Here is a 121247-nt window from a genome sequence, read left to right as displayed (position 1 = left end):
AATCCCGGCTAGCTGCCAAAGATAATTAAAAAGCAATGAATTGCATTTCTCCTGTGACACGAATCAGATCAAGTATGCATGACAACGAGCCCCTCGATGTAAACCTTCACCAAATGATAGTACTATACTAAGTACGTTATTTGCAGTTATGCACAATTACTGTTAGGTTAGTTCTCTTGATCGCTGAACACAACGGTTCGTGTTGCTAGGCACACTACACGCATGCGCAGTCTGCCCTTGTGTCACATCGTTATGCTGTACTAAGTACAGTTGTTCAATGTAGCCCCTAATTATTGTCATCTGTTGTTATTTTCTTTGCGCATTTACATTGTATTGAGACTTTTAACTATAATAAAGAGTTAAGAAAAACGGGGTACCCTTTCGAGACAATTGTTGGCTATTTTTTTTTTAAAGTTTCTTATGATATTGTAACATTCTGAGGTGACAATTAATGTGTATTAAGTGCACGCACGAGGATATTACCTAGGCCTATCGCTGGATGCACTCGGCCTACGGCCCCGTGCATCACTGGAGTCATACCTCCGTGCGAGCATCATCCTGCGATAAACGAACCGTAGACCGTTGATTCATCCCTAATTAACTGAGCAGTTATTGTTTACGCCGAGACAGTGGAAGAGAGGATTGGGTTAGGCGCGTAGCGAAATTTGGCCCCATTTTAAGAATCAGAGAACTAGGTTTAATTAACGCTTTTATTGATCAATTTGCACGTCACGATTAGGCTCTATCCCCGGGGCACACCCCTTCCTTTGTGGTGCCCCCATCCCCTTTAAACAATTTGTAAGAACGGAGAGTGCTTAGAAGTAAAATGGTGCTATATTTTGCCAAGTTTGAAGAATTTTCGACTGTGTATGTTGTACAGCATATACATGTTATATGTTTCTATACCATAACATAACTTTTTTCTTCTGGGAGTTAAAAGTCCCCCAGGCGTACACGTGGTTGGCTTAATATGGTTCGAGGGAGAGAGGTCAAATGGGAGGCGATTACCCTTCCCTTGTTGAGCAATTTTTGTCTCGGTAAGAGCGCCTAAATGCAAAATGGTGCTATCATTTCCATCATTTTTACTACAACAGAATCCTGTATCCGTCAGTGGCGTAGCCAGCATTCTATTGTTAGGGGGGGGGGCAAGATTTTTCTTAAGGGGGGCAACCCCGTGATGGTTGATGGTAGGAATTACCAAGAAATTATTGGCGCTTATTCGGTAGGACGATATTGATCAACGGTCTCCGTATGTGGTTATGATGAAGCCCCAAAATGTGTAATATCTCTGTCTGATTACCAAGTTCTGACCTTATATGAAGTATTAACATGAGCCCTGAGGTATAAATACTTGTGATTAGAACTCGGAAAAATGTAAAAAAGAAGTATTTTGAATACATCACTTGAATTAATTGGGGGGGGGGGCAAGACTGTAGCACAGAGCATGGGGGGGAATTGGTATCCGCCCGCCCTGTAAACGTATGTTTCCAGCCCTCTTCCTCGCCTTCAGATGTACGTCTATAATAGGACGTGTCTTACGCTTTTCTTGTTCATTGTAACGTAAGTGATACTGTGAGATGGGATGGAGTAGGATGAAGTGACATAGTTTTGTTCAAGACAGTCGGGTATCTCTTTTCATTACACTCACGATCTCGAATATCTACCGCCCTCTATTTACACCTCTATCGGCTGTCCAACCCACATGTCTGTTCGGAGCAAGCATTGTCCGCTAACGGTACATAAAACAAGGGTCGCAAATAAATAATGTAAGGTGACGGTGTCGACCGTATTATACAGCTTGGGATGAACAAAACAGACAGTCCAGCATTAATTTAGTTTAGAGACCCAAGGATCAGGAAGCCGTAACTTATTTGAGACCCCGGTATCCGCGTGTTAGATCTTGGATGAACACCGGCTGATTTTAAGCCGTCTCTTTTCGATAAGTGTTCAGATGATAGCGAGACAGGGATGTGAATCAGTGGAGACACGGATCTATGGAAGCTCTGTGATGACTCATTCCGACTAAAATCAACAATGTATACTGAGAAGGGACTATATCCGAAGGAGATGCCTCCTCTTTGACTCCGTACTCAACCGCAGTACCCCCCCCCCCCCACACCTCCCCTCCGTTGTATAACACCATCGTAATATACGTCACTTCATTGCTATACTTCTAGTATCGTGAACCTTTGTGCGTCCACGTTAAAATACTTCTTGTAGCAAGGAAACTGTAAACGGTTATTTCATGGTCAAATACATTCTCGCCACTCACCAGTCCCCGTTCCCTAACCGGGGCATGTCTTCCACGCTCCCTTGGCCCAGCTTTCTTATCCAGACATCTCCTCATTCCTCTTCTTCACACCTAGCTTCTTCACTAATCCTCATCCCCACACCACCTCTCTCCATTGTCAGAGTGAGAATTAAATATTCTGGATATATCGCGACTGCTAAAATAATTAAACCCACAAACAGAATCTATATCTAGTTAAGGCCCTTCGTAATTAAGTTTCCTTTATTTATCAAACTATCTCTTGAAATCTTTCTTACGAGATATAAAATGGTTTCAAAATGTCATTTATATTTTATAGGATCTTTTTATAGGATATATTATATGATATGTTTACACTACCATTACGAAGAAAGACGTACAAGAAAACACATCTGACACCAATGCCTCCCACTACCTCCCCCCCATCCCCACGGGCTCCCCCTGTCCTTAAGGAATTGAGAATTCGAACGGCGATTAAGGTGAGAGATCACGAGAGAGGTGAAAGGGTATTCCAATTACATTGTAAATTACATATAACATAAATACACGCAGTTACCGTGGTCAAGCGGTACCACGTTTATCTAGTTTCCATAGTATCTTATTTACCAGTATATTGATCAACTAATTTGCATAAGGTGTGAAAATGATAAAACGCGTAACAGTAAACCGGCGTCATATCTGATTTGTGGTAACGGAAAGTGAGAATGGGTAAATAGGGGGGAGTTTAATCCTTTGTCAGCGTTTTTCAACTTTTTTCAAAAAGCCACAAGGATTTTGGTTTGTTTCTTAATTCTTAGCCCCAATGTGAATTGATGTATATTTATGACAATTCAAATGAAATTATTTATAAGAATATCTTTCAAAATACTCTGAAAATTGTTGTCAATATAGAAAAGGGTAAGTATAGTTTCCCCTCTTGATAAATGGAACAACCCATCGAATTTTCGTCAAAGACTGCTAAGATTTAAAGGTATTGTGCTTTGGGAAGGTTTTGTGCTTTGAGTAGACATTGAGCTTAAATATTTTTTGAGGGTTAAAGACAGTTAACAAGCTCACAGATATAAGCGGGTACGCCATCAACAAAGGAACAAAGACCCTCTAGCGCTCAAAACATTCTTGAAAGAGATTCTCTTCGACTGATGAAAGCGAAAAAACAAAAAATCAATTATTTGGTAACTTAACTGAAGTGATCAAAATGTGTGGTGGATTGAATGGAGTGTTTGATTAGCATAAGCGCATTTTACCGTTGTTGTTGTTGTTGTTGTTGTTGTTCTTAATTACTGGCTGGTGTCCGCTAAAAGATTTTCTTATACAGGGAGAATTCTCTCTGTTATTTCCTTTCTTCTTCCACGGAAGAGTGAAAAACAGTAAAGGATACCAAACGACAGCAAACATGAAAATAAAATATAAAGCTCGAGAAAGTGCGCCTTACAAGCAGCTTCACATCAGCTCTGTCTTGCCCCTTCTATAATTACAACAGTTTGGCTTTTGCGCCTTGAGCGCCCTTGCGCCTTGCACGCCCTTTCGCCTTGCACGCCCTTGCGCCTTGAGCACCCGAGTCTTGTCAAGACCCTAGTATGAAAAGTCTTGTGTACTTCTCTTTTTCACAAAGCTATTTACCCGTTTATATTTGTAGCCCAGAGAAAGACCCCGGCTACGCTTTCGATTGATACTAGGTTTGTAACGGGACAGATCCTCGGGCATGTAGATTACAGTGGGCAAGCACATTCGTGATAGGCAGAAACGGACTCTGAGGCATGTATGCACGCGAGCAAAAGAGTATTAAAAACGACTTGGCCAAGACTACGAGCGCCCTTGTACCTTGAGCGCCCTTTTCTATGTGGACACGTGCGCATTATAAATCTTCGTTATTATTATAAAATCAACCATAATAGCACAACAATTTAGTAATGATAGGCTGCCATGGGATTCACCGGCAAGGGTCAGTCATAAATGGCATATTCCATGGAGATTTTCCAGTATGGTCATTTAGGGACCAATTTCACTTTTGTTCCCTTAACCCCCACCCGACCCCTCCCCGCACCCGTCACCCACTGTTGCTTATTAGTTTTTATTTCATCCTATAGTATTAATACTCAAATGCATATACCATATCGAACTAAACGACACTTTGAACTTTTGATAAATGACTATTATAACTGAATTTTTGGGATAAGAAAAACACATATAACACAAGATAATTAAATAAAATGCTTCTCGAAGCCTAATCTCACCCTTCCTTTGCCTCCTCCAAAACCCTTACTTTGCACATACTTCACTTTACCTTCATTTAGACATAATCACGGTCACATGTAATATCTTTGATTCAAGGAAGATGAAGGGAGAATGGCACACGCAATGGTGTAGCAATGTTTGGTATTGGTGCCCAGTTTAAATGGTTCACCCCACTCCTATGACTACGCTCTACCAGAAAAAAATGGGGTGGGGGCGACTAAAAATCATAACATGTGTCACTGTCACAGCAAGTCAACTTGTAGATATGGCGATGAAGCAAATCAGTTTGATTATGCAAATAGATGCAGTCTCTAGATTAACGAAATGAGATGTATGGGAGGGATAGGTGGGTGGGAGGAGGGGAGGGAGACGGACGATGGAGATATATGTGAGTGTGTATTTCATTACGACATTATCGACAACCAGGTCGGCCCGAGGATCTTTATAACGCCTGGTCATTTTTTTGTGAAACAAAAAATCTTTAGTATCACATGTAAATGCAAATACGATATTATTCTTCCCGTATTTTCCCGAACCTCCTAGTTTACCCCAGGCCAGTTCTACTAATTTCACCATTGCCTATCGGCATGCACTTTCTCCTAAATTTTGTAAGCACATTCAACACCACCTACATTACACAAGCCCTAATCCACGTCTCCTTAGACCGTGGGGCACGAACAATTTAACAAAGGTGGTGGCATATATCGAGGGGGGGGGGGGAGGGGGTACACAGTAACCTGCACGAAGGTCGGGACTTCTCCGTGTTCCAGCCTAGTGACGGGCTTGTCTAAAATCCACATTTTCACTACTCCATCTTATCCTCTGTAAACTATTTCATGTATAGTCAATACTAAGTGTTATGCTGTTCCAGTCAATATTTTATTGACAGTTCCGGAAAGTTTCAGTCTTGAATCATTGTAATCAACATTGAACATGCGTAGTTGACTTCCTTCTGTGAGCAAGCGCATATACTTGTTTGTCTTGCAACACCGCACTCCTCTATTGCTATTACGTAATAGATGAAAGGGTCAAGAAAACAGACAACATTTGCTAATTAAAGGAGCTTACCCTTTTCTTATACTTTTAAAAATATCTCGGACTTCTTTTAACTTTTTACAGGTTTCGTTACACCACTTTTCAAAGTTACATTTCGTTTTTTCTTCTTCTTAAGTTTTCGAACATAAACTTTGCTTTCCTCCTCCATTGCAAAAAGGAAGAATGTTTCAAAGATTCTTCTTCTAACTGAGACAGTTAGAGCAGTGTACGGTAAAAGTCTTTAAAAGTTAGCGGTCGGATATTCCTGGAAATAAGGCCATTGATGAGGTTTGCGATGGTTTGTGTGTGGGTAAAAGTATAGCACACACAATACCGAATCAAGCGTAACGGAGTCGCACTTCTTCACTAAGACCTGCTGCTTACTATTGTCCTAACTCATGGATGGGATGGTTTCTTCGCCAATTGTTAATGTTCCATTTATCTCTGTAGCTCAGGTCTGGAATTAACTTCAACGGTATACAGTGAGATCTCCTGTTATTGATTTCCATCCGTGACCTTTTCATTGTCTAATTTTTTCTTCGAAGGAGTTGAAGTTAAGAGCAAATACAATCTTTGGTCTTGTGGCTGAGGTCCATGTCGCACATGGTATGCTACTTAGCTGTATGCAGTTGTAGTAACATTCGCGGAAATGCTATGTGAGCCATAACTCATTGTTATACTGTGTCCAAAGATATATAACAAAAAAAAAAAAAACATCGGTGAATTGGGGCATCGATTCAAAATCAATCGAACGGAATTTTTCTTGGAAATATATTTGAAGAGAAACACATCACATCAGAACGAATGATTTTTTTTTCAGATCCAGGAATACGTTTATGGTCGAGAATTATCTGCGCAAATAATAATTAAATATACAATAAAATAAGATCAAAAAGGATTTTCGAAGGAAATATATTTACCGGGTGGTGAAATCAGCGCAGGGGATCCCAGCGGGATGCACCGTTAGCCATGGCTGGACCTATCTCACCGATCACTTCTAGGGGAAATGGTGTCATCGAAAACGGTCAGGAAAAGAAAATAGCAGGTATGGACGGTTCTTTTTAAAGAACAATTTTATTTTCATCAAGTTTACCGCTCCCCTCCCCCATTGCCCCTACTTCTGCCAACCGCTCTTTATGGTACAATCGGGTACAATGTGTTCACGTGATCATCAGAAGCCGGCTAGGCTGGTTGATTGAATGAGGGAACCTTGGAAACAAGTATTGGTAGATATTGAAATTCATACCAAATTTGCGGTACATTAGAAAACATCGGTAAAAGTTAAGAAATGCCCGTGCCATAAAGCGTGTAGTGTCCACAACCCCCCCCCCCCGTCCCCTCCCTGTACTCGTCCCTGCTTAATTTCATAGAGATACCAATTAACATTTTCATCTCAATAAGTCATATGGAAAGTGCACGCAACGAACTATTAACACAAACTCTTAACTTTTCTCTAGTATCATATATCAACATAAAAATATTTTCAATTATCATGAAAATTCCATCTCCAACAGAGATGTTTATAGAGGACTGACTATGTCTGTAGAGGGACAGATGTGTTCATAGCGCTGTAATGTGTACCCCCCCCCCACACTCCTTACCTACAGGGGTTTTCGTTGTAGTCTGACCACAAACAGGAAAGTATACACAAAAGACGTATGGGATTTGACCTGGTTTGTAATTGGGCCGAACTGGGAAATCGGGGCGAACTGGCATATGGACAAATTAAACTTTAAGCGTATATATATATATATATATATATATATATATATATATATATATATATATATATATAACATGTACATAGTACTCAATGTGTTTCAAGCTGGTAAACACGTAGTAAGCACTGATGCATGTAGGTTAGTAATGTTACGTAACATGTCTTTTCACAAGTTCAACGCCCTGCAAAAAAAAGTTACCGTACTTAGCATAGGAAAACAACAGTTAAGAATTGTACATTATAACACAACCAGCATTATAAAGGAAACTCTCTCGGTCAACAGTTTTCAATGTCCTGTAATAATAATAGGCAGGAAGAACGGGCCTAAATAGATAAAAGATCTTGACTTTGACCGACTCCTTAATCGATCACCTGTATCAATATTTACAGGAACCCAAATGAATGATTACGTAACTGATTTCCTTGAAACGGGCGTCCGTTTGAAAATAGATCCGAGGTCCTGGTAATGCATATGAGTTATCGTACGCTGTATATTATACTCACAATAAAGAAGTTTATCCCGTAGTCTTTGGATTATGGGATGTACTGACAAAGGGGCAGCTTAGTGAGGGAAGGGATGGGAACCACGCCGGCTTTAAAGTAGTATAGGCAATATATATATATATATATATATATATATATATATATATATATATATATATATATATATATATATATATATATATATATCTGATTAAACAATGTAGCAATGTATTTGTCGATTTTTAAGTATATCTGGACAGAATCTTATCTTGGGAGTGTTTAGGCGGTATCTTAAACTCAAAATGAAGGTAAATAAAACAAAAGTACAAGAAAAACAATGTAGCAGAAGAATGTAGCAGTAATGAAAAGAGATTAAAATCCTGTAAAGGAAAACATTATAGCATTACCACAGTTGGAGATTATAATATTTCTTCAAAGCTTAACTGTGAAATGTTTAAAGCGGTGTGTTGCTTTGCGAGATAATTAATTCAAAGTGAAATAAACAGAGAAAGATAGAAAGACTTAGTAAAGTAAAGTAAAAAAAAAAAAAAAACTTAACTTGAAAGCAGTCGTAGTAAACCACGAATAGAAATAAAGTTTAAATCGAGTCTACTCAAAAAACAAATTGTGTTTTAACTGAATGGGGGGAAACAAATGCTAGACTTAGCTGTATGCTGGGTAATGTTGTTATTGCTAGTCAGTCACAGAAATCGGACCTATAATTTAAAAACAACAGTAATAATAGCGATTTAAGTAATTAAATCATCATTATTTTCATCGTGAAGAGTTCATTGATTTGTATATTGATTGATTAACATGAGACGTATACCTGTATATTAGGCTTTATTAGGGGGCTATTGTTTGAAAAAGGTGGGGGGGAGGGTTAACGTTACAGATTGTTCTATCGTGTGAATCTTCAGGTCATACATAGGCAGTAGACACTTTTTATGGTTGGGGGGGGGGGGGTGGGGGGCGTGGGGTTAAATAAGGAACGAATTGGGGAACGTAGTGTGGGTGTCTAACTACAGTATGCAATATTCTAACTAACCAGGAAATAATCTCAATTTTTGAGGATCTTCCCTTCAGAACTTGCTGAATGTTTTCTCGTTAATTGTTTGAGCCCTCCGTATACGAGATCAAACGCAAGTAAGCTTCTTATACGCCTACGCAAATAAAACATATTATCTCCCATTTTGGGTTTTCTGTTCAACGTTACAACAATATATTGTTGGATAAGACTTTACAACATGACCCATCAACACCCTTGTCGTCCATTAATTAATTATCAACTCCTTGCCTATTGGTCGGTGCTCGGCCTTGCAGAGTGTGGGTGGAGCTTCGTTCAGTGCAGAGAACAGCCTTAAACCACTGGCGTCCTCTATATTTTTAGGCCCGGGCGCCCGCGATTCAGACTTAGTCATAGTCCGACACTTATAGCTTGATGTCCAGCAATGTTTCCGCTGTTATTTAATAAATCAATGACCTTTACATCCCGTTAATTATCTACATTCCGCTATCATATATCCATGAGAAAAGATCTTTAATGTGAACGACATATGATTGCAATATAAGTGCTTCCTTTTGTTAAGAAGTGGATCTTCCACCGGAAGTAGCCTTGAATTTATGCCTAACTGTATCTATGGCGTAGATAAGCAGGAGCACGTTGAATATGCATTAGCTAGGTCTATACATGTGACTTCAGAAAGCTGAAGCCCTACGTTTTCGACCAATGAGTTATGATTGGAGATTATAATGATACACTATACATAATCATGATTAAAATTGGATGTAAATGAGTACTAATATCGATAGCACTTCATGGTGTTTATCAAAAGGACGAGTGATACGCATTCGAGTTTTACGTAGGGACGTAGCTAGAGGGGGAAGGGGTGGGGGTGGTGATGTGACACCCCATGCACCCATGCAACCGTCAAAATTTAAGTCAAAAAGTTAAAAAGCATTCACTAAAGAATGGAATTCCTAAAATATAATCCTGCAGTTCAAAGCATAGCCAAAGATACCACCGTTTCGCATCCAAGCCACCTTACCCAACAAAACTTACTCAAAGGAGGTCACCCCCTCCCATTAGCATTTAGACCCCTCCCCCAGGGACGGCATACCCCGCACGGGGTGACAAAGGAAGGATCCGCCCGAGTGCCAGCTAGTCTAGGTACACCATTAACACAGAGAGAGCGACAGACAAACGGTTGGAAAGGGGGGGGGGGGGTTGCAGGGAAGTTAGGAGATTGGAATGTATATGTAGTCTGTATACAACACCATATTTCCATTACAACTCATCTGCCATAGTACAGGTTGCATTTTAGCGTCATTTTTGCATTTTCAGTGGGCCTGGACATCCACATATAGGGGACCCTTAGGCTTCAGCGGACCCCTGCCCACTGGACCCTACCCCGTTGTACTCGCACTTTGTTTATCATAACTTCCTATTGGTGTTTTTCTTCTCTTTAGTCGGAAAAACATGACACTACCACTAGACCCCCCCCCCTCCCCCATCCATGTATAATGCATTGGAGACACCCCTGGCTACACATATCATAAGAATCCATTTACAGCTAAACTCAGTGTTAAGTTATACCCTAGGCTATTTAACAAACAAACAGTTCAGAAGAATTATTTGATAAACTTCTTGGAAATCTGTTACGCCAAGTAAATCTCTCTCTTCAGAAGGTAAGAGCTTGGATGACTGGTTCAAGTGTGGTTGAGAGAATAATAGTCGTTTTCTATTAGCGGTTTCTATTACGTCATCATTTGAACTCTACGAACTGCCATCAAACAAACTTGAATGATAGTTATATGGATGTTATAATGGTCATTTCTTTTTCTTACTAGTTCGCCCTAACCATTAAAGCGGCTTATTGTGCTGAAATATCATCCCAAAGTGACGCCTTCATACCATTAACTGTGATCCTTACGCTACTCCAAACTTGTACCAAACATATTTTGCGCGAAAAACGTCTTGAATCTTACAACAATTTTGCAAAAAGGAGGGACCATTTCGTCAGCAATATGGCTTATTATCCGATTATGAGCCACGTCGATATAAAGATTCTTGCTTAGTCTATTACATATGCATTTCGTGTAGAAAGGTCACGTCGGGTCGCCACAGCAAATTCTTTGATTTCTCACCGTCCCATATACAGTACAAGTATGCGAACCTATACAAAATACAGGGTGTTTGGACATAGTACAGTGCATTATATAGTCCTATACGAACGTTATACATTTGAGCAAAGTATTGAAAGTGTTTTACTTAAATCCTTCAAAATGTAGATTTAAATATGAAACTTAACTTTACAAAAGTTGTATTTATAAACGAATTAATGATGACTAAAACCTTCAGCAGTTTTACAAAAGACCCCCCCCCCCCCCCAAGCTCATTAACTTTTTGTTTTTTGTAAGACACGTCTTTTTCGGACGTGACAGAGAATACCAGAGTCATGCGCAATGATTGGTCAAATTAAACAACATATTGTGTGGGGGAGGGGGGTAGGTTGGAGTTGGGATGGGGGAGGTGGTTTCATCTTCCTGCATGGGTGTAATTTGAGATTTGGAAAATAAGATTATTACAACTGTTACAAGTACAGACTTGACACTTTCGATATAATGTTGTCATCACGTAAATGTTCTTCAGCGATGATAAAGATTACAGTCATATGTTTTGCCACAATTTGATAACTTACACTCAAACAGAAAATTAAGAACCATCGTTTCTTTCTGGTAGGCCATTAAATTATCCTTGTCAAACCCGGAAATTCATCGGTTATACGAACGGAAATGATTAAACCAGTTAAACGTTTGATGTTGTTAATGTTGTAACAATTTGAGAGTAAGTCAAACATTAACGCTTCAGACATTTTTCTTTTCGTTGTTGCTGTGAACAAGCATACTTGGCCTTTATTTCACTTTTAACCGAAATTTACATGAGCATATCTCTGCATTGCTGTGACATTGTCATTCACCACATAGCTTACAATAACATGTATCTCCATATTTAACGTTTTGTCACCGAGCGCCCTCTATCCCTAAAAGTAATTCTTCCTTGCATGAAAGACCGTATGCATTGTCTTTGTTTAGTTTAGGAGATTAGACACTAAAAACTACGTCACAAGAATTTGAGCAATATATCAATGGATGTCTCAAACTCTCCAGGGAGCTAAATAAACTCAAATATAAAAGTTACAACATTGATAAAACTAATCCAAGTTAATACGCGCACTCAGGATGGTTACATAAATTTAAAAGAACGATGTGGGATTGGTAGAGTGCCCTCTAAATTTGCAACGTGGTGGATTGTGCAGTTGATGCACAGAGAATGATAACGAACCATCAGACTTTCTTCGAACCTCACAAAATTCCCTATCGAGTTTGCAAACTCGTTCACGCGTGACGGAACTTGTGTTACAGTTTGATCCTTAATTGTACTAACATCCTCTTAGAGCATGCACGTATGGAACCTGTTCCGCGAAAATCTTCAGAAGCGTGGAGAGTCAGATCGGGTCCAATGAATAACTATGTTTTTAAGGGCTCTTAGTCTCTTCCTTTTCTCTCAAATTTTCCGGAGTCCAAATTGACTCGGGTTCTCTATGCTCTATGACTGTGACCTCCATCCTCCCCTCGTCAGACCAACCTAAATTGAATGTTATGAACACAAATCAAATTGCGCGTTAACTTTTTATTCGGGAATGAGGGCTTGATTCCGCAAGAATTACAATAAGAAGGAAACAGAAAAAGCACACAAAATAACAATATGATTGTTCCTTTGCTTCGGAATAAAGGCCTCGTAAATTAAATAAATTGACACCAATTATGCAAGTTACCTCACCTCGTATGACTGAAACAAAATATAAGGAGAGATTAAAACACTGAATTATGCTCCTGATAATTTCATTTCTACTTACCAAAAGTGAAAATTGTTTGACTTGAGAGAGCCACTTAATAAAATATTATTTGTTTATTAACTGATTCATTAATTGATTTCTTAAGTAAATTATTAGACTAGTTCAGGTTTCAAAGAGAAACAAATTACAAATTTTAAGTTCTTTGCATCAAATTGTTTTATCGTTTTCTATCGTTTCGACAGGTTTTCCGGGAACAAATAACGCAACACGGTCTACTGTTATCAACTTTTCACATTCAGATCTCTCAATGACGAACGGATTCATAACAAACCACGCAAAAGCTAAATTACAAACAAACCAATCGCATATTTCAGCCAATTCCTTTTCAACGAAACCAACACACGGCATTTTGAAAGTTATCTTAGAACAAAATGGTAGATCTTTGGGTTCAAATACCCTGAATGCTGGAGATAGGAATAGTTCTGGTAATGCCAAACCACTGTTGTATGCCTTGGCTGACATCTGCGCAGATCGCCCACGGGTACCCGAACATAATGGTTCAACCAACGGAAGGAATAGTTGTCACGATGAAACAGTTGGAGGAAAACTATCCCCCATCTTGAATGGTCATAAAAGTGGATTGGAAACATGCGTCCAAAGGGAATCAAGAACTCGAAGTCCCTCTGCCAATGGTGTAATTGCATTGCCTGACCTCTGCGCAGATTACCCGCGTGAACCAGAACATGAAGTTTCCATCAACGGAAAGAATAGTGATAATGATGAAAAGGTTGGAGAAAAAACACATCTTCTCTTGAATGGTCATAAAAATGGTTTGAAAACATGCGTCCAAAGAGACAAGAGAAGCCAACCTCCCTCTGCCAATGGTGTAATTTCCAATGGATCCTCATGCAATTCATCCCCCAGCAAACACATCTCGGAGAGAAAAATTAAAGAGAAAAAGTCGACTCGAAACAAGGTGAATGGTAATAACCACGAACCACAGCTGTGGCTGCTTCGAAAATCGAACGATGATGCCGCTTCGTTTAAAATGTCCTTGATTCAGACATCACCAGTGAACCATAAAACGGTTGAAAAGCAAACAGAAAAAGTGAACGATGTGCAAACAGGTTTAGCAGAATGTCGAAAGCTTCCTCCAGTTCCTGTGCGGTCTTTCCAAAATTTGGCTTCCCTTCCAATAGAAGCGCTTCCTCCTCGAAAGAGACACAAAATAGCAGCTTCATATCTCCGTAATAATAATAATACATCAACGGAGTCCGAACTTCTTCCAAAACTTCCCAACAATGTGCCTCAAACTTCCAATGGGGACCCTTCTCACCCCAAAGCAAACAGTGTTAGACGTACGGTTTGGTCTCCTGTGGAGCTGATTCAAGACGTGCCAACTACTTCATTCCGGGTTGATTCTGTACAAAATGGAATTTCTGGTGACAAGCTTGACAAAGTTAGTTTATCAGAGAGCCTGGAAAAATCACGAGATGAGCTTAAGTCTCCTACTCAGGAACTGAGTTCGTTGGAAAACGATAGCAGCGATTCCGACAAGACACTTGTTTATCCACTAGCAGAGGAGTGCACAGAGCTGAGTAACTCTCTTCGTATTAATGACGATGAAGAACCAAATGTATCTAAGACTTATCAATCTAGTGAAAACAAAGCATCAAGAATTAACAGTGTATCCAAACTCATCAATATTCCTTCAACGACAGCACCAAAAGAACGTGATTCCCATGAGGTTACACGTGAGCAAGTTTCAATGAAGTTACCCATGTCTACCGAGACTATTTCACCTACGCAATCCCCTGCGTTGTCAAGTGTCTACACTATGGCAAAATCCGTTACAACCATGCCAGATGTTATCAGTACTAACTTCAACCCAAATCTCCGTCATTTGTATAGAACCAACGAATTTTTCCCTCGTTTAGCTGCACCGATGACAAGGCTACCAGCGTCGATTTACACTAGAAGCTTTGGCAGAGAACATGGACACTTCGAAGAAGTTTCAGCGTCTCCGGTGACTCAAAGACACTTTCAACCAAACCAATTTGTTTCCGTCAACCAAAGTAGCGTCCCACCAATAATAAATCACAGTGGCATACCATTCTCTGCAGGTCGCGTCGATCCGCAGATTGTTCGTTCGAATTTATCAGATCAACGTACTATACACCAAAGTTTGTTACCACCTATGTCTCTTGTTAACTTCATGCCGTTGCAAATTGCCCGTCCAAGATATGTACTTGCCAATGACCGAACCACCATGCCAATTTTACCTCTTTTGGAGCAACCTCCTCCTATTCTTGCACAGCCATTTGCTTCAGCCCGTTTTCCTACAGATTTGAGGAATGGTTCATTTTCTCTCCCTAGTTTGACTGAAAAAGCCAATGTGTCCAAAGTCGGTCCGACCCTTCCTCCTTTTGGAAACGGTGTTACACCTTTGCAAAGCCAGCATCCACGTCCGTCATTTACCGATCGTTCCGAGGTCTTGGAAAGAAATCATGATCAAAGCACGGCAACTTCGTTGAACAATTTTATGACAATAATGCCAGATGCCAGAACCAACGGGACTTCAGGAGGGTCACCAGTAGTAGTCACCCCAGAGGTGCCAATGCCAGTTTTGCCGATGGTCCCTCCGGCTCTGAAAGAAAACACACCATCTTTACCGCCTCTGACGTCAGGCTCAAATGTCGCTCTTCTCTTACAAGCGGTCAGAGGCAATGACCAATCGGTGGAGGACATAGCCCCTTTAAAGAGAGCACCGGGGAGGGGCAGAATGACCAACCATGTTTCTCGTGGTCTTCCAGTCGGTGACTCAAGCTTCCTCTGTGAGATCTGTAACAAGGTCTTTCCGCTACAACGACTTCTCAACAGGCACATGAAATGCCACAGCACCATCAAGAGATACAGCTGCGTGTTTTGTCAGAAAGGGTTCAACGACACCTTTGATCTGAAGCGACACGTTAGGACGCATACTGGTAAGTACATCCTATCACATTGGCATATTGGGTGAAAGTATGATGTTTACAATAATAATTGTTGAGAAAGGCGAATAATTTAAAGTGAAGTGATTGAAAGATGATTTTATAATACCGGTACTGTGGCCGATTTGATAAAGACGGTGAGCGTCGAAGCAAATACATTAATATGTATAAAACAAGGCTGGATTTACCATTGAATTAGGTGGGCCCACGCCCCCCCCCCCCCACCTTGATGCAGGGAACCCTGAATTCATACAAGCAACATAAGGGAAATGGGAATAGTGACATCTTCGACATTTGTTTTCTCGAATATCTCATTTTTTTGGGTGTCAGATTTCTATTCAAAATTTACAACAAGTTATACACTTATCACATTTTCATGGGGATGATTAATTCCTCAGCTCAATCCCACAATTTGTTTTTTAAAAGATGGCGTTGTTTTAGAAATAAAAACTGTTTCCTGTTCACCTTACTACATGGACTACAAGACAACGTACTTTAATTTTGGATTGTTGATTTTTACGCTTTATGGTGTTTATCTTTATGATTTTTTTTACAGGTGTACGACCTTACAAATGTTCACAGTGCGGCAAATCCTTCACCCAGCGTTGCTCTCTTGAGAGTCATTCGTCCAAGGTACATGGCAACAAACATGGTTACGGCTATAAGGAACGCCGATCGAAAGTCTTCGTTTGTGAGGAATGTGGTAACGTCAGTCAAATGGCTGACGATCATTACCAACATATTAAGGACCAACATCCGGACAGTTCAGAACTTCGCAAACATCAGGACAAGATACAATTTCGAAGATTAGTCGCAGCACAATCACCCTCTTGTAGTTTTAGTGATGACAGCAATTCTAGCTTAGCAATGGATCACGCCAGCGACGAATCGGAAACAAGTTCTACAACAGGTTCTATAAGAGGATCACCAGATGAATGACATGATATCTAGCAAGGAGATATAGGTCTCTTTCTTTCTCTTGTAGGTTTATGTGGTTTAACAATTCAGATTCCACTGTTAAGTTAAGAAGACAAACGGGACTACGATTCATTATTAAAGATTACAAGATACGTCTTCAAAATGGGAGATTTAGCAATCGACGAAAGATACTTGCCATTTTTAGTCAGCTATAGCGGTGTTGGTCTTACATTTAGATTATATAGATGCAGCACTCTGTATCAGCCCTTATGTGTGTCGTTTTGTTTTCGCCAGTACACATACAGACACACACACACATACACTTACGAATGATAAGATCGAGAAATTCTACCTGTGATTCGGTTGTAATGTAACCATGAGTTTAGGATAACAGGGGAACAGGGATATAACAGAGAAAAGCGACAAGTAACTGAATAACTCGACGATCACTATTAGAATGTTGCTTGAAGGGTGAGTATCATTGCAACTCAAAGCGATTGAAAGCACAATTTTAGCAGAGCGCCACCTTTTTGCCTAATCTTTGGTCAGTAAACGTCCCAGTCTAATGAATGATACACGCAAAGAAAACTTGGTTTGATTACCAATAAATTTCTGGTATAAAATTGATCTTCTCAGCGAAACAATAATTACCACTCTGTGAGGAAGAAAAGAAAGAAAAAAAAATAGAAAAAAAAACAAACAAAAGGGTGAACTGTACTTTCGGAAATAAATAGTTGTGAAAAAATACACATCATGTGATCACTTCTACAACACGATTGTGCCTTTTTCTAGTAAACTGACACTTGATAATTACACATACGATAGCATTTTAAGAAATATCATTGTCACAGATTGTGAATAATGCGTGTTGCCACATTTTTAGGTTTATTTGATATTTGTAAATAATTAATTTAAATATTGTTATGTTACAATACTGCACGTGTCTTTCGTCAATTTCATTTTCTAATGCATTCCAAACTTTTATTAGAAATGTGCCTTCATTCCCATTTATTTATTACTTATTTTTCGAAAAAAAGAAACATTATTTTAATTTTTCTATGAAATGGCTGAATTGTTGTGTCTGAATGCAAAGAACAGCAAGCAGGGACCAGATTGAATATGAGTGGGGAAGGGGGAGGAGAGGTGAAAACACGGGGTGGGGGGGTCGGCGGCATTGGCTTGGTGATCTTATCTGTGGCTCTTATTTACAATTGTTACAGCGCTATTCGCCTTTGGATTTTTCCAAGTTAAGTAAGTAAATTGGCATTTGGTAAGTTTCTGTAATGAAAATACAAAAACAAGTTATCGCAATTCAGTAATCAAATAAAGAAGACAAAAAAAAAACAATGTCACGTAGCAATAAAAGATAAGTAGTTTTTCACCTTGAGCAAAAGACCAATTCCTTTAAAAAAATCTTGAAGACGAGAAAAAAAAATTATAAACGAAGAACATTCTCTTTGACAAATATAAGTGTTATGAGAAATAGTATAGACTAAACATTATAAGTAAAGTTTGATATATTATCAGTAATGTAAGAATTATTTATAACTTGGCTTTAAATTACAACTTCAACTTTTGAGCAAATCATTTCATATACTAGTTTTTCATTGCTAAATCAATCAAAAGTTTTATTGATACATGTGTGGTAGGTCTATATACAGGGGACGTTTTTTATTATTCTTAAATGAGGCTTTGCAATATTCCAATCATCCCAATTGGGCTTTGAATCAGTTTCCAAATGTCAGCGGTTTATTTTGTCTGTCATCATTGTCAACAACTTCTCTAATGAAATCGTAGACGTTTTAGTCAAGGAGTCTTTTGAATTTGTTAGACAAATTTGCCAAATTTACCATTTATTACGCAAAGTAAGATTACGATAGGTCACACATAGAAACCCTCTCAATTTTGTTCACAAGATAACTAAATGGAATGACTTATAAAATAAAATAATTCATTTCATTCTTTAACTTATCGACGCCCACGTCAGTCCCGTAGCCAGAGTTTGAATTTGGAATTGTGCGGGGGCACAAATGTTGGCCGGTGTCCGGTTTAGATGCAAATTGGTGTTATCATATTTCATCACTTTAATTACAGTTGTGTATAGCTAAAGCTTTCAGTTTTTTTTTTTAAACTTATGTTATTATGTCAAATGTGGTAGCTATTTGGTCTGAACTTTCTTGTTGGGAAAGGGGGATGGGGAGGGATCATCCCTAAGACCCTGTTCCGTCCACGTTCCACGTTCCACATTACTATTACGCAAATTTTAAAAGCCAAATGTAAGACTTTCAAACTCTTCGATTTGTTACCTTCCTAATTGCAATCATAGTTTCACTGGTAGAACTAGTGAAGCACATTTTTGTGGTCTGTTTTTTTATGTCTATTTCAATGTAGATCTTTAAATAGTTGTAAAATCATCTCCGGGAAGGAGGAGGAACGTTTGTTATACCTAACGTTCATTCAAATTTGAAAATGTTATGCTATACACTAAGGTACAAGATGTTATTCTTACTTAAAACTCTTTGGAGTTTCTTCAAACGTTAAGTGTTACCTAAGGTCGCGGTCGTGATATCCATTACGGCCTATTATATACTTAAGGTTCAGAAGTTTATTATCCAATTATTCGAGTTATCCAATTATATGAAAAAGGAGATGTTTTGATCAATTCATTCCTTGGCTGTACACGTACGTGACCATCTGCACAGTACAAACTTTACAAAGAGAAAGAAATCTTAGTTTTGGTCTAAAAGAAGAATTTAACAAACACTGTTTTTATCTGCAAAGTAAGATTACAGAAACTCGCTTCTGTGTGATATTCATATACTAGATGTCAGCTCGACAATTGCGCTCTGCAAACAAGGTTGAAATATTGTTGCCAGGGTTACGGTCCAGAACCTTTATTATTATTATTTTTATTTTTGGGAATTAGAGGTGTATAAGGTAGTATAATAGGTAAACATTATTTTCAAATTTCCGTTTAGGCCTTATATGAAACAAGATCGAATTCCTTTTTGGGTTTACACGTGATCAACTTGATGTAAAGAAAAAAAAACATATAACTATTTGTCTATAAGAAGATTTTAAGAAATAATGTTTATTAACTAAGTAAAAATATGTCATATTTCTTGTATAAGAGTTTTGTTATGTAAGCTGGATGTTTCCGCTCGAGGAAATATGAAGAATGGAAAGTATTTCAAAGAAAGAAAAAGAGAAAAAGTTGCGTTTGGTGACAATAGAAATTGGAGAATTAAAATTAGAGACAAGTGTGTCAATCAATGTTCATTTGAATACAAGCAACATACAAGGGTAAATGTGTGTGTGAGTGAGGGGACGGGAGGGGGGGATGGGGTGGTGATATATCATGGTAAATACGTGCCACAAAATGGGACAACGGAAGATCTGAAATTATGTTAATGAGCCTCAGTTAAGCATAGGATTGTGTGCCATCATTTAATTAGATTAACTTACAACTTTGTTGGTAATTGTACAATAACTTTTCAATTATATCAAAAGAGTTGTATTAGCTGTAAATAGGAGACGAGGAACTTCAGCCCTTTCTTCTCTTTCATTATTTGGCCAATACTTTCAAATTGAAATATTTCTCTTATAATATTACCTCTTCATTAGCACTTGTCTTATGTCCCTTACGTTAGTATCAACCCCCGGTAGCCAGCTGGCCTGACCACATACAGACGATATAGTGGACTTTTGTGACGTCACTGTCGAGTCCATTACTGACTCTTGAACAGTTCACATAGTTACGCTAATAGAATCGTAGAATGAGTAAATCATTCGTTTTGTTCTATGTAATATTTTCTTGATGTACAGTTTTTTCCCAAGAGTTTATTTTGTTATCACTTTTAGCTTTTTGTTGTTTGTTTATGTTGTTGTTATTGTTGTTATTATATTGTGTTAGTAATTATAGATACTCAACGGTGGAGGGAAACTTGGGTTGATGCAATTTTGTGCTGAAATATCTGTTGTTTGACTCATGTTCGTGTTCCATGCTTCTTTTTGTATCAAATTTATGTGGAAAACGGAATTAAATTAGATGTTCATTTGAAACTGTTTCGTTGGTTAGTTTGTCTTTCTATCTTCTGAAAGTTATGTCCCCTATCTGCTGAACTTGATTAACAATTGAGCTCTGAAACAAGAAACTGTATTGCGAAATATTTAAAACAGATTTGGAAAATATCTCCTGGAGCCAGGACAACAGTCTAACACATTATTCAAATCCCTTACTATCAGCGTTAAAGGGAGTGAAGACTCGCGCACAAAGAAACGTCTGATGCCGGTAATCTGACCTAGTTTCGAATGAGGTGTAACAGAAGTGTAGGACACCACCATCAATCCCAGAAATGCACACACAGCTTGCTATACCGTCGGTTATTAGACACTATAGTGTACAGTCAATACATGCAGCTACGGTCAATGCCGACAGCACAGTGTACATAGCAGCGATGGATCTCTCGAGGGACTTGTTATGGAACTCCCTGACCTCAGGTCTAGATAAAAGATAACAAGATATCACGTTTCATTACTGTCTGCATTTTGTAGCGACAAGAAGAAAACTTCACTTGCAAGCAACGGAAAGTTAACCTTTTTTCAAAGGGCGGCACGCGGTTTGGGGCGAGTCTTCAATGCCTTTAAGGAGGTCAGATAACATATACACCATTGTATGTATATACGCGATAAAACTGAACGTGGAAGCCGTGCAAGAAACCTTAGTAGGACAGTGGAGTTGTTTGGAATTTCACTCGTGGAAAATTGTAGTTGGTCGAAAGATTTCTAAACAGAGCACTCTGCCCCGTTCGCCCTTTTCTCCACTCTCCCTCCCCTCCTCCTTTTCCAATCCCCCCCCCCCCCCCACTGTACGTCACATCAGGGTATAAAGCCTTGGTTTCACGACTTTTTATTTTAGTATATTAAAGTGACAACCGGAAATCACTACTCCTCCGTTCGCGAGTTACAAATTTACCAACACCATGACAATAGTCAAATATAAGTTCCATTATTCATACCACATTTCTTTCCTCAGGCACGGAAGACTAAATTTAGTTAATTTTCTTCACCGAACTAAACGATATCGATTTTATTTGCAGGTATTTTCTTATAAATTGAGGGAAAACAAAAACATATTTCATGTTATTGGTGAGCATTTTATTTCTTAATTCATTCTGTGTTAAGTATATAATTATTGTGATATATGAGGGAATCTATACCTCCAAAGCACCGCTGGTGAGCAAAAAATCGGATTGTTATACCTACCGTAATTTAAGTCCAACTTCAAAATGTTTATTCTCTACACAAAGGTACAAGATGTTATTCTTACATAAACTCTTTGGGTTTCTTCAAACGTTAAGTGTTACATAAGGTCTCGGTCGAGATATTTATTACGGCCTATTTACAGATTTCTTAACCAATTATTCGAGTTATTGTTAAATATCCAATTATATGCAAAACGAGATGTTTAATCAATTCATTCCTTGGTTGTACACTTGACCATCTGGATGGTACAAACTTTATGTTCCTTCACAACCAACGCCGAAGACTTGAGCAAGTCTAATATGACGTCATCGAGCTACAAGTGCTTCCAAGTGCTTTATTTCCTGTAATGGACATGTAGTTTGCAAATGCTAACTGTCAAATATTTAACCTCTTATCCATCATAACACTGTTAATAGTCTACAAAACCTTGAAAATATGAAAAGCAAAGCAAAGATCGTAGTAAATTTCACATGCTACAGGAGCTATGACATCACAGATTTAAAAAAATATGGCAGCTCCAGAAGATGAAATCTAAAATAATCTAAGATACCTCCCAAACTCAGCAAGAGTTTTCTTATCTGTTGGGGGGCCCTCACGTTAGCCATGGGATACTCCTCGATATCATATAACCTAAATATGATAGTTGTGAATTGTGTCTCCTTAATAGAGTAGGAAGAGAAGGAAAAAAAAATTGCCACTTTCTTTTAGAGGTGACTTCACGTATAAGAATTAGTAAAAGATTTTTCTTCATATTTACTAGATATGTGATAAGAAAAGGTGAACAAACCGGAAGTGTTTTATATATGAGGCGCGGAGGCGGCAGTGGATGAGCGTGTAGTTAAGGCGCAATGTGAGTGGCGCCTCCTCAAAATTGGTTTTATTTCTCCTTCATTTTCATATTATTCATATATGAAACAACGTAGTCCCTTAGTAAAACAATTTCCTCTTCTTTTTTTTTTAAATTTCTACCTGAGCAACTTGAGAAATTAATTATTAGTCCAAGTGAGGGTTTGGTGGGCGAGGAGGGTGGGTGGGTGGGGATTGGAATGATCAAAGGCAGTACTCACGTGGAAAATGGTTTCTGCAGTATGAGTATTGGGCGTCCGCATAACACGCGTAAAGACCTATGACAGGTTACTCGCTGTGAAACTATATGCTGTACCCATGCGTATAGATGAGTCAAGCGTGCGTTACGTCTAATGAACGGAAATTATTGTATTAATTCCGTGTGTTTTCAGGGAATTGTGACTCAGAGTATGGCATTGCCGCGATTTGTCAAAATTTGACAAATGACATAATTTACAAATAATTAATCATTTATTCATTGATATATCTCCCTGTTTCAAAGTTACATATTTCATATCGAATTGTTCGATTTGGGTTTATCAATCTAGCGACTGTTAATGTTAATTTTTGAGCTGGGACAGGTAAATTTCCTGGATTAATTTTATTTCCTTTTGTGCTATATATTATCATAAACTCTATGAATATAGTAATAACCCCTTTGCACCCTGTCGCGGTAATAACGCCGAACAATTATTTTTTTGTCATGGATAAATTATTCTTGAAGTTAACGCCATCCTCTTTTTTCCCTTTTCTTTTTTTTTGTAAATAAAAAGAACAAAAACATGAGTGAAAAAGACAGGCTAACCAAATCCTCATCATATCGGTTTCTGCGATAAAGACCCTTGTAAAGAAAAAATCTAAGAAAATGTCTTTATCCCGAATTGAAGCTTGTACGAATACTTCTTTAAGAAAAATCACCCATGAAGATAGAATCTGAGCAAGAAAACTAAACACCTTGATCCACTCTCACCCCAGTCCCCTTAAAATTAACGAATTTATTGACAAGACTGGAGACTTTAGCAAGTCTAAATTTTACATCATCGAACCACATGTGCTTGAGTTTCTCATGTATTTCTGTTGAAATACATTACATAATTTACTCGATAGATTTGTGTGTTTTTTGCTAATGCAGCACTGCAGGGTGTCACATTCTTACTAGTGTACGTATATCGACAAGTTGACACAAAGGTGTTTCTTATTTGTAAATATTTATATCACAGCATGTGAACTTCATGGTATGATAACTGTAAGGTTTTTTTTTTTACTTTGTACCTTGATCCTACAGCGCTTCGGAGCAGTAATTTCCAACTGGATAAAAGCCATAATTCATATTTATTATTACATTCCAATGCTGGCAGACATGAAAGGACATTTTAGTTTATGTACTTTACTACTTTCGTACAGTCCGGTGCTTGCCGCATCTGTTTGCATCGCACTACTCAGTTTTGGCTTAGAACAGAGGAATAAACAGGTATGGTTTAATGAGTGCCAGGTACGAAATATGTTTACTTGGTGATAAAATTTATCTGCCTAAAAGTACTGAATAAAAACGAAAATAGGGAAAAGAAGAAACACCGAGGAGACTAAATGATAGCACGCGATCATCCTGGTCTATGTGACTCAGTATCAAAAGAATATGTGTAATTTAGAACACGAGATCATCAAGTATTCATCCGAGCGTGTTCTTAATTGACCAAGGATATTATTGTCGGTACCAATTCCGCGAATTTCTTCCTTCACGGTTGCTAAGCTACGATAAGTAGCTTGTGACGTAGACATCGCTTATTCACATCTCTATGTCATTGTGTACATATGAACAGGGTTTCTCGACCATGTTGTTAATGAAACAAAACCGTGAACCCTCACAGATCAATAAATGTTACCATAACCCAATCAATGGAAGTGATGAAATTGTTTTTATGGTTGTGCTTGAAAATGACTTTAGAATGTTATTTGCAGCACGTTCCATATGTGAGTCACCACTATTGCCAATAAATCTGCTTGAACAAAATAAGATAGAAAAAAAAATCAAACATGAAACATGAAACAAAAAAACGAAGATAATTTTCTCCTTTTATTAAAATTCCTCTTTAATACTTCAGAATAATTAATAGTTCAGAGTAGCCAGGATTATTTTGTGTGTGTTTGTGGCAAATTTGAGCAAGTTTAACATGCTGAAGGTGAAGGTCAATCTTTTGACCTTAATATTACGCAATATTAGTCAAATATAACAACAACAGCAGCAATAACAAACAGCAACAATAATAATAATAATAATAACAACAATACTAATAACAACATGGTCAAATGCAACGGTGGCGGCGACTGGTCTTTCTTCTACTTTTCCAACCTTATAGATTAGAATAACGTACATCGAATTCATAATTTCTTTGTGAAATCAACTGTCACAAAATTTATGCTAATATTGATCTCTAAAAATTAAGAGAGCAAAACGCGCCTCTGGAAATCTTTGAAACGAGAAAAAAGAAATCAACAAAGTCTCTCTTGTTTTCTAGATTATTTTAATTTGTTTATTTATTACATTATTCTATGGATTACAATAAAAATTGCGTTTAATCGTGGCATAATTACAAAAAAAAAACAAGTTAATACTATACGAGACTGCAATCTAAGAAGTCGCATTCCCCCAATTTTCCAACAACTTTTCCGAACCGAATTGAACCGGAAAGGAAACTAGACTTCTGTATTTGCCTGCAAATACGCAGTATTGTAGTGCGCGTGGAGGGCTTGCATGAGTATTAGGAAGAACTTTTCGGTTGTTCTTGGTGTTATTGCTTGGGCAGACAACACACCAGGGAGTACATATTCATGTAGGTAACTACAAAGTGAGGGCGCATGTGAGCGCCGTGACAGCCTCATAATAAGTTGGCTGCGCAGCTAGCCTCTGAAACTGCAAATGTACAGAGACTATAAGAAACTTTAAGTTTCAATGTCCAGTCATGTAGATATCGTTTACTTGGTCAGTGATGCCAATACTGTAGCGCGCACGCGCACTACAGTTATTATAATTTGAAGGGACAAACAAGTTTCAGTTGTGGTTAGTAAATAACATTTCTCGACAACTGATGTGACAGTGTTTGTCAAGATATCACATCCTGTGTCACGTGCACTTTGACAATCAAACAAGCGTGTCAAGTTTAATATATATACCACTGAATATCGACCATTTCACGAAAACATTGTTGTCAATCTGATGTATTAATATAACTTGATAATTCAATATATGTATATATATATATATATATATATATATATATATATATATATATATATATATATATATATATATATATATATGCAATGGAGGTAAACGACAAAGGCAAATGAATATATATAAATGAAAATCGTAATGAGTTGGAAAATCAAGAACAGTGAAAAAACTTTCAGCCTCCACCGGGATTCGAACCACGGGCCTCCCGCTATGTACGCGGACACCCTAACCACTAGGCTATGGACGCTGATTGTATGTCCAGAGGTTCGAAACCGGTAAGGAAGATCGTATTCCACTGTAGGCGTTTGTCACCTATATCGAACAATACAGTTCTGTTTTTGGTGACATATTTTGCCCTACTCTAGAGATCAAACATGATGCTATCCAACTCGAAAATCATTTGTGATTCCTAAAGCCGGATCTCGAAAGAGATACTTTGAACAGACATATATATATATATATATCATGATCCTTGAGAAACACCATATGAAACTACTCAATATAGCTAATGTACGGTTCTGAATGATTGCTCATGACATGAACGTTAACTGTTGGCTTATTATTGATTCTCTTTCTTGTTAAATATTTACCTCGGCGAAACAGTTTTCATTCAGCCAAGGATGTCCTGCAAGGATGTGCTGCTTCGTGCGTAATATTTGAGCGTGCGGTTTACCTCACACAACTACATTAGTAATATTTCCAGCTGACAATATCACAACATACGTTACATTATTTGTGAATCATGTAACACAGCTATGTCATTACTAATTCACTTAATATATAAAGAGAGCGAGAATGGCCTTTAATTATTGCGAAAGCTTAATTTGATTAAACAATGCAATACATTTAGAAGTGTATAATATGTCACCATACATATATGTGAGCAAATACCTATGCAAATAGATACCCTTACATTAGAGCTAAACTTATATTTGGACATTATATCAGTAAGACACCTGCCATATATTTTCGTCATGATCGTCATCGTCATCGTCGTCGTCGTCATCATCTGTATGCCATTAATATATATATATATATATATATATATATATATATATATATATATATATATATATATATATATATATATATATATATATATAATATATATATATATATATATATATATATATATATATATATTTATATATATATATATATATATACACCGTTGATATTAGGTTCATCTTCATAATGTCGATAAACTCATTTCATATGTTTACTCAGTAAGCACTTAAAATAACCATAATGTTAGCGTTGGATAACTCATTCGGTAGAATACAGTATTTCGGAAGTCACGTGATTTTAAGAATCCCACTCCATATCATCATTTCTTTGCTTTTTGTTTTCAAATATATATAATATGAGACAAATCTGATACTTTTTAAGCCACTATTAAATAATGAAGGTTACTTGAATATTATTTAATCTTTACTCAATATAATAAAGTTAATTCATGTATGAATTTGATTTAAGGCACATCACACAATAGCCCCTTAATATATCATCCACAATATATATATATATATATATATATATATATATATATATATATATATATATATATATATATATATATATATATATATATATATATATATATATATATATATATATATATATATATATATATACATATATATAAATACAAATAAAACAATAAATCGTTTTTCAAACTTCAGAAGAGAAAAAAAAGAAGAAGATAAATATACAATATAAACAAATACATAATTAGATTCGTTTTAAACGATTTAGAAACTGATTTAGTAAAATTTATTGATGAAATTAAAAAGGAACAAAGGCTAGAAAGGAGACCTTAAATGAATAATTATATCGTTATTTGGTGAGCGATGTTACATACAAGAGTTACCGTAAATAAACTAAATCAAATAATTCAGATAATCGGGGCAACATAAGATAATGCTTAGGCCCCAATTAAACACCAGACGATGCTCGCCAGCATGTTCGTGAATTATTCGTTACCAATCACATAGACTCTATTGACCTAAAGCTATATGGTTGTCTTCCTAACAGAACAAATAGATCGAAAGAGATTCAAACAACAAGTAAAAATAAAATAGCCGGTTGCATCGTCTACTCCCGGAACAACCCCTTTAAATATTGGCAGTGGTCGTTTCAAGAGTCAGCGCAGAGTGGAGGCCCCGGAAAAATATATGTCATATACGGTCTCCTTTTTGAAGTCTTCAAGTTTTCCTCAAGAAGTATATCATAAAGATGAGAATAAACTATTTTTCGGCCCTCGTAATGACCCCCTGAGCCAATGGGCTGTATCCCAACCCCGTGTCGTTAAACCACTAAAGACCTTTCGATTACAATGCTATGATTGACTAAGTCGTTTGCAATTAAATAATTTAGATTGACTGGTTTCTCAAATTCAGTCATCTTCCCATCTCTATTATGAACTGAGCCTGGCAGAAGACAATGCTTTGCTCTAGATATTGACCCAAATCAAGGCCACTTATTATCTTATATGAAAGTAAACAAACGGCTTTCCACAGACACGGACGCTACCGCAGACGAGACTGAATAGGCACTTGCCCTTTAATGCAATATTTTAGATATTCCTCATAGAATCTAGTATCAGATTAATATCATATTAAAGAAATAATAATTATAATTATGGTGCTATACAACATATCAGCAAGGCCGCCCACGAGTCAACTCGCGCTGAGGAAAATATTAACATCCGACATCCTTCCATATCTCGCATCTGGAAGGCATAAGCCATTGTCTGCTACAACACCGATCTGGATTTTTTGCGTATTCCTTGCATCAAAACGAATAATTTCCTTCGTACATTATCATTCTTATTTGCCCTTCTGACTTCTCATCTAACACATTCTTGAATCGCGTTATTGATGTAGTCGTGATATGAGAAGTGTTCCTATGCTGACATGCTCAAGGTCCATAAGCATAATGACGTCTCAAAATCCTACCTGAAATGGTTGAATATCGAAGGTGATTGACGTTGTGACGTATCGTTGACGTACCGGTAGGGGTTTGTCGTGTCAGAGACGTGTCGTTTGGACGTCGTTGTTTTGAATTAGACACCACGAACAACAACATTGGCGACTGCTATCGAACGAGGAACTACGGTCCTGCGTCATTCGTCTCGATCGGTGTGGAAATGTGTTAAAGGGGGGAGATCCGCCACTCTTACTGACGGTGAAGAGACCTCCGTCATTTTCAGGACTGCCGGAGTTATCCGACGAAGTGCCTGGTAATCCCTTACTGGTGGAAGGTGCGTCAATGCTGATGAAGAGGGAAAAATAGAGTGAGAAATGTAAGTAATCGTGTAAGCAACATTAAAGGAGACAAAATAAACCAACCACCGGCCTGTTGGCTATAAGACCATGTGTAGCACAATGTTCCCCCTATAGGGGACGACGACCACACAGTCACGGTCTCGATGCAAGGGCACTGGGGTTGAGAGTGTACCAGTCGTTCGGTTGGTTGGTTTTTCATGCCCAGATTCTTTCCTGAGTGACTTTTCTCAAAAAGAAACTAATTTGTAGCATTGTGTTCCCCTTCTATAGGGGAGTCGTGATACACACTTGACGATGATCACACAGTCACAGTCTCGATGCAAGGGGACTGGGGTTGAGGGCGGATCAGTCGGTTCGGTTGTTTGGTTTTTCATGCCCAGGGTCTTTCCTGGATGACTGTTCTCAAAAAGTAGCTCATTTGTAGCATTGTGTCCCCCTTCTAGTTGAGTCGTGATACACACTTGATAATGATCACACAATCACAGTCTCGATGCACGGAGTCTGGGGTTGAGAGCGGATCAGTCGGTTCGTGTTTTGGTTTTTCGTGCCCAAGTTTTACCCTGGGTGACTTTTCTTAAAAAGTACCATCATCATTTGGCTAAGATTATGTCTGGTATCTATTCCCGTTCTAAGGAACTCGTGACACACATTTGACGATGATCACACAGTCACTGTCTCGATGCAAGGGGACTGGGGTTAAGAGTGGATCAGTTAACTAGTTTGGCTTTCGTACACTGGTTCTATATTGGGTAACTTTCCTAAAAGGTATCATCAAAACTGTTTTTCTTTGTGTGTGTGTCAAAGACAACTGTCATGAACAACTTACCCCAAAATAGCAAATAAGTAAAATATGATCATTCCAAGTTTGGGAGATATAATATTCCTTCCCGCACAAGGCTCACGAGTCAAAGTGTGACATCATTGATATCGTGTGCTTCAGAAATTTACCTTTATTCATTGCAACGTTTATTTTCTGTAACGGATATGGGTTTTGAAGTTGTTTACATGATCTAGCAAAATGGCAGCTCCCTCCTCAGACACGGCATTTAAACTACGTTATCTCCGAAACGGATCAAGATATTTCTTAGCTGTTTTTGGGGAGTTGGTTTTTCACAAAGATCCCTCTCAACTACACCCAATATGATTATTGGATTTGTGTCTCCTTTATATGTACAGCATGACACTCGTAGTTTCTATGTAGCTCAATTACACACACAAAAATGGGCATCCATCAATCATTCTTGAAAATAATTCCAATCAACAGGAAGTGCAGAAACTAGATTAAACCTACGTTATTATACGTCAGTCCAAAAAGAATACGTTTTTATGATAAATTCAGTGACAATTGACAATTCATAATCTTGGACGTTAAATATGAATGTAAGAGACTGACTTCGGTCAGTTTGCGGCTTGATAAGCCAATGAGGCTTCTTCGTGAGTTCCTGCTTGCAGGAGGATCTAATATACATACATACACACATACAAAATGTGAACGATCAAAATATCTAATGAAAATCCCTTTATGGCAATCTTCTCACCCACACGGTTGTCACAGATTGTGATACTGATAATGGTTAAAAAATTCAACATATTGCGATATATTGCTACTATTATCAATACATTTTTTTTTATCAATGTTTTTCCCATCAATTGCTAAAAATATCACAGTTAATAATCTGCGAATTACCTTCATTACCGTGAGTACATATCAGAGGGATTATATATGTCTTTTATCTTAAATCGAGGATCACTGATAATGACTTAAGTTGCCGAATCAAGTCTCAAACCCAATAAAGCAGCTTATGGTTACGATGACAGTGAGTTATTGTACTGTAAGACATGACGTTATTCTAGTCATTGGTTAGAAGCCGAATGACGTGTACAGCTCAAAGATGGCTAAAATTATACATCTTTGCAATAAATAGAGAAAAAAGAAGAAAAAGAACAGGGGAAAAATAGAGAGAAAGATAAATCCATGTGTTTATGGAAATAATCGTGATAAATCATGTTTCTATATTTCCCCAAAATTGAACACATAATGGTTCTTGGTATTCACACTTTTCTGTCTAAAAGTTAACTTGTATTTGTACATGGTTCTCTTGTGGTCACTCTTCTGAGTTGGCAAAGATAGACGCAATTAACAAACCATGTGGTGGACTTAGACAACTTTTATATATAAACTCCTGGCCATGAAAGTGGAGTGACGTTGTTAACTTACTCAATTGCTAGAGGGTTATCCATGGAGTACTCGCCATCTTTACCTCGGGCCGGTGGTAGCAGCTGATCACGTGAGTGGGCCCTCTTAATTGCGAGCCACCTTCGGACCCCGGCAACGATCAGCCCAAGTAGTGTTAGTAGCATGAATGAAGGCATAATGTAAAGAATGGAAGAGTTACTTTGTACGGAGATCAATATGTTGAAGGGTGGTCCGAATTTGTTTGAACCGCCAGAGGAGACAGTGTCATCTGCTAAAAGAAATAAAGAAACAACAGAAAGTTAAATTATTGTAAGATAGACACAAATTTGCATAGCCTATTCTCTATGTTAGGCTCATCTGCATAGTTTCTCCTCAGTTTATCTTCTGCAATCTCTTCTTCTCAAAAGACCCGACGATAAGCAAGATTGATGTAATCAGTCAAAGCCTAATGGGACTAACGGGCAAAGTCCGAACATTATATACAAATTTCAAGTTTCAAGCTGAAAATATACAAAATACTGTATACGTTCAAGGAAAATCTTTCACACGTTTACGAATGCCCAAGACCATATAAGAAACAACTCGATACAAGAACGAGTGTTTACATCATCTGCAAGCTATTGCGGTTGGGAAAATATTCATGCAACCCCACCCCCCCCCAAAAAAATGATATTTTAGTGAAACTGATGGAAAATAAAATGATTTATTAACTTAAATATAAGAAATGACATGCAATAATTTCTTCTTATGTAAAAATACCTTTCCCGGTTTGATGTTAGCATATACATGCTAAAATTTCCAGAAAAATTAATCGCTTTTCAGAATAAATTAAAGTTATTAGAATAACATCGCCTACAGGAACCGGCAGTATAATTTATAAATTCACACTTGTAAACAGACTGGAACGTGCACCATGAGCAGTTAAATTCAATTAGCAAATACCAGTAGGCCTTTCTCTGCTTTGAATTAGTGAGAAACTCAGACAGACAGACATACTTGAAGTTATCTTTACCACAGAACTAGGACATACAGTGATGATTTTAGAACCAAGTGTAGCTTACAGCCGCGACACGATGGAGGTGCACTTCCATGCAAAACAAACCAATCCTTGTAACACGTGGTGTAAATCCATGTAACATTGGGTGAACATGTGCATAACATAAGGTAAACATGCGTGTAACACGGGGTAAACATCTGCATATAGCATGGGTAAACATCCGTGTAACACGGGGTGAAGATTCATGTAACACTGGTTGTAATCCATGTAACATAAGTTGTATATCACACGGTATCGCTTCTCGGCCTTTTGGCTAAGATCATGTGTAGTATCTGTTCTTTTCGGGAATGGTGATGCACACCTGACGATGATCACACAGTCACAGTCCCGATGCAAGGGGACTGGGGCTGAGAGCGGATCAGTCGTTTGGTAGTTTGGTTTTCGTGCCCAGGTTCTTTCCTGGGTGACTTTTGCTTAAAAAGTATCATACGGTATATATTCACACTGCCAATAAGGGTTCTATGTTATGCTATTAGTTGGCTGTATGTACCTACTGTAGCAACAAGTAATTTAACCCCCCCCCCCCCCTGAATATTCTATCCGATTAGATGTTGTTAACTATAGTATAAATTTTAATTATTTAATTATTTACTATTTATTTTAATTATATATGGTGTAGAAAGTTCTCACTGTATATGGAGATTACTACACAATACTGGACTTTACGTCCCTAAAATCGCAATATTTAAGGATTGAGCGTTTCCTGTGCAGTTTGAGGGATTAGTCAATTGAAATGATTAGCAAGTGTGGTCCATAAATTCAGATAGTAATATGAACCTTACTAGTTTCTGCCAGTATAAATAGTTTTCTTTACAAAAACAAAAACAATAATAATAATAATAATTATAACAACAACAATAACAATAACAATACTACTACTAATACTACTATCATCATCATCAACATCATCATCATCATTATCAGCATCATCATCATCATCATAATAAAAAAAAAAAATAAAAAAAAAATAAAAAAATAATAATAATAATAATAATAATAATAATAATAATAATAATACTAATAATAATACTAATAATAATGATAATAATAATAATAATAATAATAATAATATTATTATTAATAATAATAATAATAATTATAATAAAAGGAAAGATAAAGAAAAGAAGTGCCTATACACTTTTACACCTAATTTTATTATTCTATATGGCACTTAACGGACAGTCACAGTCAAATCATATGTGAAAACGGGGACACGAGACTACAATTTCTACACGTGTTTACTAAGGTTGACAAAACCTCGAACAGTTTGATATCACTCAACTTAAATGCTTAAATAAGTATTAATGTAGTCCATCAAAATAATGTGATGATGAGACCATCTAGTACCTAATTTATATAACTCTTAATATAAGGCTTTAGTTTATTTACGTCATCATTATATTCTCTTGTACGGAGTTAAAAACAGCAGAATGTCTAATACTTGTTGCAAAACTGCAGAGAAATGACATTAATTACTGACTAATTATTCATTATAAGATTAAGCGGACGTCAATGTTTATATGGTGAATTTAGCCTTTTTCAAGCAATTCATTTTCGGTAACACCGAACCTCCCCCGCCCCCCCCCCCCCCTCCATAATCACCAAATGCTAGAAGCTGTTGTCATCGTCTCGCTCTATAACTCATTTTTTTACCTCTTCCGGCCCAATTTTACCTCCGGAGAATATTGAATTATACGTCACTATTACGTCACACTTGCACACCCACATTACAAATCAGTAGCACGACTCGAGGGATTATTTTACGGTTAATGGACACTGTTATATCATCGAAGTTATTTTGGCATACTCAATTTTCTTGGACCTGCAGAGGTCGACTCGGGATTTGTCATTACGGTTATATCGATCTAAAATTCAACAACCAAGTACTCTGATAAATTCATGATGAGTTTATTTCCCTTGGAGACGTATTTTGTTCCTAACGCCTTTTAGGTTAAGAATATACAATGACCAAAAATCACCAACCTAAGAGGTTTCCCCCAGGGCTTATAAAGAATGGAAACAATTTATCTCGAAATAAACGACATCGAAGAAGGAGAAGAAAACAGAGATGTGAAAAGAAAAGATGAATGAACTAATCCAGTAAAAAAAAGAGAGGCAGGCGTGCTGAGAATAACTTTGGAAAAAGAAAAAGCAGGTCGCCTTGATAAAGAAGAGCTTCTATTACCAGTCATGGAGTATAAACAAAACAAAAAGGAAAAAATAATATAAAAAAACACGGGAAAAGTCCCGAAATAAATACGTTTTACACTCAAAATCACCTTCAACATAGGTAACCTTTTAATGGAGACACAGCCGAGGGCATATTCTTCAGCTTAATACGTGACAGGGATCTTTAGTATGGTGCACAACCTAACCCAAACAGATAGGAAAAAATATTGTTCCGTTTTGGAGAGGATATAACTTCAGTTTAGTATCAGTTTCTATCAGTTAAGTAAATCTGTGATATCACAGTGTCACTAATGGAGCTATCAGTTTAGTTTATCTGTGATGTCACAGTGTCACTTAAGGAGCTATCAGTTTAGTAAATCTGTGATGTCACAGTGTCATTATAGGAGCTACCAGTTTAGCAAATCTGTGATATCACTGTGTCACTATAGGAGCTATCAGTTTAGTAAATTTGTGATATCACAGTGTCACCATAGGAGCTATCAATTTAGTTAATCTGTGATATCACAGTGTCACTATAGGAGCTATCAGTTTAGTTTATCTATGATATCACAGTGTCACTAAAGGAGCTATCAGTTTAGTTTATCTGTGATGTCACAGTGTCACCATAGGAGCTATCAGTTTAGTAAATCTGTGATATCACAGTGTCACTAAAGGGGCTATCAGTTTAGTTTATCTGTGATATCACAGTGTCACTAAAGGAGCTATCAGGTTAGTTAATCTGTGATATCACAGTGTCACTATAGGAGCTATCAGTTTAGTAAATCTGTGATATCACAGTGTCACTATATGAGCTATCAGTTTAGTTTATCTGTGATATCACAGTGTCACTATAGGAGCTATCAGTTTAGTTAACATGTGATATCACAGTGTCACTATAGGATTTCAACCCTTACACTTTCTATGTGGTTTGCTTTTCATACTTTCAAGGTATACAGTAGAATGTTAACAATGTCGACACTTAAAAACCAATATAATGATAAGATCCTGTCAAAGTGGTTCAATGTGTTAGATTCAACATTTACAAACTGACTCATCTCGCTCGAGCCAAATAACCATAATTGTATGCAGCGCACGTAGATTGATGACGTCATATGTGACTGGATCAAGTCTTCGGCCTTGTGTTTGTGAAGGTAAAAATTAATCTGTTTTTAGCAATTATATTTTTGTTTCTAAAGCTGTCGTTAGCAATTTGTTGGACGTTTCACCCAACCTCAGTTTCATCAAGGTAATAGTGGTAATCAGTTTTGCTTTTTTGATTCCGGTCTGTTTCAGTTAGAAAACATGTTTTGCCCCATTTCACTCCGGTAAAAATTTAAGCTACATCTAGGCGAAGTTTATTTTCATTTTAAATTTCTTGCAGTCTTGCCACTAGTTCAGTTTGAACTTGCGCAATTTGGCATACTTAAATGATTTATTGAGAAACTCAGGCAATTGACATTAAATTTCCTATTCCCTTTAGCGATATTTATACATTTTTTGACTGACAAACGAAAGTACATATAATGATAATAATAATAAAAATTGCACGCACTCGTTTCCTTAAATTATGTCTAGTTTTTTTGTTATGTTATACCTTCCTTTCAAAGTTCAAAATAACCTAAATATAATTATTGAGAGATTCCAGCCTTTTTATAATTATATTCATTTAAATGTTAAACCCAAGATGGGGAATGCAACTTTTTTTGATTACTCTATATTGGAAATTTTCACCTTAAAGCAGCCATGTATGTTCGGTTGTCATTTTCGTAAAATCAACTTTTTAAGTATAGTACTCAAACTAGGATTTGAAAGGAATTTTGTTGGTTTCGATGTTCAACATTTTGTCGTCGCCCACAAACCTTTTGTATGTTAGTAAAATGGGTAGAATGCATAAAGTCATATAGTTTCATAATAATGTTTATTCATATCTTATTTGCATATTTCACTAAGTTCATCTACGATATATTGATTGAGCGTACACCTAGACGCACCTAACGACAAGCTCTCACCTAGACCGGCCTCGAACCTCATATTATTATTAATCAGCATGTGTATGTCGGGGGTGGGGGGTGGGAAGGTGAGGGGGGAGGTGGTTGGGGTGTATCCAATCCATTTCAACCTGACAAAGAATTGAAAAGTACTTAGTAACAATCTTCATGATAATATTTGTCTTGGTTTCAAGGCTCTCGTACACGGGGCGGCTTCAACGAACTCTGGGTCACACCCCTCCTTACCCCCCCCCCATTTATCCTTCCCCTGTTAATCATATGTCAAGAGGGATTTGCAAAATTTCACATGTTTAGGCCTGTCAAGACATTTGAAGTAAAATATTCGAGCTAAAGACCATATAACGGGATATTTATGATGATTATGCTTCGAAATAAAAAAATCAGTTGCTTTAAAAGGAAAGAGTGGCTTTGACATTATTATCTGAAGCTGTAATGAGCCGGATAAATAACCACAAATTGTCGACAAATCGTCTGTAAATAAGTGATCAGCCTTAAGCTATACAGAGCCGGATGGCGTCATTATATGTTTCATTGCTTGATTTCTTTGGAAAGCATTAACGATAAAAGTAAAAAGTAATTTAAAAAAGCGAAATTACTTATGAAAATGGAAATAAAACGAGGCGTTCTTATAATTTGTCCCTCTTATTATATCTTGACCTTTAGGACGTGGGAGGTATGGATATCTAACGCTGTATTAACCTTCTCCGTGTTCATAGTTAGATAATACACAATCGTTTTATATGTAAGTGCATTGCCATGGCCAGTTTTCGCCCGTGTTTATGGTGGGGGGGGGAAGGGGAAAAGAAGGGGTGGCCGGGCATGGGGGTGAGGCAGGGTAGACGTATTTTCCATGACCATTTTCTCAATGACCATCCACCATGTAACCGCAAAACATCATAAAATGTTTTACGTTTAGACCACATCCTCCACCCTCCCCTCCACCCTCCCTTGCACCCTCTGCATGTAATAGAATCAAAATAATTGGGCAATGGAAATGTATTTCTCATTGCTTCTCATTGCTTCTGTCAGAAATTGAATCATTATGTAATAGGTTACATAACGGTATCATATTTTCCAAACACTCTACTTCTCTTTGATGGTCGCTTTTCATTTCAAAATTCCTTAGCAGTAAAACACAAGCAGACAAGTTTGTCTTCATTGTTTAGTGTGTGTGTGTGGTGGGGGGGGGGGGGGAGGCATCTCTGTGTGGATTATACGCGGTGGGTAGCGCGGAAGTCCGTTAGGCCAAGTGTCCGCCCAATACAGACGTAGGTACATTTATTGAAAATATTTAAATGTGAACTGCGATTCCAATTCAAATGTGACACAATGAACGGTAGGCTAATTATAAATAGATAAACCGATGACAATATCTTCCAATGCTAACTGCAAATACCTCAGCTAGTACCTTGTTGATAACTATTAATGTCGCTGTTTGATGATAACATATTTCTATTTTTAACTCCTTCGTTTATCTGTGATATCATCCAGTGCAAAGGGTCTTCATAATGGTAACTTTACTGAATTATAATCTTGTTAAATTCTCTTTACAAATTAACACATTTGCAAGAACATGTTTGCTTATTTGTAAATATAGGCTATATGGTGTTCACGACCAACACATGGAAAGGTTTCAAATAACATTCAGTTTGTTTCCAGGCTTACTCTTTGGAAATATGAAAAACTATATTCATTTATATTTTCTATTCATGACGTCATCGCATTGCTATCTTTTTGTGACGGTGATACTGTCTTCTATCTTGGATAATTGACTGCTACACATTATAATGAAAAAAAATCTTCATTTTCACGGTCTATACTGTTGCCTGCCACATATTTACCTGGATATTAAAGATTGACATATTTGTGATATTAAATGTTATCAGCCCGCGAAGTGGAACATGTGTGGCATGAAAAAGGGAAGTATGAAAAATTCAGTTCATGAAAACAAATTATTTAATCTCTTCGACTCTCAGGTAAAGACAGACAAATGGTGATCGTGAAATTGTTAATAATTCCTCTCAAAACGAGCCCGAACAATTTCAAGAAATTTTAATGTAATTACAGTAGCTATGACGTGCAGATAACACAGGATGTGTTGGTGTGGTGAAAGAGATACCTGTTGTATTTGAAATTGAATGAAATCTTCCGTTTCGTGTGTTGTAGTTACAAGCAGGGATGTCACAGGCGATTGACGGCGAATCTTCCGTAGCAATGGTTTGCATTAGAAATATTGTTACGATATTATAGCATCCCCAACTCCATTTCTTCACCCCGCCTAAATCTCCTCATCCTCCCTCCGCCCCACCCTCCTCCCCCCCACACACACACCCACACTCACATGTTTGTATTACATTCAGACCGAGGACCCCATTGCATTTTCCATTGTTCAAATCCATGTACCCTAACCTTAACAATACCCCATACAATAGAATTCTTCCGAGGACGTGGTGATTCTTTAGAAATCACAACCGAGGACCTGGAATTCTTTTGTTCAAGTCCTCGGTCAGATAGCAAAACAAACGCATACACACGCACACGTTAGGTCATCATCATTCATTCATCATCGCATAGATTTCATTATGCCTTCGACAAGTATTCATGATTGAATCGAACTATTTATTCAGGTTAAAAGAATGTAATTGTCTTAGGCTCAGGTGTTGCAAATTACTCCGAGTAATCATCCTAATCAGTACATACACACATTGATAGATTACATCATACAATTAGCTTTACCTAAATGTATGGTAGCTTCAGGTGGCCCGATACCCAAGGGAGTGTGTCAAAATGAAATTAAAGGCGATATCGCTCGTAGACTTTTTTTTGAGGGCGCTGGCATTATCGAGGTTTCAGCGAGGTTTAAAGATGAACGATAGTGATTTTTCAGCGTCGACGAAAAAATACGATTTTATTCAAGAGTATTCTAGTTGGTTTCCATATTACACATGTGAAAATTCAAGTCAATCCGATGTTGGGAAAGGCTTAAAAAAAATTCCTAAACTCGTTGATTTTTTAAACAAAAATTGGGCTTTTCGCGAACAGCGATATGATGATCACGTGATCTACAGTGACATGTGACGTCATTATGATGATAACAAAGTGAGCTCGGCGTAATGTACTTCAGCTGTGTGCACTTAGTGTGTAAGTTTAGTTGCAACCTACGCTATATTGGACTCGACAAACAACCTAAACCAGAGAGGAGATTTGATACACTGCGTGAGACATTTAACGGTCTAATTTTAATAAGGTGTTATTGTTCCTGCTTTTTCTTGTCGTTTTAGTGAAACCGACTGCCCCAATGTAAATTACGGAATAATCGGTCATAGAGCCCAGTGGCGTAGGAAGGTACTTTTGAGTGGGGGGCTGAAGACTGATGGCTGGCCTGGGGGAGGGGTCTAAGCAGTGGCGTCACCAGACTTTTCAGTCTGGGGGGCACAGGGGGGCAGCAGCATTTGAGGGGGGGCACTTAGGTGGATACGGATCGCCGTCCTGGGGGAGGGGTCTAAGGGGAGGGGGTGCCCCCCTCCCCTTTGGAAAATTTTCGCATACGGAGGATGGGCTAGATGCAAAATGGTGCCACATTTGATGCTAAATTCGATCTGAAGATATCTCCAGAAATTGCTATTTTTGAGGTAATGATTTTAACAACGCGCAGAATTTTACAGAGGATATGAACCACATGCTGTCGATATTATGCCTAACCCTATCAATAAAACCTACATTTGTTGAATTAATGTGTGCATGACCCCCGACTCCTTTCTTGTCCTTCTCGTTTTCTCCCATTATCCGAAAATACGAATTACTGTGCTTCTTTGTCCTTATGAAAAACCAACTCAGATGATGGGAGTTGAATATAACAAAATATATATATTTTTTTTACCAACCCAAATCTCAGATGGGGGGCACTCGGTTTTCCAGGGGGCACGTGCCCCCTGGCCCCCCTTGGCGACGCCACTGGGTCTAAGGGGAGGGGTGTCCCCCTCCCCTTTGGATTTTTTTTTTGCATTTCCAGGTGGCCCCAGATGCAATTTGGTGCAATATAGCACACTTCAACACCCAATCCATTTTGTAAATAATTTTGCATTTTCACCTGGCCTTATAGATGCAATTTGGTGCTCCAAATGAGATTTTTTTCTCATTTGGAAATGAAAAAGGGGTTTTCTGACTCGCGGAGCGGGGGGGGGGGGGGCGGAATGATACTTCCGCCCCCCCATATTTTTGACTGGGGGGCTGGCGCCCCCCAGCCCCCCCGGTTCCTACGCCCTTGATAGAGCCATCTCGGGCCCAATTGAAATTTGCGTGTGGCAAGGTCACTAAAGTAACAAAAGTTTGAAAGATTGATGCTTTTATGCCGCATTATTTATATATATCCCGATAAATGCAACAGTAAGTGTTGGAACTGGAAGACATGTCAGACGTGAACAACCCAATGACTATGTGAGGAGAGAATCCACGTGCAAATTTCAATTGGGGCATGGACGTCGCTTAGGCAGAGTTTTTTTGGGCAGAGATGTGTTCATACCCTCCAAACCACTTTAAATGTAATACGAATAGGAAATGTATGTATGCTCGAGCGAAACAAAACATCGTGTAAGTACTTACGGTCAGTGGCGTCACCAGACTTTTCAGTCTGGGGGGCACAGGGGGGCACCAGAATTTGATGGGGGGCACTTAGCACGGGAAAAAGACACGCATTTAAGTTATCGTAAGCACAGTCATTGTATGTTTACGTCTTGCTTACGGTCACCTTAAACATAGGAAACCCGTACATTTTGGAACAACGCGTTTACGATGTGATTACGCATCCGTAAACATTGTAAACACGGAACAACAGATTTCCGTTACGTTTATGACAACTTACATATCGGAAGTTAATAATTACTTTCATATTTATTAAAACTTATTTCTTCTTCACGTTTACGTTTACCTTAATCTCGCCACGAAGAAATTTACGACAGGATTACGATTATCTTACACATCGGAAACTCGTAGCATAGATGCAACGCGTTTACAACAAACTTACGCCAAACTTAAGCATGGCGTTAACGTTGATTGTTCCATGAAATAAAACACTGGACACAATTCTCATGTCAATCTTTCCGATAATGATATTACCCTGTGACTGCATCTCATGAACAAAATTTCAACATTTACGTTGGCTGAAACGAGTGCAGTTAAAAATTTACTGTATATTTACAATTAACTTACAAATACCCAAATACGTTCATTTCAGCGTTTACGTATTGATTACGAAATCCTTAAAGTCAAGTTTAAGTTATTTTCGTTCACCTGAAACAGGCACAGTACGGCATGTTTAGGATATACACGTCGGAAATTCCGAAGCATGCACACCACGGGATTACAGCATGATTACACCAACTTACGCATTGCGTTTACGTTGAATGTATTCTCCACTGAATTCGGAATTTACGGGAAGATTACGATTCACTTACGCGTCGAGCGCAGAGCATACACATACCACGAGTGTCAGTACAACATGATTACATCAACTTCGCTTACGTTGACTCAATAAAGATTCGGAATTTAAGAGATGATTAATATTAACTTAAGCGTCGTAAATTTCAAAAAATACACAGAACGTGATTACGGTATGATTACAACGCCCATATACGTCACATTTAATTTATACCCACGGGTAATTTTTACCGAGACAATCATCTGCCTATTCGGTTCATTATATGTTCGTCTGTAATTATAGCATACTAAAGTACTTGCTAGAAGTTTTCAAAAAGAGAGGTTTTAACTCTTCCAAAGTGTTCTCTTGAAATTCTAGTAAATGGACATACAAGATGACTGAATGTCCAGTGAGGTAAATTTCCTTCAGGGTGCACGTGGTAATATAAAAAATTTAAGGATTTGACCAAAGATGACCATATTTGAATATGTGACATTGATCTAATACAGCATATATATTTCAACGTGAATGTGCATGGCTTGCACATACATACAACCATATGTACCTCACAATGTATTTCTCATACTTTGTTCAGTTATAATATATATATATATATATATATATATATATATATATATATATATATATATATATATATATATATATATATATATATATATATATATATATATATATACATATATATGCAGCCGTCAAACCAACAAAACTCCTCAAGCTAATTCTATGAGAGTATCAGCAAATTTCCTCGTGGTTGCTCATTTTGGTAAGTTACGTAATTCCCATTGCGGGCCCTCGATCATAATACCTCAACAAACAGCTCGCCCTTACAAAGAATTAAGTTTGGCGCTATGGCATGGCTGATCGATATTCTTACCGCTGGAATCATGAGAAAACAAATGAGAAGACACATACACGGATCTCCTCATCTGTCTGTCTAACTTTTTTATGTATAATTTTTTATGTGTTAAAGTAAGTTGGCCTGACGTTTTTTATTATTTATTATTATTATTTATGTCCGATTAGTATGGTACGTGTTTGGTTTATCTGCTTCTTGATGCATATGCATGCAGATACAACAATGAAAATACACGATACGGCTTGCCTTATACTGTATCAAACAGAACAGTGCATCCAATTGGTTTATTGTAGAGAATTTGTGAAACCGCAATGAACAACCCTCATCTGTTGATCAGGGAGGTGATATTTTAGACCTCCCTGATCAGTCGCTGTTCATCCTCCAATCAAACGACAGCAAAACCAGCATGAAAAAACGCGCTTGTTTTCAAACGCGGTCAAAGCTGCTTACATGACAACAGGAGGGTTAATAATGTGACCGCGAATAGCGTACGAAATGTATGGCTGACTAATACCAGGGAGTTGCATAACAACTCCCTGCTGATACTATATACGTTTGAAAGTAATAGTATACTCTTACTGAATTAACGTCTGCTTTCTTATTGTTCTTTGTTTTCTTTTCACACGGGGAGGTTGTTTTCTCCTTTGATAATTTTCGCACACGTATCAGCGTTTGCTATACATTCTCTTATACCCCATTAAGGGAGTATATGAACTGGAAAATTTCCAAAAGGATGGCGATCCTCCTGCGTTAATGTGCTTCCTAGCTAACTACTAGTTAAATCAGGGAGTTGTAACTCACCTGTTAAACAATCTGGCTATAGGTCGGGTCGTGAGCATGAAATGATGGGTTAATGCCTAGAAAGCCACAGTTTTAGGGTAACATTAACAGCTCATATGTATAACACTGCTACCATTATGTGCACATGTATAACACACTTATAGGGCGGTGATCCTGAAAACATAACTTCAAAGCTAATACTTGCCCGTTGAGCAATTTGTCGGTGGCTAAATGGATGAAAGGTAGTCTGCATATGCCACAAATTATAGCACGCTATATATAACTGCCAGAAGTTTACAAAAATTACCTTCCAGGAGGTCTTTACTTTCCAAATTGTTCTCATACTTTCTAAATTAAAGACATAAAATGGCTGAATGTTAATTTCCTCAAGGGTGGTAATACAAATACAATATTTTTTATTGTATCAAAGGTGACCATATTTGAATACCTGGCATATTAGGGGCCAAAACAGCAAACCTTTGGAGCGGGATATACTGGTTTTGTATTGGGGTGTAAAATCTAAACAATTGCAAGTAAAAGATTCAAAGTAAAGAACATACTTTACCAAACACGTTTTACGAGGTACAAAGTATATATTTATAAATTTGTAGTTAAGACGGTGCACTCTTTACTGCAGGAATGCGACAACTTAATAACGATTTTGCTCTCCCTTTCCTCTCTTATTCATTGCTGCAAATGTTTCTGTTGCAGCGATAGAAAGCAAGTGTAAATAAATGACACATGATGACGCCAGAAATGTGTTCCACATTCATTTCTATTGAAAATTTTCTATTGTAGATAATGTTATTGAACTCTGAATTCAAACATGGAAACGTTTTACAAACATTCACCTCAAAATTAGTGGAACAATGCCACGAAGATTAGTATATAGAATGAAAAACAACTCGTAGGTAGGGCCTATTGCTTACCGGCTAGATACAGACGTAACGATTAAAATGAACATATACAACGTGTACTGCACGCAGCCGCGTACACTATACACACACATATATACATATGATCCGTATTGTGCCACGCTTAGGGAATTGTGCCCACGCTTGGGAAAGTATGATGGAAATATATTAGGCTAGTTGTCATAAAACCTGTTCTTAAATTTAACAATTTGGAAGGCATTACACCATGTACAAACGAGAAGGCCCCATGAAAAAAATGCAAGTGAGACAAAAGCCTATACATCATGTACTTTCTTATATTCTCTTTCAAACACTCCGACCCCCCCCCCCCCTCTCACCCGTTTAATTTTCGAAGGTGTTTACGTTGCTACGGGAGAAGTTTGGGTGTCCAGTTAGGTTAAAACTTGTTATATGCAACTAATATAGATTATGTAGAAGGATTAAAGTATGCTGTATTGGCCAATATATGCCATATATTCAAAAATGGTCACCTCACCTCTGGTCAATATTCTTAAACGGTTATATTACCTCGTTGGAAGAAAAATTACCTCACTAGACATTCAGTCATCTTTTGTGTTCATTAAGAATGTCTGAGAACAATTTGGAGAGCGAAGCCCTCCAAGGAAAGTATTTTTTTGAACATTCCTAGCAATTATTGCAAGTTGCTTAATTTGCGGCCAATACAGTCCACAGATAAAGTCTCAGATACAGACATATGTACGATTAACATATATACATAGACAACATAATGTACGCAGCCGCATACACTACACATATACATATTGGTTAACATGCATGTGTGACAGTAACTTTATTGTGCCCACGCTTTGCACTATTAAAGAAGCCTTTATATTAGAATCCTCTTTCCGACACCCGACCCACCCCCCCCCCCCCTGACACATATACATATATACACATATACATATTGGTTAACATGCATGTGTGACAGTAACTTTATTGTGCCCACGCTTAGGAGAATTGTGCCCACGCTTGGGAAAGTATGACTGAAATATAGTAGTCTTCACAGAAACTGTTCGAAAATTAAGCGATTTAGAAAGCATTAAAACCCAATACAAACGAGTAGACCCTTTAGGAACTGCACTATTTAAGAAGCCTATATATTACATACTTTCTTGAGTCCTCTTTCCCACCCGACCACCCCCCCCCCCCCGGCACATATACATATATACACATTTTGGTTAACATGCATTTGTGACAGTAACTTTATTGTGCCCACGCTTAGGGGAATTGTGCCCACGCTTGGGAAAGTATCACTGAAATATAGTAGTCTTCACAGAAACCATTTGAAAATTAAGCAATTTAGATGGCATTAAAACCCAATACAAACGAGTAGACCCTTTAGGAACTGCACTATTTAAGAAGCCAATATATTACATACTTTCTTGAATCCTCTTTCCGACCCCCGACCCACCCCCCCCCCCCCCTACACATATACATATTGTTAACATGCATGTGTGACAGTAACTTTATTGTGCCCACGCTTAGGAGAATTGTGCCCACGCTTGGGAAAGTATGACTGAAATATAGTAGTCTTCACAGAATCTGTTCGAAAATTAAGCGATTTAGAAAGCATTAAAACCCAATACAAACGAGTAGACCCTTTAGGAACTGCACTATTTAGAAGCCAATATATTACATACTTTCTTGAATCCTCTTTCCGACACCCGACCCCCCCCCCCCCGACACATATACATATATACACATATACATATTGTTAACATGCATGTGTAACAGTAACTTTATTGTGCCCACGCTTAGGGGAATTGTGCCCACGCTTGGGAAAGTATGACTGAAATATAGTAGTCTTCACAGAAACTGTTCGAAAATTAAGCGATTTAGAAGGCATTAAAACCCAATACAAACGAGTAGACCCTTTAGGAACTGCACTATTTAAGAAGCCAATATATTACATAATTTCTTGAATCCTCTGTCCGACCCCCGACCCCCACCCCCCCCCCCCTCCCGCGCCTCTTCATTTATTTTTCGAAGGTGTTACATACCGGGAAGTTTTGGTCTCCAGTTAGGTTCAAACCTTGTTATATGCAACTTCACTAGGTTAAAGCCCAATACAAACGAGTAGACCCTACACTACTAAATATTACTATCATACTAAGTATGATTTATTGGTCCCATATATGCTACATATTTAAAATATGGTCACCTTATGTTAAATTCTTAAACTGTTTTATTAACCACCTTGGAGGAAATTTACCTAACTGGGAAATTTAGTCATCTTGTTGTGTGTGTTTATAATGTCAGGAACCATATGGAGAGTGAACACCTTCAGGAAAGGACTTTTTTGAAAACTTCCAGCAATTACAGCATGCCGTAATTTGGGGCCATTACAGACTACTTTTGATGAGTATACGTATTTGAACTCGAAGCCCCTCACCCCACGATCAATTTCCCCTCCCTAAATCTATTACGCCTGATTGACTCTGCGATCAATTTCATATATAGTTTGATGATACCTATACTTACTTTTTATTTAACATAATATGTTGATTACATATATCAACTGAAACATAACGAGGAAGAAACTGTACCCATCAGCCTTAGATTAAAATTGTATACGTACGCTTATGAGTACGGAATTTCCGACTGTGGCACTCTAATTTTTCCGACTGTGGCACTCTATTTTTCATAAATTCATGCTATTTGTGAGTGACCTACAATTTTCGGTCAAACTTGACCTTTAATCAGTCATATTTACCACGTTTTCCTTGTCATATTAAGAAACTGTATCTCGCGGTTCTTATACTCCACCATACAAAACTTCGTGTGATTTTGAATACTCTAAAAAAATGCCTAATAAACTACTGTACAACGTATACAATTAAAACGCGCAATGTTATTCTACGGAAGCTTAAAATGGCCATGAACATAAGAAAAACTTTGCCCATAAAGTGAAATTTTTCAGTAAATTGTTAAAATAACAAGATAAAATCTTATCCAAAAAACAAAAAAAACAGAAAAATGTTGGATTGCTTAGTTGCTTAAACTGAGCAATTGAACAATTTTTGAAAAATGTTTTATTGACAACTTATCTCGTGTATTGGACATTTTGCTGCAAATTGTTCACTTGTTCACTTCCTTCCATCTGAGCAATGGAAAAATTTTCTGCAAAATGTTCAATTGACAACTTATCTTATCTCGTTAATTGGACGGGTTTTTGGCAAAATGTTCAATTGTTCACTTCATCCCAATTGAGCAATTGTAAAATTTTCTGCAAAATGTTTAATTGGCAACTTATCGTATCTCGTCAACTCAACATTTTTCTGCAAAATGTTTAACTGTTCACTTCATTCCCAATGCTCAGTTGGAATGAAGTGAACAATTTAATTTTTTCATGTGAGTGATAAATAGCCCCCCCCCCAAAAAAAATAATATTAAGCGCGCTAGGAAAAAGCACTGTATTTTGGGGTAGTTCACTATGTCGTCGAATATAATTTGTTGAAAAAGAAAAGTTTTCCCCTTTGTTACATTAACATAGCTTTTTTAGTTGGTAGTCTATGTAGCCTATCAAGCAGATAACTTATACTCATTGCTTACTCGCTAACCAGAGTGATTAATAAATTTGTGAACTGAGGGCCAGTGGTACAAATGTACCGAAAAAACAAAAGTGCAGTCGCGAAAGATGGAGTGTCTGACTGACTGACTGACTGACTGACTGTATTGTTGACGAGTAGGGTGTGGGGGGGGGGGGGCTGCGGGTTACAAGGCAGCAGTCGGAATTTTCTGGCTCCAAATCCCATCCAGTTGGAATTTCAGCCACTACATCTCTCCCCCTCCCCCTACCCACTCTCAATCATCAGGCCTTAGCTACGTCCCTGTGTATAATATGTAAACGACGTTCATTACTGTTTAGTTTTTACGGAAATGTCGAAAATAATTTATATCGCTTGAGAAAATAAGCATTATGCCAAATGGCTTTTTAGTTGGTAGTCTATGTAGCCTATCAAGCAGATAACTTATACTCATTGCTTACTCGCTAACCAGAGTGATTAATAAATTTGTGAAGTGAGGGCCAGTGGTACAAATGTACCGAAAAAACAAAAGTGCAGTCGCGAAAGATGGAGTGTCTGACTGACTGACTGACACTGACTGTATCGTTGACGAGTAGGGTGTGGGGGGGGGGGGGGGCTGCGGGTTACAAGGCAGCAGTCGGAATTTTCTGACTCCAAATCCCATCCAGTTGGAATTTCAGCCACTACATCTCTCCCCCCCCCCCCTACCCACTCTCAATCATCAGGCCTTAGCTACGTCCCTGTGTATAATACGTAAACGACGTTCATTACTGTTTAGTTTTTACGGAAATGTCGAAAATAATTTATATCGCTTGAGAAAATAAGCATTATGCCAAAAAATTGGCATATTCACGTGTGGTGTTTGTAAAAATCACGCACCTATATGCAAATATATAATAGCCTAGATTGTCCTGTGTCCGTTATATAATTCCATTAAAGAAATGCATACCTGAGACACGGAAGTATTATCCTGTGAGGGTACCGTAATACATTCATGATTGAGACACATGCAAGTCTTAAATAAACAGAATAGCAAGTCCCAAACATATAGACCTTCCTTACCGGTTTCGAACCTCTGGACATACAATCAGCGTCCATATAGCCTAGTGGTTAGGGTGTCCGCGTACAGAGCGGGAGGCCCGTGGCTCGAATCCTGGTGGAGGCTGAAAGTTTGTTTCACTGTTCTTGATTTACAAACTCATTACGATTTTCATATATATATATATATATATATATATATATATATATATATATATATATATATATATATATATATATATATATATACATATATATATATATATATATATATATACATATATATATATATATATATATATATATACATATATATATATATATATATATATATATATATATATATATATATATATATATATATAGTAAATAAACATACATAAGTGCCGTATAAAGGCAAAAATAGAGCGCCTACATTACAATACGTAGTACACACAGCGAAATCCATATGCATGTGCCGGATCAAGGTAATGGTTTTATTCTCCAATAGTTATATATATGAAACGAATTTTCCTGAAAATTATTGCAAACTTCATCTCGATCAAGTAACGTTAAATACACAAGTGATATTTAATATGTTGAATGTCAAAAATGGAATGTAGCTATATCATTACGCTGTTGATATGGAACTGAATAAAATTAAAAATTAAATACTGCCGCATTTTGAAGAGTGCCAGAATTTCAAACCTTTAAAATGATAACTCGTGGGTCTCTGAAAAATATAGCAAGAATGTGTTTGTGATTACTGTCAAAAAGGCGTGATATACTGAATAACATGTAAATATCAAATGTTATTGTCACTGTGACACGCTTCACATTGTTTAATTGTTTATTGTAAGATTCCAGCTTCTATATGATCACTGAGTCAAAGCATGGTTAAATGATCGACAAACTGCTATATTAAGTTTCCTCCGTCTTTAACATAAGTTCACGAGATCGTCAACAAGTTTTAGAAGCGGCAGTTCACGGCTTCCATACAGATTTGAATTTAGCTGCCTATTGTTGCTGGACCGTAGAATTCGGAAATATCAATGTTGGATGCTAACTACGGAGCTACAGAAGCGTAGAAAGGACACTGTACCATTGTATGATGGAGGTTTTTACCTCCATGATTGTACTAACAAATTTATGGACTAGTAGAACATAATGATAATATAATAATTGCAGTTTCCTTGAACTGATATTGTGAAAAGAATCGCTTTGCGTTGAAGACTTTTCGAAGACAAGACAAAGAAAAAACAAAAAACTATGGCTTGGAGGATTCACACTGAGTACATAGCATCGCACAATTTTTGTCACTTGAAATCCAATCGAGTTTTCCCTTTGCTGTTTTCGCCAAGTTAGCTTCCGAGAACCCGCGACGTTTAAATGAGCATTTACAATAATTAGGGTACTTTAATTAGACCTCCTTTCAAGGGCGGCGGAAGCACTTTCAATCTGGGGGGGGGGGCACCAACGTCGAAGGGCACTTAGCAGAAATTCGATTGGACTGATGCAGCCTGACAATTTTAGTACCCTTTATAACTCTTATCGTATTATCTTATTTGCGTATACACATCACTCCATCAACGCCACCACCCCCCCCCCTCAAGGAAACAATGCATATTAGCACTGCAATATCTAATGTGCAAATTGGGAAACAAGGAAAAAGACAAAATGAGGTGAAATCATTATAAAGTCCAAGTCCCTGCACACGCGATCGATACATGCATGACAGCAAATGAAATATGTCAAAATACTGAAAGAAAAATAATTTTCTATGTGTTTTTCAATGGTTAAACTGATATTATTATGATGATTATTATTGTAACGACTTTCCGAATAATTCTAACCAATTTGGAAGGGTTATAACACGACAAATGATTGTATGTTATTGGCATGCGATGTAATAACCAACGCATGCCTATATGATATGCACATTAAGATGTTGTACGCGCGCATAGCGCGCGAAAAATTTTGGTAATATTTTTCGGGCAAGTCGTTACAGCCTCCCCAATTCAAATTGGGCTCCTACGCCTGTGGTAGTAAACATTTAAAAATTCCCGAAATATTTCATTCGACGTGGGTTTCGCTTGGTTAACTCTTTTTTTATTTAGAAATGTTTTGGTAGAAAAAGGGCACATTTTTAACCTGAGGAAAAGTGGGGGGCACGTGCCCCTTGTGCCCCCCGGTTCCGCCGCCCTTGCCTCCTTTAACGCTATATTGGGGACCCAATGCAACCATGTGGTGCACCCACCCACTCGCCCCCCCCCCCCCCTCGTCAGGTTCCCCAATGTGTGGTAAACTTAACTGTTAATGCAAAGAATCGTTCTTAATTTTATTATGAACCTGTTTAATTGCATATGCCTTTGTTATAGAATGTAATCCGTTTATTTTAATTGGAAAGTTAGGTGATCGAGGAACACATTGACATCTCATGGATACAACATTTTCCCCTAAACTGATCCAGAATGGTCGTAGAATTCATCTAATATTACAAATGAGTCATATTTTGGATATTTGTGGATGTCTCCTTCTATCCAACTATATGTACCCCCTTCGAGTTTAGTCCTGAGATAGAAATTAAAATATAATTAGCCGGTTCTTTGGTGATGCCGTTTTTGCGGCTTTAGAAATGGTCGGGTCCAGAATAGCTATTTAGGGCATTTATTTAAAAACGGGGACAGGGTGGGTGGGTGAGGGGGGGGGGGCACAAGCCTCGGAACTGGGATATCGAACAATCGGTACTCAGTGTCAGGCTTCAAAAACCTCGGCTAAACTTTGTCGGTCATAGCGGGGCAAATCCATATTTGAGATTTAAGTAATTTTTGCTTAAATTTTGTGCGAAACTTTTTCCAACCTCCAACCTCCTACCACATGCCCCCCTGCCCCTGCCCCTCCCCCTGCCCCTCCCCTCCCCTCCCCCCGTTTTAAATGCTCCTCTTACGATTCCCATTGTCCATGTCCTTTTTCATAGATTAGTCGAGATAGATTTCAACACTCCGTTTTTTGCTCTGCCGATTTCTCTCAATATGCCGTCAAGTGATATTCGAAGAAGTATATTCAAGGACTATATCATGCACGTAAAGCGATGAAACGCACAAATACCCACCGCAATATATGTACGAAACAGAAAAGTATACTGCTCACTTACTATAAATACCATTTCCAGATAAGCAAGTGAAATTTCCGGTCACATCACAATGATAAAGTTTACTGTCTGTCACTTTGCAGTTCACTGGTTGGCTACTCCAGTTGGTTAGTAACAATAACGTATTCAGTATAGTTAATTACGTCACAGCCTGGGCTTACTAGAAAGCGGGCAATTTGAAATCAGTAAAAGGCGGTATCACAAGTAGCAACACGTTGGTTTGATTCACACCGCACTTGATCCTCAATCGAGTTCTACATTGCAAAGAGCATTCAAAATGGACGATTCCGGCTTCGTGGTTTATTGCAGAAGTAACAGAAAGCTCCGTGGAAGCAAGGTTGCCAGTTTATAAAAGTACACTTTCAATTCGATCCGTCGCTGGTTTTTAATGATGTTCCGCAGGAAAATGTCATACGTGTATTGGAAAAAGAAAAAACATTTAGAAGCAGCGACAGTTGGAACTACCGCGGCAGTATGCACATGTTGTGACAGAAAGCTTGGTGCAAACATTTGAAGGAAGAATTAAAGGCACTCCGAGCACTACTGGCTGAGAAGGAACAACTTCTTTCGAAAAAAAAACGAAAACGAAGTTCTCTGTGCTACTGGATTGTTCGGTACGTAACACTAGGCCAAGACTTATTAATGTAATTTTTCAATCACTAAAAGTCACCGTTATATAAACCCTAGACCTGTACAGGAATTCGCTCCTTTAAAAACGATAAATTAAAAGAGTTAAAATATGACAGTGAGAGAAATAATATAATAATCTCCTTTTAGATATCTGTAAAATGTTTCATGCACAATTTTCCAGGGTATACTGTTATTGATACATTCACGTTCTAACTTTGTGATGGTGAACGTCACCCGACCACGTACCCCCTACCTCCCCCAACCCATAAACAAATCTGCTTTGTAAACCGTTGAAACATACAGTGGCGTAGGAAGGTACATTTGAGTAGGGGGGTTGAAGACTGATGGCCGTCCCGGGGGAGGGGTCTAAGGGGAGTTTTTGCATTTCCAGGTGGCCTCAGATGCAATTTGGTGCAATAAAGCACACTTCAACACCCACCCCATTTTGTAAACTTAAGTTTGTATTTTCACCTGGCCTTAGATGCAATTTGGTGCTCCAAATGAGATATTTTTGTTCTCATTTGGAAATGAAAAAGGGTTTTTTTCTGACTTGCGAAGCGGGGGGGGGGGGCGGAATGATACATCCGCGCCTCCACATTTTTCACTGGGGGGGGGGCTGGAGATATTGCCAGTTGGAGCTAGTATATTTTTCGACAAAAGTAAACTATATGCCAACTGATCTTTATATATGTCTAATTCATACCTATTCTTGTGTCTTTGTTTACAGAAACTTCAGTGTAGATTGAGCGCAATGAAGAACATAGACTGGTCAGAGGAGAGAAAAGACAGACTGTACAGTGATGTCAACTGAGTATATGTCATCCGAGGAATCTGACATGGAGAGCGAACGAGCTAGGGTACCGTAGTGCAGGAGTTCACTTGGGAGTCGGAAAGACTGAACAAAATGAGGCTGGACTCATTTTTTTATAAGGACGTTCTCCTTAGCGAAAAGTCCAGAAAAAAGGATACCCACCGTTAGGAAAGGAGACGTATCTTTAACATGCGTACCGACTGACGCCCCAACTTGGGCTGTTAATTAGGTTGAACAATAACAATGAAGGTATGACCCCCCTCCAAATGGTGAAAATGGTCATTGTTTGATGTGCCGGATTAAGCTTGTGGGAGGCCCGTGGCAAACAGTTTATTTGAGCTCCCATAGAGATACATTGGTACCGGATAACGCCGGATGTATAGCTCACAAAAGACATATATTTGCCCACGGTGGTTATGATACGTTATTACATCACATAAAAACAGTCATTGATCAACAGCGTAAAGACTGCATATCGAAGTCCATTTCGTTTGACTTCTTTGAACTTTTTGTACCATATACAGCGTAGAATAATGTAACTTTATAACAATATTTCTTTGAATTTTTTACCCAACGTTTAAACTCGTGCCCCTGTTGCACGTGGATAATCCTGTCCTGAGCATTTGTTGATTATGAGGCACCAGGAACAAACAGCAAACGCCGTTGTTTCGGATACAAACAAGTTGCAGTTGACGATTTTGTATAATAAAGAAGAGTTTTCTCTAATTTAACATTTGGTGTAATTACATGATACCTTTAAAACGAAATCCTGCCTGAGATAAATGCAACAAGGAAGAAAGAATATGCCCATAATAATGTCAGATTAATTATTATTTCTTGTTAGTCTTTTGCTTTAATGGAAGCCTTTTTTTAATTTCCCTTCACAGCTAATATATTCCATCAAGGGATTAAATGTTAAGGATTAAGTTATCCTTAAAATATTTTCAGGAAACAAAAGCCTAGAAAAAAGCATGATTCTATTAATTGTTAATGAATCATTTAGTAAATCATATTTTAAAATAAGACATAGAGCATAGGCCTAATAACTTGTCGTCGAAATGTTGTTGTACTTGTACGTTTGTCTTTCATTATTCATGCATGGTTAATTCCAGACTTTCAGGGTAAAAAATTTAGAGATCTTGTTTGGGCTATCATTGCATTTTATATCAAAATATATGTTAATTACAATAAAATTTAAAGCAGCAACAAAATATTAAGCGTGCTACGGAATGAGGCAGGAAGTGGTGTTCTGTGTCAAGTTCGTTCCACATAAAAGAGGCTGGTACCGTTTCCGGGTCTGGGTGGAGGGGGGGGGGTCGAGGGGCCGATAAACATCATGGAAGAAGTGCCTAGGCGTTTATATCATCTGAGGATAAACACACCGAATTTTAAACATAAATTTGTTTGGTTCAATTTAACTGCTGATATGTTAAGTTACTTCAAGTGGGTAGCTGGTTTTCAGAGGTTTTGATTTGCAAACTAGTAACTAAAAATAGAAACATTCCATATTTACTTGTTTTTTTCCTTCTTTCACCTGGCATTAAAATCGTTGCATGTGTATATAATTGCCACAATGTAAGTAGAGTAATATTTGGGCATCAAAAAACATTCTCCGGACAATAATGCATGTTTTGAAAATTGAAAAGGAAAATGGCTTCTCGAGATTTAAACTTTGTATAAGTGTAAAAATAACAAATAAACGTTTACGATGCGATATGAGGTGCAAATATATAAATAAAAAAGTGGAAAATCAAACGAGTATGATTTTATGTTTATTATTTTTAATTTTCTTTAAATCAAATGTAATTTGATAGAGGTGGTCCGTGTATTTCTCAGCCTAATCAACCCGATTAAGACTCCCTAAACGTGGCGAATAAGCCCAGCCCCTGTATTGGTCGTAAGTAATGTGTTTACGATGACCACGTTTCTCCGTATATATTGGTGTAATCATGGCGTTTACGATGATCAATGCGAGAAGTTTACTGCTGGATTCAAACGTAAACTCCAGATTAACGGTCATGTTTAAGGTAGCGAATCTGTTGTAATTGCGACCGGAAACGTAAAGATTACCCTTCCCTGAAACCGCACGATTAAGTGAGCTTCACCGTATTTGGATGACACTTGGCGTTTACGGTCACCGCGTACTCGGTAAATAAGTCATCGCGAACGCGGAAAACTCACGCGTTTAAGTTGGGTCGTAAGCTTACCTTAATCACTAGTTTCAGGAGTGGAAACGTAACTGAAACAGGCTGGAACTCGGAATTTACGTCGCAATTACAGACCGAAAACGGCGATTTAAACGCGTGTTTTTTTCCCGTGTAGGTGGATACGGATCGCCGTCCTGGGGAGGGGTCTAAGGGGAGGGGTCGCATACGGAGGATGGGCTAGATGCAAAATGGTGCCACATTTGATGCTAAATTCGATCTGAAGATATCTCCAGAAATTGCTATTTTTGAGGTAATGATTTAAACAATGCGCAGAATTTTGCAGAGGATATGAACCACATGCTGTCGATATTATGCCTAACCCTATCAATAGAACCTGCATTTGTTGAATTAATGTGTGCATGACCCCCGACTCCTTTCTTGTCCTCGTTTTCTCCCATTATTATCTCAATACATTACATGTATAGAGATATTGTAACAGTAAGTGGGACTTTCTCTTCTCTTAAAAATTTTTCAGCGTCTTCAAACAAAGTTCTTTTTCTCTGGAATTTCCAGAGCAAGAATATATCATATAGACCAACAAAAGTTACTATTTTTTATTCCAGAATTGTATCTCATTCTGTGACTTTTTCACCGATTTATGTCCAAATCGGGCCAATTTGGACTGAAAACACACTTTGTCACACCTGTTTTGCACACGCTCCAAAACTTATGTTTTATGAAAGAGAATAGAATAGAACTGTCTTTCAACAGTGGTATCGTCTAAGATAGGGTCCTATGTATTATATATTTTATTAAAATTTTAAACTTCCATTTGTTGTTTACAGGTAGGTATTAATAAGAATTTTACTACATGTATATGACATTTAATGGCTTTTATTTGCTTTATTTGATGTTTAAATGATTTTTCTCTCTTAAAACAACACTGAGCTGCCGCCCCTACTTTTAGTAAAAAGGTCCGTTTTTGATGATTAAGCCCCGCCCCTAAGTCTGTTTTGTAGTAGATTGGCTATGACTCATAACAGCTACATGTTAGATATACGAAAATGGCTACCCTCGCGAACAATTTTCTGTTCTGTAGTTAGGTACGCGAGGTGTTAGTGTATTGCATGCTAATTACATTCTGTACTGCTGAATTCTACGTAACATCCATTTAAGGATAGTACTGGTGTAGTGTTCAACCGATTAACCTAATCGGAATCGGAATCGGTACGAATATTGCATAATCGGTACATAATCGGAATCGGTAAAAATTACGTGGAATACCAGTTATGTCATACCGATTATTCAAAAACATATGGAAGTTGAAAATATCAACTGATGAATTAGGTTTGTTCTTTTACTACGAAATATTAAAAAAAAGGCACCCCCTATACGTCTTTCACAGTGTATACTTTCATCAAATTAGGCTGCCAGGGTCGCCGATTTTGCTTCCTTCGTGGTTATTGGCTGCATATTTCTTGGCACAGTAAGCATAGCAGCAATAGCAATTTCGCGAATTCAGGAATGTGCTGGACAGGGTAGGAAATAAGCGGGGGCAACGGGCGATTCGCCCTCGCAAGTGCTAAAAAGCCCTCCTAAAGCACAATTACGAGTGCGAAAAAGAAAAATGAAATATGAAAAAATCGCCCTCTTTATATCAGGTGTCTGTGTAAAATTAATTGTGACATGCGTTTGCTTTAGCTAGGAATTGCAGTTGCATCGCGAATCGCGCAGTTTTCTCACCCCGCATCAAAATTTGAAGCAGTGCGAGAGGGTCGCGCACAATCTCCGGGAACTTCCCGTGGTAAATTACGGCCTGCAGTATCAGCGAAAATAACCTAAAATCCTCACAAATCTCCGACCACATAGTAGCCTTACTTCACACTAAATCAACTGCATGGAAATCTAAACTTGACATCTGTTTATTCGCTCTAGTTGTGTCGCAAATAAAAACTAAAAATATCCACGGAAACTGCAATCTTCGACCACATGTTAGCCTAACAACCACACTAAGTCAATGGGAAATGTAGCCTAACCATCGGTTTGCAAAAAAAAAAAAAAAAAAAAAAATTGCGTAGCTTAGTTTACAACTTTCAATTTGCTGGAAATCGGCATTTGTTTGGAAGGTAATGTAAGTGATATGTCTTATAGAGGGAATGTTATATTTTATATTGGAGTAGTTTCTAGTTGTTATTATTTCTTTACATCAATCTGGTATTACATTTTAGAGTAATTTTAAACAAGTTACGATGGTACAATTTGCTTTTCAGTTTGATTGGCCTAAGCTTACACATTCTTATTGAACCTGAATGGAGTTACATAGGTAACGAATAGGTATGTTTAACTTCAAGTTCGTAACATTTCTATTTGTTCATAAACGGTATAATACTGAAAATAAGTGCAAAATATTGTCGGAATGAAGGCAATATGTCATTAAAATTTACACTTTGGTAAAGATTGCAGATGGATGGTTTGTCTGAGATACTTTTTGAGATGGATATTTTGAGTAACTATTCGTAGCCCATTTCAAGCCATTAACAGGTGACATTTACGTCGAGGTGGTTAGGCCATTCGCTTAGCACAGTGCTGACTAGGTAGGATGTCATATCTCCGTATTTTGGAAATTTAAAAAAAAAAAAAATTCTTTCCGAGAAACTCCAGAGGTAATTTGGTACATACAAAATGGTACCTTAGAGCCTTGTATAACAACGAAGCAAAAGGAAACTGGGGAAAATCACAACAATAATTGTTTCTGTCAAACTTTATTGCCGATTTCGTATAAACGGGATATTTTCTCATTTTCAAATAATCGGAATCGGTACGATTATGAAAAAATAATCAGTAATCGGTATTTTCTGTTATGCATAATCGGTTGAACACTATAATGGTGTTCAGGTAGCTTTTCAGAGCAAGGGCCATGATAAGTTTGTTTGATTGCCCTTCATGTATTTTGTATAATTACGTATACACATTCTTGTATTTCTGAAGGCTATTTACTGTAGGCCTAGTGCAATTTAAAAAAAAAATATATATATATATAGGCCACTAGGCCTATTAGGCTTTCAGTGATAGCCACATTAGCATTGTACTGGTGTTCAGACAGCTTTTCCTAGGAAGGACCAGGGTAAGTTTGTTTGATGGGTACGTATAAAAGAGGAGCCGGCCATAGCATCACAACTTTGATAAGACAATAAAAATTGTATAAGGTTATGTTTTATTTATAAGGATATAGGCCTAAGATGTATAAGGTTATAAGAAGTATGTTTAGCTTTCTTTTGAACCTGTAATGTTTGACATCAAATGTACAAAGAATTAAAATAAAATAACAAAATGGAGAGGAACTGAGGTGGCTATTAGGGGAAGAGGAGGCCACCCATCACTTGCATATAAAAACTTGTAATCTTCTTTTACATTATTTTTTCCAAGTCATAAATCCATGAAATCTTCATGTCCGAAAAATTGAGATGGAAAAACGTGGGTTGTTTTGATATCTAGAAGTGGACACAGTTTTGATGGTAGTCACCACTACAGTCTACATTAACATACAGTAGGTCAATAGGCCTAGCTCTCAAGGCAGGCATCAAGAATATGGTCGAGTTGTTCGCCTCTTCTAATTTGGCTGTTGTCATTGACATCAAACTATATGACCAAAAAGTCCAACAGAGACTGACCTAAGATGAAGGGTACCACATGAAAAACAAGTTCTTAAATATTCTATGACATTACTAAACCTTGCAACGTCGTTCTTTCGACTAACAGGCAATAAGCGCTAAAGGCAAGACTAGCAGGATAAAGTGTAACCTGCAGAGACTATTCGTGGCAAAGTAGCAAAAATGCAAGTTATATATTTGTTGTACCATGATTGATATTGATAATTGTAGAGACAGAGCAAAGATTTGAAATTAGGAATCAAAATTAAAACTTCCAGTATTGAGATACTGCATCATTGATGCTCTTGTCTATTAAGATGTAACAGGTTCCAGCATCGTTATTGGCTCCTATCAGGGATCTCACCATGCAATCCAAAGTTTGATCACACATCGAGTATAGCTCAGTATGCAGGTGTGAACATTCGCCATTTGTTCCTACAAGCATCTGACCTCAAATGACCTCTGCACCCCCTACACAACAGGGTTAATATATGGGTCTACAAATATAGGCAAGTATGGTGCCTGCGGACCCTCACATTCTCACATTTCGTCAGCTCCTAACCTGTCAACCTCAGACTAAGGCAACATACTGCAGTACCCTCCCTTCTCACAGCAGGTCCGAATTTTCGGCATTTCACAGGCATCCAATTCACGAGTTGTGATGGCGCGGGTTACGACTTCGATACCCGACGGTCAAGGATAAACTTTTTCATTTTTTCGCAGCTCATTTGAAGAAAATACGAATTACTGTGCTTCTTTGTCCTTATGAAAAACCAACTCAGATGATGGGAGTTGAATATAACAAAATATATATATATATATTTTTTTACCAACCCAAATCTCAGATGGGGGGGGGGCACTCGGGGGGCACTAGGTTTTCCAGGGGGGCACGTGCCCCCCTGCCCCCCCCCCCCCTTGGAGACGCCACTGCTTACGGTAGCGCACACTGTCACTTCTGTTTGCACAGTGTGAAAGTACCGTTTGCGGACCTACGTGAAGTTGGGCTAGAATACAATTCCTCCTGAAGCCCAAACCACGAGGCATGCATGTGAATAAACGCAATAGGCATTGCATGTAGTGAGAAAATTGTTCGAGCTAGACTAACTACTCGATTGAGTTCAAATGCGGTTGTATTTCAAGCTCAATGAAACCTTTCTGTTGGATTTAATGACGCACGGAACAAGGAACGTTTATGTTTTACAGTAGGCCTAGTGCATACAAGCGAATATACTTTGTTTAGAACTTTGGATTTTCTTTCGGATGTTATACTAAACTATGTTTGAGACTATCATGATCATCACTTTTGTTATTGTGCCAGTTTGACTGGTAAGTGAGCACATTCATACATCACTCTGTATAAAACCCGCCAAAAACGTGATCTTGAGATTTACGTTACTTTGGGTCAGCTTGCGAGTTACCTCTTCAGATATTGGGAAATCGTTGCGAAATCGCCGCAAATTTCGTAAAAAAAACTTGTAAACACGTGGTGAAGAAATCAAGAAACACCATTATATTCAGTATCTATTTATGTCTTGAACATTACGCCGGAAAATAACAGTTATGCTGACACGAAATGCACGCACAGCTCCGTACTGAACAGTTCACAACAGAAAAGATCATCACAGTGACGTCATTCACTGACCTGAGGGCTGTTCAAGGTCGTTGCAGTGTTTGCAAATTCCTAAATTACGGAGACGAAAAAACGATGTTTCAATTCCCTTTTTCATAACTTTCCGGTGTGCTATTTGGAAAATTAAAAAAATATGTTGCTTGGTAACATATAAACTACATTATATATGAAAATGAGAGATTTTTTTTCTGTCACTATCGTTCTACTTTAATGGGACCCCTAAAACTCACGTGACCTCGGTGGCAAATTTAGATCAGTGAATAGCACAGGCAAGCGTATGCGTAACAAGCCCGTACCCATGCACACATAATGTTATAGCACAGCATTTCAGATTATTGTACTGTTTACCGCAAAGGATTTTCGTACGCGATAGTTTGTTGTTTGTATGCCTTTTGAGTAAAGAATACTGTACGATTTTCGTACAAATACATTCGATTAGACTAGAGTATAGTGACAATCATGGAAAAGGGATCAGGGCAAGGAGAATCGGGCGAAAGAAAACGACCTTATCCTGGAACGAGCGTATAGGTTCAAGTGGAGGAAAGCCATTGTTGCATGGACCTGACAAAAACAGCAGTGCAAAGGAACAACAGCGACGAAGAGATGCCACGAAGATCTATCTTCTACGTTCCTACGTAAACTGGCAAATGGAGAAAGAACTCTACAAACATGTCCACGATTTGACTTCTGTTAGCAACGCAGATTTCGCAGAACATTTGCTTCAGGATCACACAAAAAGGTAATGATTTGCTAAGCTAGGCTAAAACTGTATAGGGTAATACTAGTACATAGTAGTACTACAGGGTATTGTCCTAGGTAACTGTCAGTATTGCGAAGTACAGAAAACTGCAAAGTTCGGACACCCCTAAGAAATACACGATTTCACCATGATAACCTACAAGCGAAAGCCAATATCACTAAAAACTAGGAAGCTACAGTTATTTCCTCTCCAAAATGACCCGTGCGCAAGTATGTACGTACATATCTGTCAATAAAATGAAGATAGTTTTTGGGGTATTTTAAGGCTTAGGTGTTCGAACTTCGCAGTGTCTATGCTATTGTATTTGTAACATACATGATTTGATGAGCCTAGGCTTTGTAACTAGGCCTATCATTCATTATTTTTCCAATGGACCTAGCGTATGCTAACCTTATCATACTTATCCTAGCACAAAATAGCAGTAAGTTGTATTACTGAGTCATCATCATCACTGTTTGTGAATGCTTGTCATGAGGATACTGTATAGGCCGTTTCTTACGACTAGTCGTAACAATTATAAACTATTCTTACGACAAAGGCAAATTCAAGTGCAGTAAATAAAGCAACTGCGCATGTAGTAGAGGTAACCCTAAACATAACCCTAACCCTAACCGGAAGTTATTGTTACTCATCGTCGTAAAATTAGTACTCCTAATCATAAAAATAGCAACTGCCCATGCGTAGTCGGAAATTATTCTTACGACTAGTTGTAAGAATAGCCACTTTGTACTGTATACAGTTAAAAATTAAAATATCCTTCCTAAAGAAGACTCACAGGGACTGGGGGTCTTTAGTTTCACTCCTCATATTTATGCCATGGAAAGCTGGGCCTTCTCATCACCAAAAAGTAAACTGTTTTTGCCTCAACAAATTGATGGAAATATATTTTCTAACCACTAGGCCTAGGTGATCTGTTCATCCCCACCCCCTCCAGGTTCTAAATTGTTATCAGCTGTCCTTGTTTGAAGAATAATTCTTGTGAATGAGCATTTGAAAGAAAAGCCTCACCTATGCCCAGTCAAAATTAACTGGGCATATAACATAGGAGTAAGGCCTATAGTATTAGTAATAAGTAATCAGAATTTAGTGTTCATAGTAACTGTATTCCCTAATTTTGTAATATACACCAGTGAGGAAGGCCTACTGTGCTGTACAAGTACAACCACATGGACCTGCAATTTTTCCTATAAAAATAATACATCTACATAAATAATTTAGAATCACTCCTAACTGATTCACATGTTTTCACACCGCTGCGTATGCAACTAGACCTTAGGTTTTTCTAAGGTCAGCCACAGCCAGCATATATGCAATCAAGTTTTAATGGTTCATTTGGGCAACAGGGTGTTATACTGTTATCTACTGACTGTCTGTCCAATATTCCAGCAATCATGTGTACATATCTGTGTTTGGGATTTTTGAAGGAACCCAACTGCTATGCAAGAAGTTAGGTAAATTAGCCTCACAAATTGAGGGACCATATTAGTACATATAGCTATACCTATATAAACCTTTATATAGCCATGCCTGGAGGTAAGAAAGTACCAGTTTTTTTTTGCGTGTAGGCCTGATGCTCATACTTTATGATGCTGTGCTAAGTTATCATATTTTTTATATATAGTCAGTATATACTATGCTTGTTTTTGTTCAGCTTCTTGTGAATGATCTGATGTTTAGTGTTCAAAAATTATAATATCTATTAAATTTGGTGGCCGAAACTATCTCTTGTGGAGAGTAATCTAGCGTTAAATTAATGGTAGTCTGAAATCAAGCTATTCATGTGTAAACAGGAATTTTTCACAATGGTGGGCTTATGTCATGGTGTAAGCTACAGTAGCATCTCAATTCTCACTCATGAAACCAACTGCTCACATAAACAGGAAGTTTACACAGTAGGTAAATAATGAGTGTACATCAAACTCTCATCAAAAGACTGGACATCTTTTAGCGATATGAAACCAATCAGTTCACTAAGACAGGAAGTTTACATAGTAAATTTTACATTGACATGTGAGCTCAAGTTGTTGGGCAAGCAGTTGGGCAACACAAAATTATCCTTACAATTCTTGAAAGGTACCGCGGTTTATGGATATGTTGAAGAAGAGTATGAAAGAATATCTCATCCTTATCTGGGTTTAAATCAATGTGGGTTAACAATATGTTATTATTGAAATATGCCTAAGTGTTTGTTTGTTACTTTTCTCTTTCATATTTTTTCTTGGGTAGGTATGATAAAAACATGTATGTTTGTAATGATTTGGTCATTACCAGATTCATTATGCATACAATTAAGCTTGGGGTGTACAGTAAAATTACTATTTCAGTTATATGATTTACGGACAATTTTTTTGGTTTCATTGTATAGGTTTCAAATGCATCTTTTCCGGAAAGATGCTGAAAGTCAAACAGAGGCATTCTCAGCAGCTGTCACCACAGAAAGATCAGTTGACACTCAGAAAGGAGAAGGTAAATTTATATGTTTATCCTTGCATGAATTACAGACTGGAAGAGCAGTGCTAATCTTATCTGATCTGATGTGATCAGAAAAATAATACAATTTCATTCTCATTTAATTCCAAAAGAAAAGAAAAAAATGGTAGCATATTGCTCATCCACTAAAAAGCATACATGTGTATGAAAATTTATAAAAGTAAGTGGGCCTGATATTATCAGGATCTTCTTTAGAGGCAAACTGACTAGTAACAGTAAATTCAAGAGACACAATAGAGCCTGGAACAGAGAGGACATGGTGAACACAAAGAAAGAAGTTAATGGTGTATTGAACAAAAGGAGTCAGTGAAAGCAGAGGTATTTAGATAAACTGTGGAGTACAAAGCGAGGATTAAGTAAGGAGAGAGGGCGAATAAACTATAGCAGAATACAGAGATGGAGCAGGATAAAGTTAGTCATGTCCTTCCTGTATATTGAGCCTATTCAGTTGAATGGTGCTAGGGCATTCCGTCCACTCACTTTATCTCTGCTGTGGTGTACTATGTCTGAGATGGTTAGTCTACGAATTCAGTACGATACGATACGATACACCTCGTGTTCTGCTTCCACCCGAAGGTGCTTCAGCAAACTAAGGAAATCCTTAGTCGGTAATTATTGAGGCTCCATGTTTTTTGTGCGTGGAAGGACACCGGCGAATTTCGCCTTCTCTTTTCGAATAGTGCCCTGAAGTAACGAGGCAGGGGTGTGTAATCCTGCTCCCGGGACCGCAATTTTAACGTCCCCTCCGAAGGACGTGAGTACCGCTTCCACGTGTAGCCACTTTCCTACCACGAGAAAGGAGCGGGGTGAAAATTGGTGTCAGTGTCGACACCGAGGTTTGAACCAGGGACCTCAGGTACTGCAGACGTGCACTCTCCCGTTCTGCCACCTCACCGCTCTACGAATTCAGTTACCTGTTGGGACATGTCTTTAATGGTATGATTGGGCAGCTGAAAGTGTTCCCCTACTGGAGTCTCCATTTTCATGGTATTGACTTGTGACTAGAACTGCTTCTTGAGGGTGGTCTTGGTTTCACCAACATACTTGTAACTTCAATGTCCTCTAAACTCAATGACACCATTTAAATTGAAATATCAGTTTCCAGTGCTGCATAAGTGTGATAAGTTCTAAACAAAAGGTATATTTTTAGTCACAGCCATAGAAGCTATAGCAGGATACTTGCAATCTAGTAACTCTTGTTTTATGTAATCTCTACAGATACTCCTGATCCAGTTACTTCAACACCTCTCAAGAAGCCATCTGCCAATGTTCTGTCCAATGTTACCAGTAGGATTAGATATGGAGCAGCATGGGAGAAAAACCTCAGACTATACGAATACACATTGCCACATTTACATGATCCTGAACAAAAGAGATCATACATATGGCAGGGGCAAGCACTTTTCCCAGACTTTTGTTGACAGGTTGTGCGACATTCACAAATGTTGGATTAGCAGCTAATGATACATCTGCATCACCAGATTGAGATAAATTGCTTTCGTCCATTTTGTTCGATAGTAGCTATGACTGTGAATCAGGAGCTTGGCCACCCTCTAAGTCAAGGTGGGCAAGGTTGGGGAAATTCAATCAAGGAGTAACAATCAGAGAATGGCCAGCTTTATATTATTGTATATAGGCCTACACGCACAGCGTGTATAAATATCTGTATCGGTTTATTTATACTGGTGTTCATTTCCGTTGCCAGGAGGGGATATGATTTGAACGTGGGGGAGGGTGTGGGGGGGTGGGGAGGGGGTCCCATTTGAAGTGTCCAAACGATGCTAATCTTTACATCTATCTTCTTGAATCACATGTACCCCTATCGACACGATCAATCAGTCCTGTCTCTCACCTCCTCTCATGCACTGGTGTATTTATTTCCTGGCAAGATAACAGTTAGGCATAGTAAGGGTCAGAGGTCATCACAACTTAAAGAGTTGTGCGAGTCCCTGTGGTCTCTTACATCCTGGTAGCAGTAGAGAGAAGAAGCCTAATAGATCAGAAACCATAATCATCTTCTCTGTTGTGTCTTATTTTCCAGCATCCTTGAAACATTATATCCTTCCCCTTTGATTTCTTGATGTCATAAAGCTGTATTTATGTGGTGCATTATTTAATTCCAGTATTTAGATTGTATATTCTTCTTGTGTATTTGACAGTATCCCAGTGATCTCCATTTTTCTGCTCTTGGTTTTTTTCTCTCTGTACTTTCATATCATATCTATCTCTACCCCTAGCCTCCATCTCCACATTTTCTTTACTTTCTTCCTCCATCCCTTCATCTGTCTTTCACGCTTTCTTTCTTGACCTCTTTCCTCCCCTCTGTTTACCCTGTATGTTTTAGTTTGCGAATCCCCCCCCCCCCCGCATCCCACCCCCAAAAAAGTTCACAAGGTTGACAAGTCTCCCCGTGCTAGTCCCAAGCTATACACCCTTGTTGTGGTGACCGTTCAATATACTTGCGGATCAAATGGAAAGCCCCACCCCCCCCACCCCTTACTTCCCAGTGTCATGAATCGGCAAATGGAAGATTATTCGGAGTTGTTCGTGATGGTTCAATGATCTTATAGTCAGGCATAGGCCTATACGGTTCTCTTTGTCCTTCATTGCCGTCGAAGTTTGAAATGAATTAATCGTGCTAGGAACTTCCGGGCAATGTTTAATTTTCTGTGGCAAGAAAAAAAGTTTCCCCCCAGTCTCTCCTGGTTGACTATATAGAGCCCGTTCGCCTATATGGTCACACAATAGTATAGATAAGTATGATCCATGCAGACATCTAGTATATATTTTTTTAAATTCAATCCAATTTCAGTTAAAGTTACGAGTTGTAATTCGAGTCAGTCGTGATGAGGTGCCCCATGGTGGAGCTGGGTAACCCACCCCAACCCCGTTGCCGACTTTTTGGCATTTCGTTGGGAGCCGTTCGGAACAAGAAACAGGATAGTCAATTCTGGGAGTACAGTACGCTGGAAAGCAATACACTGACGTGATTTAGAAAAAAAAAAAGTTTTTTGCTTTGACGGCCGATGCTCAGCGAGACACTTTTCAATGGAAATAACTATTAGTTTATTGTTCATGTACTTATTCCCTTTTTGCCAATCCTTTCTAAAGAGGGTGGAGCCGCCCCTTATGGCAACGTATTTTCCTTTCCTTTTCCGTTCAAGTTTCGTTATTTTTTAATTCGGGTCAAAGGGGTGCAAGGACAGGGTTTAAGTGCACCGGTTAGGAGGACGGGGTGCAGCTAGGGCAAGTGCTCTGTGATCGCCTAAAGGGCCCGTTGCCAGGAGTCCAAAAATAATTAAATATACATATTTATCTGTATATGGTATATGACATAAAATGCTTTGTCTTTCCCTCCTGATATATAACTAAAATTTATATATAAAATACAATGTAAGCTGTGACTCAGTCTATGTATAATTAATACCTAAATTGGCTGAAATACCAATTGTTCACACATGACGGACTTGACTTTACGTTTGATACCCAATAGTTTGTAATCACTTCAGTCAATTTTTTCACTCATTCGCGTTTGTCTTTTTGTGACACCAGTCAGCGTGAATCAGACATAAAGTTCATAACTATTAGTTTCTTGAGCTGTTTCTTGACTTCGACTGCTCACCATGTAGGCCTAAAAGAGTAAAAGCAGGGAACTGCTAGAGTTGCAGCTCCCTGGTCGAACTATTACGCCTGATGCAAAGCTCGACCGTAACCTATACTGTACAGCCCATTAGTTGTGAAAAGTTCTGAACGTAAAACAAAGCACTGAGTTTTGTATCACACAACACACACGAAAACGCGGCGTAATACCGCATACTACTGACCAGGGAGTTGTTCCATAACAACTCCCTGTACTGCCACAGACAAGAAACTATGCAGGAATTTCGCCAAGGCCACCGTTCAAGTAACCGAACCCGTTTATTGCTTACTAGCCGTAAATACGGGATTGCTGAGAAATTACGAGACAACAGCGACGATCCGATAGAGGGTAGTATTGATATTATTTTTGAATCGGGTGGTGTGAAGGACAGAATTTACGAGGAAATTACGAGCGATCCCACCTTTAATTAACAGGAATAATACAAATACACAAAAGGAGAAAGGACAAACCATGTCAAAGTGAGGATAGTTAAAGGTGTGGGTGTCTTGCGCGTCGAGCTGTGTAATATGCATCATTCTTACCAAGCGAACGTTCCCCGGGAGGGGTGGGAGGGGTGGGACAGTCCTTCCGCCCGCAATAGCTTTAAAACGTTTTTCACGCGGGAATGGTGCCGCCATAGGCAGTGATTTCAATAACTGTACAATGGTTTTAACTCCTGACCCGCGCCACTATTCCTCAAACCTGCCATTGGGGTCGGGGTTGTAATATTTATACATACATGGGACCTCGCTCACATGCCACCCCACCCCAGTGGAATATGATACCACCAAGCTGAAGGAACGTCGAATGAAGTGTTCTGTATTTCATTATCTTGCTTGTCAACAATATAAACATATATATATATATATATATATATATATATATATATATATATATATATATATATATATATATATATATATATATATTTATATAAATATATATAAATATAAATATAAATATATATATATATATATATATATATATATATATATATATATATATATGTTTATATTGGTGATATGTATATATATATATAAATATAAATATATATATATATATATAGTCAGTGTATAGAGAGGAGAAGTGTATAGAGAGGAGAATTGCTTCAGGATCGAAATGTTAGACAAACACTGGTTTGTTGCCGTGGCAATCATGAAGTCATAATTAAAAGAAATGAAGACATGGTGTACATTGCCATGAGTATAAGCAAATATGTTTATGGGCAAAGAAATGTTTCAAATTGCAAAAGAATACTGTACAGTATATATAGCCTACTTGCAATTAGTTACAGCAGTAGTACTGTATATGTTTTCACACACACCGAGTCTCAATAGCCTACACACTGTACGTACTTCTTAAATCATCCAGCTAAATACTTCGAGTAACATGAATGACTTAGGGATTAATTTTGAGCTTAATTTTGAGCTAGAGTCAATGTCAGCAACCTTATCGAGGTGCTTCAACGAAGAACCGAAGCGTAACGCGTCCAATGTTGACACTATAACAGAAGAAACATTGTCGCTAAGCCTAGCAATATCGTAAGCACTAGGCCTACTACTAATTCTAGCAGTAACGACATGACTGACCAGGGACTAGGCCTAGCGATCTTTCAGACTCGCAATAACACTGCGGTTACTACAAGTCCAAACCTGTCGAACAATCATACAATGGGGCTCGGAACCTCTTCAAAAAACTGCTCATTCTCAGGCCCAGTAAACGTTTATTTGAACGGTTCATCTACCGACTAGGGATAGACGAGTTCTACTCAAAAGAATGTTAGCAACAGGCAACGTTGCTATAGCCTAACTGTTGTAGCGTTTAAGGAATTTCCAGAACACACACAACTCAGCATCTGTTTATTGCGCAATTTGACCTGGTAGGTCAAAAATAAGTTTTAAAATGTTATCTTTAGAAATTTGTTCATTTGTTCTTATTTAATTGTCATTTCCCTCCATTTTTGAGTGTTTGAATTGATTACACTACCAAAATTTAAGACCAAACGATACTGCTTCATTCGTATTTTTTCACTCTTAATGTTCGTTTTACATGAGGTGACTATTACGTCATTCCGGAAAAAAAGATCAAGGGAGGCATAAGGAGAATACAGATCAGCAAAAATTAGCGAAAAAATGCCGTTTTCTAACATTCGTGAGGGTCATTTATGAATGGGGATAAAAACGAGGGTACCCGGTTCCCCTCGTATTTATCCCCTAAATATATATATATTTATTTACATATATATATATATATATATATATATATATATATATATATATATATATATATATATATATATATATATATATATATATATATATATATATATATATATATATATATATATATATATATATATATATATATACAAATATTGTTGGGAGTGATACTTTTATACATTGATGGAATCATTATTTGTTTTACTAATGAAACATTATTCGTCACGAAATGGATTGAATTTGCAGTTACTGATCGTTACCATAGTAACTTCTTCATTTCAATATTACGCGTTAACAAAATGTATATATATTTTATTTCACCCTTCTTTATATATAAACCTCGTTTTCATTACTTATAGCTTTGGGTGTGTCGTGTTTACGTCATAGCCTTGGTCATTGTTCCCTGCCAAACCATATCTTTAACCTAATTAAAAATATATATATATTAAAAAAATAGAGTAATTTGTGCTGTTTCAAACTGTTGCTTCAGAATTTCATTAACTGAAATCTTAATGAAAAAAATACTCAATATATCAAATGAAACACTTGATATAAGAATAATATTAACAACGAATTTTGCTCTCTCATGTTGAGGCCTTTTCTCTTAATGGTCGGTCGCATTTCACAAACAAAATTGACATTTTGAGTCGCCAGTGAAACATATATACTGACCCTTACAGTCTAAACAACACTTCGCAAAATCTCTTTAAAAAAGAATCGATTGCGTTTATTCGAGACAAACTAGATATTTACTTGAAATTTTAATTCATACACTCGCATTGTTCCTCCACTCCCAACTCTAACCGTCCGCAATGGGCCTTTAGAGAGGGAGGAGGGGGACCACAGAGAACAGCCTACGAGAATTTCTCAGGGCATTTGGAAGGTCGAAATAATGGTAAAAAGGTCGCCCGAACCTGCCATAGCATAGCAGGTTTTAATCGATGAACATTATGTTAAAAGAAACTAAGGATGTGTTCTTGTTGTTGTGAATACCAACTAAGTTTATCCAGTTATCAAGCTGCCTTTAACACCCTAAGGCAATATTTCTTACGTTTTATCTTGCTATATTATATTGTCTTTGTCATTGTCATTGAAAGAAAAAGGTTACATTTCTAATTGAAAAGAACGGTTGGTTGACGAAACTATCTTTTCTTAAAATCTTCGAGAAACAGATCGGGCAGACTCGAGATGACAGGTGTGCATCATTTCACACGCAAATGTTAAATCTCGATTTTTAGGACAAAGACATCGGTTTTATATCCTTCGACTTCACTCTATATATATATATATATATATATATATATATATATATATATATATATATATATATATATATATATATATATATATATATATATATATATATATATATATATATATATATATATATATATATATATATATATATGTATATGTATATATATATATGTATATATATATATATATATATGTATATATATATATATATATATATATATATATATATATATATATATATATATATATATATATATATATGTGTGTGTGTGTGTGTGCATTTGCTTAAACAGGCATAAACAAAAATTGGAGGCGAAGTGTAAGCCTGAGCATGGTAATTCGTTTTATTAGCTATTTCTTAGAAATAGACTTGACGTTATTTTGGCTAAATTTAGAATTTCCAGTTGAGTTAACCTCCATAAACTGTGTGCAGTGGCTTTGTGACACACATAATCTCTGTCAATTCCCTCTTTGTATGTCGCTAATATTGTCCGCACTGAAGCAGTCAGCGCAGTGAGTTTGTTCGCATTACCCTTTATTCCACCCGATACACACAGAGAACACAGTTAATACTGTAAATTTTAAAGTTTTTTATCGCAGTAAATACTGGATCGTGATATAAATCGGTAGCATGTGCAATAAGGATTACAGTAAGAACTGAGGATATGTGTAATTCCAATAAATCAAGTTGTTGGGATTTGTTGGGATTACACATATCCTAAGTTCTTACTGTAATCCTTATAGCACATGCTACCGATTTATCAGATTTGTCAGCACGATCCAGTTTTTACTGTGGTAAAAAACTTTAAGATTTCCAGTAGTTACTGTAATCTCTGTGTAAATCGGCTACTTATTCTTTGTGTCCAGCCCGTTCTGTATAAGGCAGACTTGTTATGAGTCCTAGTCCGAATTGATACGCACATTCCAATGCATTTTTTGTTCGCGTACTTGCTTTCACCGATTTGTACTAGCACCGTTCGTACTCGGGATACTTTTTGACGTCTAGTAGCGGTACTAGTGTAAGATTAAGGACTCGTACACCCGATAACAGCCTTGTCATATCTTGGGGAATTTCTACTGGTAATTGTTCTCATGCTGTTGTACTCGTGTACTCATATCAATGGGAATGACTTGTTATTGTACTCATGCTGTTGTACTCGTGTACTCATATCAAGGGGGATTCTACTTGTAATTGTACTCATGCTGTTGCACTTGTGTACTCATATCAAGGGGATTTCTACTTGTAATTGTACCGATGCTGTTGTACTCGTGTACTCATATCAAGGGGAATTCTACTTGTAATTGTACCGATGCTGTTGTACTCGTGTACTCATATCAAGGGGAATTTCTACTTGTAATTGTACCCATGCTGTTGTACTCGTGTACTCATATCAAGGGGAATTCTACTGGCAATTGTACTCATGCTGTTGTACTCGTGTACTCATATCAAGGGAAATTCTACTCGTAATTGTACTCATGCTGTTATACCCGTGTACTCATATCAAGGGGAATTCTACTTGTTATTGTACTCATGCTGTTGTACTCGTTTACTCATATCAAGGGGAATTCTACTTGTAATTGTACTCATTCTGTTATACTCGTGTACTCATATCAAGGGGAATTCTACTTGTTATTGTACTCATGCTGTTGTACTCGTTTACTCATATCAAGGGAAATTCTACTTGTAATTGTACTCATTCTGTTATACTCGTGTACTCATATCAAGGGGAATTCTACTTGTAATTGTACTCATTCTGTTATACTCGTGTACTCATATCAAGGGGAATTCTACTTGTAATTGTACTCATGCTGTTGTACTCGTGTACTCATATCAAGGTGAATTCTACTTGTTATTGTACTCATGCTGTTATACTTGTATACTCATATCAAGGGGAATCCTACTTGTTATTGTACTCATGTTGCTGTATTTATGTACTCATATCAAGGGGAATTCTACTTGTTATTGTACTCATGCTGTTGTACTCGAGTACTCATATCAAGAGGAATCCTACTTGTAATTGTACTCATGCTGTTATACTCGTGTACTCATATCAAGGGGAATTCTACTTGTAATTGTACTCATGCTGTAATACTCGTACTCATATCAAGGGGAATTCTACTTGTAATTGTACTCATGCTGTTGTACTCGTGTACTCATATCAAGGGAAATTCTACTTGTTATTGTACTCATGCTGTTGTACTCGAGTACTCATATCAAGAGGAATCCTACTTGTAATTGTACTCATGCTGTTATACTCGTGTACTCATATCAAGGTGAATTCTACTTGTTATTGTACTCATGCTGTTGTACTCGTGTACTCATATCAAGGGAAATTCTACTTGTTATTGTACTCATGCTGTTGTACTCGAGTACTCATATCAAGAGGAATCCTACTTGTAATTGTACTCATTCTGTTATACTCGTGTACTCATATCAAGGTGAATTCTACTTGTTATTGTACTCATGCTGTTATACTCGTGTACTCATATCAAGGTGAATTCTACTTGTAATTGTATTCATGCTGTTGTAATCGTGTACTCATATCAAGGTGAATTCTACTTGTAATTGTATTCATGCTGTTATACCCGTGTACTCATATCAAGGGGAATTCTTCTTGTTATTGTACTCATTCTGTTATACTCGTGTACTCATATCAAGAGGAATTTCTACTTGTTATTGTATCATGCTGTTGTACTCGTGTACTTATATCAAGGGAAATTGTACACGTCGGATATCACTTTAAATTTGTTGACAAACTGTCCAAATATTAAACAACAGGACCTTACAGCAGTATTAAATAAACAATAGTTAAGACAAAACAAACGAATGAATGAATCATATTTCAGCTGTTTCCAGGATGGTGCTTGCCCAGATCTGGGGTTATCCCCTATCCGGTGACGTCAGCATCTTAGGTTCGGCTTCCTTTTTCCTTTTTTTTTTAATCTTGTAATTATTTTGCGTTCTGTTTCCAATTTGTTCAACTAATATAATTTTGCTTGCCTGCAACTGTTTAAGAAAACTTTTACTCTACCTTCGGTCAACTCGAGCTTCCAAGATATTGATAAAAACAACAGCGCAGAGAAATAAATAGTCACATATTAACCGCTACATGCGCATGCGTCAGAATTGGTGTCTGTGCGTATAGTTAGCCAGAAATACCGTTGTGCGTTTTAGCATGGAGCTATCTGTTTATAGCTTCATGGTTTTAGCAACCAGTGAGACGGGGCAGTAAGAATATTACGCGAGCGAATTGCGTGGCAAATGTTCACCCCTAGATTGATTCCGATTAACCTAGCCTACTAGATATTCCAGTCATTCAAAATTCCCTTATTAAAGAAAGGGCACGACACATTGATTCTCTGGTTCGTATCGTCAATATACCGACCAAATTAATTTCAAGCTGTCCAAACAATTAAAACTGTAATTACATCGCCTCAGTCTATAATACAGAGAAGACATCTGTGAAGAAAGATGAAGTAACAGTTGCATTGTAATTGACAACATCACAAATGAGAGCTACGATTGCGTTCATTAAGGTCAATTAACCGAGCAAATAAGATTTCAATAAAAGGAGGGGATAGAAACCGGTTTTTAGGTACGTCTGGCTAACCAAGCAATAAACAGTATGGTCAAAGGAACTGTAAGCTAGATACGTATTATATTGGTGTTATAGCTGCCTCAATGGAATAAAATGGAGTTGATTCAATCATTGTAGGTATATATATATATATATATATATATATATATATATCTATATATTTCGTATTTTATCGTTGAATATTCATGCAGCTGGCCTCTATTCTTCATAAACTGTCTATACTTGCTTAAAATAATTTTGTTTTATATTTACGTGATTCACCAATTTTAATCGAAAACTTGAGTTTTATAGTGCTTCCTATTCGTACTCCTATTACGTCATTTTAACCGTAAAAGAAAGCATATACTGAGATGGCACATTTGAGACATTTACAGCAATGATAATAGGTTTTACCAGTGTGACTATATGGGAGTGTATTTTCCGCGTCATTTATAGTAACAGATTACATTTCGCCTTGAATGCAAAGATCAATTACATAGCGGAAGATTATCCCCACCCACATATCGCTAAGAAATTGATTTCAGCTATGTTGAGGAAAAAGAGGAATTTTGTCATAATTATAAAGAAAAATATTAGGAGGTAAATAAATCTGTGGTTTTAATGAAAACATCCTTGCGTATAGTTTGACCTTAAGGAAGATCACAAGAGCAGAACGACCGCTTCCAAGCCGGAAGCTGAATCGACGTGCAAAGATATATGTCCTCCCCCCCCCCTCCATTAATGGTTGGATCTATATCACTTCTGATCATATTATTATGATATGCATAATTATTTTATCGTAGGAAGGTAAAAACATGAATTTGCAATAACTCACATGACCAAATAGACCCGTGTTAACTACGGTGTAAAAATATCAAAATATTTTCCCTTACAAGTAAATTCCAAAACATGAGAGTTTTTTTTTTATACGACTAGGGGGGGGGGGGTAAATTTAGGTAAACAATTCCAATATTTCTTGTAAATATTGTGTGTTTATATTAAAGAAGTGAAACCGTCAATATTTAGCCCCACTATAGACAAAATCCAAAGTACATTTGATATGAAAAGCCTTCTGCAAAGTGAATGCAAGAAAGTATCTTGCTTAAAGTCATGAAAGTATTTTGGTTCACTATTCCTTCCTTGACTTTACACAATCCTTTCCTAGTTGATCTTATGTAGTATTTATTATGGCTTGACACACATGATGTACGCGATACATGAGTAACCATATCAATGAAATTAATAACAGTGACAATATTTCATACAGTCCACTGGTGCGCTGCATAAAATTATTACGTAACGTCACGCAGTCATCTTAAAATTAATGATATTCTTTTCTTTCAGGTGTTCAAATATTCGGACTATTCCTCATTATTGTATTCACTACACTACACTGCGCTACCCAGAGCGCCGCACAGTATCGGGTGCGTGTATATAATTATGCGCGCATAGTTTTGACGCGCGAATGCGTAGAATTCAATTACCAAATCAATAGTGTATCCTCGCTATCGACCTCTATCCACGTATACCCCACCCGTCTCCTTCTCACAATACAATCCTTCCAAGAACCCATCGTTTGGCATGCGTGGAAAATATGCTTGATTAACTGTTTCAAGGGCAATCATGAAAAAGACAGGTTGTTTATCATAGTTCCTTCGGATAATGTTCGCAACTCAGATTAGATTATGATTATTACGGAAGACCGTCTTCTACTTTTAGCTCCTTTATGTTTGTAGGAATACATGGTGACTAATCAAATGCATACACGTTTAAACTTAACAAAACAGACATTATACCTGTGTCTTCAAAACTCTGCTATATTTGGTTTTGCTTTTTCTTTTGAATGTTATCACGATTGTAAAAATTCAATTATAACTCGACAAAGAACACATCAGACACCCACGTCGTTAACAGTCTGTTGTATCAATTGAATAATTGGATGTCTCCCTGTCTTTGTGTTACGAGTTAGAGTGATGGGCATATCATGTTAGTGTTATGTATTGTAAATTTCAACATGAGAAGGGAAGAATTGAAGTTAATCGAATAAGTATAAATATATGTCCAAGTTGTGAAATGACAAGGACCGTAGCACAGACGACATTCTAATGTCACTCGCTAGGCAACGTCAGAATATATATATGGGACTTGCATTTAACTCCCCCCCCTATATATATATAGGGGGGATATATATATATATATATATATCCCCCTATATATATATAGGGGGGATATATATATATATATATATATATATATATATATATATATATATATATATAGCATATTCATGTCGATGCAGCGTGTGTGTAATCAGGTCTTGTTGATGTATATGTATGGAGTTCTAAATGGCTTTCACACTTTCAGCATAGAGATATTATAATTACCATGGCAACATTTCAAAAATCAATCGATTGACCTTGAAAAGTATCAAAATATCGGAGGATGGAAGAAGCAAAACAGTTGGATATCCGACGCTATCAAGGAAATCCGTGAATTAACAAATTACTTTCACCAACAGTTATAAATATAGAGGAAATTTAGTCCACTTTGCTGTTTTGAAAGGAGGCTGAGGCCTTTCATGAGAGCTTCCGGGTTCATGTGCGCATGTGCACTTTGAATTATGACCGGGTTATGATTTATACACTGTGCTCAGTGGAGTCGTCTGCGTGTAGTATATGGTTAAATTAAAACACTGTATTCAGTGGTGTAAATAGCATTAAGGTATCGTTTACGGTAAGCCATGAGCGTATTAATACGAATATATACGCGTATTCATTCGAATATGTACGTGTATATATTATTAGCCAATCAATGGGCTTAAATATATCTGCGTATTAATTCGAATATATACACATATTAATTCGAGTACATACGCGTATTAAGTCCAATATATCCGCGTAATTAGTGGGAATATAAACGTGAATTAAATCGAATATATATGCGGATTAATTCGAATTTATAGGCGGATTATTTCAGCCTATCAGATATGCAGGACTATATACACGTACTAAATCCAATATATCTTCGTATTAATTTGAATCTATATACACGTATTAAATCAGACAATAACTATAGCATGCCTTATAGCTTTCACAAACGAGTTTCGAGAGTTAACACACTGTAGCCTCGCCAGTGCAATAAAGGCCGAGATTGAAAAGTTATTATCTATTGACGTACACACGGGCCAAGCGTACTTGATTTAGACAACAAGCATGGCTCGTCCAACAGACAAGGCACAATATTTGAGAGTAATTTCGCGAGCCCGCCAAAACATTTATCGCAGATATATGTACACAGCAAGAACGGAAATATGTTTGCGTGTATATTCGAATTATAACCCGTGCATTTATTGGATTTAATCCTCATATGTAATCGAATTAACGCACGGAATTATTGGATTTAATACGTGTATACATTGAATCGAGTTAATACCCGGATGTATTTAAGCCTGATGATTTGGCTGATGATATATATATGCGTATATATTCGAATTAATACGCGTATATATTCGAATTAATACGCGTATATATTCGAATTAATACGCGTATATATTCAAATTAATACGCGTATATATTCGAATTAATACGCGTATATATTCAAATTAATACGCGTATATATTCGAATTAATACGCGTATATATTCGAATTAATACGCGTATATATTCAAATTAATACGCGGATATATTATGCGGTGTTTGTCCCAAATGGCGTGCCATAATTGTTCATAGAATATCGTGCTAAGTGGTGTGTAGTGTCACCTGCATGTGAGTATATGACTCCTCATGGACACTTATTTATGTTGCACTGGAAATTCAGTTTAGAGGCTGATCTGACATTGATCTTAATGTAATTACCTGCGACCTTGAATGTGAGAAAGGATGGCAACAGTGGTATAATAATAATAGCATAAAACCAATAGCATGAAACAATAGCGAAAAACAATAGCATAAAATGAGCACAAAAAAAAAGCAGGTTCAAAATCCTCAATTTTTTTTTTAAAATTTACCTGTTGTTGTATCAGGGAGCAAATATTCGCCAATAGTCGTGGTCTTCTCCCGTTGGGTAAACTTATCGTCTGAAACCATCATCATATCTGTTTCCATGGATTGGTTTGTCACTGTATCTATGACAACCGTATTTGCAGTTACGTTTTCAAGGAACGTGGTTTCTGGTGGTTGCGTAGAAGGATCGTTCAAATCCCGCCGTTTTCTGCGAATTACTCTGTTATTCTGTAGTTGACCTACTTCTTCCGTCCTACCCGAAGGCAAATATCTTTGAAATTTGAGTATTTTAGAATTTTCATCCGAAATATTCATTTCCATCATATTTTCAAGGTTAGATAAAGTGTTTGGTTGATTGAACGATTTCTTGGTTTGGTTATCATTAGCCACTATGACATCGTCATCAGTTATTGTGACGTTATGATCTTCATTGCTTCTGAAAGATCTTTGGTGAGAATTACTCAGTTTGTAATCTTCTCGCTGAGTTGATATAAGAATTCTGCCCTCGGTCAAGTTACCAAGAACTCCAACCCCATTGACAAACATTGTTCTGTCCTTTCCCGACCTCAAACGATTCTGAAAATTCTTTCTCTTAGAAAAGCCCTTGGAAGTTTTCGGTCTCTTTAAACCTACTTTAGAAAGTTTCCTTCTGCTATTTGTCACTGTTGGTCTTTCTGGATTCAGTAGTTCTGATCTAGTTTTAGTTTTCATTTTCCCTTTAACAATCATCAACTTCCTTGACCTATAATTTAAGGAAGTACGGATGGCCCGATTTCTGTTTACGATTTGAAAGGACGCCCCCGTTGCCCTCCCCTCGGTGTCCTCTTCCGTTTGATGTATCACTAATTTCTCGTCATATTTAATATCAACATTTGGGGATGCGTCATCCTTAGACAGAACCTTATCAGGGCTGACTGTTTGTGGAGGCGTTATCTCACCTATCACATCTTCTGCATCTTTCAATGTCATCTTTACAACTCCTTCATCACCGTGGTGTGCTTTCTCCGTTCTATTAACCGCTTGACGGTGTAATTGAACCTTACCGTCAAACACCGTATCTTTATCTGTTTTCTTGTCCTCATTTTCAAACAAGCGTTTCACTTTGCGTTTATTATCCATTCGCAGTCTCTCTCCCACCCACTTTCTCATCAGGTGGCCTTGATCTTGGCTGTTGCTAGGTAACCGTATCGGATAGATAACTTTATTACCGACAGATGGTTCTTCTCCCAGCCTTAATTGGCGGTGGCTGTGGTACAGTGTATTAGAAGATTCATTTTTGTTCGATGTATCATTTTCTCTAATTGAGCTTTTTGCTTGTTCAGCTTTTAACGATCTCATCTCTATCCCATGGGATTTATTCGTCCTGTTAATGCTAGCTTCGATAGATTCATCCATTAGTAGTCGAGAAGATACCCGAAATATCTCGACGTTTGTTTGTCTAAGCTTCTGGAGGGTCGATGGTAGGCTTTGTCTAGAGAATAAACGAGATTGAAAACTGGCATTCGACTTTCTATCATTATTTCCGAACGTTGATGTGTCTGCAACATATCCCCCTCGAGTTAATAATATCTTTCTCCCAAAAATACGTCGGAAATATTTGTAATAATTAGCAAAAGGCACATCAGTTTTGTCCGAATCTATTATAAGATGTTTGTAAAATGGTAAGAAACTCTGGTTTCCTAATTGAATATCATCGATCGCCAAAAGTGACATAATTAAACGAAACAGTATCGTATCGTTCGTGGAACTGCCCCTAACGCTTGCGGGCATAGCTGTATCCAATGGCCTCTTCAAGGTCTGATTTGCGACCGAGTTGTCTTTCACTTTCACCAGTTTTGCGTTTGTTTCTCCAACGGATGACGTCAGTCCAGACGATCGGTGTGCTTCTCCAATTGATGACGTCACTTTAGACGGTCGGTGTTCTTGTCCAATTGATGACGTCAGTTCCGATGATCTGTGTGGGTATTGTACTACTTTATCACCGAGCTGTTTCTTAATGTCCATTTCATCTGCTGCATTCCTATATTTCTCTGTCCCAATTCCATCAATTTCTGCTTCCAACATGGCTGGTAAGCTCGTCAGGAATTGCCTGACTTTTAACGTATTGTTACTCTGTAAAGTGATACGAGTTCGACTGTTTCGGTTGACAAAGTCCACCGATAAATTAGAAATGATGGTAGCGTTCACAAACCTCAAAAAGAGTAGAAAATAAGCAATCCATTTAAAATTCACCTCCATGTAGAAAATATTATATTCGCAAATAGTTACGAACCATTTTCTTGAATGTTTTTTGTTCTTCTTCTTATCAATGCGATGATTATTTCCAACAGATAACAAATCTTATTAAGATTAAGTTGAAATCCGTTCTGATCAAAGCTATTTTCCTTTAAAAAGCATCAAACAAGATTTGTATCCTTCTTGCTTCTGTGACCGATATACCTGACTGAGCCAGTCAAGTAAGCCAATACAATAATAGCAAAATGGATTTTTTTTTTTCCAATTTTTAAAAATATGAAATTTTCAGAAGTCATTCCGACACAACAGATAGTACTTACGATACTAGCTTGACTATTTTATTTTCAGATCAAGATATATAAACTATGTATATAATCTGTAATGATCTTGATGAGTCCATTTTGTGTTGAAGCAGAATTAGCGATGGATGGATATTAAACTCGTTTCAACCTACTTAGATAACATCTGCAAATCAGCTAATCACTATCACTATCAAAATAGCACTATCAAATAGCAGCTATAACACAGCCAGTTCATGGTGTACGATCTTCAAATTAATTGACAAGTAGGCTTTCAAGTTGTCTTCGCTGTGACATCATATCCTAAGTCACCAATCATGGTCCGTAAAAGAGGTTGTCTGCAGTAAACTCGCGAGTAATAGCAATTTACCGTTACAAGATCATTTTCATAAGTTGCCGTTTCCGTTCCTATGGTGATATTGACTGTAAGATACACACGTAGTTATATTTCCCATTGACGCTTAATTCTACATTATGAAACTCCATTACAAAGAAAATCGCTTTTCTATCCAATATTGTCATCCTTCAGATGACTAATCCACGAATAATTAAAAATCCACTGAAAAATGACAAAACTATAGCAGAAGACCCACGCGCGTATTATTATACGCTAAACCACAGAGATCGGGAAAACATAGAACAGCATTCCATGGGAAATATCACGCGGTATAACTGCGGTTCAAAACTATCAAAATTCGAGATTTGATAAACGAATTGCGCGGGCGGTGGTGTATAACCGTATCGAATGTCACTTCTGTGTTGTAACAAGAGCAACAAAACTGCAGAATAGAGAGAAACAGATTATCAGAAAGACAGAAACCCTTCTACATCTGACGTGTGTTGATTCAGCTTTTTGGTTCGATCCATGTACATGTGTAATGAATGTTTGTTATCTAAGCCTGGCTAACCAGATTCCATTTTCGTGTTATTAGTATTTTTTTTTATCTTCTTTTGTTGGTTATATTTCTAGTAGTGGCGAGTATCTTGCTTAACTCATGGTATGTAATTTCGCCTTGTCCTTTCTACAGTAGGTCATTGGATAAAAGACCTTGTAACGGTCGCATCTACCAACGAGCGTACGTGATGAGTTGCAATGGGGCATTTGTCTGAAATGATAATAAAGATAATTATAACATATGTTATCAAGTAAGAACTTCTAGAGTAGATGGTAGGAAGGAATATGGACAATTTTTTTTTACAGTCCAAGGTTGTCAGCTGTGTATTGAGGTGGTTTCAGAAACGAGACGAAATAACGACTGTGTATGAACGGCTGTAATTGTTCACACAAGTCTAAATCTAGACTGATTTCATATTTTTGGTTTTTGTTGGTGGACTCGGTTGTCTAATGAAGACTCATCAATGCAAATGTAAATTAGACATCATTAAAGCATTATTAACATTGTTACTTTGAGATGGGGGGGGTGGGGGAGGGGAGGGAGGGAAAAGGAAACGGGAAAATATATATTATATATATATATACATATATATATATATATATATATATACATATATATATTTTTATATATATATATATATATATATATATATATATATATATATATATATATATATATATATATATATATATATATATATTGGCCATTGTACCGAAACTTTCCCATAAGACACGTCTTGAACTAAAGTTTTTTTCGCCAAAAAATTGGCCTTTATTCTTTTCTCTTATCCTCAAGAATATTGATTCCTTTGGGAACAAAATAGATTTCAAATTAATCTTGCGCAAACAGAGGAATCGAAGCCCGTTGTTTAGGATGTTATTTAATACTGAGCTACACACCGTGTTGATGAATTGCACGTTTACATAGTGTGTTTGCTGACCTTTTAAGACAGATTTACATTTACCAAAGTCTTCTCTTGGTTTTCATATATTTTTTCGTTTTAAGATTAAATTTTGGTGAACAAATCACGGCTTTCTATTATATATATTTGAATTTGTTTGTATATAAATGAACACTCGATTTGATTGCGTTATCCGCCGACGTTTCAAATCCGAAAAGAGGTTTTTCATTTGATTTGCAGCGTCGCGTTGAAAAACACCGGCGTTGCATAACGATGACACTATATCAATCATGAATATGTAAGATTCCAAATACCAAATATTTTTACCGAGTACTTCAAGAGTGAAGAAAGGTCACTGTGACATAATTATTTTCAAACTTTGGCTGACAAGAAAGAATGGAGAAAAAAAGAAAGATTATCGAATTAGCACAAAAACAGAGTTAAATACGCTACATTTGTTGGCTTCCTGTTCACAAAAACAGCTGCTAGAAACAAACCGTTTGCTGATGGGGAGAGACTTAAAGGGGATACGTCGCTTTTAGTTGAAATCCATTTCATTATCTTGACTCTAAATCGAGATGCAGTTAATAGCACAACCTTGCTTGTATAGACCGAATGATATGCCTTTAATTAAATCCAAAATATGTCTCAGAATGCACAATGTCATGTCTACGAGTTACTTTTTCTGGAGAAGACCCACAGACCCCCCCCCCCTCCTCCTAAGTGTGAATCGACTTCAAGGACCCCAAGGCTACGACCCATCCTTTGTACAACCCTGGATCCGCCATGAAAATCTTATTTTTCTTCTCGGAAGGGATATTAGAGCAATTTTTAAAATTCAAATTATAAAAAAAAAATTACCAAAAAAAAAATCGCTTGGTTTTCCTGATGACACCAATGTCCCGATGACATTATTGTGCTGTTGCCAGTAGCATACATTTAAAAAATATCACGAAATAAAAAAAATATATAAATAAGGTATCTTCGCGGTACATAAAGCTAAAAGGATGTGGTTTAATTTAACCTAAAGATGCGGAAGACGTTTATCCATTTTGCGACGCAAAGAGCTTCAGCCACTAGACGATATACTTATAAATATACATATGGCATTATTCCAGAACTTTACAAATGGTCGGCGAAAGATCAAACATTCCATACCATTACACGCCGTGGTGATTGTCATCATTGGATATAAGTACTTTCTTTGCGGAGGAGAGTTACAATAAAGAGCACGAGTTTTCTTATTTGCTCTGCGCGTTATTGATCGAAAGATTTCAGTATGGTATAACTTTGATTTTCACCGGATTTTTTTATTAGTTACAGTCTTCTGCTCACGGAACTCATGTTCTCACAGTACATGGATTAATGTAGATGGATTTAGGCTTCCCTACTATGACATTACAAAATGTGTGAGAATAACGAACCGTTTGCCAATGACCCCATTCTCCTTGAAAACAATTGACGAAAGCTTTCACGAAATTATAATTCATCGTCTGTAGATGAATTAGTTTTGAAAGTCACTTATATCCTTCATGCTGCTCTAGTAACATTCATGTCCCTAAATAGAGTTTCTGAGATTCTAATCAATCGATATGTAATTCTTTGATAATTTAACACTAATGTTTCAAGTTTAATCCAGATTCAGGCGGTGTGAGGGTGGACACCCACCCCTTTTCAACCCCCCCCCCCTCAAAAAAAGGGTAGAATTATTCATTTGCATAAACGTGCGTGTAAAACTAGTCAATTTATACCCTAAATATGTATTAGAATGCAACATTTCACTTACAATTTTTTCTTCTCTTTACACGTACTTAGGGGGTTGACTTCAAATAAGTCACGGCCGCACACCCTTCTTTTCAAATCCTTGATCCGCCCTGGACATCACATATCCCTGTTGTGGTCCACTTCCAGGGGTAAGGGAGGGTATGGGTGCAGGGGGGGAGGTAGCAAATCAAAATATGTTACATATATTGAGCTATAGGGACAAGATATTGAGACCGGGTTTTCAACTAACAGTGTGGAATATTTTACTCTTCTTTATTTTAAAATTATTTAAAATAAAAACAGCTAGCTGCGTTATAACATCTATGTCTTTAGATCAATATCAACGCATCGTGCTATTGTAAAAAATATCATTTATTTGCATTTACCTCGGTAAGAATCTAAATAAATAACTCTGTTCTTAGTTCTTTGCACTTTTATATAAACCATATGTTATAATAATAATAATCAGCAGTTATTTTTACGACACTTAAGCGACCACAAATGTGGGAGAAACTCGCAAGGGCTTAATATCTAATATAACAGTTAGTATCCGGCCTACATTCCTTTTACAATATATGCATATATCATTGCTTATAAGGTTATCATTGACCAGGGGTAATATAACGTCTGTAAAGCGCTTTGAGACCTATCGCTGGTGTAAAGCGCTGTATAAAAATCAAATATCATTATTATAACTTCACCTATAATATTTTGAACGACCGGTAGCTTTGTTTAGTTTGCGTATAAGCTTATTCTAAGCACTGGGCAATTGTACTCTCGAAGGAAGTACGGAAGAAAGATATCTGAAATCCTTCATTTTTGTAAGCCACCTGGAGCCGACATTTAATTTAACGCTTTCTTATCATTGTTACCAATACTGCAAGAGAGTTTTTGTTTAGATGAAAGAATCACGAATTGTCAGAGATTCTACCCGTTACGGTTAACAATTGCATTGAAACTTGAATATCCGGTCAAATATTATCTGTGGCGGTTTTGTTACCAAAATCTATATTGATTCACCAAGCTCTACGATGCACAACCTACCACAGAGAACAAACAACCAGAATAGAGAAAACAAACACAGTTTGAACATGGTCTTTTAATAATAATAAATCAATTTTCCTGAAATAGAAACACGCGACTCAATGATTAACGTGCATGAATGGGTATAGATCAATTCACGTTTCACATTAAATAACTGAGGCTTCTTGATTGTATAACTCATTGTCAGTGATGACGTAAGCACGTCGTCAATAAGAGATGTATTGTAACAAAGTGGTCCCCGGTTTATGTAGAAACATTACTTTTGCTTTTTAGCTATATATGGCGACGTATGTATCAAACCAAACGTTTGGTAACACATGTCTCAATGTTATAGTTTATGCTAAAAGAATTACTGTTTTATCTATAATTAAACTTATTGATTACGTAATTAAACGTATTTCAGATTTCGTATCCATATAAAATCTGACACAACACCCAAATAATTGAATAATAATAATAATAATAATAATAATAATAATAATAATAATAATAATAATAATAATTTTTTCCATCCGTATTTTATTTCTCTTCTCAACACAATATAAAACAGCACGGTGTCGCAGCACCTTTGTATCAAATTATAATACTCCAATACAATACATGCTCCTAAACATTTTCAAAACAATTATCGAACTTAATCAATTTATGCTCCTTTTTCTCTTTTTGCAGAAGAAACTTTTCAACTGATAATTGAAATCGAAATTTCACTGAAAACTCCTCAGCTGTCGGAATCTTGTTCTGTACCTTACAAAAGAAAATATAATATTTGGCATTGAAAATTAAGAAATTTATCGGGTTTAATTCATCATTGATACATCCGAAAGATATAATATAGGGAGAAAGCTCAAAACTACATTTCCACCATTTTCTAACAACTTCCTTCCAAAATGAATCAACATAATTGCAAAACCAAAATAAATGCTCCAGAGTCTCATCAAAATTGTTGCAAAAACTACAAGTTGGGGTGTTAGCAATTCCGATTCTATGCATGTACTGATTAACACCAAGAATTCGATGCAAGAATCGGAACTGAAAATACCGAATTTTGGGATCCCTGACAGCCGTATATATTAAAGAAAATATTCGTTGCCAATTCCAGTCGACTGTGCGATATTTTTCTTCCCATTTTAGTTTTGCCCTAGGGGTAGTAACCGTATCTTTAACTAAGTTCTCGTATACACATCTATTGCTTTTCGGTGCGAATATGAACTTTGTCATACGTTGACCATTAATATTTAAATTAGCATCATCACCCAAATTATTTCTCCAATACCTCGGGATTGCCGAAACAATACTACAGTAATTAAGATAGGAAAAATGTTCAATGTCGTGCTTTTCCATGAAGTCCCTATACTGTAGTATGGTACCATCCTCATTAAAAAAATTACTAACATAGTACGCACCGGCTCTAAAAAGTCTTTCATTGTAAATGATCTGTTTATCAATCTTACATATGTCAGGGTTTTCCAATAGGCGGCGCCCTTAAGCCTTTAGGCCTGAGCACCCTAAACCCTGTAAATCGTTTAATCGGCCTATAGCGAGTTTTTGAATATATTTGAACAAGTGCTCTCCAACCTATCCTATTACTGTGAGCCTCGTATAAAGTATAGTTGAAAATCCCTGGCCTACATGTTGTCTGCTCAGATTACCTTCATTTCTCACAACAAGAAAATCAAGCATAATGTGAATTTTTAGGAGCAAATAATTATTTACTAATATGTAAAAACGGTCAGCACACTCCCATAAACATATCTTGCTAGCACGTTTTCCGTGTGTTTAGTTTAGAAAGGGGTTTTCCCAGATGATAAAATCTTTCTTTCTTCTTTGAAGTATTCACGAAATCAGTTTTGTCTCGAAATCAGTAAATTTATTAAAATGAATATTTTTATTTTTTATTGTCCAAAAACCCCTAATATATTCATAACTCCATTAATGTGACTTCCCCCAGCCTTGTTCTTTATATTCTCAGGTCGTGGAACGTAATGACAAATTTCGTTAATTTACACATTTCATCAAAAAAATATTTGAATTATGACGTCATTAATCGTTTCTCAGAACATCAATGATTCGAGGTTTACATTTCTCAAACTTCAATTACTCAGCAGTTTATGAAATGTTATTAATAAAACTTCATGGGACACAATCTCTGTGTAAAATAAAAATCCCTTTTTTCTATGTTTCGTCGTATTTTGCTTAAAAAATTAGCTCTCAAAATTATTCTAAAAAACCATCTTTATGACGCAGTAAAGTTAACATTACAGCAGAATATGTAATAGTTAGGGGGCGTGGCGCTTCAATCCTAGCAGGATCTTTTTCAGAGATTAACTAAAACGAAAAGAAACTATGTTTTTAGTGTGTTCTCCTTTCAGTTAACGTCTACAAGGAGCGATACGTCGATAGAGTTGGACGAGGATGTACTCTCATGTACTCTCCTCATCTGCCTATTCGATACTCCGGCACAGTTTCTTATAATACATGGATCTTATAATGTTTCAGTGCACCTAATGGACTACGTAAGGACTGATGTTCTAATAACTGGCAAGTGTGCCAACTGAAGCATTCACAGGAGACATTTGTCTTATTGTTTCACTCTACATATTGAGTTATTTCATAAACATTGGTTCATTGTCCCTATAGTAAGCAAGATGCAACCCAGTTGGAACAATTATGGCAATTATGCTAATACCACTTTATACTGTCCTCCCATACCAAAGCACTCATACTGACAGTGTGAACAGTTCCTCACCTGTAATCTGATTCTAATGCTAGTACCACGCTATACTGTCCTCTTATGTCATGCTTCAAAGCACTCATACTGACAGTATGAACAGTTCCTCACCTGTTATCTGATAGAGACAGGGTATTCATACTGCTCATACTGTCAGTGCTAGAACTTCGAACAATCACACGAAAGGACCTACTGGCGACATTTGTCCCTAATGGATGACCACGTGATAATCATTATACATAACGGGATACCAACCCACCCCCCCCCCAACCACACCCTACTTGAGATCAATATTACGTTGAGATATGTGACTACAGACGTCCTAACCACATCTAATTCTAGACTAGTCCAGCAGAGGTAACTCAGTGGGTAGTTCGTGACTCCTTATTGATAATACATGATAATGGTAATTTGTACAAGCTGACTTATATCAAAGCCATCACGAGACACTGTAAGATCCAATGTTTTCTGTATTTTCAGTATAGAAATCATGAATAAAGATATATTCTGAGTTGTTTGTATACAATCATGTAATTTTTTTCATAATGGAATATCCCTCAATATAACCATGAATTATATGATGTGATTACATTAGTTAAGACGATGGTCATAGTTAATTAATTTGAGGTTTATCAAACCGTTAAATCCGATATGGGAAATTTTGTGTCCCATAAATTTTATGTACATGTTTATGATTTCATTTCTGAAATCAATCTTAGTGCCATTTCGGTGAACTAAAAAAACTAATGAGGGGTTTTCCCAGATGATAGAACCTTTTTTTTTCTTTGAAGTATTCACGAAATCAGTTTTGTCTCGAAATCAGTAAATTTATTAAAATGAATATTTTTTAAATATTATTTTGCTTTTTTATTGTCCAAACACCCCTAATATATACATGACTCCATTAATGTGACTTCCCCCAGTTTTGTTCTTTATATTCTCAGATCGTGGAACGTAACGACAAATTTCGTTAATTTAAACATTTCATCAAAAAAATATTTGAATAATGACGTCGTAAGTCGTTTCTCAGAACATCACTGATTCGAGGTTTACATTTCTCAATCTTCAATTACTCAGCAGTTTATGAATTATTATTAATAAAACTTCATGGGACAAAATCTCTGTGTAAATAAATCTCTTTCTTCTATGTTTCGTCATATTTTGCTTAAAAAAATACTCCGTAAACTCACCTTTGCAACACAGTAAAGTTAACAGTACAGCAGAATATGTAATAGTTAGGGGGCATGGCGCTTCAATCCTAGCAGGATCTTTTTCAGAGATTAACTAAAACGAAAAGAAACTATGTTTTTAGTTTGTTCTCCTTTCAGTTAACGTCTACAAGGAGTGATACGTCGATATAGGTGGACGAGAATGTACTCTCCTCATCTGCCTATTCGATACTCCGGCACAGTTTCTTATAATACATGGATCTTATAATGTTTCAGTGCACCTAATGGACTACGTAAGGACTGATGTTCTACTAACTGGCAGGTGCCAACTGAAGCATTCACAGGAGACATTTGTCTTATTGTTTCACTCTGCATATTGAGCTTTTTTTATAAACATTGGTTCATTGTCCCTAAGCAAGATGCAACCCAGTTGGAACAATTATGGCAATTATGCTAATACCACTCTATACTGTCCTCCCATACCAAAGCACTCATACTGACAGTGTGAACAGTTCCTCACCTGTAATCTGATTCTAATGCTAGTACCACGCTATACTGTCCTCTTATGTCATGCTTCAAAGCACTCATACTGACAGTATGAACAGTTCCTCACCTGTTATCTGATAGAGACAGGGTATTCATACTGCTCATACTGTCAGTGCTAGAACTTCGAACAATCACACGAAAGGACCTACTGGCGACATTTGTCCCTAATGGATGACCACGTGATAATCATTATACATAACGGGATACCAACCCACCCCCCCCCCCCCAACCACACCCTACTTGAGATCAATATTACGTTGAGATATGTGACTACAGACGTCCTAACCACATCTAATTCTAGACTAGTCCAGCAGAGGTAACTCAGTGGGTAGTTCGTGACTCCTTATTGATAATACATGATAATGGTAATTTGTACAAGCTGACTTATATCAAAGCCATCACGAAACACTGTAATATCCAATGTTTTCTGTATTTTCAGTATAGAAATCATGATTAAAGATACATTCTGAGTTGTTTGTATACAATCATTTAATTTTTTCATAATGGAATATCCCTCAATATAACCATGAATTATATGATGTGATTATCTTAGTTAAGACGATGGTCATAGTTAATTAATTTGAGGTTTATCAAACCGTTAAATCCGATATGGGAAATTTTGTGTCCCATAAATTTTATGTACATTTTTATGACTTCATTTCTGAAATCAATCTTAGGGCCATTTCGGTGAACTAAAATCAAAGCAAGCCAAAAACAAAAAGTTGTCTCAAGATATCCCCAAATGCATCGATAAAAATAAACCAGCAATCACATAGGCTTGAACGTCTAGCAAAACACTACGTTTCCAAAAAATGAAAACTTAAATTATATTAACGAAAGTCGTCTGTTACACTTACCTTTAATTAAAAATCCGAATCAGTTGAAACTTGAAAGAATCTGAAAGTTATCATTCCAAATACGTTCTTTGCGCGTCGCGCAAGCAGTTCTGTTCAATTCGTAACAGCGCGTACGTTCTATATATATAGCTAAAGTAACACTACCTCTCGTATTACACGTGTGTGGAGTGACGATGAATAATATAGACGTTACCCGTTGGAGTTCATTACATTAGTACGTGGTTAATAAAAACATCTCTGACTTCAACGGAGGTCGGAAGTGTACGCGCAATAGTTCAAGAAACCACCATTCTCAACGTATGAGTGCAGGTAGCCAATAAAACTCAAGTGAAGGATGAGCTAAATAGATTGTTTTGAAAAGATCATTAATTTATTTCGAAATAAACTGTGAGAATAATGGCAAATTTCAGCAAGTAACGGTCAGTACTAGAAGTGAAAACTGGGAGAAATTAGCAAGAGTTTCATCAAGTAATTTCTTCTGTGTTGCACCCAACTTATGATATGAACATTAACGAATTACATTATTATTGATGAATTTTTAACTATAACGAGTTATTTATAATGTTGTTAAATTGTTCAATTTTAATAAGGACGTAGAAAACTTCAGCCTAATAGTTGAATCGGAAATTTACAAAAATTTTCGCTTCTACTTATTTATAATGAATTTAGTTGCATCTTGACCATGATAAACTCAACAATGAACTATTATGGTTTATGATTTTTGTTTTAACATCGAATCATACTAAAACTATATCCAAACCAATGAATTAAGAAAAAACCTGTTCTAATATTAACCACTGACTAAATTTACGACAACTCTAAGGAAGATAACTCGGTGGGTAGTCGTTATTACAGCCGTTTATGTTAATGATGCAAGTCAAACCTAGCAGTATCCACGCATGTTTCAATGGTGTTGCGCTCTCTGTTAAACGAAAACAATGAAAAAACATACATGCCTCTGATAAAAGAGAGCGATTCAAAACCTGATCTAATTTACGGACTGAGAAAAAAATATTAGCGACAACAATACATAGCCAAAAGGTTGCTCGTTTTTTTCCCCCATTCTAATTATTGATTCGTTAGGCTTGGCCTTGTGACACTCTGTGAATTAAATGTTGGTTTAACAGTCAAATCACGTGATATGTGTGCCTTTTTTTCTCAATACATCCAAGGCTACATGAAATGTAATAATGTTTTCCGTGAGAAATTAATAAAAAAAAAAAGATAATTTTTTTTCTTCACATTATCAAGAGGAAAGAACTGTAGCTCGACTTGTTTTGATGAAATTACCGATACTGGAGTTATGAGTTATTTTCACAAGTTGACGCCCAAAAGTTAAAAGAGATGGTATCATATGAAACGAACAGAAACAACTTTTTATGTTGGATCAAAATTCAGGGAAGACTAAGTTTCTCGTTGTAAATTTTGGCTGCGTTTCGTATACGGATCAGACCTGGCTTATAATCTTTATTAAAAGCAACGATTCGAAAAGTGTTTTTTTTCAGTACCAGTGCGGCTGTTTAATCCTTCATGATATTTTTTTTTTTAGTTCACAGAACTATTTTCCTATATTTTTCTTTTTTATAAACAAACATGTCGGCATTACCGATTCAGCATCGATTTGGGTTTGTATTTCTCGTTATTACTTTATCCTGTAACACCTCATTTTGATGCAATGATGCAATTTATTATCCTCTTTTCTTCTCTTCGTGAATTTGTTTCTGTTATCCCCTGTTTTCCTTTTTACTTTGGATGCAAATCTCAAGGTAACGTGTACTTTGTTTCATTTTGTTTATTTGATAATTTATTTTATTTGGGATACGTTATATTGAAAGGTAACCAAGGCACGTATCTAGTAAGCTGTAAGCCGCAAATTAGAATGAGAATCATAAACTGCAACACACGTGATGTTAACCTTGTCATCTGTTTATACTAATATTTGATTTATTCTGATTCTTTTTATATGATTAGTTAACAAGACATGACGACAACAACTAAAACAAAGGTTATAATGAAGGGATCTTATTGTTGTTTTAATTTACAAAAGGAGCCACAGACTGGACCATTATCGTTTTAATTATGTTCATGCATCAGAGATTGCTATTCATATGGAACATGCTACAGCGATGGGAACGTTTCCAGTTTTATCGTGACATGGATATTAAGTGACATATAGGACTGAATGCTTGAACAAGTCTAGGGATGGGCACCAACAAACCAGTCATTAAGTTATATAAATTGTTGTTTTTAGTGTGGATATATTGCCTAGAATTAACAATGTTATATGTTATTCCCATATCCCTGCCATTTCCCTATACAACTGCCATTTCCCTACCCCACTGCCATTTTCCTATACCACTGCCATTTCCCCATATCACTGCCATTTCCCTATACCACTGCCATTTCCCTATATCACTGCCATTTCCCTATATCACTGCCATTTCCCTATACCACTGTCATTTCCCTGTACCACTGCCGTTTCCCCATACCACTGTCATTTCCCCATATCACTGCCATTTCCCCATATCACTGCCATTTCCCTTTATCACTGCCAATTTTCTATACCACTGCCATATCTCTATATCACTGCCATTTCCCTGTACCACTGCCATTTCCCCATATCACTGCCATTTCCCTATATCACTGCCAATTCCCCATATCACTGCCATTTCCCTATACCACTGCCATTTCCCCATATCACTGTCCCTTTACCACTGACATTTCCCCATATCACTGCCATTTCCCTGTACCACTGCCATCTCCACATATCACTGCCATTTCCCAACATCACTGCCTTTTTCCTATATCACTGCCCTTTACCTATATCACTACCATTTCTCTATATCACTGCCATTTCCCTATATCACTACCATTTTCCTATATTACTGCAATTCCCCATATCACTGCCATTTCTCTATATCACTGCCATTTTCCTATATAACTGCCCTTTCCCTATACCACTGCCATTTCCCTATACCACTGCCAATTCCCTATATCACTGCCATTTCCCTATACCACTGCCATTTCTCTATATCACTGCCATTTCCCTATATCACTGCCATTTCTCTATATTACTGCCATTTTCCAATATCACTGTCATTTCTCTATATCACTGCCATCACCACATACCACTGCCATTTCCCAATATCACTGTCATTTCCCTATATCACTGCCTTTTCTTATATCACTGCTCTGTCCTTACATCACTGCCTTTTTTCTATATCACTGCCATTTCCCTATATCACTGCCGTTTCCCTATATCACTGTCATTTTCCTATATCACTGCCTTTCCTTACATCACTGCTCTGTCCTTACATCACTGCCGTTTCCCTAATACACTGTCATTTCTATATCACTGCCGTTTCCCTATATCACTGTCATTTCCACATATCACTGCCATTTCCCTATATCACTGCCATTTTTCTATATCACTGCCGTTTCCCTATATCACTGTCATTTCCACATATCACTGTCATTTCCCTATATCACTGCCATTTCCCTATACCACTGCCATTTCCCTATATCACTGTCATTCCCCATATCACTGCCATTTCCCTATATCACTACCATTTTTACTTTTTAACTGGTATCGTACTACACATCTGTCAGTTTCTTATACCACAACAACTTTTCTTCATTAATTAACAATATAGTTACTCCACCATGAAAATATGTCCAGGAATACAGAGAGAGAAACATAATAGTTTCACCTCCTAGTGACCATGTGACGTCACATTTTGACAAGCTGTCACTGTCATTGAGTTCGAGGGATTGCGGTATAGGTTATATCGAAATATGCTTATATTGCATTGCTTACCTAAACAATTCAAATTTAGTGGTGTGTACGCATAATTCAATTTTAATGAGCCATTTAAAAAAAAATAATATACCCCGTTTTTTAATGCAGAAAACTGTTATATCGCAGTGTAGGTAACCATAGGAACACACGGGGCTATATAACATAACCATGCTTCTGTCCAATCGTACTCACCACTAGGCTCACAGTCACACCCCACCAACAACTACCCTTCCACCCAGGGCCGTCTTAACGCATGGGCCCACTGGGCCCTGGCCCAGGGCCCCGCGATGCCAGGGGCCCCGCAATCGTAGTAACCCCATGTCTTAATCTGGGAGGAAAACTTATTGAATAGGCCATTATGCCTGATTGAATTCGATACTTGACAACTTGTGACGAGAGTTGGTGAAACACTTGAGAGTTTGACATTAAATATTCGAATCTGAGTTGGCAATATACAATGCCAGAAGGCTTACAACACCAATTGGTCATAGCTGGTCATAAGAACGTACGCTATAGTACACTCAATTCACCTAATAGGTGCAATTATGTTTCACCATGAGGAGCATGCTATAAGTTCATGTTCCTCGGGCCCTCCCTTAAAAATACTTCAGGTTCTTGGCGACTACGTTGCGTTAGATAGTGTAAAACCGCCTACACCCCCCCCCTTCATTTCAATGCATGATGGTTACAAGTTGTACTTGGGAACGTTCATTTTCAAGGTTAAAACAAATCAAGAATAATCCCCGGAACAGAATGGGGCAACGGCAATTTAATAGGCTCTCTCTCGTGTGCATAGAAAGCGACATCCTCAAAAAGATTGACTTTCAGCCAATCATACAACAGTTTACGATCAAGAAATGCCGCAAGTTCCGTTAGTTTCCCCAGTTGAAAGACTTAACACAAGGTTGTTACAAATGTTGAGTCCAGTATTGTTAGGGAAGGGATGGAGGGCAACTGGAAGATTACTCTTCTATAATGTATTTCAGCTTTTAGATATATCACGTATGTTATTCAGCTAAAGTTTTATGCTTTATGCGCGACATAGAGAGGGGTGATAAATGCAGGCATGTCTATGCTTGAGCGATTGTCAAGGATGTCAAGTTTTCACGCAACTTTTTTTCGAACTCACTTGATTGAGGGGCCCCGCTCCATTGCCGGGCCCGGTGATCTCTTAAGACGGCCCTGCTTCCACCACACTTCACCCTCACCCACTCTTCCACCACAAGTCAGCAAACAGTTAAGATTCACCAATCATTCTCTGTTGGATTCACAAATCAGAGATTTTATGAAGCAGTGGCGTCGTTTACAATTGCATAAACTCTATATACAGCTGTGATTCACGACGTCCTTGTAAATTCAATTGATTTACTGGGTGGGGTCTTCGTACTTTGATATTTGGTCATTTGGGTTGAGCAGTCTGGTAATATTTCATTTCAACGTATAAACAAACACACAATAGAGAAAACCAGACCCAGCAGACCGCTATTTGATACATATAAATATATACATATGATATACTATATTCTAATAAGCAAATGCAGTGATAGCACGATGCACACAAAACACATTTTGATTGCTACTATAATTTAACTCAAAGATCTGCTCGGTTAGCTCGGATAATGAGGTTGTAATGAAGAAAAATCCCAGGACGGTGTTATGAGATAAATTAAACGATGATAGACCTGCGGCAATTGAATACTACCAAGGCTTTTAAGCTTGGGAAAATATTTCTCATTAAGTCTAACTTCAATGTGATTGTCCAAAAAAAGCGGCATATTTTCAAAATTATGGATGTGGGATTTTGGTGGATTAGTGGATGTTTGACACCCGGCTGTGGGAATTATATTCATGCCTAGATAGATTTGTCACGCTAGCAATCTTATAAGATACTTTATTTGAAAACATATTCACTTTCATTTGAGAGTATTTATATCTTCAAGTCAGTAGTGTAGTAACAATGATATGAAGAACAATATAGTGTATATGCCTATAAACAAATATATATAGTAATAGCAGAAACAAGGACAGGTCACGTAAGGATCATTCCATATCAAATCACCATATATTTTAGTATGTTGTTGTTCGACCTCTTCTACAAATTACTTTTTGCTGAGAAATCAGACCTCCAAAAAAAAAAAGTATGTCACGGTGGCGACAAATTGCATAATTTCAAAGTATGATAATTCAGCCAAGTTTGAAGCAATCCAACTGAAATTTTCAAAATAAGGTTATTTTATAGTGGTCCAATCACACAATATATTTGGTAATATTTAGAAGGGTTCGAAACCACAGCCATCCGTGATTTGACACGGAATGACCCGTGATTAAGATGTGTTATTTTTAGTCTAGGATATAATATATATTAAATAGCAATATTTTTGTAAGCTTGTTGTTTTATCAACCAGGGTTCACTTTGTCAAAATCTGTACTTAAGAGTCCGTATAGCTTTTTAATGTCAGTTCGGCCTTCCTACGTAGAGAACTTGCCGCCGACGCTGTTCTTTAGGGGTATCACTCCCTCCCTCTGGAAATGCCCACAACTCTGTAGCAGGGGAGAGTGTAAAATACACGCTGGCTTTTAGTAGAGAGAGAGAGCCTGAGTTTGTTGTATTGGTTATACGTCTGATGTGCTATAGGGCTCAGAGAGATTTAAACAATTCGTATAAAAGTCTTCATTTGGAGAGGTCGAAAGGTCATATGACGCATACAGCTCTTTTCCGCGGAGATATTATGAGATAAGAACTTGAAAAAAAAGGTGGTGAGGGGGTAGCAACTATTACGGCAAATCTGGCAAATATTAACAGATATGCTACTCATATATGATCCCCTTAATTAACGTCTATGGATGTAATTATTTGCTGACACGTATAGATTAACCAAATGTTGGGGATGGACAATTTCTCCTATCCATCCTCCCTGTCCCATCCCCCCTCCCATCCTTCGCCACTCTTCTTCCACCCATTACCACCCCAGCACTGTCATGGCTCATGCTCCTTCCTCCCCGATTTTCTTGTAAGTTCAAGCTTTATAGGAAAGTTAGGCTATGAATAACTTATCAGACCATAATATCTCAGCACTTAAATCAGACAGATTTTTTTTCCTAGTTGACTTCATTTTCAAATGAGACATCACATTATAACCTCGAGAATATGAAGACAAAAAAAAGACCCATTTTTTGAAGTTGATGAATGAATACAAAGGACTGCGTAGATTACATAACAAACCAAGGACGAGAGAGGTATTAGTCTTTGTATCACACCCTAACAATTCCTTGCTTCGATCGATTCAATGTCACGGCTGTCAATGTATTAATTGATATTTTAAACCAGAAGAAGTTTCTTTGCGGGATTATGAGTTTTTCCTCGCACAATGCACCAATAATACATATATTTTTGCCAAGGAGAAATAAACAACTGTTCCATAATCAGAACGACCAGGGAGCTTGTCAACTCGCTGTCTTCTCGTGTTGCAATTTATTACACAGTCACGAACAGAAAATAGATGGCGTTGTTTAAGAATATTTTAATATCTACTGTGAAAAAAAATCAACATAGTCAGGGTAAGCTTTCAGTAGTTGCAACAGGCCTTCTTGGTGGTCGTGCTCTCCGCGTATGAAAGATCAACGGTAAAGCAACGGCATTTACGCGATCAACGAAGTGTTATCCTTGACTAATGTGACCGTGGATAATACATTAATGTTAACTATCTATTAATATTGTTAACTTTCGCCCTTAAATAGATTTAAAGCGACAAAGCGTTTATTGGTATTCTACATACGCCCATTACCAGCTATGTGTAGTAACTATCGGGTGTGTTCATATAGATGTGGCTGAACAGTAACTAATTTATATGGAGTACAGTGATATATATATATATATATATATATATATATATATATATATATATATATATATGTATATATATATATATATATATATATATACAGTGATATATATATATATATATATATATATATATATATATATATATATATATATTTATATATATATATTTATACAGGGGCGGGATTTGAGTTGTTTAAGGGGGGGGGGGGGCAAACCTGCCAGCAAGACTATCTATGCGGAGCATACAAGACATTTTTTGGCTTTACAAACCCTCCAGATGGCCGGAAACGGCACTTCCCGCGTGCTCTAAGCTGCATGTACCAGTCCTTGAAATATGGATCTCATGTCTGCAATTGTATCTAGATAGTTAATTATCATTTAAAAATTTGAAGAGGATTAATAGTAGAAGATATGGTCAGATGGTGGTGTACAACTATTGTTATACGTCACTATCTAAGCGGAGCGCTATCATCGGTTGGCAAGGAGCGTCGAAATTTTCGATGAAAGGTACCCTTAACACCCATATAGCTTTAAATTGCATCTAAACAATTAATGAACGTGTGTAAATTTAGGGAGGACGGATAGAAGAACTTATATGGTGATGTACAACTGAAGCTTATACGTCACTATTTAGGCGGTGCACCACCATCAGTTGGCGCGGCGCGTCGAAATTTAAGCAAAAAGGAAATCCTAGATCAGCAAAAATGACACCTCTGGTACTAATAAATCGCATCTAGACAGTTCTTTCCCCCTAACATTATTAGTATATTGTGCATTGGACCGATCAAGAATATGTTCAGCACCCACTTCGAAATTCTCCTCGCGGTCCCCACTTCTTGGAGCACTTGGCAAATATTGGGGCTGAACATACCTTTACCCCTCCCCCACTCTTTTCATGGTGATAAGCCCCTCAAGTCCACCGGTTCCGTCGCCACTGAAGTCGAGGCGGGGTGACTTTTTGGATTTTACAATGCGACTAGGTGCAACATGGAGCAATATTTACGGGTCATTTCATAGTACTGGCTGAGATTTTGAAAATGAAATTATTACCTGACAGTACCAGCATTATGTCAGTTGAACTATTGCCAGATTATCAGGCAACATAGAAATGCATAATAAATACTTGAACGTTACTTACTGTTAATGAAGGGCTAGACGACGTCCGCTGACATTGCCATTGCATATTGTTGAATGACACAAGGGGGGGGGGGGGTGTCATGTGTCAGTGTATTGAATTTAATTAATGATATACCCAATATGCAAATCTGGCTTTTAGTTATTCAACGCATTCAGTAGAGCAGCAACGTTGAAAATCAATTACTGAAGCTAGCACTGTAGCACATGCCGCGGATTCATCACATGCAGAATTGCATCGCTAGTTTGTTAGCTCCAGGATTCGTAACCTGTCCTGCGAACCATGTGCTAGCTCCAGCTGTTCTGCATGCTACATGTTACGATGTTAAACACAAATTCGACTTAGATTCGAAACAAATAGGTCTATTTGATAGAGCTGTTGTGGGGGAATATTTCGATTAGGGTTGTGCATATTTGTCTGCCATTTGCAAATGCCCCCTCTTGCCCCCCGTAATCCCGCCCATGTATATATATATATATATATATATATATATATATATATATATATATATATATATATATAGTTAATCAATAAAGAATAACGCACCAGAAAAATTCCACTTCACAACCGGTTTCGTCCTTTTTGGGACTCATCAGGCCCCGGTTGTGAAGTGGAATTTTTCTGGTGTGTTATTCTTTATTGATTAACTATATATCTGTCATACCACTTGCTACACATTCAATATATATATATATATATATATATATATATATATATATATATATATATATATATATATATATATATATATATATATATATATATATATATATATATATATATATATATATATATATATATATATATATATATATATATATATATATATATATATATATGTTAATTATTAATAAAGTAACCTATTTTAGCATTTTGCTGTTAATCAATAAAATCAATTTTAAGAAGACCAAAACAGTTTTTTTTTACGAAACACATTTCCCGAAGCATTACACAAATTCGACAAATATCCAAATATGATCATGTACCTCAAGATATGTCAAGCACGAGCAATCCCCGTATTTAGCTATGGGCATGTTTGTGGAGGGAGCAGGCCCGGGAAGTTGTTTGGAAACCTGTCAACAGAATCTATCCGAGCAATGACATTACTTGTTGGTCAGCTAATGTAAGGACACGGGCAATCACAAAGCCGTGGTGCTAGCTGTCAGACATAAGCATTCCGTATCTATGATTACATCTGAATGTCACATGTATATATCATTCAAAACACACTGTTAGTAGATAGTTTTATCAGCTTTTTATTCAAATCCAATCATAAACATGATCTGAGGTCGTCAAATCAAATGGTGTGATACAATACGCACTCCCCACTACCATTAACCGTTGGAGTTTAAATAACGAGAACATTGTTCCCTGCATGCTTGGTCTGTATGATTTTTCGTTCACTTTTAGGCAGCTGGAAGTATGAAGAGATCGCCAGTTTGCAAGAGAGAAGAAAAACAGACAATTGTAACAGTTAAATATCGAACTCGATTACCGGTGCTATCAGATGATAAGAAATAGACATGAAAACAAACATATTAGCCTATACACTGAATACACATGACACTTACTTAATAAGAACTTCCCTTTTATTATTTAATAATAACGCATGTCGTAACCTGTTCAGCAAAATATGCTTGCTTTTATTAATAAGGGGGAGACGGGGGGGGGTGGGGATGTTGGAAGGTGGAGGATATTCGTTGAGTGAAATTTTCATGTTGTTTACAAATATTAATTACTGCTTAAATCTCAATTGGATTCTTCCATATGTTAATCGATACTTACCCGTAAGTCCTCTGTTGGTACACATATAGCGCCGAGTTCCGACAAAAATAAAGTCGTTATTCGGTATGGCCCCTCCAGCCTCTAAAGCGCACCAGGTGGAGGCTTCTAAAGGTTAAATTACAATAAATAATATACAGAAATCACAAAAGGAGACAAGTTACAAAGCAATTTTACAGATAATTTCACAAAACTGGTTTCGTAAGGAACATGAACTAGAAAATCCACCTTTACTGTTTATCATAAGTATATATATTATAGTACCTGTTATGACGGATATTTCTTGAATGCAATCTCCAAGTCAATCCAAATACTTTCGTCTCACTTCATAGAAACTAATTTGTACGGACCATTCGAATATTTCGGAATTTTTAACGTACAATAAATAGTAAGGACCTACGTGAACGCTTTTGTGTAACTTATGAAGAGCTAGAAAATATGATTAAAGTATTGTAGTTCCCATGCATGCAGAGACGGGCTTAAAGTCAGGCATCGACATTCCTTCCGAAATACCCTGTCCATTGGCTTAAACTAATGAAATATGTCCAATGACAATATGTATCACGGAAGTAATATATAAAAAATGAAGTTATACTTTCCATGTTAACATTTTGTTACAAATGGGTGAACAAATATGAATGATGTTCCACTTTTAGGCCACGAGACCCACCCCCTCCCCAACCACCCCATAATAACTATGTACTGTGTTTTCTCACTAACACAAATATGTAAACACTTTGCGTTTCCGTGATCCGTGATACTCCATCTTGCGATAACAGCGAACAACATTTGCAACACCTATAGTGTGTTAATCATTTTTTTTTCAGATTCTTTTAACTATGATATGATAGGCAAAATGTAATTCTTCAAAATTTCAAATAACAAACTGGTGCATATTGTCATTCAAACTTGCTCTGTTGCATTATGTTAAGTTAAAGAAAACGTTTAAGTTAATTTTATCTAATCAATTTATGTCTTCACTGAGCTGCCGACGTCGTCATTAATTCAGTTTTTAAGGGACATTCCAAAGATCTAGCATACTTTTAAGGTGAATATCTCAACAGCAACTTTTTCAATTTTATTTCATTCATCTTGCATTGAATATGACATGTCCCTTTAACATTCTACATGTTAACGAGAATATACAACTGGAAGTTAGGTATGCAATTGTTGTGGCCATCTTACCTGAGAGTAGAGCACACAGTGCTACGATTAATAGGATGAGAAACACATTTGTAGCCATTTTATCGTTTTTACGTGTCGTTTTTTTTTTCTAGAAATAAGAACAAAAGCAAACCAAATTAACCACAAATCAAATGAAAATTACTAGGCGCTTCCAATCAAATAAAGCGAATAAACAATCACAAAGTAAGACATCGCGTTTCATCGGGAGACATCCATGCGAAAGCATCACTTTTTGGAGGAATGATTGTTTTCCTAAGACAATTGTAAAAAGAACAATGTATTATTATATATTAAGTTCCCGAGCTTCCTGGTTGACCAGCCACTGGACTGTAACCTCCCACGCACGCACGCACCCATACCCACACGAACAACACTGTCCAACTTCCTGGTAAGGCTGTTTTGAATAAAAACAAATAAAACTGTATCGAATAATGTCATGTAAGACATACTGCCATTTACTAATTACAAATATCTTCAATCCGAGAATCATTACTCTATCCTGCCAGAACTCTTGAATTACGACAGAAGTTGATTATTGAAAGTACTTTAGACCTAGGAAGGTTTACTCGCCATCGTAAATTGAAGATTACATTCTGTTGGGTCTCGTATATGTGACCATTACGGAAACATTTATAGCCCACCGGTTTGATTTGAAAGAAGCGAAATGTGATACAGTGTGGAAAAATGCCATCCTACGCATGTATGGGAGAACTGGAGTATCAACTTCTTATTTCAAAGTTTTTGATAGTAGATATATACATTAATTGCATAGAATCATATAAAAGCGAGAATTGCCATCGAATTGTGATATCATGATGCGATTCTTCATTTAATCTTTGTACAAGTCTCATTTATGTCAGTGAAGTCATAAACACTTTATTGGTAATATTATAGACATTATGAAACTGTAGAAAACTTAAGCCGCTTCGCTCAGAAATTTTGACTTATTGGTGACTGCTCACTGTGCTTGATGGCTTGCATATACTTGTGTGACGAGTGACGACATTACCGCATATCTAGACATAACAATATTTAAGAATTACTGAATTTGACAAACTATTGATATATCAGCATAAATAACCGTTTACTTTACAAAGAGACGGAAATTGAGCACTTTTAAGAATATTTTGAAGAAGGATGTTCAACGCCTTCGATCCGATATAATTGACATATGATGATACGTTCATGATACAAAAGAGTTCAATTTCATCATAATGTATGCACTTACTTCATGAAAACGTTACATCAAAATAAATGGACCTAATGGAAATAACTCCTCTACTTTAGTTCACGTTAATAGATCGAAACGGGACATCTACTTGTCAACCGACAAAGCTTGGAGCAGGTTAATAACACTAAAGAACAACATATTAAGGCATTACGTGACATAATAAGTATCTTTTCGTGAAAAGTTTTCAACTTGAGAAAAACTGACTGTTCGTGACATTTACCGATTTTTTTCAGCTTACTTTTTTTTATAGTTTACGTACCTTTATGTGTTTATATACGATACTGCAGGCGCAAATGAGACCACATTGTATATGATATGATGAGACCACGTATAGAATATGATGTATATGCGATGTAAATGTAAATTGCAAGAACATTTTAGTGACTTATTCCGCTATTAAGCATCACGGGTTATGATACAATCTGCCCTAAATATGGCACAACGTTTCAGCATAATTTAAATGTTACATTTAAAAGATGCTAAGGATCATGCAAAAAATGCCAAAACCCAAATGGGTAGTAGAAGTCTCTACAATTTATGTAGAAGTAAACTTTCTTTAAATTGAAATTAAGATGAAAGACATTGACTGATCATGGTACAGCTGCAGTCTTTGAAATTCTTGCACCAACGGATATGATTTTACCTCCAACTTACCTCTGATCTGGAAGTCTTCGCACTGGAAGTTTCTGGTAGAGAAATCATTTCAAACAGCTGCTTTTAAGGAATAGAACTACCAATGAGAACTCTTTGAATTCCCATTGCCACCAATCACAAGCTAGCACGCAACAAATTGAAGTAATCATCCACTAATATTTGAGCACATCAGGGTTTCGTGAAGCAGTAGACTAAGTGACGCAAACGCAAATAACAACAGAGAAATTGCTGGTATTAATTCAACTCTTCACTGGAATGAAAGCTAGAATTACAGATTGACATCTAGGCCTTGAAAAGAAAAGGACACGTGATGCGGAAAGGTTCACTTGGCAGATTCGTTGCACGTTCCACTGATGACGAAAACAACGTTCTACATAATATGCGGCATTGTGCCAAATCATAATATTTCTAATAAATCATCTCACCATAATTCTTTCTTCTTACTTCCTAGCCTGGTAAGTCATACCATAGAAACATTCCAATATGTAAACTGCTGAATGTCTCATTGCATTTGTGTGTTTTCTACGGTATTTTGTGAGTAAGAAAGTGTCCCATCAATTTGGAGTTTTTACTTCTTCTTTCCCGGATCCGCCGCACCTGTCAATGTCCCTTTCACCTGCTCATGTGAAATATATATAGTGTGAGAATGTAACACATTTTTCCTTTGAAGTCTTGGAAACGTTTAAAGAAGTTTACAACGTAACCGAGTCAATGCTAATAGAAAAAATTAGTAATTTATCAAACACTTTTAGTCTCAAGCAACAGGGACGTAGCCAAGGGGGGGGGGGTAGGGGAAGCAACTTCTCCCCCCTTTCAGTATCGAAAAAATGTTAAAAAATGTTTTTTTTTCTCTTTAGCATGGTACTTTTTCAGTGCTCTTTTGAACTTGAATACTCGTCAGCTCAGTTTCTTCGATTATAATCGTAGTAACATTCAGGCCTACTGATTCAGCTACTTAGTTTGGCAGATGTAATCAGCTAAATTTAGACAGTTGGACACTGTGTAATAAAATACATATTGCCTACCTAACCGCACTCGATGGGGTGTTACAGACCGTTTACACAACGACGTCGACAACGTTCGTTCTCATCCTTTCTATGATTCGTCCTAAGTTGTTGCACGAACAGTATGTTATGAAGCTAAGCTAGCAATCGTACTTGATACGCACTTCCTATCAATAATTATTACACTGCTAATACACTGCGATAACGATATTTGTGTTTAGGCCACTGCACATCTGGCTGTCTTACAAAATATGAAAGTTTATATTGTCCATCAGTTCGCCAAATGTATTTAAGTCCATATATTGGACAATAAACAAGAATCAACAACTTTAAAAGAGCACTATGTTTGCTTTCTGATATATGTTAAAGAGTTCAAACGGGGAACAAAATCTACTGATCATATGATATCATATGATAATGATGAAACTGGCAAAACATTGCACCAGAGCGCATCTAAGGACCTTCAATTGTTCAAAATATCTCAAAGAGAAGGGCAGTTTTCTGATGCTGTTCCTGGGAGACCTAAATTGAATGGTTCTAAATTTGGCTTAATTCACTCAATGTTTGCACTACATGTACTTCCATTCATGATCTTTAACATGCAAGCCACAATAAAAGAAAAAAAAAACATGATTGATAGCATATCACAAAAGATGTTCTCAAATTGCTTTATTGTTGTTGGCACTTTTCCTGAAAGAGAACGGATTGATATAGACTTTAATAGGAGTGGGCAACCTATATATATATAAATATATATGTATAAATAAATAAACCCAAAAGTCGAAACATCGAATCGACTACACTGGAATTACGACCTTCCTTACCAGTTTCGAACCTCTATGCATATAATCAGTGGTTAGGGTATCCGCATATACTGCGGGAGTCCCGGATCGAATCCAGGTGGAGACTGGAAGTTTATTCACTGTTCTGGATTCTACAACTCATTACGATTTCAATTATATATGTATATTTATATATATATATATATATATATATATATATATAAATGAAAATCGTAATGAGTTGGAAAATCAAGAACAGTGAAAAAAACTTCCAGCCTCCAACGGGATTCGAACCACGGGCCTTGCGCTCTGTACGCGGACACCCTAACCATTAGGCTATGGACGCTGATTGTATGTCCAGAGGTTCGAAACCGGTAAGGAAGGTCGTAATTCCACTGTAGGCGTTTGTCACTTTATTTTGCTATATATATATATATATATATATATATATATATATATATATATATATATAACATAATCATCACTCAAAAGATCCACCATAATATTCTTCTAAGGGAGTTCTTTTCCTCTTCTGTGCCAAAGCAGTCTGTCTCTGTTTGGAACCAAGAAAAACAAAACATGCTTGATCATAGAGTAACACACAGTGAAAATGTGGATTGTATATTTGGTTTTGCCTTCAATCATTACATGCCATATTTGTAAGGCTTTCTTTATAATATGACATAGTACTTAAGCACTTTTCGTGCAACGGAAACAGAGAAAGTGGAAACACATTCTCCTGATCATATATGACCTTCGACCTATGCCAAAGAAAAAATGAGTCTATACAACCTTCCTCAATAATTTCTATTTGCTTTTGTTTCTTTCATTAACCTGTTTATAACTTCATGTAATTAACATCTTTACTATCATCGCACTGCCGCCACTGCTTATGTTTGTTCTCCACCTCTATTGGATCAGAACATATTGTAGAGTACTTGTTGTTTCAAATAAGGACACATTTCAAGGCATTCGTTTACAGTTGAATACAATACGGATAACTCGTTTTATTGATAACTTCTGGTAACAGACTTCGACGCCATGTTTACTCTGACTCTCTGTCGAACGCCAAGTGTGCAACACATTTTATTACGACACTACAATCCTCCTAACTTGTGGATTGAACTCAACAATACAAATGTTTGAATTGCTTTAAAGTATCAGAATAGGAACTGCATAAATAACTTTTGTCGGTTACTGAAACAGTAATACTCTAGTATGTCAAATCTCAAGTCTAACAATATGGTAAATCTCAAAATGAACAATATGGTTAGTATATTGAACACATTGTATCACTTGGAATGTCACAAAATGTGTTACACAATAGGTTGCTTCAACTATGCAATACCATGAATACTGTCTGCTTATCAATTGTGCATATGTTCATGAAATATTCGCTATTGAAAGGTGGTCCGTTATCAGTACGGACTACTTCTGGAATACCGAACAATGCAAATATGCGATCCAAATGTGGGATAACCGCTTTACTAGAAGTGGATGTGAGAATTTCAACCACTGGGAATCTGCTATAATCGTCGATGATGACAAGAAGATGCTCTCCGGTTGGAAGATCTGAGAAGTCTATGCTGACTTCTTTCCAAGGATGTGTTGGAAGTGCTGACATTTGGATAGGTTCACGCGTAGTTGAACTGCTTGTTGCTTGGCATGGAATACATTGACTGATCTTTTCCTCCACACGCTTGTCTATTCCAGGAAACCAAACTTTTTCGCGAATCAGCTGTTTTGTGCGAATCCTTGGTGTCCTTGGTGTGCGATGGTGATGATGCGATCGCGAAGGATTGACGGAATCACAATTCTGTGATCACGGAGTAGCACTTTTCCATCTTTTGCTACGCTGAGCTCATTCTTTACGTTTTTGAAGCACTGCAGCTCTGGTGTAATGGAGTACCAGCTATTCCTTTCGACAGCTTTGATGCATGCTTGCAAGACAGGATCTGATGTGGTCGCTGCAACTATCTCATCCATGCTGATCGATTTGGGCACTGCGTTTTCAACGATGAAGTTGATGTGCTCTTCTGCGTTTGGCTCAACGGTTGATGTGCTAGGTAACGGATGTCGCGACAAATAGTCGGCCGGGTTGGTTGCACCTGGTTGGTATTCTAAAGAAAAATCATACTGCTGAAGGTGCAGCATCCATCTTTCTATTCTCGCTGGTGGAGATGAATTGGATCTGTTGAACAATGGCACTAGTGGCTTATGGTCTGTGATGACCGTGAACTTGCTGCCATACAAGTACAGGTAGAAGTGTGTGAGTCCCCACGTTACTGCCAGGGCTTCACGCTCGGTTTGTGAATACCGCTTCTCGACAGCTGTAAGTGAACGACTCGCTAATGCTACGATTTTGTTGCTTCGGTCACTGCCTTGTACTAGCATAGCACATAGCCCTACGGGACTAGCATCTACAACGACTGTGGAATGAAGACGCGAGTCGAAGTATGCCATATGACAGTGCTGTGCTATTGCATGCTTGATGTCATTGAAGGATTTGGCATGACGCTCTTCCCATGACCATGGAACGTTCTGTCTGGTCAGATCACGAAGTGGTTCAGATAGTGATGCAAGGTTTGGAATGAATCTTGCACAGTAGTTTGCTAACCCAAGAAAGCTTCGGACTTCTTCCCGACTGCTAGGAGGTGGTGCCTCGATCAACGATTGGACTTTCGTGGGACTTGGTGATACGCCTGATGAGTTGAAGATATGCCCAAAGAATTCAACCGAAGATTTGTTGAACTCTCATTTATCGCCATTGAGAGTTAGGCTCTTCTCTCTTAGACGTTGCATGCACTTCACTAGCCGCTCGTTGTGTTCTTGTTGATTCTTGGCATATACCAATATGTCGTCGCTGATGTTAATCACGCCTTGAAGACCTGCCAGGGCTGACTGTATCAGATTTTGGAACTGTTCCGCTCCGCTATTCACTCCGAAATTCAATCTCTTATACTGATACAAGCCAACATGGGTGGAGAAAACAGTGAGATAGCGTGATGCCTCGTCTAATTCGATTTGGTGATATCCACTGTTTAGATCCAGCTTGGTGAATACTGTTGCCCCATTCAGCTTAGCTAATATGTCGTCAATGGTTGGAGTGACGTGCCGCTCTCTCGCGATAGCTTTGTTCACAGCTCGCATATCAACACAAATCCTGATTTTACCTGGTTGCTTTGGTTTAGGCACAACTCGAATTGGAGAGACCCATGGTGTAGGCGTACTATGCACAGGCTCGATGATATCCAATTCTTGTAAGCGTTTCAGTTCAGCTTCGACATGTTGTCTGACGTGGAAAGGTATCCTGCGATGCGGCTGAGTAACAGGAGTGACGGACTGATCCACGTGTAGTTTGCATGTGACGCCTAGTCCAACGAACCGATCACTGAATTCGTCGATGACCGACGGTGCTGCATGAACATTGTATGTAACAGCGATCATGTGGAGCTCTTTCGCAGTGTTCAGACGTAGCAGAGTGGGACCACTGTGCTCCGTAATGAAGAATATATCTCTTAGCATCTGCGCTTTGTGACGTACAAGCAGAGAGATTTTTCCAAGAACCTCAATGGGACTGTTGGCACCAAATGCATAGACTTGTTTGCCTGTAGGTTCGAGTGGTGATTGTTCTGTACAGATTGTGTTCAGAGTTTCTCGACTCATTATGTTCACTGACGTACCTGTGTCAATGACAGCTGTAGTCTTAACATCATTGATGATCACGGATACCTTGAGTAGTTGATTACTCTCATCTGATGGACCTATGGTAAATAGATAGTCCTCGTTATTTGACTCACCTTGCATTGCTTGGAGAGATGGTTGTGAGTGTGAGTGTTGTGTTGTCTGTTCTACAAGGTTAACCTCTGCTTGTTGTTTCAGCTTGGTTTTGCACACTTTTGCAAAGTGATTTTGCTTTTTGCAGAACAAGCAGGTTTTTCCTTGTGCTGGACATGGATGATCAGTATGAGGGTATTTGTCACCACAGTTACGGCAGATCTGTGACTTTCAGTGCTGCTGTTGTTTGAATTTAGCAGGTTTCTGACGGTTTTGACGTTCGTGCTTGACGTAGTGCACGTCAGAAATGTCACTCATAGTGCTCTTTGCAATCTCACTGGCATGCGCAGTGGCTGCTTCAGCTGCTCGGACAATTGTGATGGCTTGAGTTAGGGTCAAGTGTGCTTCACGAAGGAGGCGTTGACGAATGTTAGCATTTTTCATGCCTAGAATTATCCTGTCCCTTATGAGAGATTCTGTCAATGTGTCAAATTCACATGTTTCTGCTAATGACTTGAGAGATGTAACAAAGCTCTCAAACGATTCACCCTCTCTTTGTACTCTCGTGTTAAATATGTACCGTTCATATGTAGTATTAGCATGTCCCTTACAATGCACTTCAAACTGATCGATTACCTTCTGATATGTCTTTGCGTCAGCTTCGTCAGCCCACGTAAACGTGTTGTATAGGTCGACCGCTGGCTGCCCTATCACGGCTAGCAGAGTCGCCACCCGCAGCGAGTTGTCTCGTGTGGCTATCCCCGTTGCAAGTTCGAAGTTTGTGAATGCCTGTTTAAATTTCTTGAAGCTTGTTGCAAGACTTGACGAATCTATCTCCAACGGTGGAGGCGTGAATGTGGCCATCTCAAATTATCCTCGTCGCCAATGTAGAGTACTTGTTGTTTCAAATAAGGACACAGTTCAAGGCATTCGTTTACAGTTGAATACAATACGGATAACTCGTTTTATTGATAACTTCTGATAACAGACTTCGACGCCATGTTTACTCTGGCTCTCTGTCGAACGCCAAGTGTGCGACACATTTTATTACGACACTACACATATAAATATCCAATTTAGCTCTTAAACAGTTTTTACTACTACTAGATCTATTATGCAGGCCCATGGTTCGCATTAGCCACGAAATTGCGCAATGATCGCATTTGGAGTAAACATTTAGTTAAAAGCCACTTGCTATTATTATCTCGTAAAATTCCTTGACAGTCTTTCCTTCTATGAAATAAACGAATGAATGAATAATAACTGTGAGAATTCTTTCAATTTCTTCCACATGGTAGCCTAACTCCACACTAAGTCAAATAGGAAAATCTAGCCTAACCGTCTGTTTATTTGTTGAAATTGTGAGGCAATTATGAGATATCAATGGCATACTTTCATTATTGCTGTTATCTTTGATCGCCTAACATCACACTAAGTCAATGGGTAAATCTCGAGTAACCATCGGTTTGCCAAAAAAAAAATAACACTTTGCGAAGGATTCGGGTAATAGATTAGGAACCGGGTAGTATCGCGAAATCAAGTAAAACGAGTGTCTAGAAATAATGCCAGCATAAAATTACGGCAATAGTCAACTGATTTAAGTAAACCACTAACAGCGACGCAGCCAGGAATTTGAAAGGTGGAGAGGGGGCGCATTTTGCGGTTGATGTGGGGGAGGGTTTAAGGGAGGGGTGTCCCCCTCCCTTTGAGATATTTTTGAACAATTGAAGGTCCTTAGATGCGATCTGGTGCAATGTTTTGCCAGTTTCATCATTATCATATGATATCATACTATCAGCAGATTTTGTTTCCTGTTTGAATTCTTTTATATGTTCTTTTACATATTATATCAGAAAGACAAACATAGTGCTTTACACATTTTTTTCCAGTAGGATGATTCTTGTTTATTGTCCAATGTCTGAACTTTAATGCATTTGACGAACTTAACTGATGGACAATATAAACTTTCATAGTTTGTAAGACAGCCAGATGTGCAGTGGCTAAAAAAACAAATATCGTTATCGCAATGTGTTAGCAGTGTAATCATTATTTATAGGAAGCGCGTATCACGTATACGATTGCTATCTTAGCTTCATAACATGCTGTTGCAACAACTTAGGAAGAATCATAGAAAGGATGAGAACGAACGATGTCGACATCATTCTGCATACGGTTCGTGACACTCCAATCGAGTGCCATTAGGTAGGCAACATGTATTTTATTACGCAGTGGCCAACTGTAGGCTTGTAATAGGCTATATGCTAAATTAAGCTAAATGCATCTGCCAAACTAAGTTAGCGGAATCAGTAGGCCTGAATGTTACTACGATTATTATCAAGTTAAAGGAGCTGACGAGTATTCAAGATCAAAAGAGCAATGACAAAATACCATGCTAAAAAAAAACAGTTTTCAACATTTTGTTGTCACTGAAAGGGGGGCAGTCGCTCCCTGCTCCAACCCCCCTGGCTACGTTCCTGACCATTGCATGTTGCGTGAATATACCGTGAATGTCGAAATCAAGTACAACGAGTGTCTAGACATAATGGGAGCATAAAAACACTGCACTTGTCACTGATTACAGTAACCATTAAATTCTGTGTGCATATGCCATGAATGTCGTAAATCAAGTAAAACGAGTGTCTAGAAAAAATGCCAGCATAAAAATACTGCACCTGTCAACTGATTTAAGTGAAGCATTAAATTCTGTGTGCATATGCCATGAACGTCGGAAATCAAGTACAACGAGTGCCTAGAAAAAATGCCAGCATAAACATACGGCACTAGTCACTGAATTAAGTGAACCATTAAATTCTGCCTGCATATGCCATGAATGTCGTAAATCAAGTAAAACGAGTGTCTAGTAATAATGCCAGCATAAAAGTACTGCATAAACATACTGTATTTGTGTACTTTTTAACTGTTCGACCAAACTTTATTGCCATTCCAGGACTCGCCTTTCTATGTTTAGCTATGTTTTGTTGTCTTGTAACTATTTTCTAACAGCTTTACGTCTCAAAGTTTGATGAAGTATGAACGAGAAATAAAGAGACCAACAAAAAGGTGTTGTCATTCTTGAAAAAGAAAGTGCTGTGACCAAAAATCCCTCAAAGCTGACCTCATCGTGGTGTCAGAGTGGCAACCACTGTCCTTTCAGTGGGTGAACTATAGAGTTGTGCCTGGCCTTTTTTTAAGCCAAATGACATCTCAGCTGTCATTTTTAATTGCCTGTTGTATAACCTGCATGTTTCCACAACACTAGCAATGTTTCAAAATATACCCAGTACAGAGGCCCCTGTCTCGATACCATCAGAGCTCTATAGGCTGATTACTAGTAACCCCATGTACAATTTCAGGAGGGTGGATTTTAAGAGGCACTGGCAGGGCTTGTAGTCTTTGCAGTCGGTGACAGGGCTTGTACTTAAAAGAGCACCGGCATCGGTCCATCTTCATGAGAGTTTCTAAATAAAAGTATTGCTGGTGATAAATGCAAAACAGTGTTGAATGTCTGATTTCAGCAAGTAGTACTAACAGTAGCGATTGTTACGATATGACTTTGATTGAATTTATTGTTATGTGTGGATGTACCAAATCGATGTATTGGCAGTGAGTATTTCATGATCTCCAGGAGTCCTTATGCCCCTATCCACACAGCTAAGAAAGGTCATTTTGCGGCCATGAAAAGTTCCTCTTATAATTCGATATAAGCACGAAGTTCCATGATACAAGCAATTCAATTCCATTGGTTTCATCACGCTTAGTTATAGCATTTCGCGCAATACGTACCATATGGACTATATAACTTTATCTTCTCTTAACTTCACTTCAAGTTAATTTCGGTCTGAATTCTTGCATAATATGAACCATAAGGAGTTCAAACGGGCCGGTTTAGCGTAGTGGTAGGGGGGGAGGGATTGTCACGCTAGGAGATTCATTGATCATTTGACATTCAAGGGTACTGTAGTTCAGTTGATCATTTAACTTTGTTTTGATGGTATTTTTTTGCTGATGTTGACAAGGTCTCTAAGAGGTGGCAAACAAGCATCTCTCTCAACCTACCAATGGCCAAAATGGAGTACTGAGCACTGTTGAAAGCTGAAGAGAAATTTTCTTGATGCATTGTGACTGATACAGGAGTGCTTTGTAGCAAAGTATTCAAATCTTGTCCTTTCTTATTGTTGTAGGAATAAACAACAGACCATTCTTTGAGGGTCAGACACACTCATCAATTGCCTTTGAAGAACCTACAGGTTTAATTTATGCATACAGCACACCAAGCTGCAAGGATGTGGAAGATGGTGTCCTTAGTGTATCCTGTATGCCACTGTCTGGTGTGTTAGTATATCAAGAATGCTAGTATGTTACCTGTTCATGTGCTGATTCTGAAGGAGAGATGAGCAACTTACAGTTGAATGTAACAAAACATGGTGAGTTATGCTTCTGTTGCTTTCTTGATATTTCTTCATTATTCAATCGTCGGAGGTGATAGGATTCTATGAGATGGTGATGGTGTGTGTTTGTGTGTGTGTGTGGACACCTGCTTGTAAACACAGTAATTCAAAAAGTTCATGGTGGATTAACTGTGTTTGTTGATCCATTATATTGAGTACAAGAACCATTTCTTGTGAGGTCAACAGAGATAATTGTGTGAAAACTTTGTTAAAACAAGAACTATAAAAGTATTTCTTTCATACTTGAAATGTAGATCCAGGTCTGTGAGTACAATAACCCTATTCTCATCTGTGAAAGTTAAAGATCAAAAGGGGTCAAAGTGTTTATACATTTGCAAGCATGCACCTCATAACTGAGTAGGGTATTTCTTGTAGAAATTTATTCTAGGTTCATATAGGTCTGAATTCTAAAAACCTTGTAGATATGATAAACACAAATGACATTAATTGAATAGATGGTTCCAGTAGTAGGAACATCAACATGCTATTTTCCATTCTAGGGGGATAACATCATGGATCTTGTTTTGAGTTCTGATCCAAGCAATGTTGATTTGACGGGTCTAGGAAAACTAGGAACTAGCGATCATGATATACTAGCTTTTGATGTTGTTTGCAAAGTCCCAAATTCTGTAAGCAAGGAAAAAGTCCCTGGTTTTTCGAGATCAGATTCAGAGGCAATTAAAACTTTACTAAAGGCTACAGATTGGATTAATTTGTTTAGAGATATGAGTGCTTCTCAATCCTGGATTTGTTTAGCTGATAAATTAAAGGTCATCATGGAAAATCATGTTCCGTGGAAGAATCGCGATAAGTCTAAGCCCTATAATTATAGGCCCGTTAGTCTCACTATAGTGTTGTTTGTAAGGTCATGGAGTATATTGTTAAAGAGGCCATGACACGAAAAATCCAACTCATCGAGAGTAACTTCCTCTGAATCTATGAGAAAATCTATGTTCAAAACTATCCTCAACACCTTGAGCCTCAAGGACTAATTAGTAATTAACGTTTTAATATTCGCATCCGAAAATAGATATCTGAGAATGCGATGACAATGATGACGTCATGTTAGGAACACACGTGCAAAGCCCAGGCATGTATCGGATGCGCGACGATCATACGGTTCCATATACAGTACACGCACATTTACACTGAGAGAACAACCACTGTATTACGCTATATCGTTAGAAATTTCAAGTTTGTTTTACAACTGTTGTAAACTATCCGAGAGAAATGCCGGTCCGTTGTGTTGTTGGGGCTGCATAAATATCATTACCAATGCAATTAGCCTTCATCCATGGCTGAAGGACGAAAAAAACACGGCGATTATGACCAAGTTAGTGCACAACACCAGCGCCGATTTCACTGGGCCTAGCCAGTATGCAGCTCCGAATGAAGCGAACACTTCACGGAAGCATACTACGATCCCTCCTTTTTGTTATGAAATAAAACAAATGGACTTTAACGGTTCGACATAAAAGAGTCATTCTTCTGTCAAGTAATCCACAAAAAACTACTCTGAAGACCAGATTGGGGAACAGGAAACCTCCAATGGGGCAAGTGGCGATCCTTAGGAGGTAGCGCGCCGAGCACTAGTAGTACTATAGTATTAGCGTTACTACACTGAAGTCGCAATAGACGAAGAGATTTTACTGTATCATCTAAATTAACACCCCCTTCATTGCTCTATTGTATACTAAAAGTAATAAGCTATGAGGTTAGCTTCAGAAGCGATGGGTTACGTCTTCTTGTGAACAAATCTCAGTGCCCCAATTTATTTCTGGAATATGCTGGATCAGTTAGTTATAGCAATAATTTCTTATTCCTATTCCAGGAAAACCATTTTTTATGTTGTGGAGGGAGTGGGGGTAATGGGGATGGGTCAAAATAGGTACGTAAAAAGATTTTATTCCAAAGGGTGTTTAATTAAATCTCAAAGCGATTTATTTTAAAGTCACAGAGCCAAAAATTCACACAACATAGTTCAAGTGTTAAATCATTGAACAAAATTTATTCAATATCAGTTCTAGACAGTCATTCTGGACAATCTGAACTAACATTAACAACAATCATTGTATTATATGACATAAAAGTAAAACTGTACTTTCCATAAACATTATCATTCTTAAATTACACTAATGTAATTTGTGACATCAAAGGAGGTTAAAAGAAAACAACTTACATGAATTTTTTGGCTTTAAGCCTACAAAGCAGTTGCATGTCCATCGCTATCAATCGTTGTTGTGACAAATTCGTTAGAATAATCCAGAAGCAAATACAATAAAGGGTTATTTAAACCAAGAAACACTGCACGAAGTAACTCACATGCAAAAATGTTACACAAGCACGACCACACGTACAACACTGATGGGCAATGTGAAACACAGCATCACACGCATTAAAACAATCGAAGACCATTAACAGGGTGTACAGCTGAGTCTTTGAAGAAAGACTACAAAACAAACCAACTGCTGCTGAAGAAACAAAGTCTAAACATTCAAGAGTTCTGCTGCCTCCATTGGTCTTTATTATGACTTTTCTGTCAAATATCATTGGTGATATGGATATTTTGGCTTCCAGATTAAAGGTACGAATCAAACGTCTGGGAGGTAAATGCCCTTAAAAAGGTCAATGCCCGTTCCCTTATGCACATATTATATGACATCACGGTCACGCCAATACTTGTCCAAATGCTTCAAAACATGCCTTTTCTTTCATTGTTGATGTTGGGTCTGGAAAATAACCTTTTCATCCTGAATTAAAAGTCTTGAATTTTAATATATCAACACTGCGGGAACCCTGACGGATTGATAATCCAACACAATCGTAGTTTAGAAAAGGTGTTTCTGGAGGAATTTCTCAACCAAGGCTTCCTATACAATGAGTTTTCTCCTGGCAACTTGAATCCAGTGTAATGACCATTGGCTGGAAAATCACTTCTGATCCTTTGGACTGCACATGATGGTAGCACAACCCTGACGTGTCTTGCTAGGAACCCCAAGTATCATTGAACCTGTTGACCGTAGGCTATGTATCTGTACTGCCTGGGAAAAAATTTATGAAAGTTCAAAATGTATTAGTGTTGGCCATGATGTCCACAATAACAAGCAGGCATACAATGTACAGTTATGGTTACATTTGTTGTGATTTTACACCTTCCATGTATCATGAAACATTCTTTTGTTTCAGAAAATTGATTTGCAAAACTCCAGGCCAAAGTACTAGCCAAGTAATAATGAGTATGAAATAACACATATGCCTACCTAGCATGGCTGCATAATGCAACTTACATGCCCGAGCCAAACTTTCAGTATGCAACCAACCCTACTAGTACTACACACTCTACATATGGGTTGTAAGTTAACGTAACACAACGCACAATACGGTTTAGGGTGTTCCGCGAATTCCAACAACACATGCACAAAATGGACTGGATTTTGTTTTTTAATGCTTCGTTAATAAATTCTTACCACGTTGCATGTTCCTTGCAATGGTTTCGAACGGATTTCTTCTTCGATATGTTGTGGAGCTTCAATTTCGGCTCGTTTAACAGGCTCGAACTGATACGGTTCTAATACCTCCGCTCCACCCTCAACGTTCGGTTCAATATTGGAATGATCATCGCCTTCACTCTCTGCTTCGAATATGAGAAAGGGCACTCTAATTATAGCCCAATTTCACTGCCTGGTGAAGAACCATTATCACTTTGAACTTCGGTTGCCGCAATTGGTTCTGGATCCGCCATTTCACAGGAAATATTGATTTGATATCGCACTTGTGATCGGTGTTTTGTTTAGTAACTACTAGTGGTATGTGTACTTGTCTACTGTGTACGTGAATGGTATGTTTGGAGGATCGTACGCAGCGACAACAAATGTGTTCAAAACGTGACGTCACATGACGTCATGCTAATCGGAAAATTTTCGAGTAAACAAAGTTTCAAACGCCGAAAAGGGTAAATTCATTCTCAATTTTCGACTTGATAAATCAAGTTTTAAACTGGCAGATTGGTTGATACATGTTCTAGAGAACATTCTTTGATGGATCCCAAAAATATAGGACTTTGAAATTTTCGTGTCATGGCCACTTTAAAATGTCTATGGTGAGTCACTTCAGCAGTCAGTCTTTGATCAGAGATTCTCAACATGGCTTTTGTCAAAAAAGTTCTTGTCTCACTAATATCCTTGAGTTTATGGAAGAAGAAACAAGCACACTAAATAGGCAGAGGTTTGTAGATGATGTGTTCCTGGATTTCCAGAAAGCCTTTGATAAAGTTCCACACCAGCGTCTTTACTTAGGCTGAAGAGTATAGGTGTCGATGGGAATTTACTGTCTTGGATTGAGAATTGGCTCTGTGATAGAAAAGAGGGTGGTATTTAAAGGCTGTGCTACTTCTTGGCAGTACGTTACTAGTAGCCGTGGGGTTCCACAACGGTCTGTTTGGGTCCCTTGTTGTTTGTTGCCTATATTAATGACATTTACGGATATATTTTGTGTACAGCTAAGAAGTTTGCTGATGACACCAATTTGCATTCTGAGGTCTCTTCCAAAAGCGATTCTGAGAAATTTTAAACGGATTGGATAAATTGTTTTCCTAGTCTCAGGGATGGCAAATGCTTTATAATATTGATAAATGCAAGGTGATGCATATTGGTTGTAGTAACCAAAAGTATACCAACAATCTTAATTGTGTGGAGTTACAGGAGGTCTTTGTTGAAAGAGACCTAGGTATCTACATTGACTCATCTCTGCAACCTTCTCAACATTGTCTTGAAGCTGCTAAAAGAGGTAATAGGATTTTAGGTATGATCAAGAGGAACTCCAGTTTTCTGAAAGAGGACATTGTAGTTAGGCTTTATAAGCAGTTGGTTAGGCCTCATCTGGAGTATGCTGTGCCGGCTTGGAACCCATATTTTGCTAAGCATAAGGAAGTACTCGAAAATGCCAGAGGAAGGCTTCTAGGATGATTAGTTCCTTAAAGAGTGTTCATTATTATAGGCGGTTACAATTATTGAATCTCACGACACTGGAGCTTAGGAGGTTACGTGGTGACTTGATTCAGGTTTTCAAGATTGTGTATGGTTTTGACAATAATTATCCTTCTCTGACTTTTTCACGTTTTCTAAATTAGTTGTACCAGAGGTCATTGTCTTAAACTCCAAAAGTCACAAAGTAGGACTAATATTCGGCATAACTTTTTTCTAAATTGGTTGTGAATGAGTGGAACGGTTTGTATGAGAAAGTTGTACTTGCAAGTACTGTGAATGGGTTTAAGAATGCTTTGGACAAGCATTGTCATCGGGTCTGAGTGTTTGTGTCTTCAGTTTTTTTCTACTAAACTATACTAATCGTTGAACGTATTGCTATCAAGTTCCTAATCCTATGGTATCATAATGCATAGGCTAGGCTACGTCATTTACAATAGCACTTATCTTACTTGGCTAAGCTGCCCTACATCTGCAGTACACTATGGTGCGATACTCTCATTTCTCCATTTTCAATCCCGTGAGCAAAGTCTAATGAGGCTCAAAGCGGTTATTAGATGTACAATGATGTATGTGTAGAGCTCGGATGTGCTGATAAAACTCTGTTCTTGAGAGCCAAAACCGAATATGTTTGTTTGAGTTATTGATTTCCGATCAGTTCCTCTACACAGTGATAACTAACCAGGAACTGACTATGTTCCACCTCACGGGTTCCAATTTCGTATGTGATATAAATAGTGATGACGAAATAACATCGCTATCGTTCAGGACGACTGAGTCACTCATTGCCCAGTGAGGACTGCCCGTTCCACGTTGGTACGTATTGCGCGAAATGCTATTAATAAGCGTGATAAAACTAATGGCATTAAATTGCTTATATCATGGAACTCAATGCATATATCAAATGATAAGAGGACCTATTCATGACAGTGAAATGTCTTTTCTGTTTGAATAGGGGCATATATAAGGACGCCTGGAGATCATGAAATACTCACTGCCAATACATCGATTTGGAACATCCGGTATCTACACATTACAATACATGCAAGCAATGCCATATCGTAACAATCGATACTTTTAGTACTACTCGCTGAAAACA

At 37.5% G+C, this 121247-nt stretch overlaps 3 protein-coding genes, 1 long non-coding RNA gene and 1 pseudogene across 5 annotated transcripts; 3 read left to right on the top strand and 2 right to left on the bottom strand.

Moving 5' to 3' along the window:
- The first annotated feature begins 5403 nt into the window (after window positions 1–5403).
- Window positions 5404–20585, top strand: LOC139977410 (uncharacterized). The gene is made up of 3 exons (XM_071986709.1): window positions 5404–6584; window positions 12844–15585; window positions 16148–20585. The coding sequence occupies exons 1-3, from the start codon at window positions 6509–6511 to the stop codon at window positions 16528–16530; spliced, it is 3201 nt and encodes a 1066-aa protein (XP_071842810.1). The 5' UTR covers window positions 5404–6508; the 3' UTR covers window positions 16531–20585.
- Window positions 20586–27502: 6917 nt separating this feature from the next.
- LOC139977399 (uncharacterized) lies at window positions 27503–91701 on the bottom strand. Of its 2 annotated transcripts, none has more exons than XM_071986696.1 (4): window positions 91526–91701; window positions 79092–82726; window positions 31358–31604; window positions 27503–29125 (listed from the first exon to the last, which is right to left on the bottom strand). In XM_071986696.1, exons 2-4 carry the CDS (start codon window positions 81322–81324, stop codon window positions 28882–28884), a joined length of 2724 nt encoding a protein of 907 aa, XP_071842797.1. In that variant the 5' UTR covers window positions 81325–82726; window positions 91526–91701; the 3' UTR covers window positions 27503–28881. The 2 variants fall into 2 exon arrangements, with proteins under 2 accessions (XP_071842797.1, XP_071842796.1); XM_071986695.1 differs by having other exon boundaries at window positions 31358–31607; window positions 91526–91700.
- Window positions 32627–32721, top strand: LOC139978095 (U2 spliceosomal RNA; annotated as a pseudogene).
- On the top strand, window positions 61355–66403 carry LOC139977462 (uncharacterized). The gene is made up of 3 exons (XM_071986805.1): window positions 61355–61881; window positions 64268–64368; window positions 65611–66403. The coding sequence occupies exons 1-3, from the start codon at window positions 61790–61792 to the stop codon at window positions 65811–65813; spliced, it is 396 nt and encodes a 131-aa protein (XP_071842906.1). The 5' UTR covers window positions 61355–61789; the 3' UTR covers window positions 65814–66403.
- A 25453-nt stretch (window positions 91702–117154) lies between the features above and the next one.
- LOC139977380 (uncharacterized) lies at window positions 117155–119252 on the bottom strand. The gene is made up of 2 exons (XR_011796522.1): window positions 118634–119252; window positions 117155–118207 (listed from the first exon to the last, which is right to left on the bottom strand). It is a non-coding gene; the product is annotated as an uncharacterized lncRNA (long non-coding RNA).
- Between the last annotated feature and the right edge of the window lie 1995 nt (window positions 119253–121247).

The sequence above is a fragment of the Apostichopus japonicus genome, chromosome 12, assembly GCF_037975245.1.
Source record: "Apostichopus japonicus isolate 1M-3 chromosome 12, ASM3797524v1, whole genome shotgun sequence".
In the NCBI taxonomy this organism is placed as follows: domain Eukaryota; kingdom Metazoa; phylum Echinodermata; class Holothuroidea; order Aspidochirotida; family Stichopodidae; genus Apostichopus; species Apostichopus japonicus.
The sequence above is the reverse complement of the archived record's forward strand: the minus strand, read 5'-3'. Positions and strand labels throughout refer to the sequence as shown.

Excerpts from the sequence above, each read along its gene's own strand:
- LOC139977399 (XM_071986695.1), bottom strand. The coding sequence starts at position 81,324 with ATGGAGGTGAATTTTAAATGGATTGCTTATTTTCTACTCTTTTTGAGG. Across the intron at positions 31,608-79,091 it reads GCTCCCTGATACAACAACAG|CAGATGACACTGTCTCCTCT; the intron begins GTAAATTTTAAA and ends TATTTCTTTTAG. Across the intron at positions 29,126-31,357 it reads GATAACCCTCTAGCAATTGA|CATTGACGCACCTTCCACCA; the intron begins GTAAGTTAACAA and ends CCTCTTCATCAG.
- LOC139977410 (XM_071986709.1), top strand. The coding sequence starts at position 6,509 with ATGGCTGGACCTATCTCACCGATCACTTCTAGGGGAAATGGTGTCATC. Across the intron at positions 6,585-12,843 it reads TCAGGAAAAGAAAATAGCAG|GTTTTCCGGGAACAAATAAC; the intron begins GTATGGACGGTT and ends TCGTTTCGACAG. Across the intron at positions 15,586-16,147 it reads ACACGTTAGGACGCATACTG|GTGTACGACCTTACAAATGT; the intron begins GTAAGTACATCC and ends TTTTTTTTACAG.
- LOC139977462 (XM_071986805.1), top strand. The coding sequence starts at position 61,790 with ATGGAGAAAGAACTCTACAAACATGTCCACGATTTGACTTCTGTTAGC. Across the intron at positions 61,882-64,267 it reads CTTCAGGATCACACAAAAAG|GTTTCAAATGCATCTTTTCC; the intron begins GTAATGATTTGC and ends TTCATTGTATAG. Across the intron at positions 64,369-65,610 it reads TGACACTCAGAAAGGAGAAG|ATACTCCTGATCCAGTTACT; the intron begins GTAAATTTATAT and ends TAATCTCTACAG.